The 139,628-nt window shown below is 40.0% G+C and overlaps 5 protein-coding genes and 1 long non-coding RNA gene across 14 annotated transcripts; 5 read left to right on the top strand and 1 right to left on the bottom strand.

Moving 5' to 3' along the window:
* The first annotated feature begins 35,053 nt into the window (after positions 1-35,053).
* Positions 35,054-62,395, top strand: LOC129369620 (RNA polymerase II elongation factor ELL2-like). Its single transcript, XM_055045150.1, has 12 exons — positions 35,054-35,232; positions 35,759-35,806; positions 47,290-47,417; positions 49,423-49,586; positions 52,676-52,920; positions 54,663-54,787; positions 55,167-55,269; positions 56,429-56,903; positions 58,192-58,243; positions 58,977-59,148; positions 59,265-59,309; positions 59,891-62,395. The coding sequence occupies exons 1-12, from the start codon at positions 35,095-35,097 to the stop codon at positions 59,999-60,001; spliced, it is 1,806 nt and encodes a 601-aa protein (XP_054901125.1). The 5' UTR covers positions 35,054-35,094; the 3' UTR covers positions 60,002-62,395.
* Positions 62,396-63,185: 790 nt separating this feature from the next.
* wdr93 (WD repeat domain 93) lies at positions 63,186-71,070 on the top strand. Of its 2 annotated transcripts, none has more exons than XM_055044882.1 (16): positions 63,186-63,265; positions 63,486-63,578; positions 63,794-63,995; positions 64,515-64,579; positions 64,700-64,778; positions 64,857-64,942; positions 65,637-65,721; positions 65,850-65,976; positions 66,169-66,230; positions 66,999-67,085; positions 67,191-67,322; positions 68,130-68,337; positions 68,428-68,488; positions 68,588-68,744; positions 68,815-68,983; positions 70,155-71,070. In XM_055044882.1, exons 1-16 carry the CDS (start codon positions 63,248-63,250, stop codon positions 70,276-70,278), a joined length of 1,755 nt encoding a protein of 584 aa, XP_054900857.1. In that variant the 5' UTR covers positions 63,186-63,247; the 3' UTR covers positions 70,279-71,070. The 2 variants fall into 2 exon arrangements, with proteins under 2 accessions (XP_054900857.1, XP_054900856.1); XM_055044881.1 differs by having other exon boundaries at positions 66,996-67,085; positions 70,155-71,069.
* On the bottom strand, positions 71,068-77,025 carry LOC129369468 (gonadotropin-releasing hormone II receptor-like). The gene is made up of 4 exons (XM_055044883.1): positions 76,923-77,025; positions 74,932-75,508; positions 72,550-72,754; positions 71,068-71,582 (listed from the first exon to the last, which is right to left on the bottom strand). The coding sequence occupies exons 2-4, from the start codon at positions 75,466-75,468 to the stop codon at positions 71,068-71,070; spliced, it is 1,257 nt and encodes a 418-aa protein (XP_054900858.1). The 5' UTR covers positions 75,469-75,508; positions 76,923-77,025.
* A 3,520-nt stretch (positions 77,026-80,545) lies between these two features.
* Positions 80,546-94,414, top strand: zgc:123258 (uncharacterized protein LOC641502 homolog). Of its 4 annotated transcripts, none has more exons than XM_055044878.1 (17): positions 80,546-80,770; positions 82,574-82,684; positions 82,803-82,985; positions 83,836-83,925; positions 84,489-84,622; positions 85,214-85,368; positions 85,477-85,573; positions 86,399-86,500; positions 87,705-87,786; positions 88,089-88,163; positions 88,458-88,514; positions 89,842-89,895; positions 90,298-90,397; positions 90,490-90,570; positions 90,664-90,824; positions 93,278-93,311; positions 93,943-94,414. In XM_055044878.1, the coding sequence occupies exons 1-17, from the start codon at positions 80,711-80,713 to the stop codon at positions 93,978-93,980; spliced, it is 1,614 nt and encodes a 537-aa protein (XP_054900853.1). In that variant the 5' UTR covers positions 80,546-80,710; the 3' UTR covers positions 93,981-94,414. The 4 variants fall into 4 exon arrangements, with proteins under 4 accessions (XP_054900853.1, XP_054900855.1, XP_054900854.1 ...); XM_055044877.1 differs by having other exon boundaries at positions 80,547-80,770; positions 93,275-93,311; XM_055044880.1 differs by lacking the exon at positions 89,842-89,895 and having other exon boundaries at positions 93,275-93,311.
* Positions 94,415-95,419: 1,005 nt separating this feature from the next.
* Positions 95,420-135,229, top strand: trpm7 (transient receptor potential cation channel, subfamily M, member 7). 5 transcript variants are annotated; one of them, XM_055044874.1, is made up of 41 exons: positions 103,345-103,516; positions 104,676-104,755; positions 107,172-107,210; positions 107,915-108,116; positions 108,375-108,588; positions 109,909-110,033; positions 110,127-110,298; positions 111,316-111,490; positions 113,081-113,204; positions 114,513-114,585; positions 116,280-116,380; positions 116,754-116,888; positions 116,987-117,040; positions 117,117-117,257; positions 118,269-118,403; positions 118,524-118,801; positions 118,876-119,104; positions 120,148-120,303; positions 120,442-120,585; positions 122,391-122,519; positions 122,682-122,933; positions 123,828-124,002; positions 124,113-124,245; positions 125,468-125,646; positions 125,724-125,856; positions 126,276-126,538; positions 126,626-127,489; positions 127,789-127,877; positions 128,851-128,941; positions 129,040-129,101; positions 129,184-129,221; positions 129,364-129,392; positions 129,913-129,966; positions 130,390-130,434; positions 130,553-130,618; positions 131,681-131,964; positions 132,165-132,247; positions 133,019-133,224; positions 133,307-133,358; positions 133,455-133,561; positions 134,221-135,229. In XM_055044874.1, the coding sequence occupies exons 1-41, from the start codon at positions 103,466-103,468 to the stop codon at positions 134,331-134,333; spliced, it is 6,075 nt and encodes a 2,024-aa protein (XP_054900849.1). In that variant the 5' UTR covers positions 103,345-103,465; the 3' UTR covers positions 134,334-135,229. The 5 variants fall into 5 exon arrangements, with proteins under 5 accessions (XP_054900848.1, XP_054900851.1, XP_054900849.1 ...); XM_055044873.1 differs by lacking the exon at positions 103,345-103,516 and adding an exon at positions 95,420-95,572 and having other exon boundaries at positions 126,276-127,489; XM_055044872.1 differs by having other exon boundaries at positions 126,276-127,489.
* Positions 135,230-137,941: 2,712 nt separating this feature from the next.
* LOC129369556 (uncharacterized) lies at positions 137,942-139,332 on the top strand. The gene is made up of 4 exons (XR_008606951.1): positions 137,942-138,024; positions 138,230-138,324; positions 138,467-138,543; positions 138,705-139,332. It is a non-coding gene; the product is annotated as an uncharacterized LOC129369556 (long non-coding RNA).
* The last annotated feature ends 296 nt before the right edge of the window (positions 139,333-139,628 follow it).

The following is a 139,628-nucleotide window of genomic DNA, read 5'->3' as shown; positions in this document are numbered from 1 at the left end:
CTAATTTAAGGATTGGGACCATGATGTGTTGATTCTGTTTGGAAAGCTGATTTGCTCTGGTTCTCCTGTTTGACTTAAGCAAATCTATTTAGCCTTTTGGTTCAAGACAAACTGCCATGATGGGTCTGACTGGGACCCACGATACTTCTCCAGTCAATATGTCAGATATCACAAACATGACTCGATATTTTTATTACATTGCTAAATGTGTCTTGGGGATTGTGATTCTTCATATATTTTGTTCAATGGCTCTTGTTCTTTTTGTAAATATGCTCCTTTAGACTCTTATTTCTGGCCAGTGTTCATTTGTTTGTTTGTCCACTATTCTTTTCACATCCATATTTCCCATGTGCTTTGTCCTTTATCTCTGTTTTTATGCAGTGCTCCATGTCTTGTTAGTCCTTCCCAGGGCAAAGTTTGCTTAGATCAGCTTGATCTGCTCCTTTAGACTCCATGGTAACAGTAGGAGTGTGAGAAGAGATTATATAGTGGATGTGGACTGTGAATACCAAGCATCAAAGATGATCAAACTTTAATGTTTTCTTTTGTTTGTTTTTATGTGACTTAACCTCATGTAACTTGTTTGTACCAGACTTCACGCCAATGAGTTTAAATAGCATAAAAAAGGAAATCAAATGATTGTTCTACTTCTCTAAAGCAGAGATTCACCATCTCAAATTACCCAAATCTGATGTCTGAATAAAACCAAAGCAGTGAGGTGCAAAAAAGTTTTTACTGAATTTGCTTAGAACCGTTTCAACTCTACAATCAGCTTAATTACTTTCCATGATTTCACAAATTAAGTGAAAGTTACACACAAGTGTAAAACAGAATACAATAAGCCCAAAAATACATGTATCACTACATCATAAAACATAGAAACAACCTATAAGACTGAAAAATCTATTACATTCTTTAATATCTTCTTGTCTTGTAATTAAACATTATTACTGTATACATTATTACATAAAAACATGCTACCATTATTTTTTTTTAAACTATTATTTTCTAAACAGAGGAAATGAACTGAACACATTCTTCAACAGGTTCAGTCCAGGAACAAGCTCATCATCATCCTCTCCTGTCCGCAGTCAAACAGATATCTCATCCTCCTCTGACCCACAGCTTTCCAGTCAAAGCTCAGATGTTCCATCTTCCACCTCAGTCATGGACTCTTCTGCTTCCACAAGTTTGTCTTCAATGTGCTTTGTCCTTTGGAGATGCTGGTGCTCCCTTTACCTCCACCTCCAACTTTTCTGTATCTAGAAATCAGGTGAAGAAGCAGCTGGAGAGACTGAACAGGAATGAGGCTTCAGGTCCAGATGGTGTCAGTCCCAGACTGCCCCTGTGGGATTCTGAAACATCTGAGTTGTGGAAGACATCCTTGTCTGGTCCTGGTACTGAAGAAAAGTTACCCATCAGTCATAACACAGATCTGGTGGACCACTTTGTGGCATGGTGTGGGAACAACAATCTAATCTTGACTGTAAACAAAACAAAGGAGATAGTTGTTGATTTCAGGAGAAACGGGAAACCCTATTTCCATCATGGGAGAAGATGTGGAGGTGGTTCAGGAATATAAATACCTCGACGTTCATCTGGAACACAGACTGGACTGGAGACGCAACAGTGAAGCCGTCTATAAAAAGAGACAGAGCAGACTGCACTTCTCCAGGAAGCTAAGATCCTTCAAGATTTGCAGCAAGTTTGCTGCAGATCTTTAAGTCTGCTGAGAGTGTCATCTCTTCTGCTATCATCTGTTGGTGCATCAGACCCAGGAACCTCAAAAGGTTCAACAATCTGATAAAGAAGGCTGGATTTGTTCTGGTTCTGTTCTGGAGATGACTGTGAAACCTCTGGAGATGATGCAAAGAAGGATTCTTCATAAGTGTCAAGAAAGCTTTGGATAACTCTCACCATCCTCTTCATGAGTCTGTATGGAGGAAACGGAGTATCATCAGTCAGAGGCTTCTTCAGATTTGCTGCAATACAGACTGCTACAAAAGGGTGACAGCAATCTGCAATAACTCTTTGAAGAATCTGAATTAATGAGCTACAACTACATTTAATTTCCCTTTTGGATCAATAAAGTCAAAGCATGTTTGGGCCATTCTTGCACACTACTCAAAGTTTGATAGAAAAAAATATTGATCAATTGGAAGTTATGGTGGAAACATTTTTTGTGGTTTCAATGAAATAAAACAAAAAATGTAAAAAGATAATTAAGTTTCGCTTTTCCTGTGCCGTTTCACCTGTTTGCAGCTCGTTTTGCTGTTTGCTGCGTGTTTGCAGTTGTCGGCCACAGTTTCTGATCAAGTCATTATCACCTCAACCCTCACCAAAATCTGTTACAACCAGTGGATAAAGGAACCTGCTTTAAGTGTTGGTCAACTCATGCTTGGTTTGGTAATACAGGACCTACTTAACATGGTCCTTCTTTATTCTCAGGTGTCCCCGTTGCATCAGGAAACTTCATCTCAGGATTCCCAGCAGGATTTTCTGTGTTCCCTCAGTCCTCTGTGTCTTCTTTCTCCTGATTGGTCCAGCGCTGTTGTCTTGTCTCAGTGATGCTGGACAATCAACGCATGATCAAACCATTTTAGAAGACGGACTGAGGACGGGGGATGACAGTTGATAATCCTCACACGAAGGTCAAGGTGAGAAACTGAGGACAGGGGGGAGCTTCATTTCATCAACACTGTCCCTGGTCCTCTTAGAGGGGAGCTCATCATCAGCTTGGTTCTCCCTGATCCTCCTGGCAGAGGGCTCCTGTCTAGCATCATCACTATCCTTGGTCCTCTTGGTGGGGAGCTCCTCTTCAGCATCACTGTTCTTTGTCCTCTTTCTGCTTATGCCAGTCACAGATTCCACATGAGCCACGTCCTCTTTCAAACCTACCTGATGATGTTGCAGGGTATCAATAGGTCTGGAGTCCTCTAGGCACAAAATTGGCTCTTCCTATTTGTCAAGTCCAGATGGGAATTCAGCTGAAGTACAGGTTAGCTGTGTCTTCTTGGAGCTTCTGAGCCACCCCAATGTCACCCCAATTTGGGGGACCATTCTCAAGCAGGGGTGATGCAACATCAGCATGGTCCACTGTCAGACTACTGTCACCGGAGCCCAGCTGATTAACCATCAAATTCAGAAATGTTGATGGCCACAGGAATTTAACGCTTGGTCAAAGTTATCCTGGTCTTCATTACCTACCTCATCTTCTCTGGAGGTGGTTGAACAGTCCACAGACTGTGGAGGTGAACTATACTTCAACTCCTCTCCATGGTCTTCAGAAACCTTGTCGGCTTCATTTAACGACACCTTACCTTGTTCCTTACATTGTCTGGATCTCCCTCCAACGTTGGGAATCCATCTTCTGGAGGCGCCATGGTATGGGCTGTCAAGGAAAAAAAACAACAAAGCAAAACAAGCTATAATTAAGAATCTTGAAAAAAAAAATCACAAAAATCCAAAGCAATGTTTAGAGGGAGCACTGAAATACCAACAATACAATAACCCAGGTTTGTGAATGTGTTTGTTTTTCTTAAATATATTTAATTAGTTAAATATATTTAATTATACAAGAAGAATGGAAATTAAGAAATAAAATAAATATAACTTATCTTTAGTCACCAAACAACAACAAAAAACACAATTTTACAAATTCAGTATTTTACATAAAAACCAGGACACACTCTAAAACTCATTGATCAAACACGTATAGGCCATCATCACTCAGACAAACAAACTCGCAGCTTCATCTTGGTACCAATCAATCATTAAACACAATAAATCAAATTTACTCATTGGTAATTCATCCCGAGCCATAAACTCTTAGACATTTGGAAACGTAGAGTTTTTAATAGCTAATGAAACACCTGTAATCTTCGATTGTGCCATTTGTGTGACTAAAATAAAACTCTGCATGAAGTTACAGGTACATTTGATCATTCTTAATAATGGCCAGGGATAAGATATGTGATCCATTCTTTACTATTATACTTAAATCACTGCTTAGACAACTTCAATACTTTAAAAGTATCAAAGTTACAAATGTTTCCAATAGCATTTGTAAATGACAAAAATCTTAATTATAGCTGATCAAATGCTACAATTTGATTAGCATTAGCAAATTAAATTCCTTTGAGCTCCACAATTTTTCACAATCACAGCCACAGCTACTCTGACACCGTATCAGTACTACTTTCATACTCCCACATACAGCCAATAGCAGAAATGTACATCTATAAAATTAAAAGTTTTATAGATGTACATCTTTTAAAGTAGGGATCTACACAAACAGGCAGACATAAGTGGCTTTTCCTGCGTTTCCAGGGGCTCCTACAAAAAATGAAACTATTTATTTGGTTTAGAAATCCATATCCAGTGTTAAAATGGCCATTATATTTTGCCTGGAGATAAGAGATATAAAATAATAATCTGCATTCCTCATAGGTAAAAGGTAAAGGTTATTTCATTTATACAAATTGCTTATGTGTGCATGATGCCTCAAAGTCTTATTATCACATATTAATATTACTCCAAATGGGTCGGTTATGGCTGATAAAGATGATAGGTGATGATATAAAATTCTTTACATCGGTCTGAAGATCACGGCTGCACACAACCCAGCAATAAACTCAGATGAATGTTCACACAATTATGTTGCTCCAAATGTTTATTTCAATATTACTATCTCCATGGAGACAAAGAACATCAACAAAATGGATTCTCTAAAAGTCATTCTCTCAATCTAAAATAAAAAGGTTTTCCAATCACCACACCATTATTAATATTGTTGACTCTTTCTGAAAATATAATCAGCGTGAAAATATATTACAGCTCCAAACATGCAAAGGACCAAAAAAAAACATTTTGGAAACAATTAGTCAAAACTCCTCTTTTTTAGAAATAAAACTAAACAATAATAAGTTTAAATATAAACTAAATTACTTAGAAATAATACAGGAGAAATATGTATCTAAAAACTTTTCTAATATTAAAGTATTAAGATTTATTTCAAGCAACATAATCAAGGAGACCAAATGTGTTATTGAGGCATTTTCTGAAACCTGGACCAGGCACTGATTTCTTTTTCCAAAAATCTGAATAAAACAAAACAGATCTTCTCAAACCAGAACTTTTTAAACCAGATAAACAGTGTTAAACCCCTGCAATCCCCCTAAGAGTTTAACTAATAAATGAATCACAACATGATCACCTGAAACATTGTTTTTCTATTGAATTTTAACATTCAAGAAACTTCTGAAAATGATGTCACTAAAATGCAATGCCACATTTTTTGGTCTTAATTACAATAAATTATTTAGTTACTTTGTGAAAAATGTCAATAAGTGGCATATGAATCACAAAAAAAAAAAAAACTCACAGAAAAAAGCAAATTATACCTTCCTAAACAAAGAGTTGGAATTTCCAAAAACTGAACACTAAAATCATCAAAGCTGATTTTCACCAACTCAAATGATGTTTTTTTTTCTTTTAAAATTAGTTCACCCATGTAGTAAAAACTGAACACATAATAAAGTCTCTCATTAGAAAGGAGGAGGCACATGTTTGCAAAGTGTTTCTTAATTTTTTATTGAAGTATTTTGAAATAATGTCTCCAATGTGTCCTGGTCATTAAAAAAAAAGGACAAAGAGCCATCCAGTTTACCAAGAATTGGACTCCAAAGTGATCAAAGCTGATTCTCACAAAGAAATCAATATTTTATTTGTGAAAAATAGCTTTAATTGATGATCACTACGACTATACACAATTCACTGCCTATTAATGGTCCATCATAACGTAAACACACTGATAAAGCTTATTACTGGGATGACAGTGGTAGGAGTTTACACTGCAATGGTCCGGCTCTGTCCTTGTGTCCTTGAGCAAGACACTTTTCTCAACATTAGCTGGAGTTTATTGCTGGCAGGATATGACATCTGTGGCTACGATCCATCTGCTTATTATCATCAGTGTGTGAACGTGTACATGAATGGAAATTTCCACAACAAGCAACCAGTCCACCTTAGAACCAGATTGCGGTGTCTGGGTTGCACAGTAATGAGTGGAAATTTCAAACTAAAATTGGTTATGTGTCATGTATTCAGCCCACGTGCTGTGGAGTGTAAATAGAGATGTTTAAACGGCCACCAGGTGGCGCACTGTACTCAAATTCAGAAAATAAGGGCACAAACGTCCATGTTTCAAATTTTTGATAAAGAGGCTCTGAGTCATTTTTACAAATAATGGATCTACAAATAGCATAAACAAACGTTAATGCTATTTGTATTTTCGCAAACACAAATTGCAGTTATCTGAAACCATCCGGTAGGAAGCAGAGCGTTTCCACGTTGGTCCTCAGGATGCCAGAGAAAATCTGTCACAGCGAGGCAACAGGATGTTTCCTAGCTCTCTTAGTATTGTGTTATTATTTACCGTCTGGCTCCTAAACTGTCAGACTGAGTCAATATTGTAGAAACACTTTTTGCTGTCATTGCAGTTCCAAGTCTTTTTCCTTTTGGTAACTTCACAAGGCTTTCTCTGCTCTTTCCTCTTTGGAAGCTCAGTCTGATTTCACTGTCAAGTCTTGCCCAGGATCCATGTTAAGCTCTGTCTGTATGTTTACGTCCAGCATAAAGACGGATCTATTTCAGTCTCTCACTGTACTCTACCACGATTGCCCTGTATTTAGCGGAGTCTTGTGCAAGCCCAGAAAACTTGAATTTTGACCAGAGACCAACACTGAATCTCTTATATTCTTCCATTTCTCTTATACAGCTTTATGCCAAACTCCCAGCATGGCTTCTCATAGCTCTCTTTCAACTATGGCTTTCTTCGTACGGGTTAAAAAGTTGATGGGTCGTAAAACCTTTAGCAAGCCCTGAAGACTTGGAATGAGAAAACTGACCACATTGTGAAAACTTAAGACGGTTTGGGGGCGCTTATTCCAACCACACTTATTCCTTCCACTCAACTTTCTTTGATTATGCTTTGATACGCAGCTCCTCTGTGAACAAGCAGCTTCTTTAGCTGTGCTCTCTGTCTTTTTTGAGGCATTCTAAATTTCTGAGATGTTTAATTTTAGATTTTTTTTTATTGTCTGTAAGCCATAATCATAAAATAATAATAATACATTCTTAAATTATTTCACTGTATGTGTAGCGAGTCTGTATAACATACTGTACGAGTTTCACTTTCTGGAACGAGTGACAACAAATTTTGAATTTCACACTTTTTTTTTTGTACACGTGTGTCTGTGTAACTGTGTGAACCTATCAATTTAAGAGATAGATGGAAAGAGACTGACTGAACTCCACTCCACGTGTCTATCTAGTTGCTCAGGTGAAATTGAAGCCTTCAAATGTAGCTTCAGAGGTGGAAGTTATCTGTAGGAGGAAAGAGAATAACGGGTTGGGTTCCCTTTTGAAAGGTGAATACTGTATTTTAAGGACCTAATTGCTGTGTGAACACAATGAGTAATCAAAGTGCTGCAGTGGTGTTGCCAATGGGCTATTTGAGTGAAAAACGCCGTCTTTTCAGAACGTAATTATATGCTGAAAGCCCGCTTTGGTGCACAGCTCTGTATGTCCCTTGGGCTGAAAGTCCTAAATTATCTTTGTTTTCCTTTACGTTTCATTTTCGACTTCTTTTTCAAACAGTCCAAACTGTCCTCACGACAGCCGGCCGTTCATCATGGTCTCATAGAGCCTAATTTTTGAATAATGCTACAGATTTGTGCTGATTTATGGTGCTCATGCACTGTTGTTAAAATATCTTCTGACACAAAACCCATAGGCAGTGAAGGCATTAGTGGAATAACCAGATCTACCAAACTTTTTCTTGTATATAAGACAAAAAAAGACATGCATTTTTTATTTATTTTTTTTGCAGTCGGAAGTAGAGGAGCGATACTGTTGTTTTTGCATCGATCCGATTCCAGGTAAATATTGACGATATCCACACCAATACTGATACTTTTTATTATTATTTAAGTTTGATATATCGTTGCAGTGCTTTTTCTGCTGTTTTTCCTTTGAATTATTTAATTAATTCCAAACTTTTTTGAATTTAGATAAAGTGTAAAGGTGTCCACAAAATAAAATAATAACATATTGACATTATAAACAGAAAAAAAAGAACAAAAATAATTTGTATGCATTTTTTTCTAAAACAAGTGCAAAAAATTTTTAATCTGAGAGAAAATCAAATCACTTTTTTACTGAGGAAGATTAGCTTCAAAATCCCTCTTGAAGTTTCCTTTTGCATAGAAGTTTCCCCAAAGTATCAATTTTCCCAAACTGATATCAATCTGATACTGATACCAACTTGGTATTGATATTTTGAATCGATCCGCCCCCACCTGTAATCTGAGGATAAATAGACCAAACCTTTCTTGTTTTATGTCATTTACAATCACCAAAACATCTTCTATTTGCTAAATGCCAGAAAACTTAGCAAGAGATTTTGCATAACTTTCTTCAAACTCAGAACTTTACATGCATTTGTACTTCCAAGCTTCTCACAGGAGCTGTGAAAGTCGTCAAACTCTTCCAAAATCTACTTTCCATCCCTTGGATTTATCACATCCCAAATTGCTTGGTTGTTTTCCGGCTCTCGGCACATGGTTGAGATTTCACTCCTACAATCTGGAACGGAGGTCATTTAAAAAAAAAGAAAAAAAAAGGGCTCCATGAAAGCTGCTGGAGCCCTGAACCTTTGCAGCTAACGCCTGCGTACAGTCAGGTTTTTCTGACAAAACAGCCATGGCTTGTTGCGTGCTGAAACGTGTCGACTGCAGCAGCCTGTTAGACCAGCATGTCAAACAACTGCGGTCACTTTATTGGGCTGGTGGCGACACAGGGCACCGCAGGACGTCTGCCCATGACTTGTTTTCCCCCCACAGCTGCTTTCTGTGACAACATCCTGCTTAAAGCAAGCTATTTTCGTCCGCCAGCGGAATTATCACCACCTGGTAATTTTCACAATGTTGACTGCATTTTCTTTTTTGGCTTCTACAGAGGCTGTTTGTGACGGCTGTTCTTGCTGTCGGCCATGTCTGCAGGAGGTTCAGACGGCGCTGAGTTTTTCCTGAAATATTCCGCTATATTTAACTGAGTTGGGGTTTGCGTGTGTGTATGTCAACACGTCCAACATGTCTCCCTTCAGATGTTTTATGTTTTGGCCTTCTTGCCAAATCAGTTTAGCTTCAGTTGTAAAATGGTTGTGTAAATATTTGGCTGTTCCCAGATTTCTGGTAATTACTGTAATTACTACAAGAAGGACCCTAAAGTAGAGGAGAAGTTCAGCTGAAGATGACAGTCTTGTGAAATTCAGGTTTGTGAAGAGGGGAGTGGCTTCTTCTAAGGCTTGTCGGAACCAATTGAGTAAAATTTGGACTCAATATTTGATTAGATCTACCCGACCTGTGACCCAACAGAGTCAGTCAAGCTGTAGAGTTCTGGCATATTGTGGACCAAACTCTTGGAGTTATGATTTTTGACCCAACATTTGGTCAAACTAACCCAACAGTTTGACCAAAAAATTACTTTGGCCATTATTTTTGAAAGGTGAAGATGCAAGTTGATCTTAAATACATCAAAACAGCTTTTAAATTTTCTCATGGCAGGACGATTTAATCTTCCAAATGGTATGTATTTTATTTTATTTATGAGAATTCTCTGTCAGGCAAATGTTTGAGACGCCTCCAGACATCTTTACATTCTGTGACTCAAGGCAGATGCGGCTATCACCAGCTAGCTGCTAATGCACCCTTGCAAGCTAGCTAGCCTTTTAGCGCCTATCGTTGGTAAACGGTTGCTGTTGCATTTTGTGCAAAACAAAATGTGGCGCCAGAACTAACATTTCTGCACATTTCTGTTTTGACACAGGTCTTAAATTTCATTCATGATGATCTTAAAAAGGTCTTAAAATATCTTTAATTTGTGTCTGTGACGCCTACAGAAACCCTTAACGATGGATGTTGACAGAAACTCTGCATCCAGTCTGATTGAACTTGAGCCATTCTGGAAAGACAAATGTTCCCACATGTAGTCTCGACACATGACGGATGATTCACGAGCTGGAAGAGAAGCCATTGGTAGGGTGAGTTTTTTTGCAGTGACTGGACCGTCATCTGCGCCGATCATGAAGACTTGGAAGCGCTGAAGTGAGCGTGTCGAACTGAACGTGTGCAATGTTTCTCTCGGTTTGATTTCACCACCATCATCCATCACAGCGCCAGAGACCCGCCCGCTGTCGTCAGTGACCGATGGGGCGAGCTCATCCGGTCTTGTGCTCTGAAAATTAGTTCAAAGCTAATTTTGACACGAGTCCGGGAGGTAATATTAACATGAATGTTCCTGCAGTCATTTTGGTAAACATGCCATTCCTCCCTCCCCCTGTCAGACACTTGTATATTTACAGTGCCTGTTTGTTGCTTTTAAAAATCAATCAAGAATTAATTAAAAACGTGAAACAAAATATAGGCGATGTCCCCCTTTTAGATGAGTGTTTTGTAGATGCTCCTTTGGCTCAAAGGTCAACTGCGAATGGCATTTTTCAAGTCCTGACTGCAAATTCTTCATTGGATTGAGGTCTGGGCTTTGACTGGGCCACTCCAGAACATTGTTGTCTGCAAACTTAAAATATTTTTCTGGTTTCTTTAGGTTCACTTTAAGGTGAACCTCTTTAGGTCCCAGTGGAACACCTGGAACCTCTTTGGTTCACTTTGAGGATTTTCTTTAAGATTTCATTGTATGGAGAAACCCAAGGAAGATGTCTCATTTAGCTTTTGCTGAGTCATTTCTTAATCTATTTAGCAATCTGTTTTAAATGACTGTCCTGCTGAAAGACTCAAAGAGAGCTCCTTTTCTGGCGCAATAAACCCAAAATTTATTACATTAAAAAAATATTCAGACATTTCATAAGTTCACGCCTTCTAACAAGTCCAACGCCATAAAATGCCAAGTTTTGGGGTTTTTTCTTCAGATATTTCATCTTTGATTTTCACCAGAACCACTTGAAAAAACCCAATTCTTTTCCTCCTCCTCCTCACCAAACCATGCTGTTCCAGTCAAAGGCCCGGTAGAGTCATTACACTATAGGGTCTTTTTTTCTTTCCTTTTTTTGTAGAGAATCCGTGATTTCAGCCTTTACTAGAACCCCTCACTGGCACGCCTGTGAAGAAACAGTCGCAGGGCCAAAAGAAGACACGTGAGAGCCGAGATCACTCCTCCAGGAGTGCAGATGTTTTGGCCGGTCGATTGCAGAACAGACAAATCACCGTCCGACGAGGGTGGAGATTCGGGTGGGCTGAATTTCACCGACATGCAGCTGGGTGGAGCTCAGTGAAATTAACGCCAGGTTTTGGATTTTAGAAAGTCAAAGCAGGTGCGAGCGAATTTCACGACTCCAGTTCGCTGTTTCTTTGTGACCTACGCAGCCTGATCCCTGAGGATCGGCTCTGTTGTTCCAAATGATCTGTTTAGACTCTGATGTCAGCTTTGGATTGTAAGCTGAGCCCTCCTCGTGTTATTCCTTCGGTTCGTGTCAGAGCTACAGAATCCAGTTTCTACAGTTAGACCCACATCACGTCCAGGAAACATCTTTCCATACAATGCTGCGTCTGTCTCATCGGCCCCAGACTCACTCATTGTATTTTTCTAAATAGCTTGCAAAATTTGTTTATGGTGATTAATGCAGTGCCAAGAATCGCCAGTCGATAACTTGACAAATGGGAAAAAGACTTTGACTCTCTTGGCAACCGATTTGGAATTGGATCTTGGTCGAGGTTCTGACACTTGCGGCTGCAACCTGCAGCTCTTTGGACCTTTCACAATGGCTCCTAACAAGTTTGTCCAAAACTAATAAAGAAGCAACTGATTATTTAAATAGAGATATAATAACAAACAGGTTATGCAATTTTTTTTTCAGATTCTTTTGATGGAACATTTGCACTAAATTCTCACAAAAAATAACTCCAAAATAACTTGCAATGATTTTTTAGGCACAAATATGTAAATTTAAGAAGAAAAAAGAGGTTTTATAATTGCATTTTCAAGTATTATCAACATCCCATGAAAGAAAATATATACATTTACGACGTTGACATTTTTCTGTGCATCTTTCTTTGTTCAAAACCTAAAAACAGAAATAAAATGACAGTTCTTTGAAAATTAGAACACATTGTTTTTAGTAAAAAATTATAAGCACCCTTTTTTCCCAAAAGATGAGCAGATGTTTACCATCCTCAGCAAAGCAAAGTTTAGTAAGACTGAGAGCAAAATGGCTGTTTTGACTGAAGGTTGCAGGGCCTTGGACTAGGCCATTGTGCCCCTTCCAGTTGTTGCAGATACCTAAAAAAAAAAAAAAAAAAAAAAAAAATATATATATATATATATATATATATATATATATATATATATATATATAAATTAAGTATTGTGGTGGCATCTTTTTTAGGTGCAGCACACAGCGAAGGTCATTATCCTGCTGAGAGGTGGATATCCACTCCACTCCCAAATCTTTAGCAGTTGATTCCAGGATTATCCCGTATTTAGCTCCATTCATCTTCCCCTCAGGTCAAACTGTTCCTGTTCCCCACAGCATGACACTGCCATTGACACTGCGAGATTTGTTCAAACTATTTTCTTCTTGCAGGTTCAGATTTTATTTCATTTGTTAAGATTCAGTTTTTATTCTTTCACTCACAGCTATCCGCTACGCTGAATGCTTTTATGACATAAATTCCCATTGAAATACATTGAAGTTTTTGGTTGTGGTGTACACAAAAAATGAGCGCGCAAAAAAGAAAAAAAATGTATTTGGTCAGTTTCGCAACTAACCATATATATTATCAGTTGCAAATTAAACACACAAATCATTATGTTACTTCAACTGAATCTGAACCTATGCTGCCAATGAACTCTAGAGGTATTTCCATTTGCAGCGCTGACAGAAAACCAACATCAAATCTGCTCTTACAGCAACAATTATTGAAGAGAAATATGACATTGTCGGGATAATGTGTTTATGGCTGCGGTTGCCAAGGCAGCGGGCTTTATTCAACTAATGCAGGACATTCAGAATAAGGTGGACTGCAAAACAGTGGATTGTGTGTTGGATCAGGCCAAGTACCTCCGACAAGGTTAGAAGGTCCCATCACAAATTCAATTTGGACAAGGATAATTGAACCAGAACTGCAGTAAACACACACACACACTTATTGTTTCCCCCATTTCTCCGCCACAGACTTACACTGATTTCATTTTTTTGTTGTTTTATGTCATTTTATCCGTCCTGTCTTCATCCTCCCGCGGCGGATGAGCTCAGCCACACAGTTCCTGACTGACTCACATGTGAGCAGCGTCCAGACAAAAAGATGTCGCGACTGAAGGCTTCCCACTCTGCACGCGGAGTACACCGTATACTTTAATCTCTTTGGAAAACATCGCAGACTCCGCCGGGAACACTCTGTACGCACGTGAGAGCCCCGCGCAAAATGTAGACGGGGTGGAACAGAGCACAGCACAGCGGGAAGCCAAAACAAATTAGCTGTATGCAATGTTCCCATTTAAAACGTGTATTATGTCTAAAAAGCTCGTGCAAAACAAGCAGGAAAGCCAAATCTGAAATGTAATGCTTTCATTATCTGTGGCAGCGGAGGCCTAGACATTTACTCTTGAACTAATGCTTGCATGTGAACGATGAACAGTAATGGCCACAACAGAGACACCAGCAGTTGGTCTTTCTCAGCTGACTCAGGCAATGAAGTTGGGATGAAAAGTTTAGTCATACATGTAACAGCTTAAACCGTGTGGAAAAACAAGATTTGGGTGCACAAGTTTCACTTTATAGTCCATTAAAGTTTGAACACGCAATCATTCTGAGTAGGCCTACTTGTCCACAAAAACGCTTCTGGTCTTATTCTGGCTGGATATTTGACTACTCGTTACTGCGGAATTGGCAGAATTCTTTTTTTATTTTCTGGCACAGAGATGCGACATTTAAGTATTGATTGAAAATTCTTCAAGGGTTCTGATAAGGGGGGGAGTTCCAAAGGCTTAATGGTAGCCTGACTGAACTGTTTCAAAACTAATTTGGATGGGTGTTTGGGGTCATTATCAAATGCAATTGGTCAAGATGATCAGGAACAATCCAAGAACCAAAAAACAAACCATACTTGATGGTGTAAAAAAATTAAACATGAAATCCTAATGATTCATGAGTCGCAATCTCTTCAATCTGAACCCTTTGAACGTCCGTACCGGTATGTCTTGTTCATGGCATTTCTTTACATAGATCTCATATGCTGCTTTTGTGGAAACACTTTGGTCAATGTTGACATTTTCCTCCTCAGCAGCAGACCATTGTTTGAAAGTCCTGGCAGGGAGTGTTCGAGGTTTGGACCTGGCCATTGCTTTGACCTTGTCCTTGTCCTCGACCTCCTGGACGTCCTCAAATGGCTGTTCCTCGATTCCCTCCTCTGGTGGTTTGACCAGAGCCCTGGGTCTTACAGGGACCTGCACTCTATACGGTATGTCCTCCTTCAACTTCCACACTAGAAAGTTGAAGACTCTCGGCAGATTAAACTGTGACAGAATCTGCCGGTTCTGAAGTAGCGCCTGTGTTATGTGAGGACTCATCTCTCCGAGAAGAGTGCGGAGGTGGTTGTAATCGACATAATCATCATTCATTATCATGCCAATACAGCTCACAAAGGTGAGGACGTTGACCTGGAGTGTGCCTTACTCTGGACAGAATCCTTCGAAGTACCGTGTCCATCCACACCATTCCGTGGTCACGGTACTTCTCCAGATTCCTCGAGTAGCTGAGGGAATGGCGCTCAACCTCTGTACACACTTGCAAGGTTGCTGTAGCCATCTTTGAGAGCCGGATGTCATGGCCTTCAGCCTCCAGGACAACATAGTCCTTACAATTCCAGAAAAGTTTGCGTCCCTCTCGCACATCACGGAACTTGATGTGCGGGAAGAAACGCAACTTTTCGGCCACAAAGCCCTCAATCAGGCATTTCTTTACATTGACTCCCTTTTCAATCATCATCTCACGCGCCCTCCCAAATGTGAGGGGTGCTGGGAAGCTGTTTTTTGTGCTGAGATCTTCACAGAAGACCTCCAAGTCGATGCTTCCAGAGAGACTACCTGGTGGTTTCTCGGCTTTCAGGGCAGCAAAGGGAATGTCGTCATTTCTCCTGAAGACATCGCATAGGAGGAGGTGAATGACCCTAACACCCAAAAGAGCCGGCACAGCATCAAGAGCCTTGCAGACAGAAAATATGTGCTCCAACCTCTTGGTTTGGAGGTCATTTCTGGTCCAGTGGTGCAGGGGGGGCAGGACCTCACCGGCACTTCCAGCTGTGTGGGGAGCCAACCCGATAAAGCCTCGTGTGTGGGTAAGGCTTTTGGGGTTAACGGTGTTGGTCCCCAGGCTCACACTTAGCTGGAAGTCCGATGGGGAGAGAGGATGGCCATAAAATAGCTCCTCCAGCGCCGGTTTGAGCTGAAATGACCTCCAGCTTGGGTCATACCTGGCAACTCCCTGGTTGTTCTCAAGGATGCTGTGCAACTCTTTAACAAAGTGGCACAGCACCTTTTGAAGGGTTGACACTAACCCATTGTCCACACATGTCCTTAAATGGAACAACCAAGGGGTTCTCTGTGAACATGTGGAGGGCATTTATGCAAAAGGACTCCTTAGGATCTATTTCCCCCGGAATGTCGCCACTCTCGAATCTCCTCACATGCTCAATACGAAGTCCCAGTTGCATGTCTATTTTGTTTTTCAGGTCCTCCATGTGATCAACATACTGCCATGCCCTTGTCATAAGTGCCCGTTGGAACACATGCAACACCAGAATCCCCATCAACAGGAAAGTTAGTTTTTACATCACCATGGATAAGACCAGTGGCTTAGAATTTTTTCATACCTGATAGTTTGGTAGACTCGGTTGTAACTTTGGTCCCGGTTTTCATCTGCTGTGGTTCTCTTTCACACTTTAGAGTGTCAAACGAACCAAACTGATCACCTTCTCACGTATCACCTTCTCTGGCGCTTCATCAAGAACCAAAAGTAAATGACAGAAAACCCTCAGCAGAAGATATGAGCACAATTTCGTCCTTCACAAAATGTAAACAAAGATGGAGTAGTGTCAGATTTCAACAGTTGTGAGATTTCTCTTACGTCTTTGATTAAACACCGTGAGCCATTCCATTTTTTTTTTTTGGTCTGCATCAAAGTTTTAATGCGCATTCACACCTCCCAAAGCAAACCGGATTTTCAAGGCAAACAAACCAGAGTTTGATTAAAGTGGGCTAACCAGAGCGAGGTTGCTGCCAGTGGTACTGGCACATTGCCCAGGGTTGGTGGAATAATGAAGAAACAGGGTAAGCTCCTAATTCTTCTATTTCATCACAAATAAATATATAGATGGTTCAAATGTGACACCAAATGGGTGTTTTGACAGGATGATAATCAAAAACACCCATCAAGACCAGCTGTGGAATAATAACAACATGCTTTCATCAAGGGGTGTGCATGAAAATAAATTAAAAAAAAAACTCATGTTTTTGAAATTAATTCATTCTGGAAAATGAACAAACTGTTATCGGGGCTCAGTTTGGTCCCTTTTTATGGGCTTAGCTTTCACATTTAACATATTCTACAATGCGCATTTAGAAGCATTGTCTTCTTTTCAGAACAAACCAAGTCGTTGTTGCGTTGGTAGAGGACCCAAACACAAGCAGAAGGCAGGCAGAACTGCACGGTGAGTAGATGTTTGTTGGAACCAACCGAAACCAATCAGCAAAAAACCAACAACTAAAGAATTGCTTTTGCCATGTTCTGTGTGCACATTATAAATATAAATGTTCCTAACCACAGCAGTATTCTCAAAAGAGGGATACTAAAAGTAGCATCTCACACGTGAGAGTCTCTACCGTAGCAACTTGCCTTAACCAGCCCTCAATTAGCTGAGAGGGAGGACACCTGGGAGCCCCTTACCCATCTTGAGACCCGGCTCTGGGGACCAGAGGGGAGGTCGGAGGGAGCAGAACACCGGCTCTGTGCAGTGAGGCCCATTACTGTCAGTGTGAGGTGTAACAAATATCCACAGTGCCTTTTCCCAGAGAGGACATGTGGAGACAAATATTATGAAGGGTGGAATTAGATGTAGAGAGGAACCGTGGTCCGTCTCCATCTCTCAGGACTCCTTCACCGCAAAGAAACCAGTCTAATGCGGATGATTTAACCCGGTGTTTCATTTTTGTCCAAACAGCACACAGAATATTCTTACTGAGAGCTTTCATGTAATGAGAAAACAACGATACCACATACTTGCTCCACAGGTGGGGACTTTTCATTTCGTAAGCCGAAATAGCTAAGTGTTAAGATGCCAGAACAGTTGGCTGGTGAGCCCAAAGTGCGGTTTTCGCTCTCCTCTTGATCAGTGCAGATGAGTGTATCCGCAGTCATTGGAGTGTCATATGGTGAGCAGATTTTATTTCAGCTCTCTTCTGCTCCAAAGGAAGGCTAACACATCTGAGCAAAGGATTCACTTTGTGAGTGGGCGTGGGTCTTGTACGGACATGATACCATTGCCTTTGAAGGCTGATTAAAGTCATCACCTTGTCAGGAGCTGCATTATGTGTCACAACAAAGGTAATCGCACTTGAAAGCCAAAGGACTTGAAAGTTCAAAATTAGCTGGCGAGCGACTTATCTTGGGATTTCAATGCTGCTCATTTTGCTCCCACCGTTCAGCTGCAGGGTCGGAGCCGTCTCATCCCGAGCTTCGTGGCGGGGAAATGGACGGTCCGGTTCTTTCACAAAGCAGTGGGCTAGCTGTGAAGTCTTGGTGAGTCATCAGGAAGGCAGACATTATCTTATTCAGAGGGCTGCCCAAACTGCATGACTCCTCTGCGGCGCAGGATAAGAGAAAATTAAGGCAGACTATAGTAGAAAGAACAGGACAAAGAACCAAAGCCAGACAAAAATGAATCCTTCGATTAAAAAAAGAACAGCTTGCTTAATATATAATTATATTCTTTTAGGGATTTGTAGATGAGAAAGAAATGCAAAGCGTTAATAACGTGTAAAGGGTTGTTACATTTAGAAAATATAGTTTTGACTGAAGTGGTGTCACTGGTGCAGTGACAAAATACCAACTTATACATTTATTCCAGTATTTGGTAATGTTTCAGATAAAAATCTCAATAATCATTGAGTTGGGATTTTATGTCATAGAACAACAAAGTAGTGCCTCATTGTGAAGTGGAAAAAAAATTATGGTCTTTCAAATGAAATCTCAACTTTTGTTTATGTCTAGATTAAGGTCTTTGCTTTGATTGGGCCATTGTGACATACGATTCAGGCTGAAAAGCTCCATTTGTTTCTTGTGTCCTCTGCCTGACTGTGTCTCCCCTAAGTCATTTCTGGTTTGGTTGATCTTGGTTCACTTGAAATACTGTGAGAAAAATCCAGGCATGAACTGTGCAAACATTTGTCATTAAAAGGAAATGTAGTTTTCATCTTTTGTATGCCTCGATTAAATACGAGCAGCAAATGACTCACAGCCAAAGGAAGAGGAAGTTTCTTGTTTCCTGACTATTAAGCACCAAAGCACTACCTACCACTCACTACAATATTGTTCAAAATGGTCAATTCATTGGGGGGAAAAAAATGTAACTTATGAAGCAATAACTGAACTGAGTTTTAAAGACAGCAATGCTAGCTTACAGTAAGTACTGTAAGTAATAATACAAAAGGAATGCTTGGTTTCGGCCATACTTAGTTTTTTTTTTCTTCTCTGTGGTTGTACTGCAATGAATATTTATCTGTTCCTTTTTGCAGAACTGTTGTTTTCTGAGTAGGCCCAAGTCACCCTTCATATACTTTAACTAGATCAAAATGTTTCTCCGCCCTTTCTTGTTTCTTCAAAGCATGAATGCATGCAATTGGTTCGTTTATTTAAGACAATAGCACTCCCATGCCCCCCAAAAAACAACCACACATTTACCTTGTTTTATTTTCTGTTACCATAAACATTTGGATTTTAAATGTGAAAAATAACACTGCGGCTTCAGAAACAGCTGCTTTCTGATCTCCGTGCATAAAAAGCTTGAGTAGTCTGGCGTCTCGGTGTTATTGGGCTGTTCTTTCTTTCTGTCTCTGTGGTTATAGGAAATTGGCTTCTGCTCCCAGTTACCCAATCCTGTTCCAGGAGGTGGCCACCATTTATTGTTGTCGAGTGTGTGTGTTGGCAGAGAGGCTGCTTATTTCAGACCAGACTGACTTTTCCATCAGAAATGGGGGCAATTATGACATTTAAGCTGTAAATAAACAGACACTAGCCCGTCTCACCTCCAATGACTTTTTTTCTTCATTGCTTTGAGCACCATGTGGTTGGCGAGGGAGTGACGGAAAGCAAGAGAACGTGAACAATCAGACTGATTCAATCCAGACGTTTTTCCAAAGCGACAGCTACAGTCTGAGGGAGACGTTTCGAGTGTTTACGAGGTCGAGATCGACCGCCGAACACGAGCCTCGTCTCTTACCCACACCTGTGCCTTGGCTGTAAAAGTGGTGAACGCAGAGAGCCTGATGTACTCTCTACAAAACGGTGAAAACACCTGGGGCTGCCTGGCGACAAGTGCTTGGCATGGCGCAGTCCCAAAGAGATGTTCGGAGGGAATAAATGCTTATTCCCCATGTGCCATTGTGTTCCTTTGTGGGAAAGTTTGCACCCTGCCTCACTTTGAAGTCCCTGAAAACAAATGCCCCAGTCCCACGTGTGAACCGAACAGATCATACTTGCTCAATAAGCATGGTATTTACATTAGGCTATTACTAGATTCAGATGTTATTCTTTTTATATATTTTTAAACAATCATTCTAGACGGGCATCCATGCAGTCTCAAAGCCACTCTGCTTTGATGAGACCTTACCTGCAGTGGTGGGAAGTAACCAAGTACAAGTGCTTCGTAACTACAATTTTCGTGTATCTGCACTTTGCTCAAATAGGTCCAATAATGGATTTTTTCTACTTTTACGCCACTACATGTTACGGTGAACATCTGTACTTTCTACTTCACTACATTTCTACAAAACCGTCGCGTTACTCGCTACATTGAAGTCGCATTGCACTGTTTTCTGTTTTTTCCGTTAAAATGTGAAGTTGAGGGACTTGACGTGGCGCTGTAACATCCAAGCAATCACGTGACTTACTACGTGTGTCTGTCATGGCCTCCTCCTTTCACTCGCACGCGGAGCTCCAAGACATGCGCAGTGGTTTCCTCTGAGCAGGAGAAGATGTCTGTCGATGTCAGAAATAGAATCCCGCTACATAAACCATGAGATACGGCGACATATACATTCAGCAGCGCATCCTTTAAAAGGAAACCCAAAGAAAGGTAAGCTATGTGGACGTGATGTTAGCTAGCTGTACATAGACACATATTGTAGCTTCAAAGTGAAAACACTGGCAGGCTTCCTTTACATGGGCTACTTATTAAAGGCCATTAAAACAATAGAAGTAAAAGACAAAGGTTTACTTTCTTAAACAAAAATTACCTCGTGGCCACCTGCCACTTCTAGGTCTTTAACAGATTAAGTCTTTGTTGTCCACTCTAAGTTAAAACATTAAGTAATTAAAACACCATAACCAATAAATTTACAGAATATTACAAATGTAAGTGCAAAATACCTTGACAGCTACAGGAAACACGAGGCTTCTGCTCCTGCTATGTTTATTCAAGTCTCGCAGACTTTCACATGAGCGCAAATCTCACGATAATGTTCAGCAAAAAATAGTTCGACACGAAGAAAAATTCAATCATTTTACACCAATCAAATTTTTTTTGATTTATTTAATTGTCAAATAAATAAAACAAAAAGTTAAGAGCACACAGAGCATGCACATTGCTCTTTGACTGACTCAATAGACATAGAAACCTAAAATAAACTCATAGAAAAACTCAAATCCTGGGGGGGTGTACTGTAGGATTTGAGTTACAGACACCCAAAAAGTCCAAAAAAACAAACAAACCCAACCAGGGTGGGTGGAGGGGCGCAGGACAGAGTCCCAAAAAACCCCCCAAAACTACCCAACCAGGATGGGGGGAGGGGCGTCGGAAGAAGGCCAAAGTCCAGGGAACCAAAACTAGAATAAACTCAGTCCAAATTAAAAAAACAGCACAGTAAAGGCGGGGCCTGCCGTGAACAGTCCAGAGGGGAGTTCGGTGGGCATCGTTGGCACAGGAGATGAACCCCACGGGGAAGGTCCGGGCGACGACAAAGCAGCTTTGGCCTAGGACAGTGGCGGACCACTGGAGGCGGGACCGGCCGACGTTGGTGGAGCAGTCCAGTCCTCAGATGGTCGGCTGCAGGCCGCAGGAACCCGGCACAGGGCTGGATGGGTGCCCTGAGAACCCCGGTATTATGCCAAGCACTACAGCATTTTGGTGATGGACATAAATACAGTAAAGTAATATTCCATTCACAAAATTTAAATGGTAATATGTCCATCTTACTTGTGAAACATTATCCCCTGAGATCTCACGTCAATAGTCCATCAATAACAAGAATAAAAGTATTAAAAGTTTTGAGAACAAAACACCTGAAATCCTGCTCTCAGATTGAACATGTGTGCTCTTGGATTATAGCAGAAAAATTCCCCCGTACTTTATTCAATAGTAGTAGAGAGGAGAGAAGACATGGGGTAGAGGTCAACAAGAAAAGCCAATTAACCCAACAGTTATGTTTTTGTCAATGGGAGGAAGCCAGAGTGCCCAGAGAGAAACCTGTCAATTTTTTTTACCCTTTTATTCCATAAATGTAAGTCACTGAACACAACATGTTCGGTCTCAGTCAAATTTCTCCAGCCTAAAAATGGTCACTTATTATCCTCTTCTGGGGATTTTTCATCTTCCTAATTGAATATTTTTAGCTCCTCTCCAAAAGCACCGTGAGACGTCGTGGTGTTCCTCTTAAATTCTGATCTTCTCATAAATATAAAGAAATACATTTAGGTACATGTATTCAAAGCAATGGCTGTCTGCAGTCGAGACATGTACGTTGTCAGCCTTCAGGGTTTGTTGCCTCTGTATTAAATAGGTGTAAAAGTGGGTTGGCTATGGACCCCCACAGAGAAGAGAACAGATTGTTCCGCTCCTTTCCACATTTGCCAGGCACATCAATGGCGATATTGGGAACTATGGGGTGTACCCTGGTCGACCTTCGCAGAAAAAACACCAGCACGTTGTTTTCAGTCAAGCAGGGTTTTCTCTGAAACCTCGACCAGCAGCCATAACAACGACTTTTCCCTCTCACACTCATCCAACATAGCTAAGGCCGAAAACCTTAGCTATGTTGGTTGGAAAATCTGTAGACAGGATGACAACCACAGGGCTATTGCTCAAGGGCTGTGGGAAGGTGAAGCTGTATTCACGGATGTATAGATCCCAATCCGTGTTACCATCAAGTGAATCCAACCAAATCAACACAGAGTCCGGTAAATATGCCATGTCAAAGTCTAATTTCCCATCTGGTGACGGCCTTTTGTTCTCCTTCAGCTCCATTAGAACGGTTTGTTCTTTGGTATCGGATGAAAATCCTTCCCAAAACAAATCGCTGTCATCATTCTGAGAACAACCTTTGTCCAAAACTTTCCTAGGAAAAAAATGGTCACATAAGTTCTTCATTTCCGTGGTAGCCGCGTATCCAAGGCAGAAACCAAGCGGGAGAAAGAAGGGAACAAGCGCCTCTGAAATTCTGAACATTTTTACACTGTACAAAATCAACTCTCCACGAACCGTCTGGATCCTAACTGATGCACTGAGATTCAGGCATTTTAAGCATCAGAACATCTTTGATCTATTGTGATGTATATGAGATAATCTAAATATTTCAATAATAAGTAATATTTTTTATTTATTTAACATGAAGAGATTAATAATAGATTTGTATATGATTGAATTTCTGCATTTGTGGTTTTCCATATCTGCTGCATTTATCCACTTATTGTTTTTAAACACAATCCTTTGGAAAGCGAACTGTAGCGTTGCGCTTTGAGCTCTCGTCTCAGCAAAAACACAATTGTTTACACAAAGTAACTCGCCTTGCGGACCATTAATAGGAACCTGCAGACCACCAGTAGTCCGTGACCGCAGTTTGAGAAAGGCTGATCTAAAGCAAGTACCGGTCAACCTCACACCGCTACTTACTGGACCTGTTCTAGTTATTACTGCAAATTGGGGCTGAATAGTTTAAACGGTACTGTTTTAATCCCTGTGCTTTAAATACATAGATACGATCTATTATAATAGCTTGTAAGCGATATTTGTACATTTAAATGACTCACCTGCTCTTTGTTGCACACAGTGCAGTGTGAATGTGAGCCACACGGCCGAAAATGTAATAAATGTTGCAGTTTTGGCCCCCAACTGAACCGAGCTGCAACACTCACAGTTAACAGAAATAGATGAATTTTATATTTTAACATATATTTTAGACAAATTTAATCACATGCAGTTTTTTATGACTATTTTTGCTATGGACAACATGCTAGCAGCTAGCTAATGCTAAAACAGCAAGAATACTGTGGGTAACCATAGCAGCCAGTGGCCTCCGGCTCTTTCTGCTATCATGAGGCGCACATCCATTGTGTTTACGAATAATCCCTCCATGTTTTCAACTGAACATTTTTGATGTTGTGCATTTTAGTTATGTTTAATATTATAACTGCTAACAGCTCATTGGAAGCCATTGTTTCTAGCTTGTTTATTTATTGTATTTTATGTAATGTATAGGTGCAGAAGCTGCTGGGCTGATGCTAAACACCAACTTAATTTCCTCTTTTGTTGGAATAAATACGGTCAACCAGAGTGAGTCTGTCATAAAGTCAACCCACTGGAGTTCAGATGAACATAGAAGGGTGACATAGTTAATTGATATAATGTTTTACTTGTGATAAACCTCCTGAAACAAAAGGACTTTCAATAATATTTAAAGTTTTCAATATATTATGTATCAAAAAAACCCTTTTTTCCCAAAAACTGATAAAAATGCCAAAACCAGGTCATCATTTTGAGAAATGCTAAAGTCGACACACACGGCAGGACATCTGGAAAACCAGAAAGGTAAAATCGCAGCAGCCATTTCAATTGAAAACACACTTTGCAAAATGTGTGTGATCCAGTGGTCAGTTATCTGACATTGCGATTTAGAATTTTTAAAAAACATTTGTATTATTTGATTGCATTCGAGACGCCTGAAAAGACTGCCGGTTAAAGCAAGCGTGACTCATTTTGCTGCGCTTACCAGAGCGAAAGATAAAATCTCATCACGTTCTGCAAAACAACAGCAACATTTCTTACGTAGACACATTTCCTTCAGGCTGTAGAAATCCCAGAGGAGGAGGAGGATGGAGCGGGTGGCGATCGGGCGGGGGCGCAGACACTACGAGGTCGTGACCCTGCCATGCCTCACGAGTAAACACACGGCCTTGAAATTCCTCCGCTCTCTGAAACACAGAAGCCTTGAGGGGAGCTTAATGTAACAATACTTCACTGATTTCTATTCAGACTTTACATATTTGGGGAGCTACAGAAACGAGACGAATAAAGAGGCTGCAGCAGAGCTGAGACACCGCAAAAACACAAAATCTTACCAAGCTTTTTAAATTTTTTTTGTCTAGTTTCTAGTGCAGATATGTTGAATTAACACTAAGCAACAAGTATAGAATTTTGTTAAATAAATCCTAAACAATTCTTTTAAAATTTCACTTATTATAAAACTTCTTTGATGGATTTTGGCCATTGTAAATAGGAAAAAACAGGGAGTAAATTTCCGTGGAAATTTCTCACAAATTTTTGACTTTTCGAACTCAAAACCTCCACGTTTTTTCTTGTATGTTACTGAGATTAATCTAAAAATTTCTTTTTTTTTTTTTTTTTTGTGGAAATTCACTAATTTTTGTCTGTCTACAATAGCCCTAACACACCGACAAATTTTCCCCATTTAAGAAGTGAATAAATAGTTTTTGACAAGTTTCTGTATTTTTCTGAAAAGTTACTTTAAGTTAGTTTTGTGTTATTGGAAGTGTGCTACGACATTTGCTCCAGAAACAAGGCAAAAAACAAACAAACAGCTTTTGTGTGCTTTTCATTGATAGGTTTTATTAGGATTTTAAAAATAAAGGAAACACAAGTTTTACTATGTAACTCGATCAGCTTTACACCAATAGAGACTGAAGTTTTTAACCCATTTTTAAAACTTTAAATAGCTTTAGAAAAGTCAGTCTTTTTTTAAAAATTATGCCTAAACTTTAAGTAGGCCATCTTATGTGTAGTAAACGACACATAAATATTCTTTACTACCCGCCATTTCCTCACCGTCCAGGACTTTACAAGCTCCCCTTCAGAAGAAAACAATCCCCACACCATGATGCTGCCACCACCATTCTTGTGTAAGTTGATGCAAGGTGTTTCTTTTCTCTCTTTCGCTCTCATCTGAGCAGAGCAGCTTTTTCCATGTTTGCTGGATTCTTCACATAGTTTTTGGCAAACTGCAACACAGCTCTTACATCAAAGGCTTTCTGTGTGCCAAACATTCATAAAAAAAAAAAAACAATCAAAAAAACTCAAAGATTTGATTTGAGTAGGGTGTGTGCAAGAGCGTGTGCTGTTATTCTTCAGGACAAAAAAGTGCCCCTCTGAAATCTTTTTTTTTTTTACTCTGTATTGCATGTGACCCAAGACAGCAATTATTTTAAAAATAAATGATATTCAAGCTACATCTGTAAAAAAAAAAAAAAAAAAGCCCAAACAAACAAAAAAAAACAAATCCCATCGCTATGAACTCAGCCGGCGGTTCCATGTGCCATACAGCTTTCCCCTTTTTCCACATCAGGACCGGAAGCCCTGAAATATCTGTGGATTACACACTAATGTTTCAGTTTTTACGAGTAAATGCACAGCTAAGGAAAAAAAATTTCCTGAGCTTCTGTGATTTTACTTTTTATAAATGAATGTTTGAGTAAAATGAACATTGTTCTTTTATTCTATCAACTACTGACAACATGTCTCTGAAATGCCAAGCAAAAATGTAACATTTAATTGCAGGTTAAAATAACAAAAAAGATGCAGTGCTTTTAAGCCTCTAAAAATGCAAAGAAAACAAGCTCATGCTAATTTAGAAACAATAATTCCAATGTTTTAACTCAGAAATCAATATTTGGTGGAATCACTGCAATCCAGTGGATTCTTTATTTTTTCCAGAGCTTTGTATGGAAACTTTTTGAGACTTTCCTTCCTTTTTCACATTTGCACACCACTTTGTGTTGGTCAGTAGCAGAAAATCCCAGAAAAATACACTGAAGCACCTGGTTGTCACCGTGTTTTATTCAGTATGAAAATCACCTTCAAATCCACATAAAATTGATCTCACTCTCCTGCATTGCAATCATCTGATGCAGCACTTTCATCACTTTCATTGGAGAAACGGGAAATTGTTCTGTCGGCCTCCTTGCCTCTGTCATTCGGTAAATAAGTTGACACGCTGACCACATTAGAGAGGGCGTGTCGAGCATCTTGACACATTTGATAACATTTCTCAGAAGCTCTGCAGCGTTTTATCAGCTCCTCTTTTGGGCCGTCCCGAACAGCAGATATGCAAAAGAAGTCAGTGCGACAGGAGGACGGGGCTAGATATTTTTTAGACTTAGACTTGACTTTATTGATCCTTTGGGAAGACTCCCTCAGGAAATTATAGTTACCAGCAGCTCACAGGCAAAAATGTGGCACACAGTAAGCATACACAAAAGAATACAAAAAAATACAAATTAAATACAAAACAAAGAATATAAATACAACACAAAAGGAAATTATAGCAATTTGGTGGATAGATTGACCAGTGATATGGTATTGCACTGTATGGTTTGGCCTGATAAATATGGAGTTCACATTTGTAGAAAAACTACTCCTTCTTCCCTCTGTCCTGTGTCACCTCCGACCCCCCAGTGAGGAGTTGTACAGTCTGAAGGCGTGGGGGACAAAGGAGTTCTTGAATCTATTGGTCCGGCACTTGGGAAGCAGCAGTCTGTCACTGAACAGGCTCCTCTGGCTGCTGATGACGGCGTGTAGAGGGTGGCTGCTATCGTCCATGATGTCCAGCAGTTTGTTCAGTGTCCTCGCCTCTGCCACCGTCACCAGAGAGTCCAGCTTCATGCCGACCACAGAGCCGGCACGCCTGATCAGTTTGTCCAGTCTGGACGTGTCCTTCTTGGATGTGCTGCCTCCCCAGCACACCACGGTGTAGAAGAGGACACTGGCGATCACTGACTGGTAGAACATCCACAGCAGTTTGCTGCAGATGTTGAAGGACCGCAGTCTCCTCAGGAAGTACATCCTGCTCTGCACCTTCCCATACAGGTGGCTGGTGTGTTTTGACCAGTCCAGTTTACTGTCCAGCCACAGCCCGAGGTACTTGTAGGAGTCCACGACCTCAACCTCCGTTCCCTCTAGTACGACTGGTCTCGGCTTTGGTCTGGACCTCCCAAAGTCTATAACCAGCTCCTTCGTCTTAGAGGTGTTGAGTTCCAGGTGGTTTGTGTGGCACCAGAGAGCAAAGTCCCTCACCAGACAGCGATATTCCTCCTCTCCGTCTTCCCTGATACATCCGACTATGGCTGTGTCATCAGCATACTTCTGTATGTGACACAGCTCCGAGTTGTAGTGGAAGTCAGAGGAGTACAGGGTGAAGAGAAGAGGGGCCAGCACTGTGCCCTGAGGGGCTCCTGTGCTGCTGACCACAGTGTCAGACACGGTGTCCTTCAGCCTGACATACTGCGGCCTGTTGGTGAGGTAACTATGGATCCAGGTAACCAGGTGCTGGTCCACTCCCATGCTGTTTAGTTTGTCCTGGAGCAGAAGGGGCTGGATTGTATTAAAGGCACTGGAGAAGTCCAAGAAAAGGATCCTCACTGTGCCACTGCCCTTATCCAGGTGGGAGTGGGCCCGGTGCAGCAGGTAGAGGATGGCATCCTCCACACCAACATCTGCCTGGTAGGCGAATTGCAGGAGGTCCTGAGCATGTTCCACCTGAGGTCTGAGGAGGCCGAGGAAGAGCCGCTTCAACGTCTTCATCAGGTGTGAAGTGAGTGCCACGGGCCGAAAGTCATTCAGCTCGCTGGGCCTGTTCTTCTTGGGCACTGGGACGATGCAGGATGTCTTCCAGAGGGTGGGCACTTCCCTTAGCTGCAGGCTGAGGTTGAAGATCCGCTGTAGTGGCTCTCCCAGTTCAGCAGCGCAGGTCTTCAGCAGCCTTGGACACACCTGGTCCGGCCCTGCTGCTTTCCTGGGCTTGAGCTTCCTCAGCTGTTCTCTGACCTGGTCTGTGGTGATGTGGGGTGGAGGTTGTGCTGAGGTGTGTGGGGGGGTTGTCAGTGTTTTGTTGTCTGTGGGGAGGTGTGTGGTAAGGAGCAGAGGTGGCTGCAGTGAGAGAGGGGGTTGGGGGGGCACAGACTGGTTGAACCTGTTGAAGAAGTTGTTCAATTCGTTTGCCCTCTCCATTGTTCCCTCAACGACTCTGGTCTTTGTGTTGAGGCCAGTGATGGTCCTCACACCTTCCCAGACCTCCCTCATGGGCTAGATATTTTTTAATGAAATAGTTAGAAAAATAAAAAAAAAGCTTATCTTCCTATCCAGGCACATCTTCATTCATACCAAAACAGAGTGCCATTTTTAGCATGAGGCGAATTATTTTCTCCTTTAAACACATGGATTAACAAGTAATTTATGCTTCTTTGTTTTGCTGTAGAGAAAAAGAGGCGAAACACAGTTTAAAAACAATCAAATAGAAAATGAAAAGTACTAAATAACCGACACAACCATGATTTAAAAAGTCATTAAGTGTGATATGTGCCCTTAAACTTGACTCCAGCTGTTTTATCATTTCGCAGCACGATGCAGTCTCGTTTGAGAAGAAATTGAGTAATTTTGTTTTGCAATTTCTTGTTCTTGTGCTTTTTATTAGAACGGTTCCACGGGAAAACAGACTCAAAGCCTGTTGGCGAAACGCAGAGAAGTTGACTGGTTTGCACAAAAAGGAGGAAGGAAAACAAAAGTATAAATCAGGATAATAAAAATCCATATTTCATAAAAATCCATGTTCCAAAAAACTAAAAATATAAAATCATCAACTCTCCACCACTGACTGATGGTTTGGGAATTTTGTGCTGAATTGGATTTGCTGAATTTACCTTCAGACGCCTTCGTTTTGAGCCATTCTATACAAAAGACACTGTTCCACAGTTTGGGTTGCTTGTTTAGCTGAAACTCTGCAAACCAAAGCCAGCTGTGTGGTTCACAGAGACAAAACGCTTCCTGCCAATTTTTCCTAAGAAACCGCAATTGGATGGACTTCGTTTAATAACAACAAACAGCTAAGAGTGTCCAAGATGGAGAGTTTTAGTTTATTATCGTTTCTCCGAGTGCTGGATCACCTGAATTTATTTCTTCTTGCTATCGTATCTAACACCAGCAAGAAGAAAACTACCAAAAACATCTGTTTGGACAGAGATGCTCACATTTGTAGATAATTATGTGATTATATGTGCTTAGTTTGCAGAATGTGAATTCACCAACCTTTGCTCAGATATCCCTTAGCAAGCAACTAATGGCCTGAAGATGCAATTAATAAATAATTTAGCAAGCTTAAACTCTTTTGTGAATTTTTCAGAAAGTCTCAACTTTCTGGTAAACATGCAAAGCATTACGACTGACAAAAAACCCCAGCAAAGCTCGTCACTCTGAACATCCTGCAGCCACAGGTTTTACGGATGAAAGTAGAACTAAAAAAAAGGGGGGAATTTTGAAAATGGTTTTAATTTTTTGTCATTTGTTTCAGAAAGTGAAACATATGTAGCTTCATTACAGATAGACGGAAGTACTTCAAGTTCTTGTGACACTGATGATTCTGGTTTATGGTTAGGAAAACCCAAAATTCAGGGTCTCATAAAATTAGGATATTTCTAAAGTTTCTAAGTTAAATGCAAGCTGTACTTTCATCTGTCTTTCATCTGTTCATTTCTGACACTGCCTCTGGTTCAGGAGTTTCTTGACACGAGGAACAACGATTTGCTGGATTTGTCCTTGTTTAGTTTCTCTTGATGCTCTGACTCTGTCCTCAGCTCACTCTTTATGAAGCTCCCCCAAATTCTTGACTGGATTTTGCTCGAAAATCCTGTCAAGGCTGCGGTTTTTCCTGTTTCCTACTATAGTTTTCCTTCCACTCAATTTTTGATCAAAGTGCTATAACTCTTTTACAAGAGACAAATTGTGGGTTTTTATTGTCTTTAAGCCATTGCAAATGTGCACAGAACTTAGTCAATATTCAAAAAACAACTCAATTTCGCTATTGCAATGTAGCGAAATTGCAATAGCGATAACCTACAATTAAAATTGTAGGTGAATAAGTTTGTTCATGCTATAAGTCTTTATAAAATGTGCGGTACCATGATATTCCTACCACTTCCTGTCGTCTTCTTCGTGGTTTGTGCCAGCAGAAACATCCGGTTGTTGATCATGTGACTCTTGTGTTTCCATTGCAGTTTTGCGAAACAAACCAAATTCCATTTAAATCTCTCAAAAAATCACCTTATTGAACTTTTTTTGTCAAAAAACGAGTTTTTCCTTTTTAAATCTCTGTGTTTCCTTTAAGCAAATTTATTTTCGAAATGTCAAATTGTGCAGTTATATGGTCAATGGAAACGCAGCTGGTTTCTGATAAATCCATCTAATGGTTGGGTTTCACATTCAGAAGTGAGTGAACTTTTTTTTTTTCTGCCATGTTCAGTTTTTTTTTTTTAAGCAAGCTTTCTGCTCAACAGCAAAATCCAGTTGTTTTTGTTGTTGTTAAATTTCATTTTAAGCATTCAGTGGAAACCACTGCTGCTCATTTTCAGCTCATTCTCAGCTTTTTCTCCAAAAAGATAGCATGAAGTCAGTTTGCTTTACCTCGAGAAATGTTGCCTTAGCCAACATCAGATGCATGTAGGCCTCCAGAACAGAGAAGGCTGTGGGGTTTGTGAGGGGCGAGCTTAAAAGACATCTGTTGTTGATTTCTATCTCAACTGGAGGTTAGCGGCCCCGGGCCTCGTTACAGGGACAATATCTGACTCACCGGTAGAGCTGCTGCATTGTGGGAACTGATGTTATCTCACAATTCTTCTGAAGTGGATGTTGCTTCAGAACTTTCTGGATCTGACCAGAAGAAACCCTCCAGACCCATTTGGAGAAACTTTCAGATCGACTGATGCTTGCAGGATTTAATAGCGAATATGTAACGTGCGTGTTTCCAGATTAGAACCATCATGTCGTTCTCTCTTGTTTCTCCATTGCTGCCTTTCTCCTCACTGGAGGCTTCAGAAGGTGGCTGGAGGTGTTTCAGCGCTGCCACCGCTGAACAAAAACACTGCATAAATAGACTGAGCTGTGGACTTGCTCCAGGTGTCGTGTGAGTCACCGACCTCAGGTGTGGGACGTGGCTCCCAGGGGGGTCGGTGTGCATTAGTGGTATGCAGCAGATGGTAAGCCGAGATGAGGCAGAACAAAATATGACGAGGAAGGAAGGGCAAAAATGGTTTAATCTCCTATTGCACTCATGAGTCATGCAGCAAAAGCATTGAGCAGTTCTTCAAAGTAAAAATAATATATTACATGTTTTAGACTTCTAAGAATAAAACCACTTCTAAGTATAGAAGTCTAAAACATCATTCTGTTTCCATGCTTTTCTTCTACAGGGAGATTAAAGTGGGTGAAAAGTAACAATCGAATGCTTTAACTCAAGACATAAGTTAGAATTGTGCGTTAAAATGGTCCAGTCAAAGCCCAGATATAAGTCTAACCGAGAAGCTGTGGGAAGATTTCTAAATATATGTTCAAAGCTTTTCTCTCTTTTTTTATTTTTCATTCACATGAAAACACCTGCAAAGGGCCCAAAACACTGGGGGTTTTTCACACCTCCACACCTGCTGGTGGCGCTAAACGGGGAGAAGAGGACATGCGCATAAAGCGAGGTCAGCAAAAACACAAGAAGAGAACGAGTGGCTAAATGTTGTGCAGCTCCTGCAGGGCAACTGCAAACTTACAGTCCGGCATTGTTGTTGTTATGTACCTAAGTACGATGATACCCTGACCTATAACCTATAGCCTATAGATCAGGCTATAGGTTGTAGGACTGCTCAGAATGATTCATCTGTTTACAGACTAAAACTAAAACATACGTATTTTAATGATCACTTATCATTTTAATGATAAAATGTTCTGTAATACTCTGGAAGGTATTACAGAACAAAATATGACTTTCTGGAACATTCGATAACCTTTTAGGACATAATATAATGTTTTACAACTTTCTAGATTTCCATTGCTTGTCGTTGGATGTTCTACTTGGTCCTGTGCTTTTCCAGAAGTTTCTAATACCAGCATTTTCTACAAAGTTCTAGAATACTCTGTGGTATTTTAAGAAAACAACCTGATCAGAATATATGGCAGACAGGCAGGCCTCTGGGAGGTTTTCTGCTTTCTGAAATTTTCACTCCAGAACCACTTTCCAAGAAAAGGAAAAAAATTGCTTAGGGTCCCCTAAAACTTTCCTGTTTTAGACAACAGCGTTCCTGTATAGACTGTGACTAAGCCTGAGTTATTTTTCAAAGAACAATGGGCAAATTCTCACTCTCTCGACGCACAAAGCTGATAGAGAGACGTTTCAGAGGACATAGTTCAAAACTAACAGCATAAATGCATGACACACACACACAAAAAAGATTGAATTGTATGTGTTTTGTGTTGGTTTATCAGAAATCCCAATCAATGACTCTGGAGTTTTAGGTCGTAACGAAATGTTCACACCCCTTGAAGTCTCCCATTCACAGGACGCTGTGCAAAGACTCTTCACCTTCTGTCCACTGCTGACCGGCAGTAAACCTCCTCTCTCCTGCCCCACCCCCACACTTTCATTTAGCCAGTAGCTTAGCAATTTAACTAAATAGGCTTACTTGTGAGACTCATCTGCTTTTCCAATCTCACCCCGCACTCCTCTGCTTTGTCACAGTTTATGCAAGCACTTAAGTTGTGCTTTGATTCTGTGTCATTCTTCCCGGTCGTGGCTGCTGGACTATAAAAACCCCTCTGAAACGACGTGCGGATACTCTTAAAAGCTTTGAAAAGAACCCGCAGTGATCCGGGTCAATAAAATGGAAAATAAAATAAAAAATACACCTTCGTGATGTCTGCTATTGGAGGACTGTGTAATTTCTTCTTCTTCTTCTTTTTTTTTTTTTAAGCAGGAATAAAATGAGGAATTTGCTGCTCATCGAGCTGGAATGCCTGTTTCCCAGAGGAAACGCACTCTTGTTGCAGTGCATTGATAACCCTGTGCTACTCTGCAGCCACCATCTGCAAAGCAGATCCATGCTGACTGTACGGCTGCTTTCAGAGGGGAAGCAGTTCAGAGTATTTAGATCGGACTGCTCTCTTCTTAGAATACTAAGCAATATCCACGTTTTTTGTTGTTTTGTTTCTTTCTTCTTTTTTTTTTAATCCCTGCAGACAGGTTGATCTTTGTCTTTCCTCCAATGATTTTGATCTAATCTCATTTTCCCTTTCATGGTCAAATGTCAAAAGTTTCTAAGTGACAGCTGACAAGCCAAATGAGTGAGTTCACTGTGAGCGTCCAACTGTACTCATTAAAGTGGAGATAGTAAAAGACGGGAGGAACATTTTTTTCCTATGGCATGAGTGTTTTCTGTGTGTGTGTGTGTGTGTGTGTGTGTGTGTTGCACAACTTTGCATCTTTCTTCTAAAATCTCCAGGTAATGCATTACATTCACAACGCTACTGGTTGTCACTGGTAACAGCTCTGTAAGTGGGCATTTGAGGCCCAAAGTCTCAACTAGAAGTACAGTTCATGTTTACCAGCATAAGTATGGCAGGACATATTAACATATAATGAACCCATCCTCAGAGATTACATTTTTATTGGAAGACTTCTCTGTTGTTAACTTCACATTCTGCTGGGCAGGATTTAATCAAAGATTTATAAACTGACAAGAAAATTACAAAGGTTAAGAGTCAGTGAAAATCTAAAACAATTAAGTTATCTACTTAATTGTTATCTACTTCAGCTGTATTAGCTGTATTTCAAATTTTTCTTTTTTTTAAAGAACTTTTTAGGTATTTAGATTAATTTCTATAGTTCTTTTTATACTTTTCCTAGAACTGATAGACCCATGTTTCAGCTCCTGATTAACAAAATGATGTTCTTCCTTTCAACACATGGGGATCAAATTGTTGGCATTACTGACAAAAAAAAAATAAATAAAAATAATGGTACATAAAAATGGACTGAAAATGAACTAATGACTAAGGTATTACTTATTGGTTCAACAGAATTATCTTTCAAAATAAAGTAATAAAACAGGCCAGGACAAAAATGATGGCATCGCAAGAAAAGATTGGAAATAATTCTTTCAATTTAGCTCACTGACACATGGCAGCATCAGAACTAACTGATTTTAAGAAACAATTAACAGTAAATCTAAAAAACAAAACAAAAAACAAACAACTAAAGATCACCAATAAATATTTGTGTTGATATCAAAATGCATTCATTTGTTTAATAGCTTCATTTGATATTTTATAAGTTCGCTTTCATCTAGACCTTGAGGGGCAATAAAAATCAGTGTCAACTGAATATTTATTATTTCTTATAAAAAGTTTAAATTAAAAGGTTTTTTCCTGTTTCAATGTTTTAAATGAAGCATTTCGACGTATATTTAAGGAGGAGGAACCTCATAACACACCGTAATTACACGGTGGCCATTTTGACAAAGATGTGAGCAAATAAAGTGTTTATTAAAGTTACACAGCGCAGCTTCAACACCAGGCGTGAAAAGCTCCACGTATTGTATGATAAGCTGTCTTGCCATACACGCGTCCCTCAGTTTGACGCCGCGCCGTGACGCTGAGCTGACAGAGGAAAGCTGCTCCAGCCGGAGGAGCGGAAGGGGAGAGAGAGCCAGCGATGGCTTCACTCAGACAGGAGCACCGCTACGGGCTCTCCTGTGGAAAGACGACCAGAACCGGCTCCGGCATCACCCTGTACCACGTCAAGCTGACGGACACGGCCCTTAGAGCGCTGGAAGCCTACCAGAACCTCACGGTGCGCCATTATTGCTCTTAATTAACCTGTTTGTGTTTGCCTCTTTAAGAAGGGCCGTGTGTGACCGTGTTTTCTTTTTCTTTTCCCGCGTTTCAAAAAGTTTCCACTTTCCCTTTAGTGATATTGCTGGGCTGCTTGTGTTTGTATTTGTGCTGTATTTGCCGCTGTTGGCAGCACAAACGGCGCAGAGTCTCCGCTGTCAGTCTGAGGCTGGACCAGTCTCCCTGACACACGGGGGAAGTGGGACAGAACCCTGTGATTAATTTAAAAAGAAAAAAAAGCTCAGCTGTTCCTTTGAAACCCCTATTAATGTCAGAAGATCTCTAACCCGGATGCTTATCTGATCTGAAAAGCGGGCCGCTTTGTCTCATAATTAGCTCCAACCTTTGAGAAGCATTATTGATTGTGTAACTTCCATCTGAACTGATTACAGCATGACTGTGCTCACTGTACAAAACCTAGAGCATTTACTTTGCACTAAAGCTGAGATTAATTGCCCCTTCCTTTTCCTCCCTTTCCTCTGCAGGGAGTTTTGCAAAATGAGACGTCAATCTGTTTCAAAGGAAACCACGGGGTAAGTTTGTTAAACATTTGATTTCATTCCCACTCCTATGTTTTAGTTTCACGCGCATGCCGAAGAAACGCTTTAAAACTCTTTCTCATTGGGAGCGGTATATCCTTCTGCAGCTTAGCTCATTTGCTTAAATGGATGAAGCTGAATTACAGGATGAGTGGCAGTGTTTAAAACAAAAGAGAGGCAGCCATCTATTCTTATGCAAGAAAAATAAAAAAAATCCAATCATCTCCTCTTGACGAGTCACGCTTGACTGACGCCTGGCCTCAGAGGGTGGCTGAGCTGCCACCCTCTGAGCAGAGGCAGGGCAGCAGATCGGAGCCATGCGGGTTACTGGGTCAGGCCGATGACTGAGCAGGGGGATTTGTTGGGTCAGCAAGCGGTGCTGGGAACAGAGAGGAGCAAAGGCGATGTTGGAGCTGGAGTCAACCTGAGAAGTTGTTGATGAGTCAGAGAACATTGTGTTTTTTCCTATATCTGGTTAAATTATTCACATGGCGTTTCAGCCCCCCTCATCCACCTCTTCTCTGCAGTTCAGTCTCTGGTTTTCTCTCACGGTAATCGATTTGTGTATCAATGTGAAAGCCGGGCCTTTGACTAGGCCATTCTGACACACTTGTGATTTGATCTAAGCTAGGAGTGGCCAATCATCACACATGAGTGGTTTCATTGTGACAACAGTTAACTCTCCCTGATGATGTTTTGGTTTTTTTTCTTTTCACTGAAGGTTCCAAAGTGATAAGATTACTTTTTCTTTATCATGACGAGTTATGGGAATGGTTTGCCAACATGTTCCAGTTCTAAAGTGTTTCCACACTTGTTTGTTTATTAGTAGCCTTATTGATGAAGGCTACTTTTATAAATTGCCCATTGGTTTGTGGTTTGGTTTTAAATAATTGTTACAGTGTATTTTCACCAATTTGTGATCTGTTAAATCATACTTGATCACATCAATGGGTCCAGGGAACACAGGTGGAAGTTAGCAGGTTTTTTTTGTCGTTTTGTTTTTTTCGCTCAAACCTGATATCATACGTTTCTCCTTTTTAAAAGGTTAATAAAATGTTTTACATTCTCAGCGTAAACAGAGTATAAATTTCATGACAGCTGGAATCAACACTCATCTTTAAGAATATGTTAAGGTGTGTTCACCTTGTGCTACTTAGCACAGGTCTTCTTGTAATTGTTTTTCTGAAGTAGTCTCGTTAATAATCGGTAAGTTGTTCTTCATCGCGGTTTGTCTTTGTTCTATTGTTTGTTTTTTTCCTTAGGACCTCTGTAGGTGATTGCATGGCTTTCCTTTAGCAGCACACAGCCACAGCCTCTAAGAAAGACTGCAATGAATTTAAAACATTGTTTTATTTTTTTCAATCATCACTTTTATTGCATAAATACGAGAAGATATTACGACAAACTATTAAGACCATCTTTCCATGTTGCTACTGAAGAAAAGCATTCTCACTGCATGGTTTCACATTGGGGGTTGGTCCGGTCAGGTTGTTCCGCAGTGTTACGTTTTCAACCACATTTAGCTCTTCATATGTAGGATAGAGATTTTATTTTTTTTTCGTTTGAGAACAACTTTACCGACGCATTTGCTCTATCTCCTATAAGGCTTGCAGTGAAACTGGACCTCCTTTAACTATACATGCTACTTCTTTAATCTGTTGTACAAAATCCTGATACAACAAATGATGTCTGAAGACAAAATGAGGGAAAAAAAACAAAAAATAGGCAACGTTTCCAAAACACTCTGCATCAGATTTGAGACATAATATCTCACCAGCCTGTCTTTGTCTCTTGGGATGTCGGCGCTGGATCTGCAGTAAACAGCCTGAACTGTGTGTGTTTTGACTTGAGCTGGGAGCAGCTGTGTCCTTGGGGAATAGTTACTTTTCACTCAATGCTAATTGCCCGGGCTGCTTCGAAAGAGTCACAGCCCCCCTGCCTGTCACGACGAAATGTTTTAAGGCTGGCGTGGTGGCGAGTTTTAAAGGGGGCAATCATCAAACCGGTTAAACCTGACGAGGCGTCTGAATGGGAAAGTGTTTGCTTACTTCTGGAAAGTTTCCATTTCAAAACTGAATAGTCCCTGTTTTTAAGTGAGGATATTAAACCTGCATTGCTGTAGGGTTTGCTGACAGCTCTGTGTAGAGGTTATAAGGAAGTCAGCTTCTTCTTCCATATTATTTTCTTTGGTCCTGAGGGAGTTGTGTCTCTGGAAGCCCCAGAGTTGCAGAGCGTTCAGATCAATATGTGTAGCGTTGAGGTCAGAATTATAAACTCCTTTGATGAAATCACACAGAACTCTCAATATTTCCACGACAATTGATCAGGATATTTTAATGATATGTTGAATCGCAACAAGCTCGATATTTTGCAGTTGCACGATTGCTTGTGTTTCGTGTCGTCCTCTTTTCTCTTTTTCTACCAAAAACTGGATGTCAAAAGTCTTGCATCGGTCTCAACAGCTGGAAGGGCCGTTTTGTTTGCGGAGACATCGGGATCCGTTTTATTTGTCGTTTTCGTAAAGCTAAGCAAAGTTTTAAATATTGCCTAGAAATTCAAGTTTACTGACCTTCAAGAGATTCTACTCGCATTATTTTTCTGTCCCCATTATATTGCTTGAAAATGCCCTTAAAACAACAATATTAACATTTTTATCACAATAATCTCTGGGACAATTTATTATCCAGCAAAGTTTGTTATGGTGACGGGCCTAATCTGGGACAAACCTGAGCATTCAGTGAACATTAAATCCACACAATGAGTGATTAATCACTCATTGATTGATTAATCAACGAGTGATTAATTAATGAGTGATTAATCAACATTGAATCTCACATAAAGAACTCAGGACCAGTGAACGTTTGAACCAAATTCAACACATGCACACAAGAAAAGAGATGAGTTTAGGCCTCAGACAGAAGGTAGTAGACGCTAGAAAGAGGACCTAGAAAGAGAGGCGGTCGTAAAAGTTTTCTGTGATTTCGTCAGCTAAAGAATGAAAGCTAGAAGCTAACAGTTCTAACTTGAATTTTGTTGGGATTTTATGTGACAGATCAACAAAAAGTTCCTCCTGACTGATATGTGGTTTTCAGACATTGATGTAAAATAAAGTTATTATTGTATTTGTTAGTATTCTCATTGTTTCTGAAGTTATGGAAAGATCTCAAAACATTCAGTGTTGAGTGGGACCTTTTCTGTTTTTGTTTTTTTTAAAGGATTGGAGCACACCCTCCCAGTGTGCTGCACAGAGGCCTAAGGTTAATATCCAAATGAATGTTTAGAGGTAATTACAGGAGCTGTAGTGCTCTTGATTACAGACTGAGGCATCGTGACTTGTGTTTGCATTAGCTTTCACTGTCTGCTCGGCTCAGACGTCGACGAGTGTTTGTGTCTGGACCAGAGGCACTTCATCGGTACCATGAGGGAGAACGCTGCTGCGAACTCTGCCCTGCTCCTGTTTACGCCTTGCTCCCTGGTTCGACTCTCACCTTCTGTGTGTATAATTATGTACCTTAAAGCTGTCTTCGCTGCATGTGTGCAGATTGCTATGGTGAATAGCGTGAAAACACCATGGTTTTACCACATGGCTGTATTTAGGAGGCACAAGTCAAACAAGCTGATGTGCTCTGGGTAATTAGTAGGGCTGTCTGCTCCGGCTGCATGACAGACAACTGCTGTTTTAAAACGGTTACCGTAATAAGACTGATGAAAATGTCCTGTTCCATAGGAGGTTCCTCGTTTGCTGTCAAATCTCTGTAAAAATGCATTTAAAAAAGCAACTGACCAAAACTATTTAAAGACTCATGATGAAAAGGAGGGGAAATATTCAAAATCTCTTAATTGTACACGGCAGTTCAACAAATAAATTTCTGACCAACATCTTGAGACCAAGTTCAGTCGTCGTCAAGTTCGCCTGCTGTGCTATAAACTCTTCTTCTGCACCACGTTAACGGAGAAGGAGCAAACTATCTCCCTCCAATCAGGCGGAAGGCAGGTTGCCACCCGTCAGCAAAAGGGAAGTGACATCACAGTTTATCAATAGCAAATAATTCAAAAACCAAAAGTTGGGAAATTTGGTAAAAGTAATGATAAATAAACAATAAATAAAAACAAAAAGAATCTTTCTGGAAATGGAGTTCAAATACTAGAATATCACAAAGGCAAAAACTTTTCATACGCCTCCGAAACCAGTTTCCCGAGCGTGTTTTGTCGCTCATTTTTAAAACATATTTATTGGTCGGTGAGCTGTGTGTGGATGCTGTTTGTTTGTCCCGGGCGATGTGAAGACGTCAGGTCTCCTTGTCCCGCCATGCTCCAGATAAAGGCGGCTCCTCCCTCCACGTGTTTCTGTGGAGCTGAAATGGACGTTCTCGCCGCTCAGTCTACCGTCGGCGTAGTTTTAAAGGAAGGGTTTGTTACTGCCTGTGTGTCTTCATGCTGGCTGTGCTGCGACCCTGACAGTGCCCTCTGATTGTGTGCTGTCGCCTCTGATTTGAATAACAATGAGCAGGGGAATGCAGGCTATGCGGTGTCACCCTGCCTGGGTCTCCCAAAATGAATCCAGTTTTTCATCCTAATGCGCTGCCGTCAGCCCCAATGCGTGGAGGCCTCGCCTTGCGCCCAGAGCGACAGAAGAATCCCTACTGCGAGTCCAATCATCTGAAAGCTAACGCTAAGCATGCTCCCAACTCACTCTATAGATTATTAAATTGATTTTCACATATCCTTGCGATTTACACTCCTTGAATATTTCCACATTTCTAGTGAGATAACCCAAAGACTACTACTTTTGCTTCTGTATTTTTTAAATGATTTTATGTGAAAGACCAGCGTAGAGTGATGCATATTCTTGTAGTGGAAGCAAAATGATCCAGGGTTTCAAAAAATCTAAAAAGTGCAGCAAGCCAGATCTAGGATAAGCTGTTGCGAACATTAATTTTCAAATCTTGGGCTCAGATTTGTAATTAGATAAAGGGCCTGACTTTGACTAGGCCATTTGTACATGTATAGTAAATGTGCTTGGATCTAAACCGCTGCCCTTCAGCTCTTGCTGTTGGTTTATTATAATGGTCCTGCTGGATGATGAAGCTCTGCTCTGGTTTAAAGTTTGTTCATTTAACTTTATCCATTTTCACAATCAAATCTGACCAGCTTTCCCACAGCAATTTACTCTTATCCTATTGATAGATGCAACATAAACAAAAATGCTAGCTAGGGTATGCTAGCAGCCAGTTAGCAATAGCCTGTAAAAAGTCACTGAACAGAATGAATATGTCTGAATTTGACTAAAACAACAAATATTTGTCCAAATAACACATATCTAGGGCCAAATTATATTTATTAAAAGTAATTAAAGACAGATTAAGGTCTTGATTTTAGATGCTTGCATTTAAGAATCATGAAGGTTGCATGGACAACCTGATATGTAGAGAAAAATGTCCTTCAACTTCAAAGCTATCCACTATTTATTTGTCTCTTACATAAATCAATACTGTAATACTTTAAAGTTGGTGATTTTTAATGTGACAAATGTGAAAAAAGTTAAGCACTTTAGAAGGACATTGTGAAATATTTATCAATATATAGTCCCTTATTGCTACTTTTGTACAAAAATCCCATGCAAGTGTTATTTTTACACTGAAATACTGCCTTCTCTGTTTTTCAGTAATCTCTTTATCATGATTTATGTGCTGCGTATTTCGCCCGGTGAAACCACTCCCAAAGATTTACATAATTAGCATCGGCCAACAAGTGCCAAGTTGTTTTGGGATTATGACGGGGGGGAAGAGGTTCTGGTGCCGCTGCTCAAACACCAGGAATGAAAATCTCTTTGCACTGACTGGATTACCTGTTGGCTTTTTGAGACAAACCTGAGACGAACTTCCCCTTGGCACGCTTGAAATATGTCCTCCTGTGTCTGATTAAGCTGCGTGAGCATATCTGGGCTTGCTGAGGAATGAGTCCTGAATAATTGCCTCGTGTAAAAAGCTCACCGTATCACTTAATGAGACCCCAAACCTCTCCGTATCCCGACACGTGTGGCGTCCCACTCAAACGTTGTTCGCCGCTCGTATTTTCAGAGTTTGTTGAAGTTGACAGATCGACCCCACGGCAGCTGCCCCAGACGTGTGGGTTCCTTGTAGTGGGGGGCAACACCCTCGGGGGCATTCTTGTGGCACCCCTTCCCCAACCATTACTTACTTACTTGCCTGTCTGCCCCTTTCTCTGCCAGTTGTGCAGCTACCGACTGCAGCTCTGAAAAATTGCAAATGAAAAAGGAATGGAAGGTGATTACAGGCTGGGACTTGATTACATGCACTGTCTCCCAGTCATGGCAGCCACATTAATCACCCCGATGTCGCCATGTGAAACTCAGCAAGGGAGAGAAGACTCTCTGCAGCTCCGAGCTTCAAGGGGCCGACCAAGAGGCTCGTAAAACACGTGGCTCGCCTTTAAACGTGAGCCCATTTCTCTCCGCTGCGCTGATCTCCGTCTCTCCTCCCTGCTTCTAGAAACACAGACGCACATTGTGTTTGGCATCTCTGTCCTCCATTGTAGCCGTGTTGGTGGGGTGGAGGGCACTTGTCTTTAGTGGCATGTGTCAACTTGTGGTCCTGGGAACAATTTGCCTCTTTTGTTTGCAGTGAGATGATGAGAAGTGGCGTTTGCTGAAGTGTGGCGAGGGTGTGTGTGTGTGTGTGTGTGTGTGTGTGTGTGTGTGTGTGTGTGTGTGTGTGTGTGTGTGTGTGTGTGTGTGTGTGTGTGTGTGTGTGTGTGTGTGTGTGTGTCTTTCTGAGGCAGGGGTGAGGATGTTTGCTTTTCGTCCGACTCGGCCTCTCCGCCTCCCTTGTCTTTCTTACGAGTGGCAGTAAGGCTGATTATGTCCTGGTGAGGGAAGCTGGAGCTGAGCCCTGCTTTTGCTCGCGCTGGATTAACACACTCTCACTCGCAGATTTTGCGTTAGCTGTGGCCGGCCTGGAGTGACCCGTCTCCCCAGGATTCCCCCTCCATTGATAGCAGACAGAGGATGGTGGCGGCAGGTTTTGCACGTCTTCCCTGACCTCCCCAGTCTGCCGCTAAGGGTGCGGGGGGAGCGGTTCCCGTGGCATCCCACTCCAGAGCCAGGGAGGCGGGGACAAAAGACGGACTGTTTTCAGAGGGCCATTACTCAGGGCTGCAGAGGATGTGGAAACAATGGCCTGCAGGAGATCTACACCCAAACCCTCGCATTCAACCGAAAAGCTCACAGGAAACATGATCCCCTGTTCACCGACGGTAGTTTCTCACAGGTTTATGCTTTGGTGAAGCATAAACGTTCACTAAAGCCTGTGGAGAAATTTCGGACAGTTTAGAGAGAACTGCAGATCATATGAGATTGTGTCCCCATCAGGAACAGGCTGTCAGAAGATTTTCATAGTATGAGAACTTCATAAAGATCCCAACAACAATGTGTAAAATGATCGACTTGCTTTTGTTTTAAACAGAAAGTTTGACTTTAGACCTTAATAAAACAAAACATGAATGGAATCCACCTGAATTATAAAAGATGTTATTGGATGTATGGCTAAATATTTTAGGTAACATTTAGTCTGTTCCAACATTTAGCCTGTTCCAGCATTTAGTCTGCCTCAGTATTTCTCTGCTTGCATCCCCACTGGAAAATTTATTGTTGATTATTGATCTTTTGTATTGGTAATTTAACTTGATCAAGACTTTTCTAACATTCCACACTACAAAATAAGTAATAAAAATATGTCTGATTTGTGCTGGTTTTGTATCGGGTCAGTACCATATTGACAAGTACTAAGAGCTGTAATATTGATATTGTATCGGAAGTGAAAAGCTGTATCAGGACAGGCCTAATGAATCCAGTGGACCTCCTGTTATAATAGAAACTCCAATCTCTACTGCGCTTTGTCTTGTATCTAATTATTATATCAGTAGTAAAGGTTGAAGATCGACGGGAGGCTTTTTTGTTTTGAAACTCGTTTTGAAACCTCGCCATGCCTCAACGCCGAACGCTGGTTGTGATGTCGGCTGATTTGCATCCAGAGCTGGTGGCTGTTATCCGATCACAAACCGTCACTCCGGACGTTGGTCTCTTAACTTGACGGCACATGGAAGCAAATGACCTGGAAGCAGATTGCCTGGCGTCTAATCTGCAATAACGTTGCACTTTGGCAAAGACTTGAAGCCAATTTGTCCTGCATCCACGAAACCTCCAGATGTTGCATCAAAAATTTCAGATGATGTGAATTTACAGCCGAGAATTAAATTAACCAAACTAACAAACATGATTAAAAGTTAGACGATTAAAGGTTGTTTTTTTTTTTTTTTTTTGCAGTTTTTATGGAGAACTGTAGAGTTTAGTGAACTATTTTTATAAGGTTTCTGTTTCTCAGACATATGCCTCAGGCTTGAGGCATTTGGTATTACATTAAACACATCACGTTGTATCAGTTTAAAAGTATGAAAACCACATTGATGAATGAATAGCAGAGCAGATGCATATTGCACGATGGACATAAACCTGAAGAATTTTACTTTCAAACAGAAAAAGGCTCACTGGCAGAAGTTCGGTTTAGCATTTAAAACATATTGAAGCGCTTGTCAGATTCTCCCTTCTCTTGCTTTGGAAATGTTCCCTTTGGCCTCCCGGTCCTTCATTAAGTTCCTTAAATAGACCCCAGCTATGGATTTCACCATTTCATTTTCTCAGTGCACTGCTCATTTAAAGATTAGAAGTAACCCGCAGATTCTCTGAATATTTTTAACTTGAAAGGAATTCCATAAATGTTTCATCGTTCATGGTGAGTTAAGTGCAGGAACCGCCAGGCTTTTCTTTTTCAGACCTCCTCTCTGGGTTATAGGGATTGCTGTGTGCCTTCTCGGGGAGCTTGCTCCACTCTGCGGGCCCAGGTTGCTGGGAATTGCGAGTGCTTGTTGTAGTTCATACAGCAGGAGTGAAGAAATATGGCAGCGGAGGCCGCGTGAGCAGTCGCCAGAAGATGAATGCCAGCCAGTGCTTTTTGTGCGCGGCTCGCGGCGGGACGCTCGGAGCTGTGGGGATCCTGGGACGGCACACACAACAATCCAGTGAACGCAGAACATGAATTATTGAATGTTGCTGCAGAAACGTCTCTTCACATTCAGGTTATTTACCTAGCAGCAGGTTTCTGTCCACAGGCAACGCAATGGACAACACGTTACGCTGCCAACCAGCAGAACTCAGTGAAGTCAACCAGCCTGCTTGGAAAGCTCAAGTTTTGAGTTATTGTCCCTTTCAAATGGAATTGTATCCCGTTTTATTTTGTCACATTATGACTTTAACTTGTTTTGGTGTGGTATACCAACACAAAGAAGTTCAAAACTGCAGTAGTTTGTAAAATAAATAATGACGCATGATGTCGCTCAGAGCATAAAGCGTAGAATTAAACTGATCTGCCCTTAAAGGTCAGGCGTATTGTTACGATACCAGTGCTGGATTTATTTTTTCAATATCAGGACCAATACACATATTGATATGCATCTGTGGTTCGTTCAAACGCTTGAAACTTTTTGGACTTTAAATGCACATGTCACACGGACACCTTTATTTATTTTTTCTAAGAAACTGAGATCAACCTGAGCTGCCTGCAGTGCTGCAGCTCAGGTTGGATGAATTCCTGTGGTGACAGCCTACTTGTAAAGACACGTGCAGCGAGCTGATAAGAAAATAGGAGGCAACGTCCCTGCTGCTTCACTGTAAACTTGTGACAAAGTGTCAAAGGTGATCCTTATAGACAAATTCTGCATGTGTGGAGATAAAACGTTGGTTTCAACGTGTTTTTTCTTTTCTTTTTGCATTTTTATTCGCGTCATCCCTTTTCAAAACGACGTTGTTTGTTGGCATAACTCCAGAGCTTGTGCCCTGCATTTACATTCAGAGGAATGGATATTTGTATGCTTTAAAACGGAGCGCAGAGGCGGCAGTTTTCAAATGTCCAGCATTATCAAGTTCACGCAGAGAATTATTTTCATTTTCAAATGTGGCCATTTATGACACGAGGGAAAAACAAAGAGAAAAAACGAATCAGCCGCAAAACCTGCTGGGTGTTCAGATTTGAATTTATTATGAATTTGCTCTTGTCTGCAGCGGAATAAAAATTTTACATATACATTTCCTCTATTTGATTAAACATCTTGCTGTAGAGAAACTTTTCAGCCGTCACCAAGATTCTGACTGGCCTGTCGGAAAATCTGTTGTGTGTTCACAACAAATTTCAATTGTCACTATTAGACTACTATCTAATAGTGACAGCAACTGTGTGTGAAGAACATTTTACATTGAAGATATGCATGAGAATAACTTTTAAAAAAAGATTTTAAAAAAAAAAGAAAATCTAAGATGGTGCAATAAAATACCCTAAATGGTAAATCTGTGCTCCATAAAGCCAAAAAAAAACTTTTTTATATTATGATATTCTATTATGTGGCTCATAACCAACTTAGCATCTTGCAAATGTCAAGAAAGACTCTTGGCTCTGACATTAGCTTACAGTGACTCCTGTTTATTGCAGCCCCCGCTATAGTTTGTTTCCTGGATGTTTTGAAATTTTTAGCGTAGCTTTTCTAAAGCTTTCCTTTTATTTTGTTTATTTTTGCAAATACAAAACCAGCAGCACGCCATAAACGTTTGTCTGGTCAGTTGCTGCAGATTTGCATGCTTCGTGGATCATGGATCATGTTATTCGTTTCTATTTGAAATATTTGTGTAGATATTGGGAATACATTTTGCTCGAGGTTATCGTACTGTAAAAAAAACAAAAAACAAAATCTCATGCCGTCCAATTCCTCTTGTAGACAGAAAACACAGCTTTTCCCCCAGATGCTTCGGTTTTCATGTTAGTCTTTCTGCTGACACTGTGATGTTCTCGTACCTCTAGGGTGTGCCCGAAATCTCAACTGCAGTATCTTTGACGCCTGGGAAAGATCCCTAATATTTGAACTTTAAATGAACATCTTACGAATACTGTTTACCCAGCTGAGACAAAGAAAGCCTTTGCATCCCTTTGACCTGTTCAGCGCTTCTCTGCTTTTGGATTTATTAAACAAACAGAAGAGAGAAGACCAGAATAAGCCTGTGATTTTTTTGTTTTGTTTTGTTTTTACATTAACTTTTCTCTTCTTGGATTATTCCAAGAGAGTATTTTTGCCCCAGGCCGTCCAAAAGCGAAAATAGGAAGAGATTTATGTTGATTGCAAAAACCTTGACTTGTTCAGCCCTGTGTTTCTTGGCTACGCTGTATTTTGCTGCAGAGTTTGTGGAGGTAATTGCTTTTTCTTGTGCAATATGTCAACAGTTTTGAAAGGCAATAAAAGATGCATTAATTCTTGATCGAGTTGACGAGTTCAAGGTATTGGCTGGTTCCGATGCGTGCATTTTAGAGGAATCTTTAATTAATTTTTTTTTTTTCCCCTCCCTGTTTTCCTCATAGTACTTCAAGATTCCAACTCCAACTCCAGAGTCACCTTCTGCTCTGCGCATCTTCTCCTTCTACCTGTCCAGTGACAGCAAAGACCAGCCTCAGGCCAGCTTCGACTGCATCCATCAGTACATCTCAAGGTACGGAGGGGACCAGCTCCAGGCTATTCTCACCAGAAACCAGTTCGATATTGATTTCTGGTTTAATTAAAAAAGTTAATCCCGAAACCAATCAGACTTTGAGATTGGTTTGTTTTTTCCACAAAAAAAGCAAAAGATTATTTTGGAATGTTCTGTAATTTTGCTTCCAACAGAAAATGGAGGAAATTCATGCATCAAAGTATTTTCCCCTCATGTAATCCAACTTTTTGTAAACTCCTGAAAAGTTGGGAGTTTTTTAAAAAGTTGGTTGATGTGTTTATGCACCAAATCTAGTGAGTGTTCATAGTTTTGATTCCTTTAATGAACAGAAATAAAATAGGATTTTTCAGGAACTTACCAGCCAAATCACAGATCAGAGCTAACCAAATCAAAGATGTCCGCTTCTGATATCTGGTGGTTTGATTGATGCAGCTCTGATTTTCATTTTTGTAAGATGCAAATTAGCTTAAGCATACCTGCCCCATCACAAGGATGCCAAATTCTCTGTATTTTTTTCTGGATAGATCCTCTCATTTCTCAAACCAGAGGCTTGAGTAATGAGAGGATGCCTCAAGTTTTTTTTTCTTTTTTCTTTTGTGCAGACTCAGCAGTTTGTATGATAACCTGGCGTGAAACCACAGGGAAAAAAAACTGAAACAAAAACTATAACCTGCTCTTATTGCTTTTGGTAAAAAAAGCAAAAACATTTTACTACTGCTTCAAAGAAACTGTATTTTAATTGTTTGGTATATTGTCATTTTTCCTGTTGTGCTCATTTTAACGTAGGTCTGAGAGTCATGTTAATGAAAGTGATGCTTTCCTCCAAAAATGTTTTGGTGGAAAAATTGGAAGATCACACTCGCATGTTTCAACGAGAAGCTGGGATATTCTCTGGCGAAAAATGGTACATCTACAAGAAAAATAATTACATTTTCCCATAATAAACACATATACATTGCTGACATTAAAACCTGGATGTTTTCTGACATCACAAAGTCAGATTTTGTAAGAAAATACCTCTTAAATTGATCACCTGGGAGATTTAGCTGTTATCACAGAAAAAGAACCAGAAAGCTCCATGTTGAAGGACTTTTTTTGTCACAAATGTCTGATTTTATAATCTCAGTAAACTTCTGCATGTTTTTCCCTGCAAATGTCTGACTTTATGATGTCAGAAAACATCTTTGCTTAACGTCACAAACTTATGCCTTTAACCCGAACATATTTTATTTTGTCCTCGGAAATTTACAATGTTTTGACATCAGAGAATAACAAAGTATTTCTTTTCAAAATGTGAAATCACTCTGCAGCATGTTGGCACAAATATACTCTTCCATATCCAATGTTTTTTTGTTTTTTTTCTTTTTTAATTGCAATGACCGCTAGTCGTACTCCGGTACTTTCTCTGGCTTATCAATTGAAAGGATCCTATGGGAGTCAGTAGGACGGGAAGCATGGTGACTTTGTGAAACCTTGTTACATGGTCCATGCCTTGTGGGAACAGTTCCAACCACAGCGCTTCAGTAGCTTGGAGTTGAGTTAGTTAAAGTCAACATCAACACACACAGAGGACACAGATCATGCATGGACACACTCCCACCGAAGGGCAACTTGGAATTGCCGGTTAAGCTAAGTTGCATGTTTTTCGGGTAGAGGAAGCCGGAGTACCCAGAGAGAATCTAGGCTTCCATTGAGAGAACGTCATGGTTCTTTTTAAGATGAAAACAAACTTTGACAGTTCCACAAATCTTTCGTTCTGTGCTCACATGAAGGTTCGCTAAACAAACTCTTTAGCTCTAAGTCGATCTCTGTTCTGCAAGTTGGAGCCAAAGTAATTCCTGTGGTTTTCCGTCGACTCTGCACTGCCATGTGAACAGGTCTAAATCTAGCTTCTGACATAACGTACAGCCCTACATATCTGGCTGGGAAAAACTCTCGTATCAGGCTCCACAAACACGAGGAGAAATCCTGATCTTTTTTTTTTGTCTCTCTCCCCGCTCCACAGCGACGGTCGCGAGCAGCTGGAGGGCCAAGGCAGCATCCAGGACAAGATCACCGTGTGCGCCACCGACGACTCCTACCAGATGACCCGCGAGAGGATGTCTCAGATGGAGAAGGACAGCTGGAGCCGCTCGGCCATCGAGATCAAGCCTGGAGCCACGCAGCCTAGTAAGATTAGACCGAAGGCTGGCGTGTACCGGAAAAATGTTGAACATGAAAGCATCTCTCTGTGGACTGGGCATAAACCTCGAACACACTGGCTTTGTGTACAATGGTCCGTTATAAAAATCAAAAATAGCAAACTAAGTAGCGCCAATAAAAATAATAAAAAGAAATCTGTTGGAATATTTCTGTAAATTGAACAACAGCACTGCTGAGATCATTGCTCGAAGCTGAAAAACAGGCGTTTTTCCTCTTTCGACGACTAATAAAACTAGATGTGCAGGCTGACCCATAGCTTGTAAAAGTCGCGTCTCCAATATTCTTGTTGGATTCGGCTTTTCAGCCTTAGTGTCCGACAGTCCAGTGGTTCAGAACCAGTTATCTTCATTTAGAGCAGGATATTATGTTAATGTTTGTGCGTTTTTAAGTGTATATAGTGAAAAAAAAAATCCAACACATGCTCTGTCTCTGCTGTCTTTTTACTGATTTTCTATTTATTTTTTGCAGCAAATTCTTAGTTTAACCGTTAAAAGGAAAATAATGCAGTGTCATGTTTGCCTGAAAGGGACTTATGGACATTAAGGGTGACCTATAATGCTTCTTTGGACAGATTAGGATAAGTCTATGGGCCAAGCAAAACATGTTCATTACATGGTTTTTTGAACAGAAAATAATTTAATAGATAATGAGATTTTTCTCTGCTTGGTTCTGCCTTTGTTGAACTCCTTTCAGAACGAGCTGTTTTAGGGCTTCTGTCACTTTAAATCCAAATAAGCTGCAACTGGCAGCTCAACGTTTTTACTCTTGAACGTAAAAATGACTGCAACTACACAACTGTGCTTCTTTGAAAAGCACAAGTAGAGCCTCCTTCACAACCAACAAGGTTTCTGGATGGTAAGCCATTGTACAGTGCATACAGTGGTAAAACATGCTGACCAAATGTGCTAGAGCTCATTTTGGGTTGCTAGGTGACGGTGTGATGTGATTCAGCAATCGAGAGGTTTTTGAAACGGCTCATTTTCCAGACACTGAAAACATGAACTTATTGCCAAAAACTGCTGGGTGTTTTTTATTATTAGTTTTTTTTAAAGAGCTTTTTCACTCGTTGAGATTCAAAGGGAACTATAAAACATCCAAAATGTGAACTTTGCATCATCAGTTCTCTTTAAATAAAAGGCAAGTGAAGTGTTTGCCACGCCGCATGTTCAGAATCCAATTTTTGTGCACTCTTTTTTTCTTCCTTCAATCGTGGAAGCCAAAATCATCTTGCACCTCTTTAATCTTCAGAGAAAATAAACTGGACAGCTACTGTCTGTGCTTCATTGTCTCTGCTCCAGCCCTTGCCGTAGTTATGCAATCATTTTCCTCGGCCCATTTCTGGACCCCGACATTCAGGCCGTAGCTCCAGATGATGTGGACCAATTTCAGACTCAGTAAATTGTGTAAACTGAGGTCTTCAGCTCGAGATGGGAAAGCAAGTTGGAGTGTATGGCCAATTTAAGTCACTCTCTGAACACTGCGCTGACTCAAAGTATTTTCCACCTGCAGAAACGCGTAAAACATTCCAAATCAACATCTGACTCGCATTTAGTCACGGAGTTAATTTGCAATATTTCAGTAACCCTTCAATGCCCGCTCATTTGGACATTGAAGGGTCTTTGAGGATAGAAAAAAAGAAGAAAATGTACTCTTTTTACTCTGATACCCCTAAATGAAATGCAGTGAAACCGTTTGCCTTTTGATTGTTTCATATATAAACTAGGAGTGCACCAATAAATCGGGTGCTTTATCGCTACGTTTAGCGACTTTCCAGATAAAAAAAAAAAGCTATTAAATAAATTGGAATTGGCAGGCATGATTTTTAAATATCGGTGAGTGACCAGAAGTTTGCGTCTCAGTGGAAATGCAGCTGTTTTCTGAAGGCTTTGGAGGTTTACTGGACCACAGGTCAAGTTGTGGAGAAGCTCAAAGCGTGGCTAGGATTTCAATGGGGCTGAAGCGATTAATCGTGATGACTCGATTTTAGAAATAACTCAACTAGTTTAGTCATTGACTCAAACAAAAGGCAATCTACTGAAACAACACGGTCAGAACAGTGATTGAACCAAAACTGTACAAAAATGTACATATTTTGTATTTCCAATATAAAATCTTACATGGTTAAATTTAAAAATCTGTAGAATGTGACAATATTTTTATCCAATTAGTCGACCATTTGTCAGAATAATCGATAGAATAATCAATTACTAAATTGTTAGCTGCAACCCTTCTCAATAATATCCCAAACTGGCTAGCTTGGCAAGGAGAGCATTACTCAGAGTTGCAGCTATGGAGGAGCCTGGAAAATGTGAAGTTAATGGGGGAGACACTAAAAAAAGTCCTATAAAGTGAATATAAAGGTCCGACGTTTGGATGTAAAACGTTTTTGTTCTATCAGATTCCATCCATCAGCTGTCACTTATACGGGTCAAATCGTGTATAAATCTTCACCTCATCGTTGGCTGCTCATATTTACATGAAACCCACACCAGCAGATGACGCATAAAGCAGAAAAGTTCAGGATGATAAGGAGGTAATATAGCGGACACACTTCAGTGGCCGAATAGAAACCTCTCTTTTCCTGAACCTCTCTCCCCGCTCTGACCTTTAAAACTCAGATTAACCTGCAGCAGGATTAGCACACAGAGAAGACGGCTTTCACGGCTCAAACGTGCCCGGACTGCATGGGGGGAAAAGTACGCAAAAATCAATGATATTACAGTCTCCACACATCCTTAAAAAGTCTTAATTCATGGATATAAAATTTAGCACTTAAAATGTCTTAAAATCATTTTAAAGAGAAAGTTGACTTAAATGCAGGTCTTGCATTTTGTTGTAGCGGGATTATTTAATCTTGCATATTCTCATATAGATTGGGTTCTGCTTGAACAGCACACAGATGTGCCGGTTAAGCTAAGTGTTTGCTGTATGCATTTAATTATCTTCTAATGCACAATTAAAAACGGTGAAAACAGTTCTCCAAGAATCCAATGTGGAGAAATCTGAACGGCCTCAAACTGACCAAATTTCTTCCTGCAATTTCGGCTCGTTCGCAGGTAAAAGCGTCAAATACCAAAAGAGATCCGCTCCCCCGTCTGCTCCTGAAAGCAGCTTCTTCAAGCAGCCGGCCACCAACCGGAGGAGCCACGGCATGCCGACCCCCACCCCGAAGCCCCTGAGGGAACGCATCATCCACCTGCTGGCCCTCAAACCCTACAGGAAACCAGAGCTTCTCCTGTGGCTGGAGAGAGAGCGAGCCGCAACAAAGGACAAGGCCGAGCTTGGAGCCGTGCTCGACGAGGTGAAAACCACAAACTCTCACCACTGCAAACGGTTCACACAGTTTGAAGTCGACGGCTTTACAACGTATCCATACTCCATGCGGTTTGAACTCCCGTTTTGTCACATTGTAAACTAAAAATACCAATTTATTTCACTGCTCTCTTGTTTTTCCTGTGATAGGCCGGCACAAAGTGGCGCATGTACATTTGTATTCTGAGTTAATAGTAATAATACGCCTAACAGCACATAAATCTGCATATAAAGTCCCCCTCTTCCAGATTTCGTCATCTACTCATTTTTTCACACAGTCGCCTTTCAAGTTTTCTCACCAATTTTCTTGTGAACTTTGATTGGACCATTCAACACACACATGCGTTCATCTAAGGCATCCCATAGCAGGTCTAGTTTCACCTCTGGTCGTTTATTTGGACTCCAATGTTATTTCTAAGTGGACTTTAAAACACAAAACACTGCAGGAGGATTTATATCCTGTATTCTCATAAGGACTACAGCATGAGCTGCTTCATGTTGGTGGTGTTTTGTGTGTTTTTGGGGGAATAATGAATATGTGTCTAAACGGCTTACTTATTAGTTACAGCCCTCCAGCCTGCATGTAATCCAGAAGAGTTGTAAAAGTAAAGTTACTTTTACCTGCTCCTTCCATTGTGGTTTTAAATATTAGTGCAGTCGCTCTTGAGTTTTCTACGCTTTTCCCTGCGCCGCCTCTTGGCAGCATTCATTTCCAGCCATTAGTGACCTCGTCTACGCTTTCCTTTCAAAGCACCAAACCAAACACTTATGGGGACTAAAATGTATACGACAGCTAAAAACTATAAACAAGCATCAAGTCTGGCCGACCAGTCTGAAGTTTTGAGGATTCTTCCGGCTGTTTTTGATTCATGTTTGTGTTGTTTTTGTGATTTTCTTTTTTCTTGTCGTTTTTGTTTTTTACTGATCACAATGGTGTCCGTCTTCTGTCGTCCCTCAGCCCATCGATGCGTGTGCGTAGGGGAGATGTGTAGGTTGTTGTTTCTAATTAGGTCAGTGCTATAATTGCCTCTTCAGAGATCCTGTTTGCTGTTGGGCGGGCCGCCGTGTCAGCAGGCATCACAAAGATGGATGTCCTCAGAGAAAGGGAGTCAAATACGAGGCTATCGCTGTTGGTGTCTCAGGGCGGCGGTGGCAGGGGGACAGCTCAGCTTCTCAACATGGCAGTTTTATGACTGTGGATCAGTTTAATGAGAAAAGATGGTCAAAAATTCATGATTTTTTATGGGTAGGGCTGAAACGATTAATCGTGATGAATCAAATCAAAAATAATCGTCCACTAATTCAGTAATCGATGAATCACTAATTGGAGTACACAGACCCAAAACAAACTATTTGATGAAAAAAACATTTTTAGAGCTATTAAGTTAAGACCAAACTGCATAGATTATATATACATTCTGAATTTAAGATTGAAAAAATTGTTGACTGTTGTTGCGTTTTAGCCAAAACTCCTCAGGCAATATTGTTTCATCGTCACCCAAATCAAATTCACTAAATAAATGTTTATGTTTATTTCTTATGTGAAAAAAGGGATTATATTATTATTTGAATCTTATAATGTACTCTAATATAAAATAGTATTATGTGATTAAATGAAAAATTAGTTGAACGTGCCAATTTTTTTACCCGATTAATTGATAGTCAAAACAATGATAACTAAAATCATCTTCCACGTTGCTCCGCTAACGGCCAGTTTTTCCCGTGCTTCAGGTGGCCAGAGTGAATCCCAAAGACAGCAGCTACCTGCTGAAGGACAACTTCTACAAGCACGTTCAGAGGGACTGGCCAGGCTACAGCGAGGAGGAGAAGCAGCTCATCAGCAGGCTGCTGTCCAGGTGAGTCAGAGGCCCGGCGCCAGCAACAAAACAAAAGGCAGACGTATGGAGTCACTAAAACTACAACAAAACAAATGTTGGAAATATCTGCAGTATCTGCCAATTATTCTGCGGTGAGAGCATATATTTCTTGCTAAACAGATGCTATCTTTGTCACTGCCAGGGACTGACTTTATTTACAGCACTGTGCTCAAACATGGAGACTTCTCCGCGTGCTTTGAGCTTCAGACCGGTGCTAGCCCCCCCTCCTACTGTCAGCCTCAATCATTTCTTTATGGAGGGGGATAAATTCGCGAGTTTTTGCTCGACATTTTCTGAATTCCACAGACGGCGTGTTTTTATGGCTTTATATATCCTGTTCTCTCTGTGTGTTTAACAGGAAACTTCAGCCCCACATCAGCAATAAATCACGCAACGTTCAAGCACACTTGTCAATACCTGCGACCCCTGAGGACGCAAGCGCAGCGAAAAACCCAGCTGTGGTAAATGGATGTTTTCTTGTCAGTAATATTTATGTTTTCAGGATTCAACAGTGGGAGTTTAATTTTAAAAAATTGATGTAAAAAATCAGCCAACCATTAAAGTGGCCTTTTGGAGTTCTGCCGCGTTGTGTTTGTCTTCCGATTTGGAGCTCGGATTCATGTGGTGTTTAGCTATACAGAAACAATAACAGCAAAAAGTTGGGTTATTTCACAAAAATATGGGGGTTCATTTTCCAAAGTCCTGTTTTCATCACAATTATGCATAAATATGATTATAATTAAAATGTAGACGATTGTTTAAAAAACTAAATGTTATTTTCACATTTAAAAATGCCTATAATTAAACATTAAATTTGCAATTTAGGTATGCTACGCTAAATACTTAGTTATTAAGCTACGTGCAGTTAGCAAGCTAAATATGAGACAGCAATGAATAAACTTGCAAAGTATTTACATCATTTATCTTAGCTAACTAAATATTTAGTTGGCAAGCTAAATTCATATTAGCTTGAATTCAGTTCAGACCTTAGTTTAGTTTATTTTGCCCACCATATATTGACCTTGCTGACAAGAAATGTAGCTTGCTAACTAAATATTTAGTTTGCGGCTAAATATTTAATTTGGAGCCAAACACTTAGTTTTCTAGCTAATTATTTAATTTGTCAACTAAATAAAACAGTAAATTTGACGGTAAGTTTGAGTGCTACCTGAGTCCTGAATGAGCAGCAGCCATATTGGATGCAGAATTGTAAATTCCGACTCTTTTTTTGCAAATGTAACTCATCATTAAACTAAAACAAGTCCCAGGTGGGGAAGAAGATCTTATTATTACATAGCATTAACGTCAACAGACCAAGAGTTAACAGGAAATGCAGGATTCATGTTCCCATGACGCCTCAAATTTAAAAGCTTCAATGACGGTTTTCGCTGAAATGCTGCAGTTATGTTTGGGTCTACGGGTTTCCTCTAATACTTTATTACTAAACAAACCTGACTTGATAAACACGTTTCTTTTTTTTGTTTAGTAGTGTAAGTCAGAGCATTGGAAAGGTTGCAGCAACATTTTGTATGTAGGATTGAAGGATTTTTCTGAGAATGTTTTGGGTGCAATTGTTATCTCTGTTTTGGTTTTCCATCTGCTGTCCTTGTCTTCCCCTAGAAACGACCTGTACCCCCGGACTCACAGGAAAGACTGGCTGCGAAGAGGCAAAAACTAACAGACCAAAGGTTACACCAGTCTGCGGCAAAAGGACTCGCAAGCACTAAAGGAGCACATGATAATGCAGCTGTGACCTTCGACCCCAGTCTCATCTCTGTTGCTGAACCTCAGCGGATCGGTGGCGTTCCCGGTGACCCCTGTGGCCTAACTGTGGCCCACAATGGCTTTCCTTTCGAGCACGGCCCGTCTGACGGACATATTTCTGAGAAAAGAGGGCAGGACGCTAACGTTAACAAGCTGGAAACGCCGCAGGGCGTCTCTGGCTGCACTCAGCAGCAAATCCACAACAGCCAGCACAGAAAGAAGAAATCTAAAAAGCACAAAGAAAAGGAGCGGGAGAGGTTAAAAAGTGACAAAGGAGCCGAACGGCTGCAGTCGAGTCTCGATCTCAAGCAGAACACAGAAAAACTTGACAGTAAGGCCTCTTTCTCTTCTTCTTGTATTTTTTTCTCCTTGTTTTTCTTAAACTCGTTTACCTTATTTTTATTTTGCTTGCATTCAGTTTTCTTTTATATTTGGCTGAGTGTTGTATCTGTTGCCACATCTGTGTCAGTCTGACTTTTGGAGGGAACCTCAAAAAGATAAAAAATTTTTTGTGCATACTGTGCATGTTTTACAAGCCTTACACCTCATATTATAATTCAACTCATTTTGCATGTGCTGAATTATTAACATATTGGCAGATTTGTATTAAATTTAAATACTTGAAAATTATTCTCTTTTTGGAAGCGCAATGGAGCCACCTGCCAGAGTGTTTCTAAAACACTCTACCTGCTTACCTATTAGGCATGTTGCAATAAATGATGATTAAATTAATCGCATGACATATTAATAATTCACATTTCCATGATTTTGTGTTTTTCTCTTTTCTCTCCATTTCTATCAAAGACTGAATGGCTACCGTCTTCAGTCTGGTGGATTGGTCTCAACCAGCCATTTTATATGAAGGACAACTTTGTCTGGAGACTTTATAATTTATTGTTAACATTTTAAAATTGTAGTCCAGCTGCAGGGTTAATTGTTCTTTAGAGTTTCAAGCTTATTGAGTTTGAGAATATGTCTTTAGATGATTTTGCCATTACGTTACTAAAAAAAAACGTCTCAAAACAATATTGTTGTTTTTCGCAATAACTTCTGGGACAATTTATCGTCCAGCAAAATGCGTCATTGTGACAGGCCTATTACCTATTAATGTTCTGTAACTTACATTCATTTTATTAATCATTTTATTCTTCTGGGATAGGGCACCAAAACTGGCTCCAGCCCAGGGAGCCAGTTTCTAAATCCGGCCCTGGTCAGAGCTGTTGTTGCTGTATATGAGTTGAAACGCAAACACTGAAAACAGATGACCAGAGAGAGGCGTTAGGCTGCTCTGGGGTTATCTGACATCAGCATGGGCGGTGCGTTTCTGCTGTATTATCTCTTGAGCGTGGCAGTGTTGGCTCCCCGGAGCCAGCCCCTGTCTTCTGTGGCTGAGTGACTCACAAACGGCTCCAGCGGAGCGAGAGGTCCCCCGACACCCAGGAGCTTTTCTTCCGTCTGGGCCGACCGAGACGTGTGGCACAAGCACCCTGACGCTCCGCAGTTCTCAGGGAAACCAAAACGAAGAGCTTAGCGTTCGAATAATAGCTGAGCTTCGTGTCAATGATTGCACTGACTCAACTGCAGTTGATTGAATTTTCTTAATTGTGTATTTGCTGCAGATCCTGACATCACAAGTGGTGTGGCCTCCGAGGAGAAGCCGGACTACGTGCTGTGAGTGTAAACAGGATGTAAAGTAACTGATCTGTGTGCCGTCTCTGCTGGTAAATGTTGCTTTCCGCTGACGTTAACTTGACAAAAAAACAGATATTATTAATGGAAGTTTTTTTTTTTTTTTTGAGATGAGTCATAAGCTTATTGTGGAATTTTTCAGGACTGTCTTGCTGCCATCTTGTGGTAAACTAATGCACTGCAGGAGAAGAATATCAGATCTGAGGAACAACTTTAGAAAACAAACATTTTTTTTGACAACTAAATGTTTTGTACACATGCAGCCAGGTCTTTATAAAAGAAAAATCTGTGTCATATTGTTAGCAAAAGTAATCTCACACACCCACAATCAATTTCAGAGAAGTTTCCATCCACATGAACTCACACAAATACCTCCTTGAAGCTTGTTGTAAACTGAAAACCCATAAGGGCAGTTTAGTGCAAAACTGTAAACCATCAGCCAGTCAGATTGCCTCAAAACAACCACAACTTCCTATTAGGAATAAAACATGGTGCCAGAAAATTTATTTGTGTGGAGATATAAGCAGGTACTTTTAAATAACTTATTAGAATAAAAAGTTAATAAAACTCAAGACGATGTTCGTAGGAATTTGTGTCGAAGCATAATTATTTTTTGCAACACTCTGTTTAAAACTTCCACATCCATGCTGCCATTTTCACCTCCCAGCTTCACCTTCTCACTGACTCCGTGTTGGGTTTTGTGGTGTCGTTGCAGGGCATACAGCCCCATTTCAAGTTTGGAGCAACGGCAGCGATATCAGGAGGATTTCTGCACAGAGTACGACGAGTACAAAGACCTTCACTCCCGGATCGCTGCCATAACACACATGTTTGTTCAGCTGGGCTCCAAGATAAAGACTCTGTCTCCTGGCACACAGGAATATAAGGTATGTATCTACAGCTTATCAGAAACGAGGCCTGCCGTATGAAGATAGATGTGATGTTTTGTACAATCTGAATCAACAGCAATAAATTGACAATTCTTTTTTTTTCTTTTTTTAAGACTATGGAAGACCAAATACTGGAAAAGTACAGCAAGTTTCGGAAGGTAACAGCACTTAAATGTTTAGGTTTATATTTGTATACTTGTTCTATTTTTGTGAAATTTTTGTTTCTAGCAAATGTCTATATGTTACATCTTAGTAAGCTTTGAAAATGTACAACTTCTATCAAATTTTGTCGCATTTCACCCATAAAGATCAGTCAGAAGGAAGGCTACAAGATGACAGACCAAGACCAATATTTGTATATTGCACAAATATTTGTAATATTTGTGCTTATGTATGACGGTAAATGTGACCTTTGGTTACTCACCAAATCGATCATAGACCATAACTTCACCTGGAGTAAAGCTGGAGGCAGCAGTGTAGTAGAAGTAGGAAGTACTGCCACCTGCAGGTGGGAGTTATTGCTCACTTAAAATCTATGTTTTTGCTGAAAATTTGCAATAAACTCACAATTTCACATCAGAGCAAAAAGGTGCGGCAGTATGTAGATTTTGCGCAAATTTTCCACAACTGTGGAATTGCAAAACCATGGAGGGGACCGACTGACGTACATTAAATACATGTGTTGTTTTCTGTGCAGATTTACCAAAATGTCCTGACTTGCTGTCTCTTTTCTCCACAGAAGTTTCCAGGCTACAGGGAGGAAAAGAAGCGCTGCGAGTATCTTCATGAAAAACTGTCGTACATCAAACAGCTCATCATCGACTATGATCTTTCCAAGCCCTCTTCATAGCATTCGTTTGCTTTTTTTTTTTTGGTTTGTTTCTTTTAAACTGTCAACTTTGCATACCCAACATGAGTGTCAAAGCATTTATACCAGTGACATGAACAACCTTGAAAGGAGACTTCAGCTTTCTCCACACACTTCTGCTAAAGCCTCAGACGATTCTCCAGAGTTCTCACAACGTAACTGAGCGAAAAATCACTGGAAGGTATTTGGTTGGATTTTTTTTCCAATGTAGTTTTTGACCTTAACTTATTTACTTTGCTGTTTTTGACACTTGTGAAATTATTCCCTTTATCTCTCCTTATACAGCTTCTGTATTGTTTTTTGTTGCTTTTCGTACCCCTAAACATGTCTAATTGTAGTGAAAGTCATGCTTTGAGGTTAACCTTGTCTGGGGTGAGCGGGAGAAGCAGCCCACATGTGAACATGGATGAATCAACATCGTTCGTTGCTCACAGTTTCTAATGAGTTATTTTGAGTTTTTGTCAGAATGGTGAGTCACGGTGTGCCGGACTTTTTCACACTTTGTTACAACGCCGAACTTTGACATTTAGCATCGGGATGAAACGCAACAAAGCCATGCATGATTGTGAAATGGAAAGAAGAAGGATACATAGTGTGTATTTTTTTAAAACAAGTACAGTGAAAACTCTTGAGCTGAAGAAAAGCATTCCCGCAGCATAATCCTGCCACTGTCATGTCTTAAGGTTGTTTAGACTAATGCTCAGTGTTGGTTCTCTTTGTTTTGTATTTAGCCTCTTTTGGACCAGACCTGTTTTGTGGCAAAGTCAGACCAGAAATTTCAACAAAGGCTTTCTTTCTGTCTATGAAGGCTTTTTTATATTGCTCAACACTCGTTTTGTTATCACTGTTCCACTTCGTCCTGCTTTAAGCTTCCCTGTGACATTCTCCATGACCTGGGCTTCGTGATGCTGTTTTTTCACTACTTTTCTCTTACAAACCTTTGAGGCCTTCACTGAATAACTAGAGTAGATTTTGCTCACTAGAAAAGTGGCTTTTAGAGATGTTAGTTTGCACTGCAGTTTATTTAGGGAGAGCAGAACACGTTTCCAAGCCACGTTTATCAGATTTTATTTCCGTAAAGACTCTATAAAATAATATATGTTGCGTTGCGTTTGTTTAAATTCCAATGAAATACATTGAGGTTTGCAGTTTCACAAAATGGGAAATGGCTTCCCGTTTGCAAAGCCAGACTTGTAGCCGAACTGGATTCATCTTTTGACGAGATTAAAATGACATGTCACTTTATTTTATTTAGATTCCCTTTGAAGAGAGCAGAAAGGGCTTGGTCGAGTCACTGTAACCGGCATCCGTGTTGTCTCCGAAATGCACTAAAGTTCAAAGTATTTATTAACCGCATTCCCCTGTCTCTGGAGCATCTGATGGTAAACGGACCAAAATGCCTAAACTAGCTCATCTGCTGAAGTATTTTAACCTCGAGAAGAAAAAAAGGACTTCCATTTCTTTCTTTCTTTTGTTTTTTTTTTTTTTCTTTTGCATTGAACTACTGACATATTTATTTTTAACCTATTTATCTCTGTCCTGTGACTTTAGTCATCTGAGCTTTGAAATCAAAGTGTTGGTAGGGATGCAGCCAGGGAAATGACGCGGCGATAGATTGAAGAGCATCATCTCATTCATTCCAGTCCTCAGGTTCTCTCACTTCTCTTGCCTTTTACGGATTGCGTATTGATTCCAGAATGATCCCTGCACAGTAAATTCATATAGCCTTTGTTTTTTTGTTTTGTTTTTTTCCCTCCAAGACGGAATCCGTTTTGGCAGCAGTCACTCGCTATTCTTGCACTTTTTTTTAACCGACTGTCATCGTGTTGTCAGTGACAAAGAAGCCTTAATGTGAAACGTTTGTAGGTCGAGGTTTTCAGACTGCCAATATGATGAAGAAGAGGAGATCATCATACAAACACTGCCTTATTTTACTAGCAACACTTTATTAGGGTTCATTAGGTACTAACAAAAGAGTAATAGTAGTCAGTAGTTAATTTGGACTTGAGAAACTACCGTCCTCATCTGTTTCCTTCATATCCCCTCTGGTACTCATGGATCCTCATGAATAAAGTAGATATTTAAGTATTTATCATCAGGATCAATGTTATGTTTCATAAATGTGTTTTCATGACCAATCATGCAATATATATATATTTTAGTTTTTTTCTGAAGCATTAATGTATAACCCCATAATGATTCTCTCCCCATTCTGGATAAGTGTTGATCATTTTCGGGGGACCAGTGTGTGCTGCACAGGTGCTGAAAGAAGAGCCTGTCTGAGGAATCAGAGGAGAGACTTTGTGTATTTACCAATGTTTACCTTCTCTTGTCCTGGTATGACATTTCCAAAAATAAAATGTTTAAAAATGAAAAGTCCTCATTGCTGAAAGTCTTTTACTCGCCCTTTGAGTGTGAGAATGAGCTTGTCTTCTATCCATCTTGAATGTCAGTGTTACTTTCGCTGTAGTTGGAGCGTCATCACAGGGTGCACACCCACACACACTGAATTTTAGAGTGACCAATTGACCAAACATGTCTGAATGTCTGGAGGTTGTAAAGCTGTGTGTGATTTGAACCATGTGAAGTGGGAATTTATTGCATTTTCAATACATTTTACAAGGAGCTTTGTCAGGGAGTTTCACCAGTTGTAATTGTAAAGTTATATATTAAAAAAATAAAATAAAATGTTGAATGACTTAAAAACTACCGCTCACATTTCCATTCACTGAGGTTGACCTAAATTTCAGTTTCTGCTTGTACAGACGTAGACATACCTCAAATGACAAAAAAAAAGAAAACAAAAAAGTGGATCTAGTATTGACATAAGGCTTGAATAAAGCAAAAAAAAAAAATTCTATGACTGTTTTTAAAACCATGTATTAGTATTATTCCACTTGATAAATATACATTACGTGTCTAAATAATAAAACATTATTGAATAAGTGAAATTTTGTTTTTCGGAAAGAATTGGAAAACGTAAATGCGTATTTTATTCCATTTATTTATTTATTTATTACTGTGTTTATCAAATAAACCATTTTTTTATGTGACTCTTTTGGCCGAAAGATCCGAATCTTAGAAACGAGTCGAAATTCTCATTTCACCGGATGATAAACATTATCATCCGGGTACTCAGGGTCGTTCATCAATCGGCACGTGACTTCTGCTGTTCCTGGGTTGTCATGACAACCACCTAACGACACTGTCCAGGGAAGTCGTTTTGAAATGCTCCCGAAAAGAAAGGTAAAACTCGTATAAAGACATTATAACACTAATATAAAGACTGTCGGCTTCAAGCCGAGCCGTGCTCTGAGCTTTAAGTTAACCGTGTCTATGATGTTCGCAGCCTATCAAGTTGTCCAGTTTGATTTTCTTGAACGTCAAAAGTAAATTAGCTTAATATGCGGTGTGTGTAAAGCTGCAATGCAAGGACAATTATTGTCATTCTGTACTGAATGCTTAGAATACAGCGGAAATGTTAGGAGCTGGCAAAGAGGACCCCAAACCAGAGCCTCCTGTTCGGGCGCCTTTTCTGGAGCTGACCGGTGTGGCGCAGGTACAATACAGGATGGATCAACATTATTGATTAAGATTGAAACAGTATAAGCTGTATTACAAATCAAGTAAAGATGTAATTTAAAATTTTTTTTTACATTTGTTCTAATATCTGCATTAGAGGCATCTAAAACTCACAAATAGGACATGCTGTCTATTCTGTTGAACAAGCTTAAGCGAGCTTTTCAATACTTTCCAATTGTGCCTTTGCGTCAGCTTCCAGAGAACACCAACTGTCTGACATGCGCAGCAGACGGCAGATTTCTAGGCCTGGCTCACACCCAGGGCCTCTCTGTGTGGGGCGCTTCCTCTTTCACCCCGGTTGCAGAATGGCTTGAACCACAGCTGGAACTGATCTTCATCCAGATGACCAGAATGGCTGAGATGACCTATCTGCTTGGGACTGTGGATGACATGGGTGGAGTACCACAGACCGGGCACTAATCTATTGCTAAACTCTCCATTCCTCCTTGTCAGTTATAGCACCTTCCCAAAAAGTATCCACACTTCTTAGTATTTTTCTACTTTCTTGCCTTACTGACACATATTTCAAAGTAATGCGATGAACAGACAGATAATATGCAATTCCAAAAGCAGAAAGTAAACAGAACCTGGGTTTTCAATGTCTTTTACAGATAATAGAGTTTGTATCTGTGTTTTGTCCCTATCAATAAAATCCCTTAGAATGCCTTATCTGGGTCTGTTTGTAAAATGTATTGAAGTTTGTGTTAAAGTATGAGAAAATATGAAAAAACAACTATAATTTTTGAAGACTGTAGCAGAGCATTTTTGTCAAATTAATATATTTCTCAAAGATTACTGAAAAACATAACTCTTGGCTGATTTAAATAAGAATCTTGAAATCTTTTCTTCTACGTTGTCTGGAAGCCAGCACTTAAAAGAACCCCAGCAAGTATCTGTGTGTTTCATTCCCCAGGTGTTGCCAGAGTGTTTGGATTTCACTCAGACGTCATTCATCTTCTCAATATTATCAACATAATGGTGGGTATATTACTTACAGCGAAATATTATTTTGCTGTTTGCTAGCTTCTTTTAGGATATAGTTCTCTTATGCTACTTTAGCAAAACCAAGTTAATAAGACTAAATCATTTCTCAAACAGGAAGATGTCACTGTAAGAAGCATTTTTCTGACATTTGACCTACATGAAGGTGGGCATTATGGAGCGGCGTCAGTAAGCTGTAAGTAACTTCTTTCACAGCGCGAACACATATGATTAGATCTTTACATTAAACTGCTGATTTCATACATTTTTGTAGGCAATGGTGTAGTGTGGCTAGAGGTCTATCAGTTTCCTGTAGAGCAATGGCTGAAAGAGCTGGAGATGGTATCATCACAAAAAACGGTAAAGACCAATGATCTGTTTGGACCTTGGCTATGTTGGGTATACTGCAAACTCTTTATACGTAGTGCGTATGTAATTTTCCTTTGTCATGAGAAAAGCAGCTATTAAACTTCTTAAAAAGTCTAATCTGGACACCTCAATATCTAACCAGTGCACTTCTGACACTTTACCAATAAATTTACTCCGTATGTACAAGAAACAGAAGACGTTCTTCAGTTCTTATTGATCACTGAGACAGTATTTGGGACACATTTAAACAATATGTCTTAATCTACAGCGAGGCAGCAAAAACGTCTGCGTTGGTTTTAGTGGATGAGATCCACAGAGATCTATTGTCGAGATGCTTTCATCCAATGTTCTCCTCCTGGCCTAAATTGAGCAGCATTGCGAAATCTCTCACAGTTTCTCTGCAGATGACACACAACTTGATATTTCTGTCATAGTCGGAGTCCCTTAATGAGTGTGTGGATTAGAATTTACTCCAGGTTAATGCAGAAAAAAGCAAGTCACTCTAGATTAGCCAAAGGTCTATAAAGCATCCAAGAAACATAAGTATAATACTTTTATTTAAACATCCTCCATTTTTTGCTACTAAATCAGCCTTCTACTGTTTTAGAGACATTGGTAGAATGGGCACCACGTGACTTATCGGTAAAAGAAGTCTCATTTTTCAGACGCTTTATCAAATCCTCAGGATGAAAATGGAACCGAAGGATCGGACATGAAATGGTCTCCGTTTACACTGATGATGAAAATCTCTCCACCTACACTTCCAGCAGGTAAAAAAAAACATCTTTCAAATGTTTTTACTCATTAGAACTTTGATCCACATCTGTTCTTTTGGACTTCTGCGATTTAAACATGAGTACCTGTAAGCACATCTTACAAGTTCTTTGCTGATTTGCAGGAAAGCCATCGGACTTTGTGACACACTGTTTGACTGTCGATATTATCAGAAGCAGCGGTCTTCACAAGGAACAATCCTCCTTCGGTTCAGATGCTGCCATAACAAAGCAGACACACGAAAGCCCGAGGTGCGTATAGATTGAAGCTAATGCGATTAGAATCAGACCGCTTCTCTCTTTTGTAAGGCTGCTTTAAATTTAAAACACATTAAACACATTTCAAAGGCTGCTGCACAAACGCAGCTTTTTTATGCTTTTGTTTCATTTTCATTGGGCTGCAAGCCTTGAGACTCTAACGATCGTCTTGTTCTCTTCCACCAGTTGCACTCAGCACTTTCTCCTGCCTTGCGATGGGTCAACAGGTGACAGCAAAGCAAACCCAGGTTTGGAATTCAAAGTGTTTCATTCTGTAATTGCTGAACATTGTGATTTATACAAAACAAAAGAGAGACAGTCACACGCGTTCATCATTTTGTGTACGTCATGTCAAATCTGTTCTATTGTTTTTGTGGCTCTGCCCACTGTTAATCATTAACATCGACGTTGGCCGTTGTTAGCAAATTTTGAACACATTGTTATTGTTCCCAAAAGTAAAACTGAGTTAATATTAATAATCAATTTAAGAATGATATCAGATGTTCGATTTTAGAAACGGGAGTGGTGCACAAGTTTTCATTTACAATAGATTTTTTCTGAGCTAAATAGCAAAAAATTAATAAACACATGCGAGGTCAAATATCTACAAAACCACCCCGAATGAAATCTCACTAAATCTTCCATTGAAAGTTGCAAAGCAGCCAATAAAAATAAGTATAGGACCGGTATTTGAACATCCTCCATTTTGTTTTTTGTTGTTAAATTAACCTGCTATTATTTTAGCATATTTGAATATTTGACTGCTCTAAGTTGATTTAAATTAGTTGGTTTATCAATTATTTTTGGTTAGGGTTGACGTTGAAGCAACTTCAGACGTCAACCTAGTGTGACAGTTCAGTTGAAGTGAATGTGTGTATGATTTCAGACCTTCTTATTGTTATCCTATCCTGAAAAAAAATCTCACATCTATTAACAAAAGCCAAAAAAAAAGAGATTATGAATGCAGTTGTTTGTAAAACACCAAATTGAAGCGAACATGTTCTATTTCTCAGCAGGACACCCTGTGGCTGTCGCTGTGTGGTGGAGCGGATCCACTAGTCTTCTTAAGTACTTGTTGCAAAAACCCCTAAAGAACAAATCAGGAAGAACATCTAATTACTTATTTATTTTAAAAATTCTGAATCTGTACACCTTGTTATAACAAACACTTGTATTTTTTTTGTTTGTTTGTTTTATTTTTGAAGCAGATGTGACACCCATGCCAGAAATGCTGTGGCCAAATGCGAAGGAAATCCTCTGCTCGGCTGTCAGCAGATGTACTTACTTAATCGCTCTCGGGCTTGAGGATGGAATGGTGTCCATCTGGAACAGACAATCTGGTGAGCAAACCTCACAAAGAATCTCTAAGAACATGCTGAAGAAAATTATCTTTTTTTTTTTTTTTTTTTTTTTTTTTACTCGTTTTCAGGAATAGCTGCTGTCATTGGAAGCCAAGTTGTTACAGTGGACATCCAGCCATCTTTAGCTTTAGAGCTAAACTCAGACATCTGTCATTTTATTGACACATAACAAATTTCTGTCAGTTAAACGTGGCATGATTTAAGCCTTATTTTTGAATTTCAGAAAAGCGTTTGATGCTGTCAGTCATCAAATTTTTGTATTGAGGCTGTTTAGTTTTTACGACGGAAAACTAGAGCCATGCTCAGAAAAAATAAAAGTAAGAAAATAACAAGATGAAAGTCATAAAATTGCAAGACTAAAGTCATAATGTTGGGAGAATAAATCACATGAATACAAAGCTATAACATTAAGAGAATAAAGTCATAGTATTTTGATGTCATAATCTTACGACTTTATTCTCGTATTATTTCAACTTTATTATCATTGGAGTTTATTCTCACAATATTATGGCTTTATCCTCCACATTTTAGTTATTTTGTAGTTTGGCCTTAGTATGCCACCATAAGTTTTAACTGACTTACTTAACTGATTGCTTTTATAGTTACAAAAACCCCTATGTATAACCCTATTACCCTACCCAGGTTCATATTTTCTGAATGACCCTTCATCTGATAATTCACATTTTGTTACAGACTAGAGGGGGTAAATGCTTTTGTTTTTAGTAAGGATTGGGGACTGTAATTAGTAAAATATTTAATTCTTATTTTGTCTTTTCTCCCCATTAGGAGCCCCGGTCTCAATTGTCCTGGTTCCAGGAGAAACCGTCGCCTTCTCCAGTATAAAGTTTGTTGATAACTGGTCTGTTCCTGCCCAGGACTGGGACATTGTGGGTACAGAACCGGTCGGAATGCTGGTGTCGCGTAAAAACGGAGAAATTTACATGGTGACTGCAGGATTAGGCCTGCAGTCCAGCACCATCCAGCTCTTCCAAAGGTCACCTAAATGTTACATATTTAATATTTTCTCACAGAAACCAAATAAATGTGCTGTGTTGACACATTTACTTTCTATTTAATACCACAGACCAGAAGATAGCAGGGATCTCCCGACTGTTGCTATACCTGTGCCTTTCCTGCAGGCTGTGGTATGAACACATAATCTTTTGGATGACAAAATGCACCACTTTTCAACTAATATTATTGCTGCATCCATGTACTGCTTCTATTTTTCTTCCTCAAACTAGTCACTTATCATGCAAAGAAGTGGGAAAATGTTCCTGACAGAAGCCATCAACAGAGAAACCGTGTGCTACCTGACTCTTCCGACATCCCACCAAACCGCTTCAGTCTACAACCCCATTTACACGCTAAGTGCCGAACTGCAAGCGTTGTTCATACGAGGTGATTATTATGATCCTGCGTATCGCCTAAAAGTCATTCCTGTAGCCAAAGGCTTTCGTTTGTCTCCCAGGTGACCAGGAATCCAGTGGTTTGTTGGAGAGCCAAAACCAGAGTCAGCTCTTTGTCTTCTATTTCAGTCAGTCTGACATCATTAAGCCTCACATTGATTGTCCCAGACAGCCAACAGCTCTTCACCATGGTACCCTGGAGGAAATCTGCAATGTCTATCTTGAGCAAAGGTTAGGACTCCAGGCGGCAGCCGATTTGTCGATTTCCACCGTTGATCTAAATGGAATCATTTTCAGCTGTTTTTCACGAGACCGATGTTTGTGACTTCACCAAGTTTCACATCATCGCTGCTCGGTAATTGTGGTCTCGGTAAATATAAACACTCCAAAGTGTTTATATTAAAACACTTTGGAGTGTTTTCTTAAGATTGAAGCATGCTTGTTTTTTGTCTAGGTCTCTCCTAAACCTTCATGTTTGCCGGTGTGGTTTGAATATTTGTCCTGCTGCATAACCAAAGTGGGTTTGAGCTTCACTTGACGGCTGGACGGCTTTCATTCAGGTTTTTCTGGTTGAAAGCAGAACGCCTGCTTCCATAAATTTATGGCAGATGTAATGGAATGAACACCTTCAAAACAAAAAAAAGTTTGTCTCCACAGAATGTTTTCTCAAAAGTCACCAAGATGTCCTTGGCAAACATGAGAGGGACCTTTGGGTTCTTTTTTTTTTTTTTCGGTGGTTTACACTTTAGGACTCTGCTATGCGTGCCGCTTCTGGCCAGTCTCTCATTCTTATTACTGAATCATCATAAACACTAACTTTAGTGTGGAAAGTGAGTCTGTCTGGTCTTACCAGTGAGACATCAAGGTACTTATAGAGTAATTTTGGATTGAAGATTAACCTCTGCTCACTGGTTTCTTTGTGGATCATGACTTTCCATGTGATTTGATGGAATTCCCAAGCCTTAAAAATGACTTTATAACCCTCAACAAAGTTGTGTGTAGACTTTGTTTCTTGTCTGCTCTTGATTTCTTTTTCAGAGTGGGGAAAGATGTTGATTTTCTTTAGATCTTTTGTCCTACTTCATGTTGACAGAGGCTATTTAAGTCACTCTGAACAGGTCGGTTTAACAAGTGGGTGATTTCTTCACATAGAGTCAAGATGGTTTGAATGCATTTTGGCGAAAAAAAAAAGTATTGGTCTAGTTTAGACAATCAAATCATGTGATTGTCTGAAACATTAAAGTGTGACAAAAAAAAATAGAAGGACCCTGTAAAGGGGCAAACATTGCATCACAACTTTCTATGTACACCAATATACAAAAGTTTACAGACCTCATTCCCAGAATGAATCAGAACTAACAATATTTACACTGTAACAGCTTTCTCCTGTTTTTCTCCGCAGAGCGCAATCTGTGGATGAAAGGAACAAAGCTCTTGAACAAACATGGCGAAAGATGCAGAAAACAGCGTCAGCGTTGCAGCGCACACTTCGGAGCCGCAAACATCAGAAGGACGCCAATCAATGAGTTGCCGATAGGCTATGAAATATATTTTTGTTTCTTCAAAGCCACCTACTTTTGTTTCTGTTCTCAGCACTTGTTTCAACTCAGTAGCAGTCCAGGAGCCAGCAGCTAGTCGGAATCAGACACAATAGATGCATTTCGTTTGTAGCTGCTGACAGATTAGAATTTACAAAACGCTGCTCACTTTTATAAAACGTCTCTTTTAAGAATAAAACGGCTGAAGAAAAAAAAAATTGCGTCCTGAAACTTTGCTTCATGTTTGTTGAATGACGGAGCGCTAGGGCCAGGCTACGAGATTCCTTCTCTAATTAAGAGAAGTTAGCAGAATAATAAAGATGCATTCTTACCAGAAAAACATTACGAGAAAAAAAGTCACTTAGTAAAAAATAGCCTTGATACATATTTTGTTGATTTTTGTGGAGTACTCGTAAAATGACGCCATTGTTATCCTAATATTGCAACTTCATTCTGATAATATTAAGACTTTATTCTTGTATGATTTCAACTTTATTGTACAACTTTATTTTCTTATTACTGCGGCTGTATTCCTGTAAATGTAACACTTTATTCTTGTTGAAAAATGCATCTTAGCTTTTGTCGTAGAGTTGATCTCAATTCAAAGTCCAAATAAATAGAAGCTGGTAATACAAGATGGCGCCGATATCACTTTGAACTATAGAAACCTAACGAGTGCATTAGTGGGGAAAAAATAAATAAAAATCCAGTCTTCAAAAAGTAAAAATTTGACGAATTGATAAAATTGATTTATCGCCCAGCTTTTCATCATGTTTCTCACAAGATGCTCTCGGAACTGGACTGCTGGAGATCTCTGTCCTCTCCCAGAAAGCTGCTGCTTAGCGGCGGAAGCTCTGCTTTCCTGTGGCTGTCGCCGCAAAGCACCAGCTTTTCCTGACTGAGGCGCCTCAACTCTCTCCTCAGGGACAGCGAGAGGGCCGGAGACGTGAACGATCCGGTTAAGACGGTGGCGTTTTCCGCGTCGCCGGCGGAGGCGGTGTTGGGGTGCTTCCTCTGGAGCCTCTTCCTGAAGTGGATGGTGAACAGGCCGTAGATCAGCGGATCCAGGCAGGCGTTTACCAGCCCGAAGATGAACAGGATGTGGGTCAGTGAGTGGGACACCTTGTCCTCCAGGTGGTCAGGAAAGAACCAGTACCAGAGGCCCAGCAGGTAGTAGGGTGTCCAGCAGACGATGAAAGACGAGACGATCACAACGCTCATTTTTAACGTTCTCATCCGGGCCTTGGGGATGTTGTTTTTGGAGCACCTCAGACGTACTCTGCTGGTGGGCACTGGGGAGAGACGAGACTGGAGATTTAGAATCAGGCTCACAGGTTTAAAGGGGCTTAAGATTTGTTGAACAAAAAAAGTTATGGTTTATTGTTGTATGAGCAGGACATGAGATTATTCCAAGAGTGTTGCAGTGATGAAATGAGGGCTCCAGGAAGCAGGCCACACTAAGGTCATTTTATTTATGCAGCACATTTTCTGCAACAAACCAGTTCAAAGAGAATATGTCACTTTTATAAGCAATGTTTTTTTTTTCCGTATTTGTTAAAACTGTTCATGTACATTAATCGCCCAGTCATGAAACAGATCATCTGCGATAAAAACAGAACAATTTGAGCTGCTCTTCCTTCCAGTGCTTCCAGTGCCAGCTAGAAACAACCAATCAGAGCCAGGAGGAGGGTCTTAGTGTTGTTAGTCTTGCTCATGCACACCCCTTCTTGCTCTCTGCTGCTCCACATGAACAAAACCTTGTGAAATTGTTCATCTTACCCATCAAGTAAGTTAGAGAATAAAAACAGGTGATTTGTATCCAGTCCATGTTTATTAGGGTTGTGGTTTTGATCATTTTTCTGGTTCATTTATGCTCTTTATGTCATATTCAGTTCATTTTTCTGATCATTATTGTTAGAAAGATGTTGCCATTTCAGTTCATTTCTTTTGGTGCGCTGTTTTTAGTGTAATTAAAAAGATTTTCCTAAAGCTGCGTTAGTCAATTCCCCTCAGTTTGTAACTCCTTCTGAGTTTTATGCTGCATTCCAGTTGGCTGGCAGGTCATGACTCGGAGCTGGGTTTGATGTCAGACCCGAGGTAGCGGCATTCTACTCGATAAGTCAGAATTTCAAATGAACTCACCTGTTTTCTTCATCGTGTCAGCTCCCTTGCAGAAAGTGTCCCTGGTGGTTTCCTTTTTTTTTTTTTTTTTTTTTGCAACGTAGCGAGGTGAACCGATTCACTCAAGTTCAGACTTACGGTTGTCCTTTTTCAGTCGTTTGGAGATCTCATGGAAGATCCTGGCGTAGCAGGTGACCATGATGGCCAGCGGCAGCAGGAACAGGCAGGAAAAGGTGAACATGTTGTAGGCCGTCTCGTGCCAACGCGCGGCAAAGCTTCCCCGCGTGGTGCACTGGGTGAACTTCTCAGGATGGACGATGGTCACGTTGTGAAACAGGAAGATCTGAGGGGGAAAGCCATTTCAGTCAGTTGAAATGACCAGTCCTTGTTCACATGCTTCACCTGTTTTCCCAGGTCCAATGTGGATGGATCATTGTCTCCTCAAACAATTTGTTCTCTGTGACCGATTGTTTTCCCACCCCATCACCCGTGAGACCCTTCGCTTCACTTTCTGTCTTCTTTTTGCAAGGCTCAATGAAAACATGGTGCAACCCAAGGATTTATGCTAACAGTCACTGCTGAGAAATCTCCACTGCCTGGGTGAATCTGTGTGGGAAAAGTAGCAGGGTGCAACTTTCCTCTCTTTTTCATAGCATAACCTTACGGCAGTCTAACACCCCTCAGTTCCTCACTATGATTCATACCAGCCATAAAATCGGGAGAGGCCGTGGTTTGGTTTATTTACCTCATAAAAACTCAAGAATGGACATTTTACAGTATCTCGTAGATTTATTGATGCCTTTCATCTTTTTTTGACAATGTAAGTTGTCAAAAAAATATTTTATTGGGATTAAATGTGAGAGGTCTTTTTAGTCTTTTCAGACAAGCAAACGCTGAACAGCTTATGGTGAGTTCAGCCTCCCATGACTAAATACTTAATCCACCTTTCACTGTGTTTTGACGTCTGTCTCTGTCACATTTATACACGAGAGACTGAATTCTTTTGTCCTAATAGTTTCAACTCAGACAGATTTCCTGGTGAGTCTTTGAAAAACACTTGCTAAAAGCTCTTGACCTTAAATGAGAAGTTTGTGTTGATACGCTGGCTAAAGATTTTCCGCATCTGCTCAAAGAAAACTGATCCAAGATCTTGTGGCTTGTTCAGATGGAGCTCTGTAGGTCCAGGTTGTGCTGACATGTCATTTCAGAAAGAAAAAAGATTCTGAACTTTCAAAAAGCCAAACATCTTTAGGGTTTTTTGCCCTTTTTTTTTTCGGCAGTCATAATCTTTGACATTTCACATGCTAACTGGAGCATGATCTGCTGTTTCTGTGACTTTGGGGATCTTCTGCTCAGAGTTACATCATTTGACCTTAAGAGTGAACATCGTAAGAAATCCAACTTTGCTAAGATTTGTTATTTTACTCCAGCATAATCTTCATTCCTGCTCTGCTTGTGGGCTAATCAACAGTTTTTAGATTTATACTCCCATTAGTTCACTATAAAACTCTAATATATATTATCCTACATCTTTAATGCCTTCTCTTGTGCTTTTCATTTTCTTGATGCCTAAAATGGAACTGAAACTGATTTGTGTTGCCTTGAAGACAAATCAGAAACAAATCAAAACACAAATTATTAATTTTTTTGCCATTTAGATTTTATGCGCCAGAAAAATATACAAAGTTGCGCATGACTTCAGCGTGGTGAAATGGTAACATGTTTTTTGAGCATTTGTTTTCAAATAAAGATCTGAAAGGTGTGGCATGCATTTGTTTTCAGCCCATTTAAATGCGGAGCCTGATTCCAAACTACGTGACAGGTTCAAGTCATGTACCATACGGCTACAGCCTTTGCGGAAGAGTGTCGGAAAGAAAGAACGTTTCTGGATGTGCCTGTCTCATTTATAAATGCACGCCACACTTTTCCCGTTTTTTGTTGTAGCCTTTGAGAACTGTTTCCCTTTGGCTGCATGCTACTTTGTGTAATTCTGCTATATAAAATCTCTGTTGAAGTTCTATAAATGGATTGAGGTTTGTGCAGAAAAAGTCTTTTCAACAGTTGGATTGGCAGTTAGAAGTTGGTTAAAGATTAGCTCAAACGGAAATCATTAAATCATATGCACACAGGCCCGGAATGACTAATTGTTGAAACTATTTTCAACTAATATAGATTGATCATTAACTACACAACGAAGACTCAAAAAAAAAACATTTGCTAACAGAACATCACACTCAAATCAGTCATTAAGCCAAAACTGTAGAAAACGTTTGCATTTAAGATTTGAAATGTTGTCTGTACATATTGTTTACCAGAACTCCTCAAGTAGAATGTTGTCTATCTTGTTCAAATTCTATAAAATACAAAATCTCCTGTAATGCACAGTTTGCCTGCATGCAGCGTAGACACAATTGGCTTTCTGAGAGTGAAGTAACTAAACGGTACGTCTAAAAATATACGAGCGCTGACATAAGACCCAACCTTTTGGTCATGTTGCCTTCCAACCACGACTGGCCTCACCTGAGGGATCGAAAGCACCACACTCATACCCCACGCCGCCGCCAGCATGATCCTGTTCCTCATCCGGGCCTTGTTGATCGCCAGAGGGTTGAGGATGGCGGCCTGCCTGTCCAGGCTGATCACCACAGTGACGAAAGCGCAGGAGTACATGGCCAGCAGCTTCAGAAACATCAGCAGCCTGCACGCAAAGTCCCCAGCGAGCCACTGGACGGTGATGTTCCACGCCGCGTCCACGGGCATCACCACGAAGGTCACCAGCAGATCGGCCACGGTCAGGTTGACGATCAGCACCCTGACGTGGGATTTCCGCTTCCCGTCCCTGCGTGCCGCCCACAGCACGGCCAGGTTGCAGAAGGCTGACGCGCCGCACAGGATGAACGTGATGATGACTCTTACTTTGGCCGCCGTGGTGAAGGTGGGGAGCTGCGGGACGTCCTCCACGGCTGTCAGGTTGGAGGCGGCCAAAGAGCAGTTGGAGGTGACGTTGACGTGGGGGTCACGCATGGTCACTGCGGACTCACACGGAACAAAGTTCATTTCCTGTACGTTTGGGAGGAGGAAGCATTTTGCCCGTTGTCTGCAACGAGAGGGATGAAAAGAGGGATTCAGCACAGGCAGCAGGAAGTGGCCACAAAGCTACAAACATACCAGGAACAACTACAAAAGGGGAGACATGATGAGAAATGATACAATTGGCAGAAAGGACCAAACTGAGACACTTTGGAGGCCGTACAATATAAAAATAGGTTTTTATATCGTATTAAACATTGGTCATTATAATTATTTACCTTGATCAAGAGTTCTAGCTTCTAAATGGAATTATTACTGAAACGATTAATTGTGATTATTGGTCTAATTGGATTATTAGTTATTTGTGACAGATGATCAAAATAATCCGCAGCTCATGGAGTCATTGATTGGCCGCAGCCTCTTCACCATGTGACAGTTGTTGCCAGGTCTTAGACCTGAGTGAAGTTGTCCCTGCCCTCCCACCCCGCCCACACCTTCTTCAAGAAATGTTTCTAGAGGTCATCAAAGGTCAACCAGCCCCTCCCGCCCCCCACACCCACCTTCTTCAAATCAGATGAAATGGGTGTCAATTGACTCGACTGCGTTTGTGCTGGCAAATTTATTTCAGTAACTTTATTAAATAAAAAATGAGTGAAATAAAAATCATTTTCCACACAGACACGTTTATAAAAGTGAAATGTGAGACGTGGAGAAAAAAACCTAATCAGACAGGAACGTTTACCCCAAGAGGTTTTATGTAATTGCTTCATTGATCTGAGTACACGTGCACGCCACACTTTCTAGATTTTAGTTTGTCATTCAGCCTTTTGAGAATGATGTGTCCTTTCCTTCAGCTTCAAAATCACGTCTTGTTTGTGTTTGCGAGTTGCATAAATTTGTTGGAGAAAACACCGTGAGCTTATTGGTTCTTAGAGAACAGGTCACATTCAGCATCTGCGTATTTTTCTGCATGAAATTGTGAAATTATATCATTTTTAAAAATGCCATAAACAAAAAAAAACATCAGAAATTTCAAAAAGTGCTAACTCACTTTTGCATCTGATGATTTGTAAACAACTGGGTTTCTTTATGTTGTACAGTAACATTATCCCACTCCGTGTTACAACGTGTAGAGGTACAAACATATCACTGCAGCAAGACTCTGATATCCACATGGATGCAGACATAGAGTTAAAACTACACGTGTAACATTTAATGTCCTGAAGATATTTTCTTTCCACTTCTGCACTCCCACACCCAATTACCGACTGCTGACTCTCCCCACAGATGGCATTTTATTGCTCATCCGCCAGGAATTTCCTAACAGAGAAATGCTTCTGTCGATCATTTTTAGCTTTTCCAATCGTACAGCAAATGAGAAGAGAGACAAACAAAGATGTTTATGGCACAGAATGCATTTTTGCAACCTATCCCAAACAGAAATAAAATGTCAAAAAGGGGGGAATGAAACTTGCGCTTACCGTGAACGGAGGCTGTGAGGAACAGGAGTGCTTGGAAATCTGTGAGGAAGGACATGCTAAGGCTCCCCTGGAGAACCGCAGCGGGTCACTGTGAGCGCCTCTGCAGCTTCTGCTGCACCTTTATCTGAACATCCATCCATCATCAGAGCTGCTTCACCTACGGAGGAGTGGTCTTAACGCCAGCTCCTCACTAACTCTCCCTCTCTCTGTCTCTCTTGTACTGGTGGATAAATCCTGTGATACTGAATGGGGATCATTTTTTTCCCTGTGGGTTTTACTGGTGATCATTACAGCAGCTTTAAATATATATATATATATATTTGCAGCCATTAGGACTCTTAAGTCAATAAGAGTCCTTCCTCCTAACTTTCTTTTAGCAAATATCACAGAAAATATGTTGGTCCCCCTCCAGAGATTGTATATCACATATTTAATTGATGGATGACTTTCAAAACTGATTTTGCTTTTACATACTCCACCTTAAAAGGTTGTCCCCCCTCAAACATAAACGCAGGTTTTTATGATGCGCTTCTTTCAGAAGCAGAAAATCAGAGTGGTTGTTACACATTTTTCATCCCTCTGGAAATTTAAATGAGGCGACTTCATTTTCAAAAAACATTCCACCAACATGAATATCTTGTCAGTTTTATTATTTTTTTTGTTTGTTTGTTTTTTGTTGCCAATCTGTGGCAGGAAGTACATTTCCGTTCAACCAAGAGTTCAATGATATCTCATAACTATGTTTGAGCAAAGCTTAATTACTGGGGTCTGTTTCCATGGTGATATCCTCGTTTAGTTCAAGGAGTCGTGTGAGAGATTAATTAAATCCACGTTCCTTTTTATCCCAAACACGTTCCCTGTCTGCTCTGTTCAGTCTGGGGAACGGTGGAGTCGGTTCGCATTTTATTCAGAGGGTGATGTTATTCAGGGTTGAGCGCTTTTTGTTATTCTAATGTCACACACTTTCATTCCTCTACGCTTTGGTTTGATGAATCAACAAAAGCAGGTGGCGGTGCGTGCGGCGGCACGCTGGCAACAAGCAGCGAAAAACAGTCGAGCAAGAAAAACTGTCCAGTGTAGCTGTGACGAAGTTATTGTTTCCAATAACTCGTGAAGTTGTGAAACGTTTCTAGTTCAGAGGTTTTCTGATTTGAGATAAGCAAAACATTTTACACCAACTCGTTTTGTTTCTGTACTTTTATGTTCACATTAAAACGCCTTTAAAATAAATACACCTGTAAAGCTATAAATGCTAATCCCTGGAGATCTTTTCCCTTTAGATAATATTTGGTTTACTCATTCTATATATATATATATACATATATATATATATAAAAGCATTAATAGTATTAATCTCTTTCAAAGAGCTGTGGAGAATATTGTTATTGTCCTGTCCTTGTCAGCAGGATCTGTTGAGAGATGGATTTGTTCTGATTAAATGATGGCCAGATCACAGCCAGGAAGGAAAAGAACACTCTGACCCAAACAGGATGTTTTGTTTGCCATTTTCTTCCGGCTCTGTTCATCAAGTGAACCGTGAACGAAACACAATACTCCACAGCACACTCAGGCTTTTGAAAAGCAGGCGAACTTTAGCATCTTTCACCATTTGTCGCCCTCTTTAGCAACAGGACAGAACTTGGTTTTTCTGCTGTGGCATTCGATAAGTTCCTGGAGTGTATTTATTTTTTTTAGTTCCAAATGACCAAAAACCATAGGACATGCATCATGGAAAGCGAAAAAGAATAGAATAAAATTAGAAAATTGAAGATTGTGAAAAAGTGCAATAGTTTTGAAGTTTTATAGAGATTCATTACACAGGGATTAAAGCATTTTAAGCTTTTGTCATTTTGATTATATCAAATCTGTGTTAACCGTATCTTTGATGAAGGTGGCTTAAAAAAAAATTATATATCTCAGAAAATGTTAATGTTCTGAAAAAGTTATTCATGGAAAGTTGAGGGGAAGGAAAACTGCAGCCTTGAGAGGAGATTGTTAAGCAAAAAAAAAAATCCCTCGGAGAATTTGGGATTTCGTTTGCTGAATCCTTGTTGCTTGAAGAAAAATCAGAAGTTTCCAGCCAGTGATGGTTTGGGGTATCAACCCACCATGTTGAGTGACCTGACCTGTGCTTGTGTGAGTTAGAGCTGTGGGCATAACAATAGTTTGGTTTCCAAAGCGACGCTCCTGCTGATCTCCACTGAAGATGTTTAATTTTTTTTTTTGTGCCTGAGCACCGGCTCTGTTTGTCATTTCCTCCACATTCTGGGCTTCCCATGGAAAAGCAGTCAGGTGAAGCTGGTGAATCCAACATATCGGGTTCACCAGCATCTGTTCCCATTTGAGACGGGCGAGCGGGGCGGCTTTTAACTAATTAGTGAGGAGAGTTTTAACGGGTCACCTGTTCAGAGCAGGAGTGCTTCCCTCTTTTTTGTGTCCAGTTACAAGACTATTTGGATCAGTTAAAACAAAACACAACTTCCTTTGTTAAAAGAAAATAAATATATAGTTAATGGAAAAAGAAAGAAAAACACCATTCCCAAATGCATTTTATTTGTTCTGTACTTTTGTTGAACCAGATAATACGGTTGGGAAATTTTACAAAACCAATGTGAAATCAAATTAATGCTGCAAAACCCCAGAAAAGACGGTGAGAGATTCAAATACAGCCTCTGCTGACCAAAACAAAGACGTTTTGAGTTTTCAAATGAATGAAAAATTACAACATTTCACTTACAAGCAAAAAAATCTGATAAGTGTGGTGTGTATTTTGTAAATAGGATCTGATTACAAATCCAGGTGTTCTGTGAAGGCCGCCGAGGTTTGTTAGAGAACATCGGTGAGAAAACGGCATCAAGGAGGAGGACATCAGACAGGTCAGGGCGAAAGCCCAATATTTCAACATCTTGTAGTTCTGGGCAGTCCATCAAATAAAAAAGAGCAAAACACACTGCAAACCAATCAAGCCATTTGTGTCCACCCAAAATGTTTTTTTTTGTGTGTGTGTGTGTGTGTGTTGGCTCTAGGTTTGGACTTTGACTGGGCCATGTGCACACACGAGGATTTCTGTGTGATGCACTTGTGGTTCTGAAAATCTAATATCTCCTTTGTTTTCTTAATTAGGTCATTAGTTTTGAAGTTAAATGTTCAGCATTGGAGTTTCAGTTAGTCACAGTTCGATCATTAATCTCAGTCCTTTTGTCCATCAGTAATTAAATTGCCTGCAGTGGTAAAGGAAATAAGTTATTCAACATCTGGATTAATCCTGAGACTTATGGTGCATTAGGTTTTCCTTAACACAAATCCATGCCACACTTCTCAGATTTTAAGTAAAAAAAAAAAAAAATATATATATATATATATATATATATATATATATATATATATATATATATATATATATATATATAATTATTATTCTTTAAAAAAATTGTTTTTTTCTTTTAAGAATAATTACGTGACTTTACACATTGTATAAACTTGACCGCCAAAATGCTGGGACGTTGCAGGATAAAAACCTGTAAAAAGTTTAAATGAATACTTTGCATAAGCCGAAGGAGAAAGCCATTTGAAGAGCCTTTTATTTCTCAGTGGGCCCAACTCGCGTCCGCGAGAGGAACAGAAACTGAAAAGGCTCCGCGTCTCACATGACACAAGCCGATACAGGAAGTGCCCGGGGCAGCTAACAGCGGCCGCCACGATACGAGCTCACTCAGCCCAACAACAATGATCTTGTGGCGCACAGGAAGTAATTGACGTTCAAGCTCAAAACAAAGAGAAATACGAAGATGGAGGCGAAGGGAGCGCTCGGCGTCGCTCTTGTGTTCGTCATCTCCCTCATATCGCAGGTAGGTTTCAGACGGACGAGCGTCTGTCGAGCTCAAAGATCTCCGTTGTTGTCGAAAACACGGCGACGCGCCGAGCTCCCCCAGCCCGCCTGCCTGTTGGGTCGCGACGAGGCGCCGATGTTTGTTTTTGTCCGCTGCGGTTTAAAACGGACGGAACGCGGAGAGTAGAGGGCTAGCTAGCAATGCTAACTGTTGTTAGCTCTGGTTTATGAGTCAGCCTCACTGGCGTAACGACGAAAACTGCTTGTATTTCTACTGAACATGGTCCCTTTTCACGGACACGAGTCAATACGTCTTATTGTATATAAAAATATACCATTACATATAGTTTTAAATACGTTTTACGGCATTTTAATCACCATTTAGCCAGCTTAAACATTAGTTTGAGTTGTATTCAAGGTAGAGAGGGACTTTCACCGTCTCCACTTCCCCATAGCAACAAAGTTTTCATTTACGGCATTACTCCCGATCAAAGGTGAATCAGGAAGAAAAGAAGAGGAAAAAATGAGTACTCTAACAACTGACCTAAGTAAATAAGTCATTACTAAAATATTTACCTATGATAATTTAATAACATTGAGAATAAATATTTATTTTGGAACATTGGGAATATGTGTTAAAAAATACATTTGTGCGCAGTTAATAAATTATTCCAATGAATATTAAAATTCATTTAAAAATTATAAAATGTGTAATTCAAGCTCTAGCACTTTTATATGTTACGATAATGTATAATGTTGTCAAAATATAACTACATTATAAATCTGTATTTGTTATGGGGGGGGGAACAAACGAACTGCATGTGAATTTATATCACACGTTTTGGGAATTGCAAGTTTAAGATAAAATCATGCAGAGATATTTCATCTACCCAGAGGTAAGATGCCGGGTGAACAATGGACAAACAACCGCAATCACTCTTAGAAGGTATTTATGTGTGTAAATATGAAAACATTGTTTTTTGTTATTATTATTGCAGCATCTTTAAATCAAGAACCCAGAATCCAAAAATCATAAAGCACTAATTGTGCAACGACTTAATTGGTCTGAAAATGTCTTATTATTACAATAAAATGCTGGTTTGTAAAAGTCTTGATTGAGCCTTGTGGAAGAGGACAGTGGGATTTATCTGGTTAAATAACAATTTAGTAATTGGAAAAAAATCATAATCAAATATTTTATCGATTATTCTGGTGACTAATTGGATTTTTTTTAAAAAGGGCATATTCTCCAGATTTTTCCTTTAACCACATCGGCCTTTTTCATATTAGAAATACATTAAAATGCAAATAAAGAAAAAAATCTTTTTATTTAAATAAAAAAATAAACATTTTATTGCCTAAGATGCAATAAGATGGCATTCCTTTAGCGAATTTGATACTTGTGGAGTATTCTCCACAAGTATGCTGCTTGTGGAGTTTTGATTAAAACATATTTACCGACAAAGGTGTTTTTATCTTGAATGTAAAATGTACATGTTTTATGTGGCTTAATTAAGCCTCTGAATTATTATTATTATTATTATTTTTCAGAAAATTCTTTTTTTTTTTTTTTACTCTCTACACTCCAGTAAACAATTAGTTGATTACTATATTAGTTGGCGATTATTTCAATAATTGATTAATGCGATTAATTGTTTCAACCAATGCAAATAACTTGCATTATCCACTCTAACCACTGACTAAAATAAAGATTAACCTGTAGTATGTTTAAGTATTGTTATCCAGGGTCTCCATTTAGTCTTTCATTGATTTAAAAAAGTGGAACTAGGTGAAAATATTCATTGCATTTCTTCATCTACAGGTAAATTGCCAAGAGGCTGTTTTGCACATCTCAAATGGAAGCTTAGTTGGGGACTACTGCCTCGTCTTCAATCACTCCTGGACTCCTCTTGAAGACACACTCGTTAAAGCTGTAAGCTGTGACTCCTCTGAGCAGTTGTCTTCTCTTCAGGAAACTCTGGCCTTGCTTACACCATCTGTTCATTGTTTATTCTTATTTACGTATTTATTTATTTTGCTTCTTTTATCAGCCGACGTACAAGCTGGTGAATCTGACGTCCACTGTGCTGTGCGACGGCTCAGGAATCCAACCAGATGTGATGAAAGGCAAAGCTGTGGTGGTGATGAGGGGGCAATGCCCTTTCAGCCAGAAGGCGATTGTTGCCCAAGCCCTTGGCGCTAAGGCGCTGCTTATTGTGACCAACACCACACTGGTAAGACATTTAGATGAATTGCCTTTTAGGTTGAAAAAGAAAAGCAAATAGATAAAATACATGCCCTTTTTTAACTGTTTAATTTTAGTTGTTAAATATTAAGTTTTTTTCTATCAGATAAAGCTCTCAGTTTCTTGAAAACATATAGCCACCAGCTGAGAACCCATCAAGACTAAACCGGTCTTACAGGTTTCGCTTCCAACTTTGGATAAATCGGGAACTTTGTTTCTCCTTTTGTATTAAAACGACTAAAAGAAAACCACAGGAAGTGAAATGTTCTCATGTATAATCTTTTATATTCAGCATTCGTTGTTTTTTTTTCTCTCTCTCTCTCTCTCTCTCTCTCTCAAGGCAGAGATATTAATTTTCTGTATTTTCACAGCAGAATTGTTATCATGCTCAAGTGTGCATGACCTGGGTTTCCAGGCACACCTAGAATACCATTTGTTGCCAAAAATCTCAGTCTTTGTACCACCTAATCAAAATGGACCAGTTAAAGCACAGGCAAAATTATGGATACTTGTTAACAACGTTTTTTCCATAGGAGGCATAACTGTAGTTGTCAGGCAAATAAGTTTTTGGGAAAGCAAACAAAACAAACAAACACACACATCGCTCCAGAACCATATTGTTTAACATTTACAGATCGTTCATAGGAATCCGGTGATATCCATACAGCATTAAGGAAGTGGTGAATGACAGTAATTCACAGTCATTCAGAGTGAATTACTATTTCTATGACTGCACTCTTGTTTCTTAGCTAAACAGATGACCTGTACTGAACCATATAGACTGGTCTTGTCCAGTATACACAAGTTTATTTGGTGTGGTTTCCAACTCTGCTCCTCAGATCACTCCATCAGCCAACAAGTCTGAGTATCCAAAGATCCACATTCCTTTGGCTCTCATGAGGCACAGGGACTTCCTGACTGCCAGGGAGGTAAGTGGTGTTTGTGTTCTGTTTCTGCATTTTATTGGATCAGATTTGATCTCCTCCAAGAGCAAATTTGAAATGTAGTCATATTGTGTAAGTCACAGTATTGTGTGTAGAAATGGGACTAGTTTTACCAAAAAGACTTCAATCTTATCTGTGTCTGAAACGATTAGTTGATCATTGAAATAATTGTCGGCTGATTAAATGTGAGCTGGAGCGTGCCGACTGTGCAGAAGGCCATTTTCTAAAAGAAAGCCAAAACTGTACAAACAGCATAAACATTTTGCATTTAAGATGGAAAAAAACCTTTGTCCATAAATGTGTTCTAATCTAAACCGCTGATATGTTATTGCATTTTAGACATTTAAATGTTTATCATCTTATTTGTAAAATGGATTAATTTGTATATTTTAATGTAATCTAACTGAATATAATGTACAAAATGGAAATGGAAAATTTTTAATCCGATTAATAATTGCCAGAATAATTGATAGATGAATCGTTAGCTGCAGCCCAAGTCTTACGTGGCGTCAGCCGTCAGAACTGTTGACCTCTTGTTTGTCCTCCAGCTGTTTGGCGAAGAAATGGAAGTGAAGCTGTACGCGCCGCAGTACTCTAAGATCGATCCAAACATCGCCGTCCTGCTGCTGATCGCCATAGCAACGGTGGCTTTGGGCGGCTTATGGAGTGGAGCTTGTGAACGGTGAGAGTCGGTGCATTTCAGAGCTTGAAGTTTCGTAAGGGTCAGTATGAGCAAAAGCTTTATTTGGCTCTAAACATTTTACTGTCATTATATAACTAAACTGCTCGCAGCAGCGGCATTTATTCACATTGTCGAATTTACTGACGTTTATTAATTCTCTCGTGGATCAAACATCGGATAAATTAACATTTCTGTTAAAAAAAATGTCAGTTTTATTTGATATCGTTGATTGTGATAAATCAAAATTCTTATAAGAAAATGTTCACGATAAATTAGAAACAATACAATAAATATTGATATTTATAGGACCATTTTCCATGAATGGTTAGGTTACGTAGCGATAAAAACAGAAGTAGGAAACTTATGTCAACACGTTGGGGTTTCAATTTTAGAATAACAGTTTGAAAGGTTCAAACTGAGTCTGGCTACATGAGCAGACAGCCTGACTAACCAACCACCTCGACATGCTGCTGGTGTTAATCTATTAGAAGCACAACAGCTATTGTGTGTAATAATTACATGAAAACCGCTGTTAAATCCCTCAGCTATTTTAGATTTTGACTCACAACACATTTCCTCTTTTCACACCAGTGAGCGACTGACGAGCTACGCTGCCGGAGGAGGAGCAGAAGAACACAAAACGGACAGCAGCAGCAGAGTCCTCTACTCCCCGCTCAACGTCATCATCTTCGTCATCGTGATGTGCGGGATGCTGGTGCTCATGTACTTCTTCTACAACGTCCTCAGTGAGTGGAACAGATGAGCGAATCACTTGTTGGGATTGGAATAATCACAGGAGAACTTTATAATTTTTTTTTTTACTTGCACAATTTGTTTTCTTTTTCCGTCCACAGTTTACATCATTATCGCCATCTTCTGCTTCGCCACTGCCTCGGCGCTGTTCAGCTGCCTGGATGCGGTGCTGGACTTAATCCGTTGTGGCACTTTAAGGTACTTAAAGTGTTACAAAAATGCAGTTTGGAAGGTGTGCAGAGAGGGTTATTTTTTTTTCTTTACAAAAATGTAAAAAAGCTGGAATTAATTGGGGTTGAAACGATTAATCGCTTATTGAAACAATCATCATATAATCTAGGAATCAGTTCATCGCTAACTGGAGGACACAGATTCAAAAGAAGGCCATTTGTTGAAAGAACAACACACTCAGAGCAGGAATTAGGCCAAAACTGTACAAAATATATGTACATTTTACATGTTTTTTTTTTAAAAAGTAGATTAAAAAATTGACACAATTGTCACATTAATTGGTTCAAATTCTGTAAAGAACAAAATGTTGGTTTGAAGAACTTTTGCCATACAATTATTAATCGAGTAATGCAAAAATTAATCAGTTAGTCTAAAAATAATCAAATGTATACTAAATGAATGCTACGTTATTGCATTTCTCGTTCTTTGTTTGCACCTTTTAATGCATTTTTAATTTTGCATAAAAAAGTGGTTTAATGAAAAATCTGAAAAATGTGGCAATTTTTTAAATCAGACTGAATAATTGATTTCTAAAATAATCTTCAGTTTTGTGATAACATTATTTCTAATGTTATTTCAAAACATTAGCAATAATGTTTTGAAATTGAACATTTTGTAAATTCCTCATTTATGCAGTTATTCAGTCACCATTACTCAAATAAACAAGCCAGACCGTGTGTTCGCACCGGGAGTGTGAACACACTGTGAGCAGTGTGTGTGTTGTTTCTGTGTTTCCAGCAGCTTCAGCCGTTAAATGCACCCTGAATCATTGGTGTGTGTGTTTTTTCTCAGCTTTTCTGTGCGTAACAAGAGCTTCTCAGTGAGGTCCATCCTGCTGGCTGCTGTGTGCATAAGCGTCGCTGTGATCTGGGGAGTGTACAGAAATGAAGACGGGTACTGTCATGACACACACACACAGACACACTCTTTTCTATTTCAGTTTCATTTCTCTCTGCTATTAATGCAGGCGTCCGATTTGAAGTGAAGCAGAATTAAGTTGGAAACGCCCAAACTGTTGAGGATGTGCTTCTCACAAAGCAGCACACACTTCAACATCCTCATTAGTTCCTGTGAATTCGAAGACCTGGTTTATATTTTTAGACACTGATTGGGTAACTTGGTTCACATGCTGTTTGCAAAATGCAAGCACTTTCTACAGTCGCTGATAATAAGCGACTGTAGAAAGTATCGCCTTTAGTTGGCGTGCAACAATAAATCGACTCAGATTTTCTGAATCTTGGGAGGTCGGCAGTCGGCCAATACTTACTTGTGAACCGATTATCAGAGAGGGCAAACTGACAGTCACTTCTGCACAACTTATCAACTTTGCTGCTATATTGAGCAACTTTCAGAGAAAAAGAAAATCATATCAGAAGAAAATAAAAATCGGCATTGCAGGGTTTTTAAATATCGGCCAGATAACTGCCATCGCTCCGTCATTAATTTCACTACCGACACGTCACAGTACATGAATGTAAGGATTGGCCCGGTGCAGACGCACATCGCTGTATTTGAATTTACAAAACATAGTTGGATTAAAAAAAAACTACAGATTCACTGATCAGATTCTTCTGATGATTTTTCAATAACAACAATCATCAATAGACATTTTTTAGTCTTCTTAAAGACTAAAAATAACAACAAAATACCTTTCTCCCCCCAGGCTCACTACATAAATTTGACGTTATTTTCTCAACAATAAAACCATTAAAAAAAAAACTAAACTAAAATTTGCATACAATTTTAGAGCTGTTTTAGTAAATAGCTTATTTCAATATTTAAAATAAAAAGCTCCAATTTACTCCTTTGTGTTAGGTTACTAAATCAGTCAGGGTTTTTTTAAGCTACATCAGCAAATTCATTAAATGTTTAGAGGTGTCATCAGTTTGGCTCTAAAACAGAGCAACGTTGTAATACATTCAGCTTTCTGTCAACTGTTGAAGATCCATTGAGTGTGTTGGGCAGACTGATTGAGGAAAAAAAAAAAACCCATTAGACTTTTAGTTTCTGACCAGCCGATCTCTAATTATAAAACCTACCGGTTCCTGTCAGTGGACGACTTCTCATGTCTGATTAAAAAGCTGTTTTGTCCTCATAGGTGGATCTGGATCCTGCAGAACTTGCTTGGTATTGCTTTTTGCCTCAACTTCATGAAGACCATCACACTGTCCAATTTCAAGGTATATACACACACACGAACACACGCACACACACACACACACACACACACGAACACACACACACACACAGCTGTCGCCTCAGCATTTTATTGGTTTATATTGTGTTTAATTTTATTGTGTTTTCTCTGGGAGACAATTCACCTTGTATTTTTTTTAGGCTGTTCATGTTTTCCATTTAAAATTTGTAGAATCGGCCAGGATATAATTTTTGATTTGCTTTATTTTAAATAATAACCTAGCAGTTTAGGATTTCTCTGATCTAAAATCAGCTTTTCTATTTTAACTTGTCTTATTTCTGGCAGATCTGTGTGATCCTGCTAAGTCTCCTCCTGCTGTATGATGTCTTCTTTGTGTTCATAACTCCTTTCTTCACAAAGGTTTGTGTAAATAAGCAGTTTTTCTATATTATATTTTGCATGTGTATTTTTTTTATTATTTTGGAATTTCTTCAATTGATATTCAATGTCCTTACGATCATTTTTCAAGAGTTTTGACACTTTCTTCGAACTCGTATGTATGGAAATGAGTTTGAAGAAATAATCAAGTTGATCAAGCCAGACATCTAATCGTGGATTTTTGGTGCTTGTTTGCATCACTGGCAGTTGTTATTATTCCATAAACTGATGAGAAATGCAATAACTTCCTTTTTTTTTTTTTTTGCCCTTCAACAGAATGGAGTCAGCATCATGGTGCAGGTTGCTCTCGGCCCTGACGCGTCTGGGGAGAAGGTAATTTCCGCAAAAGTTTTATATTTATAATTTCACATAGAAACTGTGAAAATAAATGGCTAAAATCATCCCAAATATGGTGACCTGAGTCACTCTGAAGCAAGTGAGCCCTGGACAAAGACTTTCGGTCAGAAACTTCCTATTGTGTGGTGTTGGAAAAGGTCATTGAAGGCGAAACCGTTTCCTGAATCTAATTATGCAGTTTTGTTACGTTTTGAACCATGTAACTATTGTACCCCAAGGAAACAGGAAACTGAGTGTTAATTCTTCAGAAAGCTATTAAATGTCAAGAAAGAACTGCTGCAAACTAAAGGACAGGCACAAAAACGCTTCACAGATGTGGAAATAATTACTTTATCAAGAAATGATCAATATTGAAATATTTTCTGTTTACAAACTTCACTTAAACTTCTGCAGGATTTTTTAATGGGGGAAAATTATTATATTATTACCGTAATAATTCACGGTGTCTACAATAAGAGGCTGCAGAGAGTATGTTTCTCCATTTTCAGTCCATTTATCAGGACAAAGCTCCAGTCACTCTCGCTATTTTTGTGGCATCTTTAAGGTTATATTTAACCGTAGGAACAGGACATGGCAAAAGATTTGACCAGTTTTGGCTCTGTAATTTATTAGAGCCTCTGTCTAACTTATTGGAAAATGTGGGCTGGCTTTGCAGTGTGCAAAAGTTCATGTGCATCTCAGTAAACCAGAATGTCATCAAAATATTAATGATTTTTTCACACTCAATTAAAGATGGAAAACAATGGCATCTATTTCATTTTTGTTTATTTACCTTTCTGGTCATGTTATGGTCTGTTCTATGCAGTCATGGCCTATACTGACTGGTGTCATTAACATCCTCTAAAAGCCAGAAAAGGCCATTGACAAAGAGACAGCTGCACAAAGAGTGCTTCGTACACGGAAAGTTGAGTGGAAGGAGAAAGGTGGACAAGTACAAGGGGAAAACTGCAGCCTGTGTCATGAATCTAAATGACTTATATTTCACTTTTTGGATAAGAGTTTGCATTGATATTCTACCAGATTGAGATGCACATGTATTTTTTTATGCTTTTTTTCAGTTTTTGTCTGTTACCTAATAAGGTCAGTGTAAAACATTAACGCATGTGCAGGTGTTTTCATCTTAGGGGTTTGGGGAGAGGGCGGCCGCTCGTGAGCTAGAAGCTACAAGCTGAGCTAAGCTTGGCGATAGTCTCTGTCAAACTGTTAGCAGCTTTATTAGCATTCAGGCTGCTGTGAATGCCCTGAGGGGAATTGCAGACTGACCTACTAACTGTACGCTGGGGTTGGGTGGGCTCTGTCTTAGACACAAGGTAACATGGTGGAGATCCCCGCTGAACCCCGTCCTCCTTCTGAGAAAGTAAGACTTGACTTGTTACCCATCCACTACCTTTTTTTTTTTTTTCTTTTTTTGTTTGTTATGCTGCATCCTGGGGGAAAGGTGGAGGAAGGAACCTTTTAATGTCTCTAGCATGATTGCCAACATCAAGATGTGGGAGTGTTTTGCTGACGGAGCTTTACTTTGGTGCATTATTGTTTTTTTCTCTATTGTTTTAGGGCAGGCAATAGCGATAAATCAAAAATTATTATCCTGATAAATTTATCACAATAAATGATATGATAAATGGCCACTTGATGTTTCCCCACCTTGGGGTGGGACTGCTTTTGCAGACTGATTTCAAATACAGCAGTATTACAGTCATTAGCAGCATTAGCCGCTGTGACTGCTCTGCCATTAAAAAAAGACTCTCCACATGTGCAGATACCTGTGGTGATGCGTGTCCCGCGGTTCTCAGCTTGGGCTCAGAACCTGTGTGGGCTGCAGTTCTCCATCCTGGGTTACGGAGATATCATTGTCCCAGGTGAGGTTCAACGCCTGTTGAGGTTGACATTTTAAACGTACAGCGCAGCGACCGCTCATCACTTTGCTCTCGGATTGTCCTTCACCTAACAGGCCTCCTGGTGGCCTATTGCAGCAGGTTTGATGTTTGGACCAATAGCAGGAAGAAGGTCTACTTCTTCAGCTGCTGCTTTGGTAATTTTCCTTATTCTCTATTTTCGTATACGTATATGTCGTTGTTTGTTTTTTTGCTCGTATCTTGATGTCCATCCCGCTCGCTCCTTGCAGCCTATCTCCTGGGGCTGGTGCTGACCTTCGTGGTGATGCTGCTGTCTGGGATGGGCCAGCCCGCCCTGCTCTACCTAGTGCCTTTCACCTTGATAACCTCCGCTGTGGTTGCGGGCTGCAGGGGGGAGATGAGGCAGTTCTGGACGGGAACAACATACGAGGTGAGAAGAGCGGCGTATGAAGAGCAGAGTCAGAATCGCTTGGTTCCAAGTTTGTCCCACAACAACCAGCACACCAGTATTGTTGCATGGTTGTAGGGTGGAAAGATAATAATACATGCCTTAACAATTAATTTAAAAATTAAAAGTTGAAACGCCTGGACTATATCTGTATTTGCTCTCTTTTACCCTGCTACCCTGAATAAAACGTACTTAAGTCACCTCAGCAAAATGTGATTCTTCAGTACGTTGACACAAGGGGACTGAACATGAATGCACGCCAAATGTTTGACAAGGGGTGCACCGATTTTCTTAATTTTAGGAGATTGGCTGATATTTACATGTGAAACCGATCTCGTCTACCTCCACTTTTACTCTGGCGTGAGACAGACCCTGTCCGCAATGTCACCTATGCTCATGTGCAGTTAACAATTGTCCTCTTGGCAATTTTGGCTGGAATCGGCAGGTCAGGGTTTTTTTTTTAAATATCAGCCAGAAACTACAGTCGGCAGGCCTTGATTTTTTTATTTTCTATTTTTTAAGGTCTTCTCTACCTTCAGACTTGCACCGATCAAAAATTTTATTTCTGATTCTTCTACTACGGCAATTTTAGCCTGATCCAAATTCTTTTTACAGATTACATACAACAAAAAAATCCTTTTTTCCTTTTTTTTTTATTGGTCAAGATTAAAATCAAATTAGCCACGAAAAAAATCAATCTGTGCACCTTTAAATTTCAAATATTTATTTTCCAAATAAAAGAGACCAATGTCTTTCAATGTCTTGTTTTTCCTTCCACTTTACAAATTACCCAGTGCTTTGTGTCCTTATCATAAAGTCCTGCATAGTCCCCTTAAAGTTTCTCCTTGCCGGGAGAAAAATTGGTTCAGAGGTATGCTTTTATAAAGCGCTATATGCTCAATGCTGCAAAACAGGGCGGCATTGCCTAACATAAACGGACAGCGGTGCTGTGCTTCTGAACATGAATGCACTCCAAATGTTTCAAAGCAGCGTTTGCATAAGAATTTCCCTGAAGCAAGCAGCTTTCTATTTGCAGGTCGGCGTCTCTTTGCTATCTGCTTTCAAAAAGGTGCTGCATACCTGCGATAACAACGTGTTCTCTTGCAAGCTCTTTGCAGGCTGCTTTGTTATCAATCCGTGTTTGCTTTTAGACAAACAGTAGAATTTCTCCTCACACGGTTCTGTTAGCAAAAGTATTTCAGATATTTTACGGGAGGCCATTTTGGCTTGGAAGCTTGTGTTCCAAGCCGTTCCCTGAAGCTACAACAACTGGCTAACTGCTGCAGCATTATCAGGCTGATAGTAAAATTAATAATTTGAGTCTGTTGTTTCACCACTGCTGACGTTTTCCTGTTTATTCTCCTCAGCTCAGGTGATAGGTGTTACCTGCTTTGGCATAAAAATTAGATTTTCATAAACTTCCTCAGTTTCATGCATGTACATAAAAAAAAAGGAATCCATTGTTATAAATGATAATCCCATTTATAGCAATGGGATTATCATGTTTTATCATCCATGATCCATGATTATTTCTGTCATGATAACAGATTATGCCAGATGATAAATTCTTCCAGTAATTATTGTGATTAGGCCTGTCCCAATAAGCAATTAATCAGATAATCGCATGATCAATTAAAACGATTTACCGTTTTTCTCTTTCCTCTCTCTTTCTAACCAAAACTGGACGATTAAAGTTTTCAGTCTGAGGCTTTGGTCTCAACTCGCCTTTGTGTTTATTTTTGAAGAACAGTTTTCCTTACAGACACTTCATAGTTCATTTTATTTGTCTGTTGTTTTGTTTGTTTATTTTGGATATTTAAAATGTCTTCCAGTTCCAGTGTTAAATGTTCATTAGAAATTAAAGTTTATCAATGGTTGAGAACGTGTTTTTTGCGTTATTAGACCATTACTATTATATTGCTTGAAAACGGTGTCAAAACAGCAACTTTATTGCAATGACTTCTGGGACAATGTATCGTCCAGCAAAATGTGTTATTGGACTGGACAGGCCTAATTGCAATCAACAATGTTGATGCTCTTTTGCGAACGTTTTCAAGCGCTTTTTTGATTATAGCGTAAAAACCGAAGCCCGTCTTCTCGAAGAAATATCCAAAATAAAACTCGACAACCAAAACCGGTAGAATGTAAATGAAAACCACAGACAAGCAAAACCATAAATAAAACCGTTTATGAAATCTCCGTAAACAAAATTGCCCTGCAAAAAAATGTTAGTCATTCGAATGGAAATTATCGAGCTGATTTGTGTTAATTGATTAATTGCTCATTGTGACAGGCTCAGTCATGTTTAGGTTTCTAGATTAGCTGGTAAAGTGACATTTGGTTGTGTGTGTGTGTGAGAGAGAGAGAGAGAGGGAGAGAGAGGGAGATGGCAGCAGAAGCAAGACTTGATTCTGTCTTTGATTAATTTTCAGCAGGTTTTGGATTCACCCAGGGAACCTTTGCTGCCAGGTGTGATTCTCTCCGACCCAGATCCCTTCTTTTGCGTATTTCCTCTCATTAGTGTTGCTTGTTACCACTCATCACCTCGCACAAGCTTTCCTTTATTTTTTTTATCCTCCCCTTCCCCTTTTCTATCTCCTGATTTCCAGGGTCAGCGTCTCGCTCAGACGCAAATCCCAACAAATGAAAACTGGCCTGAGACATCAAAATGTTTCCCACAAACTGACCACCAGGTGTCTCCACGTGACAAAAAAACAAACAAACAAAAAAAAAAAAGAACAATTCAGATGAAAAGCCAACACTTTGTGGCCCTGGAACAGCTTTTTAACTTCATCTCTTTGTTTCTGCATTGTTTTGTGTAGCTACTCGTCTTCCTCATCTCCCGCATTCATTCGTCTTTTCCAATCAATAATGAGTTGATATTGGTTCTGCCTTTTTGCATGCTGTTGCTTGCGGTTAGCGTTGGAGAGCTTTTGCATGGAGTTTGGTTAGGAGGGGAATGCTAAGATTTTCTGCTTGCCTGCTTTTGGATCTACAGTTTTCACACTGATCAGTATGAGACCATGGAAAACTTTAAATAAATTATTAACACCCTTTGTCCTTTTTTTTCCTTTATTTTTTTTTTTACCTTTTATTTTAGAGGGAAGAACTGACCGGGCCATAGGGGAAAGCTGCTGAACTCCGACTGCTGGATTCACTTCTTTATTTCTTTTTTTTTTTTGTTTTCATGTTTTTATTTTATATTTGCATTGCAAGGGAACACTTTATGTCTATTCTGACTTTTCTGACAACTTAGAATCACTTTCACTGGCGTGATCGGGAGCTTGGAAACTACTGGATCGGGCCAGAGGAGATGTTGGAGTAATTTAAACTTCTTGCAGTGCCTGAGAGGTCTGTTATGTTCACTAGCAGAAATCAGCGATGACTTTGGCTCAGCAGTGACCGAAATTAGAAAGCACTTTATAGAATCTGGCTTGACAGAATGAGGGGGGTTTAATAACGTCTACCTGCAGAATAATACAAGTTTGATAACTTGGGATTTCTGTATAATCTTTTTTGTAAGATATAACTTTTTTTTTCTTTGCCTTATAATAAAGAAATACTTAATATTCTTCTGTGTGTGTGTCTGATTATATTTGCGACATGTCTTGTGAGCTGGGTACAATAAAGAGGGAAGGATTTTTGAACATTTTTGCAGAGCCACAGAATAAACAAATGGCTTTTATAGAATATATACAAATGACGCATTCACAGCCCCAAAGCCTTTTGCACTTTGTCATGTTACACCCATGCACTCGTTTGCATTTCGTTAGACTTTTATACAATAGACCAGCAAAAAGTAGTGGATGAATCTGAAAAGTGTGGTGGTCATGTGTCACACCCCCCTTTACTTGTATCCCCCTAAAAGAATTTGTGGAAGGACTTGAGGTTCGCAGGTGTTGCAAATTTACTCTGTCTGAACTTGAGCTATTTTGAAGAAAACCCCCAAAACTTCTGCCTTGATGTAAAAAGTTGTGAAACTCCCAAATATGTAATAGTTGTGAAATAGCACAAAGGGTGAAAAAATTTAAAAGACAAATTAAAGACCACATATTTCTACATATGCAAAGGTATGCTTTCTGTCCTGCCTTATGTCATCAATGTTTCCATGATATAACATCAGTGTTTTCTGTAGCAATCAGATTGTTCCTGATTACAGAGTTAAATCAGCGTGGCTTCAGATTACTTGAAGGTTGTATTAATCTATAACATGATAGCTTGTTCATGCAGTAATTAACAATTTATTTAGAGATATCTTTAGTCGTTGGCATTTAAGAAAGCTCCCCGGGACACTAGGCAATAATGTATTCTTGTCATATCCGGATATTTGGTTATTGGTGCTCTCTGTATGATCAGTGGATCATACAGAAATATTGTGTTTTTATCCATTTAAAAAAGTAAAGAAATGCCACTGTCGTTAGAATAAACGCCGTACTTTACGGTTCCTGCTCGTCGCTCTTATCGAGCAGAACTAAAACAAAGCGCACATGTGGCGGCTGGCTCCGCCCGGTCACGTGGGGCTCTGGGCTGGCTGACTCAGCCGGCTCGTTACGCTGCGTCAGTCTGGAGTCGCTCAATTATGAAAAAGCAACCTTCCGTTGGAGCTGCAGCCGAAGCGGATCTCTCCAGCGTCCAGCGGGCTTTCATTCCGAGGCTAACCGAGAGCAACGCCGATAGATGGATAAAAGCCACGACACAGCTCTTCCTGAATCTCAACGGTGAAGAGAATGGTACGTGAGCCCGTCCGCCGACTCGGTTTGCTTTTGCGGCGGAGGTAAATTGGCGCGAGGAGATTGTCGTGACTCATCGGGGCTTTTAAGTTGGACTCTCCCCGAACCCTCACCACCACCATTTACCCCCTCATGCATGCTGCCTGTCAGGGACGCCGCCGGAGGAGCTCCCGGCGCAGTTTATTTGCTGACGGTCTTGGGTTTGTGTTCAAACATCGCAAGCTAAACGTAACAATCCCAGGTCTCCCAACGCCTCACGAGGAAAAACCCCAAATCCCACTCGCCGCAAACGTTAGCTGGCTAAGTAGCTAGCTCGCTAGCTAACTAGCTTCAGCCGCCCAGGTAGCTTTGTGGGGTTAGCTCTCCTCTACGAGGCAACAGAAACGGCTTTTGTTCTCCTCATGGGCCCACGGACACGACTCGTACACAGTCGTGTAGTGGAGAGCAGCTGGCAGGCGCTGAAGCAGCGTTTCTTCCAGCGGTCTCGGATGTCGGACGAGACACGCTGTCATTGCCAGTAACGAGTCACTGCCAGCCTGAGCGGACGCCAAGTCTCCGAACTGAGTGCTTTCTACTCAGCCGCCGTCGGGAACATTTTAAGTGCTGCTGAAACAGTGATACGTTTAATAACTCTGGACTTTTAATTAAAGCCTTCACATTCCTGCTCGTTCACTGTGGCTGTTTTCGGGGCGAGCCGTGCGAGGCCTGCTGCGGTCTCTGCTGAGGTTCGGTTTCAACATATCCGTTTGGGTTGTAGCACTTTTCCTTCTTGTCTCTGTGACAAAACACAGCCTCCTCTTTCCCCGACAACTTCCTGTTTGTACCAATGTTTTCCCCCCTCAGAGGAATGAGGAGAAACGATGCTAAATCACCACCACTTTGACCTAAACCTGACTAAGAAGTGGGATTGCCCAAAAATGCGCAGTTTTTTTTCTCTGAAAACACGCAAATTTACACGTTATTTCGCAAAATTGATGAACACTGCTGAGCTCCGGGACCAAAGTTTTGATTTATTAATGGTGACAAATCCTACATTTTTCTAAACTAAGGACCCCTTTAAACAACCTGTAGCACATTTTAATGAAACCTTAAAAATATGCTGTCAGCCAATAAAAAACCCGAATCACACAGTTAAATGTGTTACAGTTTTATCCCTCTATTAGGCCTATTTTTACATTTTGAGATTCCTTGGCTGTACCTGCTTTGTGGTGGTCATATGCCTCAGATTACCACCGGCGCTCTGACAGTACAATTAGATGAAATCCTGTCTTACCAATAAGTCATTGTGATTTGTAATTGCATCATCACACTTATTTGTTTTTTTTCTTTGTCAAGTGCAATCACATATGGATGATTCAAGTCTTAAGTAGTCAGAGCTTTAGTGTGCAAGGGTCTTGCTAAAAACTCGTTTTAGCAGCACTTCTTGTTTGCTTTTTTTGTACTGCTGTTAAGTAGTGACTGTGGTCTGTGTCTTTTGGATTTGTTTTCTAATTAGCAGTCAGCAGTGAAGGATTCCCCCAGAACAAGATTGAGCGTTTCCTCCGGGAATAGATTGGGTTTCAGAGACGGTTGTAGATATTTGTTGATTTGATTAATAAAATGCTCACTTGTTTTCTGCTTCTCTTCACTCTGCAATGTGAAAGCTTCTTCTCAGATTTCATTTTTTTTGCATCTTCAAAAGTCTTGAGAGAACAGCTGCTTTGTATAGGATAGGCATGTGTAAAATTTATTGAATTAAAAAATAGCCTAATACCTGTGTTATTGCATTTTATATTGTACTTGTTTTAAAAAATGTGAGACGTCAACAACAAAAAATCCACAATATTATTTTGATGGGTTAAAGTCACTAACCGATGCTTGAGAAAGTGCTGAAGTCACAGTTTTTTTGTTTTTTTTTCGCCGTCTATATGGAGCATAAAGTCGTATTGTGCTGTGCACTGCCAGTCAGCTGGCTGAAATAAAGCTGCTACGCTTTTAAGTTGCTTACAAGAAAGGAAAAATTCAGCTGTTGGAAGGTAATTTCCAGTTGTCCACAGCAATCGAGGTGTGAAAACTATAAGACAACGTCCTCTAGAATGGGTTTGGACCAAACGTACCAACTAAGGCTGTTCGCACAACAGGTGAATGTGACCCAAAATGGTTTTTAATTGTTTTGCCTTTTTTTTTTTTTTTTTCTTATTAGCTTCTTCATCTTGTTAGGATTTTTTGACAATTCTGTTGAGTCCCATTGCTAGATAAACTTTAAAACCGGTCCGCATGCAATGGCACCCATTGTTACGTCTGTAAACAGTGCATTGCTATGTGACATCTTCTGCACATGCGAGTCGCTTTGGGGACAAAAAATAAATAAATCAGATTTCAGCAAAAAAAAACAACAGCAAAAAAGTCTGTCCAACAAATCAATCAAACAGCTGCAGCTGATCCAGAAGCTGCTGCTCATGTTCTCACTAAAACCAGGAAGATAGAGACATAACACCAGTTTTAAAGTCCCTCCGCTGGCTCCCTGTAGCTCAAAGAATAGATTTTAAAATACTGTTGTTAGTTTACAAATCACTGAACGGTTTAGCACCACAATACATCAAAGATCTGCTGTTGTTGTATCAACCTTCCAGACACTCAGGTCTTCTGGTTCTGGTCTGCTCTGCATCCCCAGAACCAGAAGCAAGAGAGGAGAAGCAGCTTTCAGCATCTATGCACCAAAAATTTGGAACAAACTTCCAGAAAACTGTAAAGCAGCAGAAACCCTGACTTCCTTTAAATCTCAAATAAAAACAAATCCGTTTAGAATTGTATTTGAAACTTAATATGTAACAATGTATTGTTCATTCCATGATGCATGACTTTGTGTTTATGATGTAAAGCACTTTGAAATGCCTTGCTGCGGAAATGTGCTATATAAATAAAGTTTTATTTGATTTTTGATTTGAAGACCTGCTCTGTGAATGTATCCAGCTCATAACAGCTCGCTTCAGTTATTTCTTGAAATGGCAAAACGGCAAAATAAACCGTATTTTTTGTAATAAGTTGTTAAAGCTACTTCCAGTTTCATCAAATTAGTCATCACTTCACATTAATTACTATGTATATTGTTTTTTTTAACTATTACGTTGTCGTGTTTTCACTCAAGGTTGTTATACCCTGACCCTGTTATGTCTCCTGGAGGCTCTTTGAATCTTTTTATTCTTTTGACCAATCCTTCAAGGTGTTTGTTTGATTTTCAAGAGGGGATGTGTAAAGGTCACCATGAGATCAGCCTCATTAACATTTACAGGTGGTTCGACAGAGAAATATGGATGCAACTCTGCAGAGCTTTGCCCAGGGGGCACAAGTGTGAAGCACAGAGGACTGTCACACTCTGATCTCATGACTGCTCAGAGTTGTGTGCGCAGCCTTCCTGGAATCTTATCTGAAGGCTATAATGAACTCGTTCCCCCCCATTTAACATTCCTTTATATCACTAGATCTTGGAACAACTAAGAGGTGGCGAGGATTATTACATGATTTATGTTCTTTTAATGAAGCAAATACACAGAAGCCTATTTATTTGTTCATAAATATATTTATGCAAGTCCATTTAAGCAAATTTCTGGGTCCATTTAAGCAAAATAAGAGAGCAATAAAGTGTTTTGTCTTTTTCTGCTCTGGAGGTGAATGCACTTTATATTTCAGACTTTGATACAAGTCACATTCAGACATTTGCTTATCAGCAAAGACGTCGTTTATACCCGACACTTATTGTGACTTATTGTGACTATAGATTTGACACTATTGCAGCCAAATGCTAACCAGAAACAACAGAGGCCAGTGCAATGAATTAGGGCTGAAACAATTTTGATCGATCCAATCAATTGTGATTAATATGATTAATTATGTTTAATACGGTTAATCAAATTAATTGTAATTAATCATGATTAATCCATTATTGAAATAATTGTCAAATAATTTAGTAATTGATTGTTAACTGTAGTATTCAGACACAAATAGTTTTGTGCATTTAAGATAAAAACATCTTTGTCTGTAAATATGTTTTAGCCAAAACTCCTCAAGGGGCTTTGTTTCAGCTTCACCTGGTTCGGATTTACCAAATGAATGCCATCTTATTACATTTTAGGCAATAAAATATGTATTTTTGTATTTAAAAAAGAACTTGCTTTATTTTACTTGCATTTTTAATATCTCTCTACTATTATGAAAAAGGCACAGATGGTTCAATGGAAAATCTGTAGAATGTTGTTTTATTTTTATCATTAATCGATCACTAAACTAATCGTTTGTTTCAATTAGTCTCAACATACATTATTTTCTGGCTTGACAAGCTCCAGCATTGAAGTTCACACTTGTCAAGGTATTACCAAGGTGATTATCAGATCCCATTGGTTAATGTTCCTCCTAGACATGTCGTTGTTGCTGTCAACCAAGAGACGAAGTGAATTGGATTTGTGATGCTGGCAATCCAAACTGAACCCGGCTCAACCAGCAATTAATCCTGCTTTATGGTGGAGGCCTCGGATGGCTTGTTGAAAGAGAGGAGGCCGTTTAGAAAAGATGGCTGCATGAATAATTGATCTCTCACTTGCAAACTTCAGACATTGAGTAATTTGATCATAAATACCATTATTTATCATTCTACAATATTGTTATTTGAAGTAACACTTCCAGAAAACTGTAAAGCAGCAGATGTGTCGTACCAGGTTACAGCTTTTCATTTTATATGCTTTAGCTCTTTAGCCGTTAGCTCCAGCTGCAGTGTTGTAGAAGCTGCACAGCCCACAAGTATTAATCCTCCTTCCAACTTGATTAGGAAAAAGACACTTAGTTGTTCAATATCTGTCAGTGGATTGTGGGGGTGCATCACCAGCCTTTATTGATGGCTGGTGTTTTGATGTGCCATGATATGGCATTAAATCCTTCATATATTTATTTCTGTTTTACTTTATCAAGGTTTCCCCCTGAAAACTTGCTAAGCCCAGTGGTTGGATCTAGGGCAGTCATTCATCCAGCGGCCTGTCGTGTTTTTGAGTTAAAAAATGTTAAAAGTTGACAGGAAATTAGAAAATATCACTTGATCATCATGTGTTTGTCAAAGGACCGGAAGATTAATAGCTGAACGCAAACTATAAAAGATTTAATAAGTAAGTAAAGCCTGGTGGCCTGCCAGGCTTAAAATACACTGGGGGAAACTGCTTTATTGACAGAAATCTTTAAAAGCTGAATTTAAAAAAAAAAAATTTAGATTATTTGAAGTGCAGTTGTCTAAATTTAAAAGGAACCAATTTAAAAGGAATTAAGGGCTGTCCATTGGAAAGGAGTCATGACAAGAGCCTTGGCTCAGTGTACCATGAACGATGCCCCAGTTCTGAGTCCATGCTTCCAGCTATGCATAAGCAGCGCGCTCATACATCTTTATAGAAAATATCTAAAAGCTGGAAGAGCTTCAAAAATCACTTTACTTAGATTTTATTTCAGCATTCGCTCTGAAAACTACTTCTACCCGCATGAAACCGCTGACCCAAACACTTTGACCCATTCTTGTACTTATTATAATTGTTAGGCCAGATGTCGTCTTGCTATGTATTTTGGCAGCCAGCTCATAGGATAATGGTTACCTCAGTCTTGATGGTATACTTTTTATGGGTACAAACAGGATCTCTGTTGTGAAGGTTTTAGATCGTTGTTTTGAGATGACGGGTGATGAGAGGCAGCATATAAAGAAGAAGAGGGAAAAGAAATGCATATTCAATATTCTGCTCCTGCTATATACATGTGACCACTAAATGTATTCTGTGTCTGACGGGAAGAAATGCACTGGGTTGTATGCTGCCGAGAGGAAGAGGGAGGGAGCGAGGAAGTAAGAGACGGTCAGTGTTGTGAGTTTTTGGCACGGCCTCTAAAGCTCAATTCTTTTGTTGCCCGACATTCTCAGGTACCATAGTTACAGGTTAGCAGCACACAGTTCTGCTTTATTCCTCCTTTTAACTCTTTGCTAGTCTGAGTGGTGGGGGGGATCAGGATAGTTTTAATGAAAACATTTCTCTCAGATTATTGATTGAGTTTTACATTGGCCTCTAGATGAGCAGGACATTACATTCGTCACAGTAAGTCAGTTCCCACATTGACTTGTTCATGACCTCCAGGTGTTTTACCGAGGGACAAATAAAGTTCATTTCTAGGTCTAAGGCCCTTTTGGAGGCATTGGAGTTCAATTTTAAGGTTTTCATCATTACTTATTGATCCGTCTATACTCGGCATTCAGAATATTAGGTCTGTATCTTCGCTGTGGTTGTAGTTATTTTGCAGTCTGCTAGATATCCTGAGGTGTTAAATCAATTAAATGATTAGAGCCTGATACAGTATTGGTGATCAGAATGATAAACTTTAGTTTATGTATTTGATATAAAATGTTCTATTCTTAATAGGATGCTAAAGAAAATTTGCAAGCTGAATGAACCACAGATGAGAACTTGGTTCCTTTTGCGTTTTTGTGACGCTGAAAAGAAGAGCTCATTTGAACTCTTCATTCAGAAACAACTTCCACACCAAAGAGAGTTTGTGTAGACTGGCTGCACTCGGTGTGCTCACCAAGTGGAAATATGTCGCCTTTTTGATAGAGGTGTAGAGATTGTTTTTTGGGTCGAACATTGATCTTTAAAAAGCCTCATTGACCAATACCGATTTCTTATTCTTTTGGGTTTTTTTGTCAACAAAAGTCACTAAATATAGCGACATTGGTAAGCTAGCAACAGTGAGGTGACAACTGTTAACTGTGTACATGCAGATAAGCTTGTCGCAATAATCAATTGACATGATAAATTAAAATGAACTTGATTATTTCCTTTCTGATATTTTCTTGACGAGCAAGTTTATTTACACTTAATGGAGCATTTTATTTGGGATTTTGGTTGTGTGTGGTTTTTATTTTTTTTAAATTTTTTTAGCATTATTTTTTGTAATTTGGATATTTAAAGTGACAACCAGCTCCATTGTTAAGTGTTTTTACAAAATTAAAATTTATTGGTCTTTGAGAGAGCGAACTTGCATTGATATGATATTATAAATACTTGAAAATGGTCTCAAAACAATAATAAACTGTTTATCACAATAACTGCTATGACAATTTATCACCCACAAAATTTATCATGGTGGGTTTACATGCAGAAATGACCTGGCAGGCAGTTTTTCTCAAAGCAGAACAAAAGATAGACGAGATTGGTTTCTCAATCGACTAATTACATACCTCCCAAAAGTAAGGAAATTGAAGCCGATTTATAGGCCGACCTCTTGTTTTTAAGTTTTCGGTAATCCAGTCATCGGTCTTTTACGGTCGTAATACGACAAGTCTTTGAGAAAACAAACTCCCAGATCTTTAATCCAGTGTCTTCATTGTGTCTTGATTAAAAGCAAGGCCGGCGTTCTCTGGGTAATTAGAACACAAGGATTCTTGAGCAGGCCCTGGTTTATTGGGAGACGTTTTGTGTCTGCTGAATGAATCACCCGTAGGCGGTGTCATCAGTAGACAACAAGGTATATATCACTGAGGCCTCTGCCCATCCACTAATCCTCTCCCACACCCCGACCCCTCCTCTCACTTCTTTCTCCCCAGCTTTAGCATAATATCTAGTTTGTCTCAGACACATTCATCTGCCCCCCGAGTGGCGTCTTACAGATTAACAGTGGATGGAGTTTGGAGGCAGCACCCTCGCGCTGATTCACTCAACTTTTAACCGAGGTTGGATCTGTACGCTAACCGTGGCCCTGTAGACTTTGAGACCTGAATGGAAAAATGCACTCGGTGTTGTGAGAGGAAGAGTTTGAGGCGTTGCTGATGACCGAGCTATTGGGGTGGAGGTTGTGGTGACAGCGGTTTGTCCAGGAGATGCCTGAAGGAGCCTTGGTATGTTCCTGTACAAAGCTCTTAAACACAGAGATGAAGAGGAGGACATCCAGGTACAGACTCTGCCGTCCATTGGTCAACCAGTGAAATCACACATTTATCTGAAGTTTCTTCCAGATTCTTGGAATCGTGGCTTTAACTTGGCACGTCACATTGTAGGCACATGTCTTTGTCTCCTCTTTTTATTGCAAGGTGTGCCGACATTGACGGTCGTAACTTAATGTTCAGACTGTTATATAATGATTATTTTTTTATAGGTTTTAGGAATTGTTAAAGTGCTTCGTTGTAATGCAGGTGACAGCGTTTGGGGACTTTCCCTCTTATGCTGGGAGGAATTAATGGGGCTAATCGCTGCTGGGTTTCTCTGAGCTGCACCATAGCAGAGCATGAAAGCATGCTGGCATTCAATCAAAAAGTGTTTTATGAAAACTTGTAGCACTTGTAGAATATTGTGCAATATTGTTTTATTGCCATGAAATATCTAGCGTTCTGAATTCAAGTCTTGGATTTTGTGGTATGTTGGGTTTTGAAGAATCAGTCAGCCCTTTAAAAACCTCAAACTCTGGTCTAAATCCTGGATTAGAGGCACACAGTTACCCCCTGGCCTGTTATTTCATTTGTGGTTTATTACATTCAGAGAACAATGTTGAAACTCTGCAATCCCTTTTGTACTTCAAACTTTTACAGGGTGTCCACACATCCTTAAAATGTCTTAAATTCACGTATCTAAAATTAAGGTCGTAAAATGTCTAAAATTCAATTTGAAAAAGAAATGTTTTTCTTGGCATTAAGTTAATCACAGATCTTAAATTTAGTCTTGGCAGCACAATTCAATCACTTGTATTCTAAGTATTTATTTATTTATCTCCTGGGACTTTTCAGTCAGGCAAAGGTTTGAGTGACTTTTGAGGCTACCGCTAACATACCCGAGCTAATTAACTCTTTGTGCTTCTATCAAATGAGAGCAAATTCGTCACCAGTTGGCTGGATGTAGTTTGTACTTTTCTGTCTTGATATAGGTTTTAAATTCCATTCATAATAGTCTTTAAAAGCTCTTAAAAGTTTTACATTTGAGCTCAAGACTCAAACTCAAATTTGAGTGAAATCTGAAGCTATTCAAAGCAGAGCAGCTCTAAACATCTTGTTGGTTACAAATCTTCAGGGCTTCGTTTCTCACCAACAATTTCTCTTTTTGCTTTTTATTTTTCACAGTCCCAGAAACCCTGGATAGAAAGCACTTTCACCAAGAGGGAATGTGTGTACATACTTCCAGCGTCAAAGGACCCCCACAGGTAAATGGGCCTACCACAGCCTGCTGTGTCTTTTGTTTGGTCCCCATGGAAACTGTGTAATTGCAAGGTGCGAGTCAAAAGTATGCCCGAACGCTAACCACTGCTCTCCAAAGGGTAAATGAGTCTGTTTCAATGTTTACGTCTGTCAGTGTCGGTAATTATATGTTTAAAATGTAGCAGTGGTCATGAACCGGTTTCTTTTTCTTCTTTCTTTTTTTTTTTAAAGCAAGTTATTTTGTGTCATTTGTGCTTTGCGACATTTATCTTTGTACGCTGGCCTTTTCATGACTTCTTCTGTTGACTTGTTATAGTTGGCGTTCATAAAACTCTTTAGAAACTCCTACATATTAATGCTAACAAGTGAACTGGCACAGCTGTAACAATTCAGAAATTTACTCAAACGAAAGTTTTTATCAACACGTGACTCACTTAATGAGTAGAAGATTCCCACGGCTCCACAGATTTACTGTTTAACAGCTTCCTTTGACTGTAAGCCATTGCTGTTACCTTTCCAAGAAGATCAATGCCTCTTTTTCCCCTTCTTAACACATAGTCGCAGTGGATCGCTCTTTTCTTTGTTTTCTTTCATATTAATTATTTTCCACTGACTTTTCTCCACAAACCGCAGTACGTGCTGCTGCTCTTAGATAAAATTTGACATGTTTGGGAACATAACCTTGCTTGACATTAAGCCCAATTCGTTCACATGACCAGAACCCTTGTGAGAGGAAGTTTCTTTGAGGTTTTATAAGTCTTGATTTGAAAGAAAAATTGAAATGCACCAATCTAAGATTTTGTGGTCAAAACTCTAATTTTTGTAAAGCTTTGACTGGGAAATAGATTTTTTATTATTATTATTGTTTTTTTTCAATTTCTATCTATTTTCTGGGTTAGTTTAAAATAAATTCAACAAAAGTTTTTATCAAAATAAAACGAGCAAAACAAAAGGTGGAGGTCAGGAGGGTAGCTCAAAGTTGCAGAGTGGTCTCTACTTATCCAGAGATCTTGAAATATAGTAACATCTTCCAAGCTATTATTCAAAAATGTATCTAGATAAAACCTAACTAAAAAGAATGGCAGCTTATCATCTTTATTCTAAGACAGGTTATCTCTCCTTTGTTAACAGGTTAATGCACCTTATCACAAGATGTAATTTTTTTTCCATCATAGAAATCTGCCTAGGGATGGGAAATAGTGACTTGAATATTTTGCACAACATTTTGTGGTAGTATTTTAATAAGACCATCTACAAATTCTTTACAATCTTTTTTTTTTTTAGGTAATTGCTGTGACTGCAAAACACAACAATCATGGCCTCAAAAACTGACAGCCATTAAAATTAGACTCCATCAGAATACAGTCGCACAAAGGTTGCTGTTTTACTTACTGAACTGTACATTTATCATCATTTCAAATCTATTGATTACTTATTCTCTTAAAGAACCAGGAGTTGAGGGAGAAAATCACAATCCAGACAATATAATAAGTTAAAGAAAAAAGAATTTTGTAACAATACGATAGACACAGCTAAGATTGCAAATTTAATTTGTTTAAAAGTAAAAAGCTCTGATTTGCTATTGTACCGGGTTGTTAAATCATTGATTTATAATAACTACACAGGAGCCTAAAATAGCTGTTCAATCATTTATGTTAATCTAGAGGTAGCAGAAAGCAGCCCGTGTTACACAGCTCTGCAGTGAAAACATTTGTTACTTGTATTTCTGAAAATAAAAGTTGAGCCTCTTGGATTAGCGATGACCCCCTGTAGCGTTGGTTGACCCTTCCCTGTGCTCTGAGAATTAAAGACGGCCAACATTTCCTAGTGCAGCATGTTCCAGAAGAGTTTGACTTTTCAGAAAGACAAACCAGATAACCACGTCTATTTGAAGACACCTCCTCCCTTGTTTGTCTGTTTGAACGTGCCTCCATTTCCTCTCTGAAAGATTCTTATATCTTTTGTGGCGTGATGTGCCAACCCAACTGCGTGCGATGCAGATACGACACAGAAATGCAGTCAGTTGACGACTCTGCACCAGTGCAGCACAGTTAAATGTACAAACAGCTTTACAAGCTCGGTCAAACATGTAAAAATAACAAAACTTTAGTTTGTCCAGTCAGTTCAGTTAGGAGTATAACGTAACTGAAATGGCTCATCAGGTCCGGTTCATTCAGAATGAACTTCCTCTTTGAAGAGTGTGTCAGATCATGTGCAAAAACTGGTGGCTTTCCATCTTGAATCAAAACCCAGTAAAACTGGACTCTGTGTGTATCTAACAGATGGCCTACCTCACTATCCGCCCTCCCCCCAAAGCAACTGCAAACGTTTGACTCTACTGCTACCCAATAAACTTTCCATAGCTCCAGTGCATTCCATTAAAATGAATGATAATCGTGTTTGTGTAATTTTGCTCCCTAGATGCCTGCCAGGATGCCAGATTTGCCAGCAGTTGGTCCGGTAAGTGTTTTCCTTTAGAACATTATGTGACATAGTCCTTTTCCTCAACAGGACGATCAACCTGTCGGGGAGATTCCTTTTATGTCAACCTTTTATTGACGGCATAAAAAAAAAAATGTCTCTTAACTGTTAATCCCATAAAGCAACAAAACCTCCTTTTGTTGCTTTTGCAGCTTTTGCTCTCGCAGAGATAAAAAGTAGTCCAGTCTGAAGTTTTGTTCTCTGATGTTGCATTTTACAATCACATTTCAAAATCTTCATTGAACCCGTAGCAGATTCAAGTTTCTTCTGTTTTTGTTTTTTTAAATTTGCGTTGCCTCCATATTGTCACTTGATCCCCTTTGGCGTGGCGAGCTCATAAAAAGTGAAATTCCAGGAAGTAGAACAAGTTTGCATGAGCTCCAGGGTACTGTGTGTACATGTCTGACTGGAACAAGGTGCTTATGTTGCCTGCCATGAAGTTGCACTTGTTCCTCTTTCCCTCATTTTTAATATAAAATCTTAAGAGAAGCTCATAAGCTGCGGAAAAGTCTTCAAATAATCTATTATAATGCCTTAGTAGTTTTAGAGCAGATGGGTTTTTTTAATTAAAGAAGCAGAAATTTAGTTTTCTGCTTTTATTTCTGAATTGATATATATTTTTTTGTGTTGCCATTTTCCCATTTGAAATGCTTATGTAGTGACTCCCTACTGCCTCCCCCCAGGTGCTGCTGTGGACGGCTGGTTCGGCAGCATGCCGGCTTCACAGCCAGCTTGGCCACAAAGTACTCGGATGTGAAGTTGGGTGAAAATTCCAGCCTGCCCGATCCAGAGGAGTGGTCTGTGGAAAAACACACAGAAGCGAGTCCAACCGATGCCTATGGTGTCATCAACTTCCAGGGAGGGTCTCACTCATACAGAGCCAAGGTAGGTGGGCCCGGCTTCCTCTGCTGGAACGCCTTGTTTCCTTTTCCGTGAAGTTATCACTATGCTGCAAGTGGGGCCTTTTATTTGTTTCTATGTGGATTCTGGTTTTATTTCTGATTGATTGAAGCTCTTGATTAAAAAGTTTTCTTGCATAACCAGTTTCAAAACGAATAAAAAGATGCGCATCGAGCAGCGCAGATCTCATTGTGTTGCGTTCCTCTTTTTCTTTTTTTTTTTCTTCTCTACAAACTTGGACAGTACGTGCGTTTGTCCCATGACACTCGACCGGAGAGCATCCTTCGGCTAATGCTGAAGGAGTGGCACATGGAGCTTCCCAAGATCCTCATCTCTGTCCACGGAGGAGTTCAAAACTTTGAGCTGCACCCTCGCATCAAGCAGGTGGTGGGCAAGGGCCTCATCAAAGCTGCAGTCACCACCGGCGCCTGGATCCTCACAGGAGGCGTCAACACAGGCATGTAGAGTGAAATGGAGTGGGGGTATTATCTTCTGCAAAGCTGCTGAAAACTCTGACAACAGGACCTGTATTCAGTCTGTTTTAAATCTGCATAATTTCAGCAGAGTCGTCCATTGGGGTTTTTTGTTGTTGATTTTTTTTTGCAATTCAAATCATGCCGTCAATCTTTCAAGACAATTTCCACAAAATATTGACTCGTTGGTTGATTTCAACTGACGATTGTTTTAGTAGATGATTATTCCAGCAATTAATTGATCAATCAGATATAACATTGGACACAGTCTGCAGATTTTTCATTTAACCACTTTAATATTAGAAATGCACTGAAAGATGCAAATCAAAAATAATTATCCTTTTGTGAAGAAAATCAACTTTTCATTGCCTGAAATGTAATGATGTAGTTTCATCATTTGTTGATTGAGTAACTTTAGCATTAACAGATTTAATAATTGAATAGCAAAAATAAAAAACTAAAACATTGGAGAGTTTTAGGTATTGCTAAGATTCTGCAAAGTGATGAGTTTTTGACAGAACAGATTCATAAAGTTTATATATATTGTACAGTTTTTGGCAAGTGGCCTTTTTTTTGACAATCAATAACTGAACGAGTTGCAGATTATTTCAGTAATTGATTAATCACTATTAATCTAATGAATTGTTACATCCCTGATTCCAACATGGCTGCTGCTGTGCTGGTTGCACAAAGGCTGCTGTCCTTCACTTGGAGACAATGCTAACGTTTTGCCTTCATGTAGCTGAATGAAGTTGGATGACAAGATCACTTATCTTGTATTTAAATCAGTTTATGCGAGGGCCGCGTCACTCGGCTCTAGTAAAAGCAACAGTAGATGTACATTGTAAACATCTACGTTTCGCCGCCGTGAGGCCGATGCGCTGATGCAGCAGAAGTCCTAATACCGGTCTTAGAGCATGTTATTAGGCTGTGAAATGCGGCTGAGCTCTGTCTGCAGCCGCAGCAAGATGCTAAGACGCTGTGGTCTGATCATAGTGTTTAAGTCATTACTCATGAGGTCAATTACCAACACCAGTGATTACTTTCAATGCCTCAGTGGCACCCTGGCCACCTGGGATAGTTGTCTACTTTGCAAATTATTGCTGAATCAAAGAGGTCTGATAGCAGAGCCCTGGGGTTCATCAGGAAGTCCACCACTCTCGTCATGTAGAGGCAATTCTGGTCATGGAGTTCTCTGATGCGGCTTTTGTCGGTGTCTGCACTGCTTGGTGGACTTTTATTGATTTTTAATTGTACTTTTTCTTTGATATTGTTAAATGAAAGAGTGTTTTATATTTCCAAAGGTGTTGCGAAGCATGTGGGGGACGCACTTAAAGAACACTGCTCAAGGTCATCAAAGAAAATTTACACAATTGGAGTCGCACCGTGGGGAGTCATTGAAAACCGGAGTGATCTTATTGGCAGAGACGTAAGACACGCCTCTTAATTCTTGATCTCGGGTCATTTCAAGAACTCTGCTTATATCTCTGCTTATTTCTTCTATTTTACCCCCCAAATGCAGATTATTGTCCCATATCAGACCCTGCTGAATCCTCTCAGCAAGCTAAACGTTCTCAACAACCTGCATTCCCATTTCCTGCTGGTGGATGACGGGACGGTGGGCCGATATGGGGCTGAGGTCAAACTCAGGCGGGACCTGGAGAAACACGTTAACCTGCAAAGAATACACGCAAGTAAGGAAAGGTCGCAGTTAATTTGATAAAACAACAAAACGTGAGGAAAAGCTTTAGTTTTTTTAAGTGGGGAAAAAAAGAAATTGCTTTAAGAGGTTTTTCTTGTTTTTTTTTAATTAAAATTACAACAATGTCTTGAAAAAGTGTTCATAAGCCTGTTAAATTTATTTTCATACTGTCATATCACAACCACAGATGTTTTGGGATTTTCTCTGATGGAATAGAGCGTAATGAGGTTGTAGATAAATATGTGATGGAAGGTGAACAATGTCCAGTTTTCAGAATTTTGTGCAAAAATCTTCAAACCTCTGTCTCAATTCGGTCAAATGAAGTGGATTATAGTGCAGGGAATTCTGGGTAAATGCAACCAAAACAAATGTGAGTCGAGGCACTAGTCCTACAACTGCTAAAATCTGACACTACTCCATTTTGTTTAAATTTTGTGAAGAAAGAAGTTATCATGTCTTCTTTGGAGGGTTTGTGTCTGTTCCCCTCAGTGGTTCTTGGTACAGCGCCACCACAGACAAGGAGGGGAATCAGATATTCAATCATCTTGACTCTGTCAAACGATAGAGTTTGACAGAGTTCAGTGCCTCAGCTAACTGCATCAGCTAAAAATGTAACAAATGTCGCAATTTTTGTCCCAAATCAAACTGCGTCTACCAGATTATCAGGTGGGAAAACATTGACTTGAATTCTTTGAGGTGTTGAAAGTAGACCTGTACCAGAGAGGGTTGCATTTCCCACAAGGACTTTTAATCACTACTGACTTCAGTGGCAGTTTGATGTAAACTGTGTGGTAGCAGCGAGATTAGTATCATCACCTCAACCTCTCGCATAGTGCCTGCAGAGCACAGCTACTTTAAAAAACAAAAAACAAGAGGGACTTCAGCAGGTTTTCTGCAACACTTGTAGGCTCTGGGTTTGCAAATGTGTGTTTTAGTAAAAAGCACACCAAAAAAATGTGTCTCTAAATTCACTGTTTTGCCCTTCTTTTGTTTGTTTTGTGTGTTTTAGGAATTGGTCAGTGTGTTCCTGTCGTTGCGCTGATTTTTGAGGGCGGTCCAAACGTGATCCTGACTGTGCTGGAGTACCTCCAGGAGAGCCCTCCTGTCCCTGTGGTGGTGTGTGAGGGGACGGGCCGTGCTGCTGACATATTGGCCTACGTCCACAAGCAGACAGAGGAGGGGGGGTAGGTTAAACACACAGAGGACAAATGAAAAATAAAAAGTAGACCGCTCAAATGACTGTTTCCCGGTCAAAGCCGGTCATTAATAAATTAAATTACTGATAGTTGAGAAAAAGGCAAAATCTGAATAAAAAAAGAACAATAATGAACAATTTGCATGGCATACATTATGTAGTATATTTTTAAAAGCAAAATTGTTAGCATGTTGAAAGTTTAAAAGATTCACATTCTGAATTTTTTGTTATCAAATCTGTAACGGCTGCCTGAGGTTAAACCACAGTAATCTGCCAGCGATGTTTACTCAATTTCATTTTTCCTGCAAGTCGCAGTCTGACTCACGGAAGCCAGAATTTAGGACACAAGATTAGCATGTTTGTGTGAAAAAAGATTTGCGTAGGTCCATAATAGCGAGCCAGCCCGAGTGGACTGAGATTCCTTCAATACTTGAATTTAATTTCTTCAGTGAATAACATTAAAAGTACCTCTAGTATGTTTTTACATCTCTTTGTTGGAAATGATGTGGAATCTGTCCTTTTTTTCCCAATCATTCCACCTGTTGTTGCTCATTGACAGGCAGCAAACGGAAAGAAGACTCGACTCCAGTGTGTCACTCTATTAGCTCAGCCAAAAACATTAATGCCAAACTAAGTTTATCTTGGCAATAAAAATATAATGCAAAATATGTGGATTTATTGTCCACAGTTGAATCTTTTTTTTATTACTATTAGTTTTCAGTTTTTTCTTTTAAGTTGCGTAAAAGTGTCAGGTGAATTGTTGGCGCCTATTTCAATAATGAAATAGTTTACCGTTTACCGCAGAGTGTTTTTGCAAATGATTTTCAAATGGTGGATTTAGGCAACCTTTCACGTTTCCATAAAAGAAAATGTCTCTGTGACCTGGTCCTTTACTGATCTGGAATTGATTGTATTTTTGGGTTTGACTGATGGATAGCCTTTAAAAAAAACTTGCTGATTCTGGTCAACAACAGATTTGCATTTCTCGTCATCCCTAAAAGACTTGAAACTGAACTGAGGAGTTTTTTTTTTTGTTCTATAAAATCAAGACTTCATTCTTACCCTTTTTATATCAAAGCCCCAGACATCCAACAGGGATGTAAATTAGTTAACCATATCTCCTGGAGACTTTCTAAACATTCGTTTGGTATGTGGGTTATCTCACTCCTCTTGTTGCAGCCTGTCTAGTTTCTTCGAAATGAAAGTTGTAGTTCTTGGAACTTGGCAAAATATCCTCCGTGCTCCACATTCTTTAATCTTGTGGCAACAGGTTGGTGTTTGCCGTATCCTGCAGGAGCCAAAAACACACCTGCCTCACAGCAAATGTTTTGACTTTAAATCGGACCAATATGGGTGTTAATGAGGAACTCATAATGGACAAAACTGAGTCAAATTCTTTGACTATTTGATCAGTTTAGTGCAGCTTGTAAAACACTTCAGATATGGAATCAATCATTACGGTAGTAGAACATCAGGTAAAAGCTGTAATCTAGAGTTCATATTACCTGCTGAAGGAGTCAAAATCCAACTTGCACCACATTTTATGGCGTCGTGTGTGACTCTAATTGTCACTCCGCAGCGGTCTTCCGGACGGGGTGGAGACGGACATCATCGCAACCATCAAGAAAACGTTCAACTTCAGCCAGAACGAAGCCATCCATCTCTTTCAGAAGCTCATGGAGTGCATGAGGAGCAAAGAACTGGTAAAATGTTGCAGCTGTTTTATGTTGTAAAAAATGTTAATAGCTGACAGCAAATTTTAGAAATAACCTTCAACAGCAAAGAAAATACAGCAGCGGACTAAATAAAGCTATTCTTTTGGTGTGTTCTACATGTATAATCAAATGACATTATCTTTTTAAATAGATAATTGTCTGCTAAAGATTGTTTTATGATATGGAAACCTAACTCTACCCATCTTTGCCATCACTGTAACTAGTGCATCTAAAAAAAAAACATTTAAAGTAAATAAACGATGTTTAGCCTGGTGGTCTGCCAGGCTTATAATACACTGGGGAAACCCTGATTATTATCATTATTATTATTACACAGGATCTATTTGGATGCGTCATGCACACTCAGCCAGGTATAACAGCAGACTGAAAATGGTTCAATAAACTGAATCTAATGAAAAGTAAACGCTGCAGACCAGAGGAGTTGGGCATCTCAGTCATAAACTGCGAGTGACTGCAACCCCGGCCTCCCCTTTCCCCTGGGGGCTTTAGGAAATAAACAGAGAATAATGTTTTCACTGAGTCAAGTCTTTTTGCAGTGAACTTTGACCCTGTGTTTGTTTAGTCTATTGATGTACATTTTGGCAAATTTACATCACGAAACTCTGCAGATTTTTGATGAGAAACAAAAAAGCAGGTGACGAAATTTCATGATGGTAATTGTTTTTAAAATGATAAATCAGCTATTTAGTGACGCAGACTGTTTTTTTGTTGTTGTTTTTTTGTTTGTTATAAAATGACATGAACAAGGAATGCAAAGCCACATGTTTTGTACCACAGTAATCTTAACTTGCTCGAAATATCTTAGTGTTGTCCCAGTTCAAGTGTACTAACTTATAACAACTTTTCAACTCGATATAGGATTTTGTTTCAAGTCAATAACTACTTAATATTGACATGAAAGTGCAGGTTATAATACGCAAGTGGAACAAAGCGTTTGAACTTATGAGGAAAATGTTTTGCTCCACTGGCAAAACTGGCAGATTATTTCATTTCTAACAAGCACGTTTGTTTAATCAACATTAAGGAGCTATTGACTCAAACCAAGCTTCTATCTCTTACTTAGTTCAAGTGTATTTGCACTAGAACCTAGACCAATTCTTGGTTAATTTAGTGTTTTATCAGTGTAAGTCATAGTAACGCTCATGGCGTCGCCGATGGCAGCCGAGGACCCCGGCGTTAGCAGTACAAACGGATGCCTGGGTGAAATAACGAGAAACATCTGGGCACGGCATGTGGGAACCTGGTAACGATCCGATCTTGTTTCTTGGTCAACAGATCACCGTGTTTCACATCAGCTCTGAGGAACACCAAGACATCGATGTAGCTATTCTGAGGGCCTTGCTCCAAGGTTTGTGAAACGGCTGCTTACTAAACCATCGTATTCCTCGGCTCGTCTAATAAAAGAGGAAAAATAGATTAGATGAAGTCCTATGTCTTTTTTTGGAGTTTAATATTGCCTTTTTTTTACTGTTTTCATTCTGATATGGATATGCTTTGAGAACACAGTTCCCCCTCTGTGCCCTTCTCTTTGTCCTCTCGTTGAGATCAGGTTGCTCACATTCACATGAACTCCCCGTTCCAACTGTTTGAGTCTCGTGTCTTTCAGTCCTTGCGTTAGAGATGCAGGGATTCTACTTTACTCTAACGAAGTAGGAGCGAATTCCTCGGAGCACATTTTTGCCGCTCGTTCACCCTCATTCCAGGTCATCCCTGCTAAGATTGGAATATTTGCCTTTAACTACTTAACGGTTCAGAGAAACCAGTTTAGACATTCAAGACATCCAGTCAAGCACGAAATGTCTTTCTCTAAGGTGCAGTTGCCTTTGTTTGATAGAAATCTGTTGTTAAAAAGACCTCAAAGTATTCAAAGCTTTTAAAGTCATTAAATAATACACAAAGCTTTTCTGTTTACCACTACAAGATGCAGCTTATGCAATAGATTGCTCATTAAATTAGAAAAGGAAGAAGCAACATGCATATAAAGATGCAAAGTTTGCCAAAAGATTTTACATTTCTATTGACATTGTAATTTGGCATCCAGATCGTGAATTGTTTATCGAAGCTGCTAATCCTGTTATTTAATGATCAAATCAGACATCTACGCTGTTTTATTTGACAAAATAATGTTTTTCAGTAAACCTGCCAACTCAAAATTGAGAAACTTTTAAAGAATAAAAAAAGGTCTCCTTAAATAGTGTTATTTTGGCAAATGCCCAAATGTTTCTAATAAATATTTTAAGAAACGGACTGATTTTATCTTAGAGATGTAACTCACTATTATTTAAGTGATGGGTTATTCTGACGATTAATCAAATAAAAAAAAGGGCACATTCTGTAGATTTTTTTATAACTAAGATTATTTTACACAATATTAGAAATGCATAAGAAAATAAAAATAATCCAAATTCTTTTAAAAATAAAAGCATCATAACCACATGAAGGTTTGTGCTGTCTAGAATAATATAGCGGACTGAAAAGACTATTGTGAAAGACCGTATCACTCTTTGTGAACAGATGAAATGCATTTTCTTCACGTTTTTAAATAAAAATTAGAATGGAGAAAAAAATACCAATTCTATTGCCTAAAATACAATAAAATAGCTCGATCATTTCACAGTAAACCAAATATATCTGAGGCTTGACAATTTTTTGGATTAGCTTAATAGTTGGATAGCAAAAGTAGACTTAAAGAAGTTCATTGCTTTTATTAATTTTATTATGCAGGATTTGAATCAAGATGAGGATTACAGTTTTTACAAATGCAAAAACAACAAATCCCTCTCAGTTGGCTATGAAAATCGACGTCAATAATTGTGATGACTTGACCTAATGATGATTTCAGTTGGACGGCTTACAAAGCCGATCATATGAAAGAGATCAGCTCTCTTGGATTAAGCTCATCTAATCTGTTGCTCTTTGTGTGTAAGTGACTGTATTATCCTTTTCCAGCTGCCTAACTAAAAACGCAGTTAATATTTCATCACCTGTTTTCAAGCAAGTGCATTTACATGAGCTGCTTAATGGCGGCTCTGTGTGTTTCAGGCACAAACGCATCTGCCTTCGATCAGCTGGTCCTGACTTTGGCCTGGGATCGCGTAGACATTGCCAAGAATCACGTGTTTGTGTACGGACAGCAGCTTCTGGTATGTCTATGGATTTGTTTGCGTATGTGTGAGTGAGTGTGTGAGAGAAGAGCCACGGCTCCCAGGGACGTTTGCTCAGCTAAAAACCTTCGGACTCACCCAGAACGACCTCAGAGTCCCCGCTGGCCGTGGTTTGTAGGGCAGGCTGCCAGGAACTGCTTGTCTTGACTGTAACATGAACCCTGTTACATTTGCCTTCTTGAGCGACTCTGCAGGCCTGTGTTTATTTTAAAACTGGAGTTTTGCGTAAATGAGAGGATGGATATTTATTTAGTTTTTGGGGGGGGTTTTGGTCCTTTTTCCCCAATATGTTTTGTTTTCTAAACACCGTTTTGCTACAACAATGCACTTCATAGCTGGTTTGTGTTTGAAGGTGAGCTCTTTGGAGCAAGCCATGCTGGATGCTCTCGTCATGGACAGGGTGGACTTTGTGAAGCTGCTCATAGAAAACGGCGTCAGCATGCACCGTTTTCTCACCATCAGTCGGCTGGAGGAGCTCTACAACACGGTAGCCTTGTGAAACGCTCCCTACTTCATCAATAAATAAGAACCCGTAAGTGGAGAGCTTTGTTTAAATCTAATTTTTCTTTTTTTTTTTTCCCCCAGAAACAACCTCCCAACAACCCAACTCTCCTCCACCTGGTTAGAGACGTCAAACAGGTAGTGGATTGTTTATGGCGTCGATCGGTCGATGTGAAGCGGGATCTTGCTAACATTTTGTGGTTTTTGTACGCAGAGTAATCTTCCCCCAAATTATAAAATCACTTTGATCGACGTGGGCCTCGTCATCGAGTTTCTGATGGGCGGGACTTACAGGTGCAACTACACCAGGAAGCGCTTCCGAATCATTTACAACAATCTCCACGGCAACAATAGGGTGGGTGGGAAAAGAAGCTAATTCTGGTTCTGACCTACTAAATGTAACTTTTCAAGAGAAGTATTGTCTTTTATTACAATGTTGTCATTTATTGCAGCAATACTGACAAGGAGAATACAGTGTAGGACTGTGTGACTATATCTGACTCATCAGATGGGCTGGTTTAGTACATTAGCTAAATTAGCATTCAGTTGTATCACTAAAATCTCCTGGAATTTAGTCATCAAAAATACAGTTTTTTATTTGTGGTGTCCTGGAATGAATTATGGAGAAGAGACCACAAATTAGTCTATCAACCATATCCAAGGCTATTTATTAAGTTTTACAAAAACCACGAGAGTCAATCACTGTTTATTGATCGAAACTAGCCTGTTTTCCCTTGATTTTGTGATTACTAGCCATTTGCGGTCATCATGGCTTTACCTGATGAAGTTGTGATAGGAGATGCTCCAACTCCACCTAAATCGGTACAAATGGTAACGGATATATCAACAATATATAAGCTCTGCAACTTGTTTCACTGAAGGAGGCAGAAAGCATCGCTCTAACAACCAATTACCATCACAGTGCACACTATCGATAGCTACTGGGATATGATACATGATGTACTGGAGGCCAAGCAAAGCTGAAGCATTTCCTCAATATTTAAAGAAATTTAAGAAATCAAAAAATGGCTTTAATTTGTGTCAAAAATCTGTGAAAATGCAGAGTAAAGGAATTTTGGTCTGAAGTTCTCCTTAAATTGTTAAACTCCTTTCTTGTTCTCGTGAACTCATTGTTTCGTCTCTTCTCGTGGGTTTGTGACCCAGTGATCCCTTCATTTTCTGATAGATTCAAAAAGTCCTACTTCTGTCAAAGACCTCAATCACATTTTTTTTTCTTTTATGTGTAATAATACGTGGCAGGGAGGTAAGTGAAGGATTTTTAAGACCTAATTTCAATAATGGAACCTGTCTTTGAGGTTGAGACAAAGTGGAGGAAAGTGACTCTGGTAATATTTGTATTGCACAGAGATCAGGTCGCCACGCCGCGGGTCCCGGATCTCATCTGAGGAAGAATCACGAGACTTTCAGCATGCAGGCCGACAAGAAGGAGAAGACGAGACACAATCACTTCATCAAGACGGCGCAGCCGTACAAGCCCAAGGTAAAGCCCTGCTGTTCAGTACAAAAAGACGAGACTTCTTCCAAACACGTTCCTGAAAAACAGGTTTTCAGTCTTTCTGCTTTGATGAAATCGCCGGTAAAGCCTTGCTTCTCTCCTCAGCTGGAGAATACTGCTGAGCAGAACAAGAAAAGAAGCAAGGAGGAGATCGTGGACATCGACGACCCGGAGACCCGGCGCTTCCCCTACCCTTTTCACGAGCTCTTAGTTTGGGCAGTGCTCATGAAGAGACAGAAGATGTCTCTCTTCTTCTGGCAGCACGGCGAGGAGAACATGGCCAAGGCACTGGTGGCTTGTAAACTCTGCCGCTCCATGAGCTACGAGGCAAAGAAGAGCGATGTGGTGGACGACACCTCAGAGGAACTCAAAGAGTACTCAAAGTGAGGTCGCCTAACACTCACGTTTTTCGCCAGACCATATTCCCGTATTAACAAACGTCCGTAACGCGTTTCAGTGAGTTTGGGACGCTGGCGGTGGACCTGCTGGAGCAGTCGTTCAGGCAGGACGAGACCATGGCCATGAAGCTGCTGACGTACGAGCTGAAGAATTGGAGCAACTCCACGTGTTTGAAGCTGGCCGTCTCCTCCCACCTGCGGCCGTTTGTCGCTCACACCTGCACCCAGATGCTGCTGTCAGACATGTGGATGGGACGGCTGAACATGCGCAAGAACTCCTGGTACAAGGTTCATGCTCCATCTAGATCTTTATTTTTGTTTGCAAGTGGAAGGCTTAGTTCTTATTATTGTTATTGCTCATTAATGTTGTTGTTGAACACTAGTTGGTATTATAGTTAACGATGAAAAAAATCATTTATGATGGTTCCTTTTGGACTAAACTTTTTATCGTCATTTGAATGAGTTTTTATGCACAAATAATTCATAAATTCATGTTAAACCTGATAAATGTAATGCATATTTCAAAAACTACTTGAATACTGACTGCCAGTCAGAATTATGCACAAAAGCAGATCTGATTGCCTTTTAATTTTCCTGTCTATAAAGAAATGTACAAAACTCAGTAAGTCAGTGCTGAATCAATAAATTGGATTAATCGATTGTCAAAATGATTGATAACAAATTTAGTAATTGATCAGTCGTGAACTAGAGTATGCAGACGTTTAAAATAAATGACAATTGCTGGAAGAACACTCCCACACAGAAGTCATTAAATCAAAAGTGTACAAAAATATGTATGTTCTGTATTTACAAAATGGAACTGAATTAATTTATCATATTTTATAATGCATTTCTAATAGTGTAAGTTGGTTAAATAAAAAATGTGCCGATAGTCTTATTCTATTTAAATAATGGATTTACTAAAATAATCATTGGTTGCAGCCTAAGTTAGGATTTTTATCAATTCATTTCAGTAATTGAGTTAGACATAGGAATCTCATATCTACACATCTGATATCTTTACATATCATCTACATATCATTACAGCTAAATAATTTTTGAAAAGAAATGTTCTCAAAATATATTTATGCACTCAAAACAAGAATGTTGGCGTGATATAGTATTACACTTTTCTGGAAAACAGCATGTTGGACTCATTAGCTCAACACCAAAATGATGAAATCTGTAATCGTTATAACGGATTAAGTTCCCTTTAAAAAAAAAAAACACTTTTTCAATAATGCTCTTTATCCAGATGAGTGTGTATATAGTTGACGTTGACAAATCTAGCCACAGCCACCCACATGAGTGTGCATCCTGCGCTCCTTCAGGTGATTCTGAGCATCTTGGTGCCTCCGGCCATCCTGCTTCTGGAGTACAAATCTAAGGCGGAGATGGCTCACATCCCTCAGAGTCAGGACGACCACCAGATGACCATGGAGGACAGCGAACACAACTTTCAGAACATGACGGAAGACATCCAGATGGTAGAATTCACTCCTCTCGATTTGTCTGCTGCGGGTTCCTCGACGGCAAAACCAATCCAGATTTTTGTAGATTTGAATGAAATGCTGTTCTGCGACTTGATTGGTCGTCCAACTTGGCCTCTCTAACCTTTTGCACAGGACGTCTTTAAGGAAGCCAGAACCCACGAACATCTGGAGGTGAAAAACGACATGGAAAAACAAGTCCGCTCCCGAAAGCTGCCTTTAACGAGGAAGATCTACGCCTTCTACCATGCTCCCATTGTCAAGTTTTGGTCCAATACGGTATGAAATGAATGCAAAAAAATTTGCCGCTTTTTTCTCTTTCTTTTTTGTGACTTTTTAATCCGTAACACGTCATCCTGAAAATGTCAGAATTTTGGCACATTTCACTCACTTGTAGGCTGCGTCTGTTTTTTGTCATGTTGCAAAAACAAAAGAACAATCAGTTCTTTGCTAATCACGCCTAAACACAATCCTCTATAACTAGGATTCCACACATTCACCTCGTCTTTTCCCACCTGGGACTATTTATAGCCCAGAGCCGTTAGTCTGTAGCCTGGGGTCCAGCGCGGCCGGTTTTATCTGCAAACACCGGGCCGTTTTTCAGGTTGTTCAAGTCTAAGGGGCATCGATAAGATCGCTGGACGCTGGCCAACATAATACAGCCTCAGCCTACGCTTATCTACATCAGCTGTACCTGTTTCCGTCCCAATTCCAGCACACCAGTCTGACTCTGCACCATTGACTTATGCGTCACCTGTGGGAGAGTGACTGATTTTTTCCGTCACTTCAAGCCTCACACGTCAAGGTTAAGCTGCTTTAAAAACTGTAGACCTGGTCAGAGTTGCAAGAGGAGGCTGATGAATACATTTTTTCCCCCCACAGTCTGCACTTTGATTGAGTTACTTGTTTCCTTTCAAAAGAAAAAGAAATGTTCAAACACACACAAAAAACAATTACAGCAAAGGAAATTAGCAAAATGAACAATGATGTTTTTTTTAATACCAAGAATTACATTCAAATAAAATTCACAGTCTTGATCCTTTGAATTCCCCTCAAAAGATTCAATTCAGTTCAATTTATTCTTGTTGCATCAATTCCCAACAAATCTCATCTGAAGGCATTTTGCAAAACAAAAGGTTTCACTTCATATTCAGTTTTGCAGAAGTATCTTAAAAGAATCCAATAACATCTGGTTAAAAAGATTCAGTTTGATTCTGGTTGTCGTACAATGGATTCAACCTTAAATCCGCTAATGTTCACAATCATTTAGTTTGATTGTGTATATTTGTTCATTCTTTTCTAAAAATGAACAAATTTTCTTTTTAGCAAATTAACTTTTTATACTTTTGTTCTTCTGATCAGTTAGACACGTGTTTAAAAGTCTGCAATTACAGTGATTTGACCACTAGGAGGCAGATCAAGAAGCTTTTTTTTTTAACACTAATGAGGTCAAAGAGGGTTCACAACGATAGTGTAAAGTTAAACACCATGATGAATAGTGGTTATGCTGCTTTAAACATTTTTGTTTTAATGACGTTGACTATTGTTAAAATTTTAAATTAACATTCGAGTAACCTTATCTCTCCTGATTTTAAGCTAATTTTTCTTTTTTTTGCCAGGTTAAGATGAAGATTAACAATCTCTCCAACAATTTTATTTTGCTAAATGTGCTCTTTTGTAGTTTTGACAAAAACTCTACTAAACTCCACTAAAGGGGTAAAAAAAAATTGGCAAGTCTCCCTTTGCAGTTAAATAAAATAGTCCCTATGCTGAGTTTTGAGACCACAATTATCAGTAAAACTAGAGTGTTTGTTGCTTTTATTGGGCTTTTTGGCCCTTATTTATTTCCTGTTAGAGAATCCATTAAAGACATTTCAATGAGAAGAAGAAGGTTTACTCTCTAAAAGATAAAATGTAGTCCCTCGACATTAAAGAGACATTATCGTACGTCTTTGACATAGTTCTTTGGATGCAGTTGTTGGAACAATCATCAAAAGATCAACAAATTTCCCGTCACAAGTTTTATCTCCTTTTTGCTGTCTTATTTCCCGTTTCAACTTTCTATTTTATTTGCTTCGTTTCAGCTTTTCTACCTGGGCTACTTGATGATGTACACGTATGTGGTCCTGGTGAAAATGACCGACCTTCCTTCTCCTCTAGAATGGGTGGTCATCCTCTACATCTTCACCTCCGCCATAGAGAAAATCCGCGAGGTTTGTAGAACAAAGGCTTTGGATGAAATCGTCATCCAAAGAGTTTCCATTTCAGCAACAGACCAGTCTGAATGTTTAGGAGCTTTTGTTGTTCTACACCAACCCTAACATTGTTTCCTGACTTTATCTCATCTTAAGTTGTTTCCTTTTTGTGTTTTCCAGATCTTTATGTCTGAAGCGGGCAAAATAAGCCAAAAAATAAAGGTGTGGTTCAGCGACTATTTCAACGTGTCTGACTTCCTGGCCATCTTTACGTTCTTTATCGGTTTCGGACTGAGGCTGGGTGGAGAGTCCACCTTCATCCCCGGGCGGACTGTCTATTGCCTCAACATCATCTTCTGGTATGTCCGACTGCTGGACATCCTGGCCGTGAACCAGCAAGCTGGGCCGTATGTTATGATGATCGCTAAAATGGTGAGCACTTCTATTTGGACATTTGAGACTTTAGTTTATCTGACCATTCAGTATAGAAAGTGATATTGCAATACAAATCTTTCATTTATATAGACCAAGTATTCCTTAACATTGTTGGCTTTTCTACCCAAGCATGAGAAAAAAATCAGATAATTGATATACTGATGAATTGATTCATCAGTATATTAATCTGCACAATATCACAATAGAACTACTTGTTTTCCAGTTGCTGTGAAATAAACTTTTCAGCATTTCTGCATCAGGGCTGGAAAATAAATGAATAATATATATATCAATAGACATATGATCAGTATCTATAGATAATAGATATGATAGAGAATTCGATTCATAAAATATTCACTGAACTCTGACTCAGAGCATCCTGGGAGATGTAGGCAGAGGAAAGACCTTAGTTGCTCACAGTGAGGTAAACTAGGTTTGTGGCACCAACTAACTCACTCGTCCATTGGTTACCTAGCAATAACCTTGCGAGCAACGAGCACAGCAGCTGTTTCAAGTTTTTCGACTGTGCCTCATAACTCCCTAAACATGAAAAACAACGGCGTGGAGGGAAACTGGATAAAACAGAAAAAGTCACACAACCAGTTTGGCTGTATTTCAAATATTTACATCAAAAAACTAATTGAGTATCAACAACTGACATGAAACACGTATATCTTGATAAGTTTTTCATCCATATCAAGCTCCAGTCTGTAGTACATTTGGCTTTTACTGCCCTAAATAAAGTCTGCTTTTTGTGGCCAACATGCCAAAGCTGATGAAGTGAAAACTCCTGATTGCATTTGCATCCGAAGTTGATGGACTTTAAGCTAAGAATAATATTCAGACGACGTTGGACTCATGTTGCATTTACCACTTTGGCATGTCTTTCAGGTTGCCAACATGTTTTACATTGTGGTTATAATGGCCATTGTCCTGCTGAGCTACGGCGTCCCGAGAAAAGCCATTCTGTACCCCAACGAGGAGCCCAGCTGGACTCTGGCCAAAGATGTGGTTTTCCAGCCATACTGGATGATGTACGGAGAAGTGTATGCCTATGAAATTGATGGTAAGAATTGACTATGCTGAAAACAATTAACAATTAGGTAACTTCTCTAAGTTCTTGTCAGATTATTCGGCACATGACTTGTCATTGTAACTGGCTTTTCCTCTTCACAGCGTGTGCCAATAACAGCGAACCCTCAGCCAGTAAGCTGTGTTCAGACATAGTGTGGCTCACGCCTTTCCTGCAAGCAGTCTACCTCTTTGTACAGTACATATTGATGGTCAACCTCCTTATTGCCTTCTTTAAGTGAGTGCAAAGTGTTTTCACAAATGAATAACGTAGTTGACTTTTTATATTGAGCTCCTTGATCTTTTATTTTGATTGTTTTATTCTTAGTAACAGGCAGTCTGAGGTGTTCAAATGCTCTTAGATTCAAGCTCATTGTAATCAGAGGTTGTGCTCGACTTTTTTATCTGTTAGTGTTAAAAAGAAAAAAAAACAGTCATGTATTATTTTCAAATTATAATCATATTAACATAGGGTTTTGAGCTGCATTTTTACGCGCATTAGTTGATATTCACTCAGTTGAACCTGAATCCAGGTCTGATCACACATGAAGCAGATTAAATTATCAAATTTTTTCACCGTGACAAAACCACTGACTGCGGCCTCAATAACTTAGGATAAATTCAAGACTCCACTTTAGTTACCAGCATTTCAGCGACTGGGTTCTGAACGCACAGCCTCACAAATTCCTCCTGGTTGCATCTGCAGAAAATCTGCGCTAGTTCAGGTCAGTTGGATCTGTCTCGTCCAAACCAATCAATTGAACTCGGCGAGTTTTTTACCCTGTGCGTGGTCCGGACGTGCACTTTTCCGAGGATTTTATTTACTTTTTTGCGTTGTTTCGCTTCCCCGCAATGGACAGATGTTATGTCTTCCGCTCTCCTTCTGAGCGCGGGAGGGTAACGCCTTCCAGCTCCATATGTTAAAACCGCAGGATGAGTCGAGTTTAATTCCTCGCAGCAGCAGAGCAACGTCCGCATTGGTTGTACAGCACACTGCGCATGTTACAGTCTGATTAACTTCTGCAGTTTTAGTTATTTATTTCCTCAAGCTAAACTCCTCCGTTCAGACTATGCATGGATTAACGTTGCATTCTCTTTAGTTTTCTCTGTTCTGTGTATAATGTAGACTAGAATTAAATTCACCATTTCTACCAAAGGTTTGGAATGAGCTTCCTAACCAGATGCTCCAAAGTGTCCGGTCCATAACTCTCCAACACGCTGACACAATATTCAGAAAGGATTTTTTTTTTTATTGATTAATTTTGAGTTGCCTGTGCAATGAAATCTTTGTATAAAGTCTATACTGTCTGCCCAGGTGCACCAGTCAATTATAACCTGTCAAACGACCGACAGCCTTCAAATTTTTCTGTCGTTTAAAAAACAAGGGGGATACGGGGCTCATATACAGAAAATATTCTGTTAACACGACCTCTAATTGTAATGTGCTTTTTGCTTTGCAGCAATGTGTATATTCAAGTAAAGTCAATTTCCAATCTGGTGTGGAAGTACCAGCGCTATCACTTCATTATGGCCTACCACGAGAAGCCTGTCCTCCCGCCCCCCTTCATCCTCCTGTGCCATATATACTCCCTCTTCTGCCTCTGCAGAAAGAGGAAGAAGGAGAGCACCTACGGACCAAGTAATGATCTTTTTTCAGAATAAACCAATATATATCATTTCACTTATTAAAACCTTTGGTCTTTATGTTTTTTGCAGAGCTGTTTCTCACCGAGGACGACCAGAAGAAGCTTCACGACTTTGAGGAGCAGTGTGTGGAGACGTACTTTCACGAAAGGAATGATCAGTTTCACTCGGGCAGCGAAGAGCGCATCCGTCTTACCTCTGAAAGGTGAGTCCGACTTTGGCATTCTGAGACTGAATATTATGTGTGTTGACAATATATGATGCGTAAAAGTTCACGTTTTTAGAGACTGACTGAAATACATGGAGGATTTCTTATCTCATGTTGGCGATTGTTAGTTCATTGGTTATTGTGTGTAACCATGGCAATAAGAAATTGACTGCAAGCAGCTTATCAGCATCTCAGTAGGTCACAAAATAACCTGAACTATGAACCCTTGATTTGAAAATAGGTCATTTTGAGTCTTTACTACTGATGACTACAATATTAATTTTAAATCGTAATGCCATGCTACAGTAAACTAACAAATTCTCTATACTTTTTTGTGCTGCTAATATTTTATGGTTTTTACCTCGTTGGCCATGTCAGTTTTGTTACCCACGGCGGCTCTCCCGTCTTGTTTCCAGAGTTGAGACGATGTGTTTGCAACTGAAGGAGGTCGGAAACAAGGTGAACTTTATAAAACGCTCCTTGCACACGCTGGACTCGCAGATCGGCCACCTGCAGGACCTGTCTGCTCTGACCGTGGACACTCTAAAGACATTGACCGCTCAGAGGGCATCTGAGGCCAGCAAGGTCCACACACAGATCACCAGGGAGCTCAGTTTGTCCAAGAACGTGGTCCCGAGCGTCGCGCACGTGCCAGCGGACTCCAAATCATCGGCGATGGGCAAGCGCAGCGTCAGGGCCTACTTTGGCTCTTCGTTTCCTCAAGCAGGCATCAACATCGCTGATTCCCTTTTCGGTGTCGACGCAGGAGGAGACGGCGGGATGCAAATCCGTCAGAGATTCGGGCACGGTCCCGGAACTGAGCCGGGGCCGGACCCCGGAGTGAGCACGGCACCAAGTCCAGAGAAGAGGAGCTTATTTGGGCAAGGACACTTTGCCGCAGAGGCTGGTTCCTCCGGCAGCACGGACGCCATCGCCTTCGTGCCAAGCGCCTCGCCCACCTCCCCTCCGGAGCGCCGTCACCAAGGCCACTCTCTCACCCAAAGCAAACTAACCCGTCCGCATGAGCTGCGCCTTTCCGACTCTCCATCCAGCCTGCCCAACGCGCCCGCCCTTGGCGCCCCGTTTCGCATCAGCAGCACCCCCTCTCAGCCCAGCGCCGCCAGCCACCCAGACCACACCCAGGACGGGTTTTACCAGCCAGACGGCACTTCTGTAGAGTTCGGGGCGTTTGTAGGTGAGTACAGAAACAAAGCTCTGTCTGCTGTAGAGGTCAAGAAGCGTGTATGTTTGTATCCGACTATAGTTGTTCTCTCTGAGCCAAACTTCACTCAGCCTGCCTGCCTGCTTGCTAGCGCTGTAACGCCTGAGAACCCAAAGGGATTGATGTGGGGGGGTGTTAGCGGGGGTTACATAAACGAAGCATTCAGCGACGAAGAGGGACGATCTGCTAGAAGGTCTCCACAAACCACAGCTCGAGAGGCATCGCCGCCGATGGATCGCGGCCTTGAAAATGACGTCCAGCCTCCTGGTGAGGTCCCCAAACGACCCCACAGACGGAAGAGAAGGGAATGTGATCCTCCAGGACGGCCATCTTCTGTCCGCAACACTCGAAACGGGTCGGAAGGTCAACGAGACGAGAAGAAAACCGCAACAAAGCTAAACATGAGAGGTTTGAGTTTCAGTCTGAGCTTACGGGATGCATCTGCCGGGTGCTGGGTCTTCTTTATCTGCTTTTGCTTTTTCTCTGTCTACTATGAATGACTCGTATTTATATTCCTGGGTGTGGTCAAATTTCATTCAACAGCAGCTTGATTTATGTAATCATGTTAAATTTTATGGTGTACATTAGTCACTTGGAGGTAAGAGGAAGAAATCTGAAATCGAAGCTGAGATTACGTCACCATTATTGGAGAACAGTTGGTAGTTTTTGCTGCTCTCAAGTTGGACTAATCTTGTATTTGGACTCAGGACATAAAGACAACGTGGATGTGCAGCAGTCTACGCCAAAAGAGACCTCCAGCAGACAGCAAAGCCCGGCCACACAAACCAGATCACAGGTGTGTATATTGTAATTTTTTACATTTTTTAAGTAACATTGATCAGGGATTTCATTTTTACTAATATTTGGATATGATTGGTCATACTATATGGCAAGGTACAATAGTAATTGCGGCTGAAACAATTTATTGTGATGAACTGATTATTGAAATAATCAACTAATTTAGTAATCGACTAATCGTTGACTGGAGTGTTCAGTCTCATTTTTAAAAGAAATTGAATTATTTATTTCCACTTCTTAATATATTTCTAATATTTATAAAAAGTCTTAAGTAGTTTAATAAAAAAATCTGCAAAATGTGCCCGCTTTTATCCAATTAATCGATTAATCATCTGAATAATCGATTAATTGTTTCTAAAATAACTGTTAGTGGCAGCCCTAACAATCAAAGAAGAATAAAGTTGGTTAATTCACATTGTTGTGAAGCTCCATGTTGCAGGATGTTTTTGTGGTTGCATACCAGAAGGGCTCCAGGCTCATTTAAGGCACAAAGAATGCTGCTTTCAGTAACATTTGTAAATGACTTCATTATGGAGCATCCTGTTTTTTGTTCTTATACTTTTAAAGTTGTCAAATTTCAATATAAAAATGACTGAAGTAAATGAAACTATTAAATTAAAAAGCTGTCCAAACCAGCATGACCTTATGTGATAATGAAGGTCAATCTGTATCGCATGAAGCAGATCAAAAGATCCCACAAAAGCAACATATATCATTTCCCTCTCTAGAAAAATTAAGGATCAGATGAGAAAGAAAACACAAATTGCTCCGCGCTTGATTCGATTAAAGTCTGTTTTTGATTTAATTGTACAAAATAAAAAATGGCAACCATGGGAAATTTACAAACTTTTGTAAACGTTTTGCTCAGAGATAACATGACAATCAGATCTTCATCTTCTCGTGCTCAGGTTTTTTTGTTTGTTTGTTTTTTTTTCCTGTCCGCGTCTCCACTTGCTCTCTTGCGGCCACAGGTTGAAGGTCACGGTCTCATCCGAGCGGTCAACTCCTACGCTGGCTTCACAGAGTTTGACAGAACCCCAGCTTTTCTTCATCCAGACTCGAGTAAGTTCGTAAAAGAAAACTACAAATGAGATCTTCTGGTTCGGTGTCCTCCCTTCAGTGGTAACAATGATGCCTGATGGTTTATTGTGTTTGTGTAGCTCTGACAAAGAAGGACAGGAGTAGAGTTTCAGCTGAAGACATCCCTAGAGCAGCAGTACTAGTAAGAGATTGTTGTGTGTGTAAGTGTGTGTGTAAAGGTTGACGTGTGGACTTGTTTGATTAACGTGTTGCTTTTCTACCAGGAAAGGGTTCAGGTGAAATCAGCCCAAGCCAGCACCCTGTAAGTGTCCTTCCTTATTGCTGTATAAACATCACCTTTCCACAAATATAGCTTTGACACAATAAAGTGAAAGTGGTGATAAATTAAATCAGGGTTCTGTTGACTGGCTCACTGATCAGTTCTCTTTCTGTCTGTGGATCAGGAGACCTCCTGAGGAAGAAACACTAAATGGTAAGTACTGTAGTTGCTCTGTTAGCATATCTTAAATTACCGATACAGATATCTGAGGATTGGTATCGACCGGTACAATCTGACATAGAAAAACAGAACTGACTTAAAACCTTTCTCTTTTTGAAACATAAATATACTGAATCATAAATTGATTCACTCTGCACCAGCACACTCAACTACACTAAGTAGTTTCACAAGCTTGGTCAAACGTGTAAAACAAAACAACTTTAATTTGTTCAGTCAATGCAATTAGGGGGCATTAAAGGAAAAGTAAAATAAATCATAAAGAGTCGGACAAAAACACCGGGTTGACTACCTCGCCTCAATCTGGACCGATACAGATATCAATATCAGATCTCTGCTTTGGACGCTTGTCTTTCTCTGGATCTTTTGAGTGTGAAGTTCTCTAAACTTCAGTCTTGGTGAAATAAATGATGGGGTGGAATCTGTGGTGTTTGTGTTTTTGTTGTTTTTTTCTGAATGAGACCTTTACTTAGCGGCTCCTGTTGTGTGGTTACAGCTGCTGTCTCCCTGTACACGGCCCGCCACAGCCACCTGGGAGCCAGGAAGGACTGTGAGTCTCACTGGTGGACGCCACTAGATAAACCAGCTGATCTCATTTAGACCAAAGATATTTATTAGCCAGTCTTATTTTTACATTACACTTTTACTTTTTTTTAAAAAAACCTTCTGTCAATCATTTATGTTTTTTTCATTTAGTTTACAATTATGTGAAATATTGTGTTGGTTTGTCACATGAAAATCCCTCAAATTCTTTGACGTTTGTGTTTGTAACATGACAAAAATTTTAAATGCTATGTAAATTTGTAATAACTACCAGTCCTACTTGTTTCATCAAGCCGTTTTAGTTTGTTTTCTTGGTTTTTAATGATGTCTGGTCATCTCGTGATCGATGCTGGAACTGCTCAGGATTACTAAAATCTGGCTAAATGAAGTCTAAGTCTAGTTAAAGAGACTTTCATTTCTCTTTCTTCAGCTATCGGCTCACCGTTCAAGCCTATGGAAAGCTATCAGTACTCCGGTGAGGTTACTGCTGTTCAAAAATTTCCACTCGGTTAATAATACATACTTGTTATCCATTCACTTTAGTAACTTGTGTAAATAATGAGCAAGTCTTTGCTTTTCACTTCTTCCTCCAGCTGTGGAGCGCAACAACTTGATGAGGCTGTCTCAGAGCATCCCCTTCACTCCTGTGCCCCCTAGAGGTGAAAACACTGTAATGCACCAGTCCTGACGTTTCTGACCTTCATTAATAACCAGCAAACTGTTTGAGAATGAGGAAGCATGAAGGCAGATAAGGGATCTCTGTTGCCGTTTGCTTTGCAGTGAATGAGCAAAGTGTTGGTGCTGCCTGGGCTGTTCTTTTGTTTTTGTTTTTTTTATTTACAGTTGCTATGACTTTAAAGTCAGATTGCTTCTTCTTTTCAAAGTGGAAGTGCTGCTTTTGACTATGAGGATGTGAGGTTTTGACGGCAAAGGGTGAGGTTTATTTTATTATTAAAATAACTTAAGTCATGCAGAGGCAAACGGTGGCTGTCATGGTGCTACCCTCTTAAAACCATTTAGTATGCAGATCATTTAAGGATAGGTAAAGATGTAGATAATTTCATAAAAGCTAATCTGGAAAAGCTTTATATTTTAGGAGAATCTCTGGAAACCTGGAGAAGGTTTTAGGAGCTGTAAAACAAATTATTCAGCATATTTTTTGGAGGTTTTATGCTTTTGGCCTTTTTAGGTTCTTTACAAAGGAACTCAATGCATCACGCATGTAGGCGGTTGAACAGTTCAGTCTCACCATGACACGTTTGACTTCATCTGTTCCTCTTCTTTGGTATTTGAACACAACATAATCTAACTGTTCCACAAGATTGTAAAATGAGTTTATTGTGTCGCATGCAAACTCGCAGCTATTTTATGTCTCTGATTCAAAGCAGCGCAACTCGGCTGAGAGACTCCTCTGGTCTAAATATAGCTGAGTTAAAAACCATGAGAACTCGGGCAAAGGTTCTGAACTAATACAGAGAATTCACATCTTGATTTTTTTTTTCTTTTTTAAGCAACTTAGCATTTTCTTTTTATTTCTAATTGATTCTGTGCTCAGTAGAAGAAGCAGCAAATGCCGGGTGAAATTTGAACCCATCCTAAAAGACGATGACATATAGTTGGCAGTTTATGAGATGGGCGCTTGGAGAAAATGTATAAATTACTGCTAGAAATAACTTGCACACAAACCGGTGGCTCTGACATCCTGCCTTGTGCTGCCGCAGGGGAGCCGGTGACGGTGTACCGACTGGAGGAGAGCTCCCCAAACACCATCAACAACAGCATGTCCTCCTGGGCCCAGCGGGGCCTCTGTGCCAAAATAGAGTTTCTCAGTAAGGAGGAGATGGGCGGAGGACTCCGACGGGCTCTGAAGGTCCTTTGCACTTGGTCAGAGTACGACATCCTGAAGCCTGGACACCTTTATATAGTCAAGTCCTTCCTGCCTGAAGTGGTCCAGATGTGGCAGAGCATCTACAAGGAGGAGACCGTGTTGCATCTTTGTCTCAGGGTGAGAATATTTAGATGTCCTTTGTGCTACACTGCAATAAAATGTCTGGGTGTTTCCTCAAAGAGGAGAGATCCAAGAACTGCCAAGCCTTAGCAACAGCTTCTTTGCGTTCAGTGTTTTCTGCTTCACTACATTTCCCGAATCAATTGCGCCATCCTATGATTTTTTTGGTAATTTTTCTTTTTCTTTTATCACTCAAGGAAATCCAACAGCAACGGGCTGCTCAGAAGCTGACGTTTGCCTTCAATCAAATCAGGCCAAAGACGATTCCTTACTCACCGAGGTAAGCGATCGCATCTTGTTCATAGAGCCCTGATTGTGCTGCTCTTGCAGCTTGTCTAACCTCAGACACTAACATTGTGTTGGCGTGAAGCCTTTTACCGGATCCCATCTGTACCGATTGTTTCTACACTCAAATCATCTACTAGAATGTTTTCCAATTTTTCTGTGGTAGTAAAACTTGTTAACAATAGTGCCATTTTATTTTCATACTTGTACAGAGATTTTTAACGATCATTGATCACGTCATGCCAATAAGCTAACATATGGATAGAAACACTCTTCAGTGCGGAGGTTCTTTCTTCAGAGAAGAAACAAAGTTGACAATAAGTTCCAGAAAGCAGAAGATGTGTGGGAAGCAAAATCATTTTATTTTACTACTACAATAATGTATTGTCAAAACATTTCAACATGATCTGGATAGAGAAAACATTTTTTTTTTTTTTGGTAGAGTTGCTCCAGTTTCTGGCCAATTATTGATCTAAAAAAAAAAAACCTAACAATAACACAAAGGACTGTAATCAACGTCAGGCTGGTATTTTTTATAGATTTGACTCGTCAGTCGACATTTTCTTTAGATGATTGTAGGCTAAATTTCATAATAAGTCTCATCTCAGTAAGATTGTAGAGAAGAAAGAAGTTGTTTACCACATCGATTGTCATTAGCAAAACATCTGACAATCCTGTTGCAATCACACGTTTTCCGTTCTGGTGATGCCGTCCTTTTAAAAACGTTGGCTGGTCTTGAGCCGCGCTCATCGATCTGTGTGTTCAGGTTTCTGGAGGTGTTCCTGCTGTACTGCCACTCAGCTGGCCAGTGGTTTGCCATAGAAGAGTGCATCACCGGCGAGTTCAGGAAGTTCAACAACAACAACGGGGACGAGATCGTTCCCACCAACCTCCTGGAGGAGACCATGCTGGCCTTCAGCCACTGGACATACGAGTACACCCGGGGAGAGCTGCTGGTGCTCGACCTGCAGGGTAACGCTCACGCCGATGACGCATTTATTTCTGTTAAAAATTAGCTGCTTCTGGTGTCTAATAATCCCGCTTTCATTTGCAGGCGTCGGGGAGATCCTAACGGATCCGTCTGTCATTAAGAGTGGGGAGAAAGGGTGAGCGTTCTCACAACATCGAGTCGCCATTTTTTCATTTCATTCCAATCAAGTGGAGAGTTCAGGAGCCGACTCATCCCTCTGTCTCTGCTGCAGGTCGTACGACATGATATTCGGACCTGCCAACCTCGGAGACGACGCCATCAGAAACTTCCGGACTAAGCACCACTGCAACTCCTGCTGCCGGAAACTCAAACTTCCTGGTGAGACGAGCTTTCAGCTGCTGACTGGTTGCTTAATTTCATATTGGAACTGTTGGCAACACTTTATTTGAAGGGGTGCATAAGACTGACATGACACTGTTATAAACATGACATGGCATCTATTACGAACATAAAGGAGTCTTTCTGACTTGTCATGAAGTGTCATTCTATAAATGATGACACTTTGAATGCAAAGTTGTACTAAAGCTTCCATTAAAAGTGCCAACTTTGCCCTAAGTGTCATTATTTACTGAATGACACTTCATGACAACAGTCATAAATGTTCACAAACTCTCCTTCATGTTCATAACAAATGTTATGACATGTTTAGTGTCATACCAGTCTTACGCACTCCTTCAAATAAAGTGTTACCGAATTGTTTAGTCTTCCATCAAATTTTTCTTATAATAGATGTCAAATTACTCTGCTCTGAAAAGCTGTTTTATTAGTTTTTTTAAATGTCCCCCACCCCCAAAAAGTTAAAATGTGACTTTATTTGAAGTGCTATAAATAAAAGCTCCAGAGACGAACACAAGTTGTGTAACAGCTGCACAAACATGGCGGAAAGCTTTCTGCAGTGAACCAGCCAAAGTTGATATATTGTTTGACTTTTAACCTGCCATGTGTCATATCTGTTTTTCATTTTTCTTCTTCATCAGACCTAAAGAGGAACGACTACACACCAGATAAGGTTACCTTCCCACAGGATGACCCGCCCAACCCAGGGGGCGGAGTCAAAGATTCCCGCCAATCAATGAGACTGATGCTGTGATCAGTGAGATAGTTTTGTGTGTGTTGGTGTGTGTTTTTGAGGGGCGACAGAGTTGTTTTTTTTTTGTTTTTTTTTTTGTTTTGTTTTTGTTTTTCTTCCTCCATCTATTTCAATCAAAGCCAAGGAGAAGCCAACAAACTGGAAGAATTGCCGCTGTGTTTCTTGTGCATGCAGACATCAGCTGTGGTAATCATTCTGTTTTTAGACACCAGGGGAGGATTTTTAAAAGCATTTTGTACAAGTTTCTGAACGTATATATATATATACATGTACGTACAGATATGTAAGCTGGATATATCAACAGGTACAGTGTGATTGCGGAGTCTTTATTTATTTTTGAAGTTTGAGAAGTTGCCTTGTTTCACCAACAAAAAAAAGAACAAAATCAAGTGCATTGTGGATCTGTTACAGCAGCTTCAGACAGGACAACCTGCTAAGACAGAGTTGCTGCAACTTTGCAGATTGCCACCGGATCACGTTTTTTTTAACGTTTAAAAACTTGTATTCTTTTTTTTTTTTTTCGTCTTTTTAGCTAATGATAAGAAATACATGAATTTAAAACTCTTGTAAAAAAAAAAAATCATGATTAAAAAAAAAAACCTATGGGCAGATTGCAATGCAACTTTTACAGAAAAAAAAATGTATGTAATTTTATTGTATTGAAAGTGTCCATCAGAATTTTCCTTTTTAGCTTTATTGTTACAGAGGTACTATTGCTATATCTTTGTCATCTGCTATTGTATGAGCAAAAACTACAATCCAGTGTATCTTATAGATACAGATGTGTGGCATGAGCTCAACAGATTGAAATATTTTATTCAGGGGAACTGACAAGGGTATTACTGTATACATTTTGTACTGAATATCATTTTAAACAAATAAAATGTCAAACATCATTGTTTCTAAAGCTCGAAAATAATTTCTGTCTTTATTGATACTTTTCCTGCTTTATACAAGAACAGAAAAACTTTCAAACAATGCTGAAGCAGACTGCCAGTGTTTGAATTTGTTTCAACAAGTACAGTCGACAAACTTGAACAGATGCACCGATCACGTTTGATTCTCTCTGCTGGCCAATACCGATTTTTCTATTTTTGTTGTTTCTTTCTTTGACTTTAGACCTACTAATCACAGATTTACAACGCAGAAAATGTTGCTTCTTTGAACTAAGATTTTTAACGCCGACACAAAATGGAAAGAATGACAAGATTGTGCCCGTTTAGGAATCAATTTAGAGTATTTCATCTGCTTGTCACTCTCAATGCACTTTGTCGATAAATGTTTGACCTCGAGGAATTTCTGCTTCTATTGAATTTTGGTGTCTTAATGACCCATTTTGCAACCGTGCAAATTTGATCAAGGCTGGTCAAGTAACCGACCTCGTCAGAAACAGACTTGGAAAGTCTGGGAGAATGGATGGGCTTTTGAAGTTCTTGGGCTTATTACTTGCTGGAGAAAGAAAATGGATCTGCTGCTGTTCTTCACTCTGTCTTTCGACATCACCTGTCGGTATTGGAGTCCACACACAATACCTTCTGCTGTTGCGCCGCCTCTGATCACACCGACAGGATCGCTCAGCGGAGCACCTGTGCGATAACTCGCCGCTGAAATGGCTGGGATGTGCAGGTGCTCCTCTGTAAGGTCGGCGGTAGACGTGCGGTGTGAGATTTGCATTTCTGAAGTCAGAAGGGAGGCTTCTTTACCTCAGTCAAAGAGTAGAGAGCCAGTCGGGGTGAAGACCGTGCCAAGTTGTGGCACCCATGGCTAGAAAAACACACTTCTTTGATTAATTTATTTTTTCCATTTTACTACTTATGTTTATGTTGCGTATGTTCACTCATTTGAGCTTTACAACATGTATAACAATTTTATTCCCTCCACAAGAACATACCTGGGGTGTTGCCTTGATTCTTCCACGCATGTTTGAGAAATTATTTAAACTCCCGGGGCAACCATTCAGCTGTGCAGCAAGACGCCTCGGTGGACCAAGTTCTGTCAGAGCAACAGCTGCTGCCGTCTGAATGAATGCATCGCTCCCGGTCAAAAAGCAACCAATCAGAGCCAAGAGGAGGGCCTCAGTGCTGGAACAAACCCCAGAAAAACCATATATTTGCCATCATCAGTGGTCATGCTAACTACCATTAGCCACCGATAGTCTGCTGTTTTGCAGAAGACGTGACTGTAACCTTTACCCGCCGTTAGCCTAAATGTTATCAACTTGTTTCTTTTTCTGTCAGCTTTATTGGCTCTAGTTAGGCCTGTAATAAATAATAAATCAATTATTCGCACAATGAACTAAAACTATCGTTTCTTCTGGCCTTTTTCCTCATTCTGTTGATGACGGTGAATGAAAAAAGGCTCAACTCTGCTGCTCTCCAATATTAATATCAGAAATATTAAGTCTTTTAACAGCCCTGATACGTCCCACAAGACTTAAACCATGAGTTGGAAGTGCTTGATTATGCTCTAGTAAAAGCTAATATGCAAATAGTCAGAAAACTAACATTTAAATTTTAAGTCTCATTTCCTCAATGCTCCAGCGCACTCTACACGATCAAAACCTGGAAATGTAATGAAACGCATTAGCTGACAGAAATCCTGAGTATAACGCTACTGTCTGTCCGATCCTGTCATGTGGTGTCCAACAATGGGCCCAAAATAACAGCCACAAGTCCAGTTAACTCAAAACCAGTCATTAATCAATGCTTTACTACAATCTACCTACATGTGGCCTAGTGACATTATAACGTACAAGAACAGCTGAAAGGTTACTGGGTTTAATCAACTGCAGTAGCAATTGATCAACTCCTCCCCTTGTCATTTCTATAGGCCTATTCTCTGCACGAAATGTTGACGAAACTTTCATGTTGTTTCCACATATCATCTGTCAGCTGTTTGGGATTCCCTTAAATTAATTCCCCCTTCAGAAAGTAGGGAGGGGAATCCGCGCTTTCTGATTGGCTAGCTGTCACATCCACCAGGCTGCGTTGACAGTGGGGTAAAACCCCTGATCTGGATGGGAGCAGCCACGACAATCTACCATAACACACCACACACTACAGGGTGATGGGTTAGAAAACCACAAGCGATGGCCAACAAGAATACAGGGATGGGAGGAGGAGGAAGTGGAGCCTTTCAGGTAGTCGGATGTGCCTGTCTTCTCCATTTAATGATTACTGAAGGCCGATATAGTATACAGACTTCATAATCTGCACTCTTTTGGTTGAATGCAGTATTTATTTCCACTTAGTCCATAAACCGTAGATTTAGTCCAGCCTTGGTCTGTTGTATGTGTAAAAGTGGAGACATACTTCCATTAGTGACAGGATGTAGGTTGAGTCTATTCTGACAAACATGTTTGCATTTTGCACATAACGCATAACAGACAGCCTCTGCAATGTGTTATGTGCAAACGGCGTCGCAGCGAAGCCTCCCCTGCAGAAACTGATTTTCTGTTTCTGCAGGGGGATCAGCGCGCGGCAAAGTGAGTCTGGGCGGCTTGTGAGGGCTGAGTGAGGTTGCAGTGCAGCTTTCCGGACTCCCGCAGGGCGTGGCTTCACCGTCTGATGAAAGAGAGGTTTTCTCTCTGAGCGTCTCATTCCTGTCATCTGAGCGCCGAGAGTTCACAAGAGCTCTGCCCTCATCACAACCTCTTCTGCAAAACCATGAAGACAATCACTATTGAGTATTGGTAAGTTTAGTTTGTTTTTTTTACCCCCACTACTTCTTGTTCTTCTTCTTTCATCACGTTTCCTGTTCCATTTTCATTTGTAGATGTCAAAATGTTGTTGTTTTTGAATGCTGTGCGCTTTTGCAGTGGAGTTTCTGAAACTCCAGAGTGAGAGGCTGGTCATCTGCAGCTCTCATTTGGTTACCTTGTCTGTTTGCTGTTGCAGTAAAGACTGAAGTTATGCGTACCGCTACCAGGAACTGGCCGGCGTTCTCCGGCAGATTCCTGGAGTGAAGGTGAAGGGAGTCACCGGGAGGACAGGTATCCTGAACTTTTGGTTTCATTTATTTTTATATATAGAGAGAGTATATTCAATAAACAATCTGGATAAGTATATATATATATATATATTTGAAGTTAATGTTTTGTTTTTCATCTTTTCTTCTTCTTTTCTCCTCCATAGACAGCTTTGAGGTCTCCCTGGAGGATGAGCTTCTCTACTCAAAGCTAGAGACGAAGTCGTTTCCGGATCCTGAGCAGGTTTGTGGTTCAACTCAAACTTTGTGTTCAAAAGCACATCTTTAAAAGCTGACCAGAGTCATTTCCCTTTCTTTTTTGTTTTTGTTTTGTTTGTTTTGTTTTGGATGTTTGAAAAAGCTGAGAGTCACGTTTGCTTGCATGCCTCTGCGTCTCACGTTTAGATGGCGGACAAGGTGAAGGAGAGGCTTCCTGAAGAAAACATCAAGAAGAAATCCAAGAGACGGATCTGCTCTGCCCAGTAAAAGGTGGAGAAACAAACAAATGGAACAACAACAAAAGCAACTACAAACCTGTTTCACGCGTCCGGAGTACAAAAATTAGAGTAAGGATTTGAATAAAGCGGATGCAAAATCTGATCTGGGAACGGCTCTGCCACGGCTGTGAACACAAACGAGGCGTTCGTGAGAGCGGCTCTCTGGATCCAGGCGGCGATCGACGCCTCTTTTTTATGAATGCACACGCCTAAAACTCCAGTGGTGTGCGCACGATGCAAGCCGAGAAGCTCCTCGGCCGCCTGGAGCCCGACGGTCTGCTCCGGTCCCGTCGAAGTCACGAGAGACGGAGAAGAGATGCTCCCAAAGAAGATGCGCGTATCATCTGGGGATTTCTTTTGTTCCCAATACTGACCAGAGTCTAAGAGTCTTTGTGGGAATCTTTAATCGCTCCTGGGCCCACGACCCTCGGGTCGCTTCATTCTTGATGTTTTTACAATCTAAAGTATCTCATTAATATCCGCTTCCCTCTGTCAAAAAGTAATTACAGAGGAGCAATAAAACCATAAGACCATTATTCTGTTTTGATGTTTGACCTGATCTCTGACCCACTTCTCTCCCCACAATATCCTGCTGACCAAAAATAACCTGCAGAGCTGAGAAACATGTTTTTCACATTGTGTGATTTTCCCCCACTGGGAACATAAGACCAAAAGCGCCTGTACTTAATAAACATCTTAATAGAACATAATATTCAACACGTGTGTTTATATATACATATATATATATATGTTGCCTTATGTTAGCTTAGTTTCGTTATTATATTAAATATTTCTTCATCAAACCTACTGCATAACATTAAAAAAAGTCATT

This window comes from Poeciliopsis prolifica, unplaced genomic scaffold (assembly GCF_027474105.1).
Source record: "Poeciliopsis prolifica strain line A6 unplaced genomic scaffold, Auburn_PproV2 SCAFFOLD021, whole genome shotgun sequence".
Classification (NCBI taxonomy): domain Eukaryota; kingdom Metazoa; phylum Chordata; class Actinopteri; order Cyprinodontiformes; family Poeciliidae; genus Poeciliopsis; species Poeciliopsis prolifica.
The sequence above is the reverse complement of the archived record's forward strand: the minus strand, read 5'-3'. Positions and strand labels throughout refer to the sequence as shown.

What these genes read in the sequence shown, in the direction of transcription:
- LOC129369620 (XM_055045150.1), top strand. Translation starts at nt 35,095, where the DNA reads ATGGCTTCACTCAGACAGGAGCACCGCTACGGGCTCTCCTGTGGAAAG. An exon ending in GCCTGGAGCCACGCAGCCTA is followed by an intron (nt 49,587 to 52,675) that starts GTAAGATTAGAC and finishes GCTCGTTCGCAG; the next exon opens with GTAAAAGCGTCAAATACCAA. An exon ending in GAACACAGAAAAACTTGACA is followed by an intron (nt 56,904 to 58,191) that starts GTAAGGCCTCTT and finishes TATTTGCTGCAG; the next exon opens with ATCCTGACATCACAAGTGGT.
- wdr93 (XM_055044881.1), top strand. An exon ending in TGGTATCATCACAAAAAACG is followed by an intron (nt 64,943 to 65,636) that starts GTAAAGACCAAT and finishes TCAAATCCTCAG; the next exon opens with GATGAAAATGGAACCGAAGG. An exon ending in GCAAGCGTTGTTCATACGAG is followed by an intron (nt 68,745 to 68,814) that starts GTGATTATTATG and finishes TTTGTCTCCCAG; the next exon opens with GTGACCAGGAATCCAGTGGT.
- LOC129369468 (XM_055044883.1), bottom strand. Translation starts at nt 75,468, where the DNA reads ATGAACTTTGTTCCGTGTGAGTCCGCAGTGACCATGCGTGACCCCCAC. An exon ending in TGGTGCTTTCGATCCCTCAG is followed by an intron (nt 72,755 to 74,931) that starts GTGAGGCCAGTC and finishes TTTCCCCCTCAG; the next exon opens with ATCTTCCTGTTTCACAACGT. An exon ending in ACGACTGAAAAAGGACAACC is followed by an intron (nt 71,583 to 72,549) that starts GTAAGTCTGAAC and finishes GTCTCTCCCCAG; the next exon opens with TGCCCACCAGCAGAGTACGT.
- zgc:123258 (XM_055044877.1), top strand. Translation starts at nt 80,711, where the DNA reads ATGGAGGCGAAGGGAGCGCTCGGCGTCGCTCTTGTGTTCGTCATCTCC. An exon ending in GTGTACAGAAATGAAGACGG is followed by an intron (nt 86,501 to 87,704) that starts GTACTGTCATGA and finishes TTGTCCTCATAG; the next exon opens with GTGGATCTGGATCCTGCAGA. An exon ending in CGGAGATATCATTGTCCCAG is followed by an intron (nt 90,398 to 90,489) that starts GTGAGGTTCAAC and finishes TTCACCTAACAG; the next exon opens with GCCTCCTGGTGGCCTATTGC.
- trpm7 (XM_055044872.1), top strand. Translation starts at nt 103,466, where the DNA reads ATGTTCCTGTACAAAGCTCTTAAACACAGAGATGAAGAGGAGGACATC. An exon ending in AAGCAGACAGAGGAGGGGGG is followed by an intron (nt 111,491 to 113,080) that starts GTAGGTTAAACA and finishes GTCACTCCGCAG; the next exon opens with CGGTCTTCCGGACGGGGTGG. An exon ending in ACGATTCCTTACTCACCGAG is followed by an intron (nt 132,248 to 133,018) that starts GTAAGCGATCGC and finishes CTGTGTGTTCAG; the next exon opens with GTTTCTGGAGGTGTTCCTGC.